The following is a 144,179-nucleotide window of genomic DNA, read 5'->3' on the forward strand; positions in this document are numbered from 1 at the left end:
TTCAACAACTTAACTGAACTCCTTGTCTTCTCTATTACCCCCGAATCCATTTTCCACACTGATTTCCCCATCTTGGGTAAGTCCTTTCCTCTTTCTGATCCTCAGTTCCCTTGATCTGAATGGGGGCTGGACTAAAAGTCAAGGATCTCAAACTCAAGTTTGATAGTTTATGCTTTCCCCTCATTTCTCACCGTTCTCTTCCCTAGGGGCCAACCCCAACCTTCTCTCTTGCCCCTTCTTTCCATCAACTTCTTTAGCTTCCCTACCCTCTGACATCCCTTCCCCTTCTTGGACTAGGACCACTTCTCTTTTATGTATGTTGGGTGGTAGGGGAGTGTTGGCATGGGACCTGGGGAATGACACACAGGGGACTTCCACTTTCCAGAATGGATAATGAAAGTTGAAGTCTTCAGTCAATTTCCCTTCCCCCATTAGAAACTTAGCCTACTTCCAGGTCCTTGTGGGCTCTAGATCGTGAATGAGGGAATCAGTGAGTTCCTTGAACTACTGGGAAAAAAGGGCCATGACAATATCAAAGAATGTGATTGGCTGTCATTGGTATCCCTACTCCTGTGTCTTTCTGGGGAGTGCATCTCTTCCTCCAGTCAACTGCTCAGTTCAAGGAAATGGTTTGGGCAGGGAACTTTCATTACACAAGCACACATCAATGAATCTTGGCAGCAGTGAGAGAAACTGAGGCACACTGACTCACAGGCACACTTGAACTGGGAAAACAGAGGAGCACGAGATAGGACTGGTGATTCCTGAATGTAAATACAAGGCCAGTCCTTATACAACCTTGCTAGACTCATCCATTGTCCCAGGAGTCTACTTCCTTTCTCCTCCTTTTATGTTGGAGTGGGAGAGGACCTTGGAAGCATAGCACTCTAGCCCTTTCTTGTTAGAGAAGGGGAAACTATAGCCAAGAGGGGAAGGGACTTATCAATGGCCACACAGTGGTCACAGAGTGAGTTAATGGCAAAACTACAACTAGAAGCCAGGTGTCCTGACCATCTCTCACAAATATCCTTTCCACTGCCCCAAGCTGGCTCATCATCCCTGAGGTGATACACTGCCTCACAAAGGATACTCAGACCATGCCTCTAAAGTTGCCATCAGATGGGAGAAAAAAGGTCTAAGGTCAGTCACTTTCAAACTAAAACCCAGACTTAGCCACACAACAGTCTAGAACATTGCTGTCCTGGCATCCTGTGACCTTGACAAGAAGAAGAAAGGGTGCTGGCAGGCACATCCCAAGGGAGTGGACTGTGGGAGGGAGGGTGCATCTAAACTCAGAGAATTATAGACTTATCATAAAGTGAACACCTACATCAGTGAATGTGTTGGGGGAAGGGCTAAAGGATCAGGGCACTGATTTGAAGAAGGTGGAGACTGGGATTTGAAAGAAGCAAAGTGAGGAGAGGACAGATATGGGGAAGAGGAGCCTAATTCTTATGAAAATGGGGATTGAACAAGGATGGAGAGGAAATGTGATGGGAAAAAAGTATATAGAATCCTCAATAAGAGAATAGACAAAGTGTTGGAGGAACTGAGGCAGTTTAGCCAAGAGAAAAGTGTCAGGGGGTCATGGGGTCTTTAGATCTTGGAACAGTTATTAGGGACAGCAGGGGATTTGTGTGGCCCCAGGAAGCAGAGCTGAGGTCCACATGCAGAACCACAGAGAGGAGTTCAGATACCCGCGGAAGAACTTTTTTAAGAGTCAGAGATGTCTTGAGAGGGAGCGTCACATTTTATAGGCAGCGAGCTCCTCCAGGGTGCGGCCCAGGGTCCAGCCCTGCTTGGGGTGGGGTTAGAATGGCCCGGATGAGGAGAGCTGGGGGCTGTGAAGGCGGTGTGAGAGCCAGGGTGGGCCTGGGTCGCGGGGTGGAGTCACCCCCCCCCCACGCACTCGGGGCACCCAGACCCAGCTCGGCCCCCACTTGGCTAGTTTGACCTGGCTGAGCAGGGCTGCGCTGGGCGGGGCGAGGCCGACGGCCCGCGAGAAGGCGGGCGCGAGGGCGGGGAGCGGCGCGGAAGCCCAGCCACATAAAGGAGCGGGTGGCGCGACCGGGGCGGCGCTTTCCTGGGTGGGGTTTGTGAAGTCGTGGCCCGTTAGCAGGAAGCCGAGCAAGTCTCCTGGACGCTAGCGAGGGACCAAATCCGAACCCCCAGCCCCTGTACTTAGAGCCGTGTGTAGTGTGTGCTCAACCCTGCCCGACAGCGCCAAGCCGAACTTCGCTAACTTCGTCGCCTTTGCCGCCACCATGCCCAAGACGGTGAGTGCCGGGAGTGGGCACTGTCGGCCTCAGAGGCTCTAGCTGACTCTTGTAGCCCCTTGCTGATGGCTACAGGCTTGGCCAGCTGCCCGCCTGCTCAGGACGGCGCTCCTTCCGCCGAGGCCTGGGGTAGGAAGAGGCCGACATGGAGTCCTGATCTGGCGTTCACTCGGGGTTGAGTTGGTTCCGTGCCGAAAGTGTGGACCGGGAGGGGCGGGCCTCCTTCTCATATTCTATTCTAGTTCCCAGCGGATTCACATCCCAGAGGATGTGACAGTAGGAACCGCTTCTTTGGGGGTCCAAGGTGTCTTGCCCGTGACGGGCCATGGACACGGAAAAAGAACACTTACCCCAGTCCAGGAACTGGCGCCTGTTTGGGGCAAGCCTGCCACTGTCCAGGAGACGCTGGGGGCCCACAATCAGGGATGAGGGGGGCAGCTGCTTAGGACGGATTCCGCACCCCCACTCACCTTTCCCACAGCCTTTCCAGATGGCTCCAGCTGTTTCCCACCAGGAGGGGTGGAGAGAGTTGTAGAGGGACTCATTGAGGCTGTTCGCTTTTACCCAGGCGGGCTAACACTTCACTAGGCGCCAGTTTGAGGAGTGGTCTGCTGCCTACTTCCTAGGGGAGAAGACTGGTTCCTTTTCTCCACTCCCCAAATCTCTACCCTTCCATTATTTAATGTCTCTCTATCACCTCTTTCGCGTTTGGAGCTATTTTGTGAGGTGTGGATTCTCCCCTGTGGGGCCACACCTTTCCAGGGTGGTGGTAGCTTCTAGGATCTGGTCTCCACCCTACTGGCTGTTTGGAGGAGAGCAGAAGCCTCCTGGGAGTGGAGCCTAGGGGGCCCGGATGCCCGGAGATAGGGGTGGGGAAGGATGTGCTTCAATAAAGAGTCTTGCTTGCTTTTGGCAACTCATGCCAAATGGTTGCTGCGGCCCTTCCCTTGCTCGGAAAGGCCTGGTGACCACCCTGGCTTGTATCCCTTAGGCCGAGGGGATTGTTGTGCTGGCCTTAGGCTATGTGGTGCTCCTCCACCCCTCTCCCTTGGACTGCCTGAGCCTTGTAGGGCTGAGATAGTGAGTGACTCTAGTAGTCTTGAAAGGAGCTGAGGATCCTGGAGGAGAGGCGTGGGGGTCCCAGTTCTTTGGGTGTGTGCTGAGCTTTGGTTGCCACGTTGCTGTATTCCTGGCTGCCAAGTCATTCTTGCCTTTCCAGAACACTGTCTTACAGAAACGCCAAGTTTTCAACAAGTATGTGTCTCCCATTTTTAAAAAATTGCTTGTGGTTTTATGATATGGGGCTTTTCCAAACTTGGCCCACCCACCCCAACAATGCACAAAGTGAGAGAGGATGGTTTCAAAAAGAGGGTGGGAGAAAAACCACTGCCTCTCCCAGCACAGGATTATTAAGATCCTTCCAGGAGCCTCCCTTTGGATTTATCTCTCTGTGTGTTATTCCTTGATTCCTTTTAAGGTGTGGCTTTCCCTAAATTGGTGAGTGATCTGTGCGAATAGACTTTGCCCCATGACCTCTCTTTCCTAGTGGCATCTCTCCTCAATTCTGAGATATCTTGCCTTTAAGTACAACTTGGTCAGGCTGGAAGTTGTCTCGAAGTTGCCTTAACCAGCCTCTCAGTTAAAAGTGGCAAAGAAGACTACTTGGTGGTCCTTTTCCTGAGTATGTAGAGAGACGAATCTGAGCAGTTTAAGGTCAGGCCTCGGGTACTGAAGGTGAATACTAAAAGCATTTCTATGCAGATTAATTGCAACGAATCAAATTGGATGGAGAGGGCTGAATTTTGATAGCCTTGAAACTTTGGAGACTTTTCTATGCTGTTTGGCTCAAGGAATGGTCAACTTTTAGGAGAAATCAACTATATTAAGCCTATTAAGATCATAGAATCTTAATTTGGAACCGATCTAGTACAACTTTCTTTCTCTCTTTTAAACTAAGATATTTAGGCACATGGTGATAGAACCAAGATTGGGTTCCAGGCTTTTTGATCATCCCATTGACCCTCTATTCTGACTCAAATGATGGGGTTCTTGAAGTTGAATATCGTCTCCTACGCAAAGAAAATTGCCCCCTGTTCTCAGGCTTTCCTAGTCCTCAGATGAAAGGAAATTGATAATTTGGGCAAAGTAACCAATGTTGTTCCTGTGATCTACTGCTCAAACTTGGGGGTGACACAGGGTGCTTCCTGTTACTTTTCTCAGTCCTTATCCCAGTGCTGAGGCATCCAGGGGCACACCCTAATTCACTGTATTACCAGCTAGTAACTTTAATGAAGGGAGAAAATTCCCTGTTCTCCACTCCTTCACTAGTGTGCTTCAGGCTATTTCTGAAGTATGACATACAAGGGAAGGGTAGTGGAAAAATAAATCTGTTCATTCATATGAACTCTGTCTACACAGTGTCTGGGGTTGGTTTCACTTTTACAGCCAATTGTCACTCATAGTCAGCCCAGCCTACCTTAAATCTGTTAAAACATGCCCCTCTGTTCTCCCTCACCACTGATTTTTGGATTCTACTGATAGCTGCCAGTTTTCTGAGTCTGGTTTAGTAGCTGGAATGGAGAAACTTAGTAACTGCCATCCACATTTTTTGGTAATGATAAGACAGTTGTAAAAAAAGGAAGGTCTTTTCCCCTCCCTATCCTTTTTAACTTTTCTTTTTTGGATCACAACGTTTTTGGGACCCTCTTTGGAATCCCTAAAAAGAGATTATTTTGAATTTTCAATTGGTTCTTGAGTTTTTGGTTTGGAGTTGGAAAGACTCCTCACAACTAAGTCCCACCTTTCTCCTTGTATAGTTGGGGAAACTGAGACCCACAGATAGAGAGGTACTGGTATAGAATGATGCAGCATGTCAGTAGCAAAGCTAGGACTGGAATCTAAGTCTTAGAGGGTCTTTTCTTGGTACAACCTCTTCAGTTTGCTGGATTTTTAGTCTTGACTCAACAGATTAGGGGAAAGGTGATCAAGCTGTCACTGATGGGATCATCTATGTGAGCAGATGTAGAGTCTGGCTTCTTGAAGGTTTCTGGCTCTGCATTCGGCTAAACTTTAACAGGGGCTATGTGGACTGTTTATTCTCTTGCCATTCCTAGCATTGCTTGAGCCACTCGAGTGGCACTAAAGTGGTACTTTGTGACTAGGGTCAGAACCCTTGAATCAGTCCTGTCTGTAGACCACAGGGTGGGGCGAGGGATCAGGAATGGATGTTATGTGGGAGAGGGTGACTCTTTGGGTCCTGCGTTTCTCCACTTCTTTGTTTCTCCAGTTCATTCAGCCCTTTGTGAAAGTATGGATTATAGAGACAGAGCAGGAGCAATCTGGGGGATTTCTTCCAGGCTTCTCCTTGAATAGCCTTTTGGGCAGAGAAAGGTTGGTGGGGCAAGTGCCTTCCTGGGACCCTTAAAGGTACCAACTAATCTATACTCTCTCATGTTAGGCTTGGAGAGGGGAAGATTGTTCTGTGAGTGGGTCACAGAGGTAGTAGGCTAACTCTCCCTTATTCTTTAGCTACCTGTAACAGTAGCTTGTCCTAGAGATTTTCTTCCTTTCTCTCTCTCTTACCTCTAAGGAGATGCTTTACTGAGTGGTGATGCTGGAAGGGACATTTTGAGGTCATCTGGTTTATCTCCCTGACTCCAAATCCAATTCCCTCTGGATGAGATGAGATGATAGCCACATTTATGCTAAATTATATTCTAATAGTGTTGCTTGGCAACAGCTCTGTCCAGGTCGCATTGTTTCTTCCTTGGAATCCCCCTCACTGGAATTTCTAGACTCAAGGTCCCCAGAGGGAACAAGAGATGGCTACCAACAATACTAGGACTGGGACTTTCCCGGCTATAGCTGCTGAAAATTGACATCCTTACAGGTTGGGAACAGTCTGTTTCTGTACTTCCAAAGATATAACTGTGTTTATCATGTACATTTTGCCAAACTCAAACAGTGTTTTCTTCCTGACCCACCCCAGTCTTCTGCCCCAAAAGGAAAAAGAAAGAGTGTACATCTGGTTTCCATTGGGGCAGTCTCTTGGTCAAGTGAAGGAGGTGGTCTTGTCATGGTTGACTGGCTTTGCTGTTCGTTGCTCCTCCCATTTCATGTTTGATAGAGCTGAAAAACTTTTCAGTTCCAGTTCTGATTTGTGGTACAAGAGCAGTCACTTGGAGGGTTAGCTCAGGACTCCATTGATTTGTAAGGTGGGTATTGGGAAATGGCGAGTAACACTGAACTGAGAATTTTTCTTCTTCTCTATTCATGTAAGAACATCTTCCCTGTTCTCAGTAATGACATCCAAATGAAGTGGGCTTTTAGGCAAGTCCTTTCTTCAGGCTCTCAGTCTCTCTTGCTTGTCGTATGGGAACCATACTAGGAACAGGTACACTCTTGGGGCCCTTCCAGTACTGATGTTCTTGAGAGCCTTGATGGTACAGACTCAAGCCTTCTATTTATATATTTATTCCTTCAGACATTCTTTCCTCAAAATTTGAGTGCCTTCTATGTACCAGGCAGTGTGCTAGGCTATGCTGGCAATGCAAAGTTGAATAGCCACTTGCTAAAATGCATCTTTTTGTCCCTCTACACCTCTGGAGTGCTGGTTCTTCCTGGGTCCTAAGTTCAGAATAGAGAGTTTCTAGCTTGGGAGTTGGTTTCATTAGTAGTTCCTACAAGAACACTGGCATGAGTGTTCTTGGCCATTTCTTCTATCATCTTGGAGGTGAAAGGGCTAATTACTGAGGAACAAAAAAGAAACCCAGTGAGACTACATTGTGAAGGCTGTGGGTTGACTGAAGAGGCTCAAACACTGAGAATTTAAGGGCCCCCCCCTTTCTTCTCACTGCGTGCTGGTAGCCAGACTCTACATGTGCTCACATGGATGATCCCATCAGTGACAGCTTGGTCACCTTTCCCCTAATCTGTTGAGTCAAGTCTAAAAATTCAGCAAATTGAAGAGGTTGTACCAAGAAAAGACCCTCTAAGACTTAGATTCCAATCCTAGCTTTGCTACTGACATGCTGCATCATTCTATATCAGTACCTTTCCATCTGTGGGCCTCAGTTTCCCCAACTATACAAGGAGAAAGGTGGGACTTGGTTGTGAGGAGTCTTTCCAACTCCAAACCAAAAACTCAAGAACCAATTGAAAATTCAAAATAATCTCTTTTTAGGGATTCCAAAGAGGGTCCCAAAAACTTTGTGATCCAAAAAAAAAAAAGTTAAAAAGGATAGGGAGGGGAAAAGACCTTCCTTTTTTTACAACTGTCTTATCATTACCAGAACTTCAGAGTGTAGTTCTGCTGAAATGCTAAGAAGCTACTAGGTTATATTTCAAATTTACTTTTAACCTCGTGAGTATGGTAGTTAGATATATTCATAGGCATGGAGGAGCTGGTGGGCATAAACCAACCTCCTAAGGTATCTACCACCAATGAGCTGAGGGCTGGCTGTTGTGGGGTGCTGCATTCCGCATGAATCTACACTTAGGATGACAATGAGCTTCCTCAGTCTTAAGTGTCCCTTTAGGTGATTGTTCTGGATGGTCTAGGTTTCTCACTGCTGTGTTTTGAACCACAGAGCAACTGAGCTGTCCTTGAACTTTTTAGTTCAATCTGTATGTTTTAGATGAGGATACCAAAGCCCAGAAAAGGGAAGTGATTTGAGTGAACTGGTAATAGGGCTGGGACCAAAATCCAACTTGCTTGGCTCCCAGTGTAGGGAAGGAACTTTTAATATTTGCCTTCTAAATGGCACTTGCTGCAGGGTGCTCATAAAGTTGGTAATGGTATTGAAAGGAGAACTTGGCTTCCCTGATTCCTGAGTTAGTGGTTTCTCACTGGACTTGCCGGTCTTGGAAGGATAACTCTTTTCACCCAAGGGACACAAACTTCCAGAGAATTGGCTCTGTGGTGACTATGTTAACAAGATGGCTGCAATGGAGTTCCCCTAAATAGCTTCTGCTGTAGCTGGTTTCAGTTAGTGGGTGACTCAGTTCTTCTGGGGACCTCAGAATGACTTTTTTCTCTTCCTGCCTGCCTCTTACCCAAATTCCCTGCTTTCTCTTTGCCTTTTTAAATTTTGAGCTTTGACCTTTTCGTGTTCTGACTCAGTACTTCAGCTTGACCTGTTCCTTGAGTAAGTAGAACATTGTGGTATTTTCCACTTTGGTGACAGTATTTACTGCTGTAGCAACCATTTAAAGAGTGTGGAGTCTCCTCGCCTCAACCCTCACTGCTCTCAGAGTTGCTAGGTATTACAGGCCACATAGCTAGCCCAAAAAAGGACTTTTCAGGCCATTGTAGAAAGGGATCATAGAGTAGTGGGGAAAAGCACAGATTCTGAAACCAGGCTGCTTGGGCTTACATCCCAGCTCTGTGACCAACTAGTTGTGTAGCTAGTTACTTAATTTCTGTGCTTCATTTTCCTCCACTGTAAAGTGAAGATGATAATAGTACCTGTCCCATAGGGTTGTTGTGAGGATTAAATGAAGCAATTCATGTGAAGTGCTTGGAACTGTGCCTAGCATCTAATAAGTGCTATGCAACTGTTAGTTATAATTTGTGGAACTGCTATATGCCCAACCCTGTACTAGACAGGTTGGGTAAGAGAAGGCCGGCAGCTACACTCTCACCATTAACATGGGTAGCTACTAGATACTGTTTACTGTAAGGGAAACAAATAATCAAATGGAGGGTACAGATGCTGCCTTCAAAGATCTCCTATTTCATTGGAGGTTTAGAGCTAACACTTAAGAGTTTGAGAAAAACATACTCCATGTGACATTTTCTATAGATTTTGAGAAGGGAGTTTGCTGGAACATGGGCAGGGTCTTGAAGGATGTGTACACTTGGGGGTGGTGGCCGGTTCTTGGTGGAAGAGTGATGTGGTTTTGGTACATGGGTGTAAACCAGGTGGCCCTAGGCCAGTGCTTTCTTGAAAGTGAGTTTGTGTGTACTGAAGGCTTGAGGTGCTGATTGTTTCAGGGGGAGCTGCGTATGAGTGCACACCAAGTTGTTCTTTCTAGGGTCAGGTAGAACCAACAGTCCTGTCTCATTGGCAGACCTTCTGAAATGGCTTATTGGGGGAGACAGTACCTCGTGTTTCCCAGTATTGGGTGAATTAATCAAAAGAAATGTTAATTGTCTTTGTTGTCTGAGTAGCTGTGTGAGAGGCTCCATCCTTCGTGTTTCCATATGAGCTAAACCAAGGAATACTGCTTAGCGATGACTCTCTTTGGCCAGAAGCCTAAAAACAGCTTTCAGTTCTCCCAATAACTTTGCTATGAGAGGTATTTGGGAAAGTATGGAAAAGAGGGAAGAATTTCTTAGTGTGTGCTTGTGGCAGGTTGAGAAGGGTGGCATTTTCTGGCCAGGACCCAGCTGCAGTATCTGGGTCTTGAACTTGTAGAAAGAGCCTTTGGGTGACTTCCAAAGCACAGCTCTTTGGCTGTGCCTGATGACAGAAACAGATTTGATGCTCCTTTCAATGGGCTTGTTTTGGTGTAAGGTAAATGCTGACACAGTTCCTAGGTCTGTGACCTACCACTGCATGCTTAGGAGTGATGTTTTGCTAGGTAGCTCCCATGATTGGTGACTTTGAAGGTTGAAGTTTCTTCCTGTCCCTGGTGATCCTTATACCTTATAGGAATTTGGTAGATAACTTTGTGTGCCTAGGGTATCAGTCAAGGCCTAATGAGAGAAAAGTTGACATATGGGCATTTGGCCATTCAAAACAAAGTATAATCCTGAGAAATCCTTTCCTGGATATATATATATATTTTGGAGGTGACAGGCCAGAGCCTAGGAGGGGGGACCAAGGCATACCTGTCAGGCCTACTCAGCATTTCTTTCCATTTTTTTTTTAGTTATAGCTTCCTTTAAATACCTGGGAAGGATCAAAGCTTATTTTTCTCCATTGAAGCGTGTTTAGATAGATAGATAGGGTTCTTGATCGTGCTGTGTAGTTTAATCCCCACACCATCCTTTTCCAGTAATCTCAGCCTGAAGGTTAAATGAAGTACACCAAGAGGCTCTTTCTTACCTGATTTAACAGGGGCTGACTAATCTGTGGTATGGAGTTGGAGGGATCAAGGTAACAGCCAATTTGGGTGTCATTAGTTAAGTTGTACAAATCTTTGCTATCTGTGAGGGTTTTAAAAGTGAGCTAAATTTCTCTCCAAACATATTTGCAGATACTCTTGGGAGATTGACTAACCCACAGAAGTTCTTGCTGAAAACAAGTCACTTAACTCTTTTGCCTTTGAAATTTTGTTTATCATGAAAATATCAGTAATACCAGAAATATGTAACTGGAGTAGAGCCAAGTTCTCTTCCTTGGGTTCCTTACTTCTCTTGGCACCTGGGCCATGGTGGGCCTAGCATATGCCTGGTGGGAACATCTGTCCCTTTGCTTCAGAGTTACCCTTCTTCTCTCTGCTGGTCCTTGGAGAGTTGCTCCAGCAGGGCCTGTGGTGGACCTGGGGAAAGCTAGCCTGGTTGCCTTTCTTTCTGCCATAGCCTGGGTATTTCCTAATGTTGGGAGTTTGCCTTCTAGCCTTAGGCCAGTTGCCAGAGGAAACCGATGACTAAAGGCTTCCTCCCTGCTACATCAGCTTCTGGAACCTTTCCAATGATTCCCTAGAAGTATACCTTATTTGGCTATTTTCTCCCCCCTCACGTGCCCTTCGCCACCTCAACTAGTCACCTGTTTTCCTTAGCTACAGGGAATACCTTCCTCAAGTTTATATAGTATCACCTGCAAACTTTTCTTTTCTCCTTTTTTAGGGCTTGTTTAGAGCAGGAGGTAAGGCTTTTTAATTGGGGTGTGGGTGGGGAGTTGGGGGGTCAGTAGGGTGCTGTTTACTGGAGTGGGAGAGGAGAGAGGATGCTGGGAGAGCTCTGGAATGACTGTGATTTTTCCACCCTGCTTTCTTTTTTTTCTTTTTTTTTCCACCCTGCTTTCTTATCTCTCCTTTCCCTCTTGACCCTGCCTGGTGACCCCCCTCTAGCTTCTTAGCTAGATTTCTGATAGCCTAGAAATAGTTTTGCTTGGCCTGAAAAGGCTCAGAGGGTGAGGGTGGGGGTGGGGTGAGACTGGGGCTCTCAGCATCCGAAACTATTCCTCTGGAGTAGGTAAGGCCTTAGGTTAAGTTCTTTGTGTGTACTGTTTGCATGCCTAGGCTTCTTACTTGGCTTTCTTGAGTGGGCTGAGTCCATTGTCGCTCTGTCTCCTAGTCTGTATTCCTGAACTGTCTAGCCTCTAGGTTAGAAGAGCCGAGCTTTTGATACTTGGAGCTTTAGTACCTGTCTGATTTTTAAAAAATGCTTTTTAGTAGAAATGGTACAATGAAAAGAATAGTGGACTGAATCAGTGTATCTGTTTTTTTATCTGTAAAATGAGAACTTTCGGTTTTTCTGACTTTATGATTATTTGTGCCCAGTATTTAAGATAGTCAGGGGTTCTTGGAAACAGTGTAACAGAACAGAAAAGCTGTGATTATTTGGAGAAGTTGCCCTCTCTTCCTTACAGTGGCATTGGGAGTGTTGTTCCCCTGTGCCCCCACCCTTCCAGCTAATAAATGTGTAAGTCGCCCTCTTTATATCAGTGAGCTCTGCTTAGAGATATCTACCATCTACCACAGAGCTCTCTGCTTAGAGGTATTACATCCACCTACTGCAGAGCTCTCTGTGGGCATCCTAGGTTGGAGATACAGCTGTTGACTGAGTGCTTTGGATGGGGCCTTGGAGTCCAGCCTACAAACTGTAGTTGCTGACTATTTTAGGTCATTGGTAACTCCAGGAAGAATGACCCTTGAATTGGTCATTGTTCCAGCAGGGAAGGGGAAGACCAAGAAACAAACCAAAACTGAATGTAAATGAGATTTGACTTCCTCTATCCCCTTCCCCCACAACATCCCTCTCCTTAGGGCTGTGAAACTGCTTCTGGCCAGTCTTAGATTGCTAAGCTCCTCTTCCCCTTCTTCTGTCACTGATGTCTATGCCCTTGGATGGGGAGCAGTAGATAATGTGGACTTGAGCAGATCGAAGGGGTAGAATTTCTAGTGAGGGAGATTGCCACACATCTACTGTTCAGCTTTCAAGTGATCCTGCATTTCATGAATATGCCTTCCTTTGGATCAAAGAAGAGGGATTTTGAATTTCCTGTGAGGTCCTGATGGGGCATAACTAAGTTCCTAGAGATAGTGTACCCTTGGCTGGATCTGTTCTCACCTTTCTTCCCCCGCAGTGAAATTTTGTACAGTGCTTGCTTGTGAGTCAAGGATCCTAGGCTGTATCTTAGCCATTGAGCAGGTGGCCATGAAAATGATCTTTACTTGCCCTGAGCCCCATCCCCAGAGAGGGAGAGCAAGATAGATGTATTCCTGGCATCTCTTTTTCCTCTGGAACAAGTTCCTAGAGCAGGTGATAACTAAAGAAGGCTTAGTTGGGTAGAACTGGGCAGTGCTTTTGGGTGTAAGATTCTTCCCCAGCATTGTGCTCAAACAGCTTCTGGGCCATGCAGGAGCTAGCTGCTGGGAACAGCCACATTGTTGGAAGCCTTTTCTTCCTAGGGACCTCACATGGGTTGTTAAGGATTCCAGTTACGGGTGGAGGTTAGAATGGCTGTTGGTACGGAAGAGTAAGGAAGCAGTTGGAGGAGGGAGAAGGGGAGAAGGAAAGAGGAGTCAAATGAAGGAAGAGTGGTTCTTCATTTTTATATTCCCCTTTTTATAAAACCCAATAAGGTATATGACAAAGTTTAGCAAAAGGAGAAATCTTTCATAAAATCACCATTTTAACATAGTAGTCATTATTTATGTGTATTACGTCTCATATATGTACTTTAGTTCTCCATGGTGCAATCATAATGTGCATTAAAAAGTCCTACTTTATCTCTATTTAACACATCACTAAAAAGTTACATAAGAGCTGTTTGGTTTTAAAAAATGAACATTTTAATGAATGTACAAAATTCCATCCAGTGGCTATGTCGTAATTTACTTAACCATTACTCTTTTGGAGGTCATTTAGCTTATTCCCAGCCTTTGCCAATATTTATAACACTGCAAAAGAAAATTCAAACCCCTTAGCATGGCATATAGGGAGAGCTATTTGATACCTGACTCCATCTGAGCTCCCTCTCCAGATTCATCTCACAGTTGTTCCTATAGCAATATGGGATCACAGTTCTCCAAGTAAGCCATCTCTCGTATATCTTTCAGCTCTAGCATATACTTTTTCTTTCAGCTTGCATTGTCAAGTGTGTCTTCTTCACTTCACTCCATTGCACATCCACATCACTTCCACCAGACACTTTCTTTAATACTCCCAGGTAGTTGTACCAATTTTTATGTGCTTACAATACTTTATAAGAATTTTAGTTATGATACTTACCATATCATATTGCAGCCATCTGGGTTCCCAGGCTTTCTCCTTCAGCAAATTTGGATTTGAAAGTTTCTAACTTCCCCTGTCTCAAGAAGGGGCTGTTGTCCAGGTGAAGGTGGTTAGGGATGGGCAGGTCTTTGAAGAGTGTGTATTCTATGACAGACATGAAGAGGGAGAAGCAGTAGTAATGTGTGCAAGGGATCAAACAGTGTTGGATGAGCACTTGGTAGGGCATATTAGGCACTAGTAAAAGAGAAAATACACCATGGAGAAGGGAAGGGTGCACTGGCACCTGTAAAGAGAAGCCTGAGAGAGCCTCACTGGCCGTGACCCACAGTGCAGACTTCGTAAACCATTCCAGATCTGTTTCCCATCTGTAAAATGGAAGGAAGAGAAGCACCCTACTTCTTAGGGTTATGGTGAAGATTCAGGCACTATTGCATCTGAAAAGTTCCTGTGAGGGGTGGGGCACAGGAGAGGGAGGGAGGGTAGGTCCAGGATTCCCCAGAATTTTTACTGTAGATGGCCTCTTAAAGTTCTGTCCTTTGTGTGTTTCACATCCAGCCTCTGAGCATCAAATGAGTGGTACTAGAGTAGAGGGTTTTCTAACATCCTTTCAGTTGGAGGTAGAAATATTTATAGAAACTGCAGTGAAACTGGACACCTTTTGGGTCTTGTGGCCCAAAGGCTGCCTTGCACAGTTGGAAGGACAGGTCTTGTGTATCTGTCACTGACATATCTTTCCTGTCTTAGACAAACAGCTCATGGGGAACCATTGAAGCCAGATTCGTATCTGTCACTGACATATCTTTCCTGTCTTAGACAAACAGCTCATGGGGAACCATTGAAGCCAGATTCAGGGTCTTTGGAAAGAGATTCTCCTCTATATAATGTGCTTTTTGTTTTCTCTTTATACTATGTGTGGCTTCTTACTTCTGTCCTGGCCATTTGAAAATCCCCAGTCCACCTCAGGATTTTATGTTGTATAAAAAGACAATTGCGTGAATCTACAGAAGATGTTTTAGTCAACAATAAAACACAGCAAGAGGAAGATAAGTTACTGAGGGTCACATAGTGAGTCAGAGGCAGAAGCAGTTCTTGAAGCCAAGATTCTCAGAAGTGTGTTCTTTCAATTCTATCAGCCTATCCCACTAAGAATGTAAGCTTCATGGAAACAGGGACAATTTCCCACTATCCACTGTATCACTAGTACCTAGCAGAGTGCCTGGCATAGAGGAGATACTCCACAAATATTTGTTGAATACGTACATTAATAGCTACTATTGTCAAGTTGGAATTGTCTTCCCAGAGTCCTTTGGCTGGGTCTACTAGAAAGCCAAACAACAATTCCAGTGGCCCACTGGCAATTACCTAATGTGGACCCAGTTGGGCCCTGGCAGAATGGAGCCAGGAGTTATCTCTATATTGGAGAGCTTGTTTACTGTGAGTGACTAGCTTGACCACAGTGAGTTTCCACTCGGTGTTCTCATGTCTTCACATAATACAGTAGTGTTCATGCCAAGAGGGAATATTTGGATCAAAGTTCTTGGGGATTTTAACAGGCAGCCGTGCAAGCATTTTTGTCTGCCTTTTGCCTCTGTGAAGTCAAGTTTGACCCTGAAGTGCATATTTGAAGCATTACCCAGTTTCTAAATTTTTGAATTTTTTGTAGGTGTGCTGCTCATGTGGCATGGCCAGCAGGCAGGGCCACAGTGTGTGATATAATCCTGAGGGGTATGTGCTCCCTGGGTTTAGGGGTTGTCTCCTGTGCTCCAGGATGAGCAGGGCCAGGCACAGATCAGGGAGGACATCAGGGAGATCCTCTAGATCATCATGTTGGGGCAGTCAGGTGCTGTGTTCTCCTGCTGTTCCTGCTGTTGTCACCACTACCATGACCATCACCCAGGGTGCCCTAGGGCCCAGAGCTGCATATCTTTGGAGATTTCGGCATGCTTTAGTCAAGGTAGGCTAACTTGGAGAGCAAGTAGGAGGTACTCTTCCTATCCATTCCCAAGAGAAAGATATGGCCAGCATTGGGAGGTATAGATTTATACCTGCTAGATTGGGTTCAGTGCCCTAAAATTGTGAGAGCCTCTGTAGGTCATCATGTCTTTAAAGGACTTTTCTGTCTTTTCTTGCAGTGCTCAACACTGTACAAGGAATGTTAACAGACACAATCTGTGGTGTTTGATAGGGCAGACTTAAATACAGACTTTATTTTATAATTTTTGATGGTCATTTTTTCATTATAAAAAATATATCTTTGCTGTAAGAAATGAAACAACAGTCAAAACTATAAAATCTGTTCTCTTCTGCCCCTTACTCTACTCTCCAGACAGAACCACCATTAACTAGTTATGTAAATTAAGACTCCGTTGTAAGTGCATTTATACATATATAACTTTGAACACATACATAACACAAATCCATACTGTTCTACAATGTGTTTTTTCTACTTTCTATGTGGTGGCCAATGCACAGGTGGAAATCACAATGATGTCTAGATGTGCAGCCTACTGAGCTTGAAGAGGGTAGCCGCTTTTACTAACCTACCCTTCATGCCAGCAGAAGGGTCTACAACTCCTATGTCAAATCAGATTTTAACGTATGTATTCTCTCATTAATAAGCAACTTATCGAATGGGTAGAACACTTAAATTCTACACAAATGAAAAGGGCCCATACTCTTTGTTGAGTAGAAAATAAAGACGACATTGTAAGGCCTTGCCTTCTTGAAAGAGAAGGCTTTCTGGAGTAGATGGGAATTGTAGACCCTTTTGTTGGCATAAAGTGTAAGTTGATAAAAGCTGCTCCCCTCTTCAAACTCTGTAGGCTGCACATCTAGACATTGTTGTGATTTCCACCTGTGCCTAAATGATCTTAGTGGAATGATTGGTAGTAGGGTAAACCTCTTTCCTCTGCTTAATGTAGCCCCCTCCCTCTTTTGTGCTATTGCCAGTTTGGGGTAGTTTGATTCCAAACAGTACCTGACTGAGAACCCTGTTCCTCAGAAGACCTCTGGTTGCCATAGCTGTCTGAGTTTAAGGCAAGAAGTTGTATGAGTGTGTGTGTGTGTGTGTGTGTGTGTGTGTGTGTTCGTTCGTGATGGGCACATGCTTTTTCAGTCTTCCCTAAATAAGAGCACTATATATAGCTGGATTAGACTTCCTCCCCACCCAGCCCCCATACTTACCAGGGACCTTGTCAAGGTGTCAGGAAAGTGGAATTTTGCGGAGTGGTAAACTGTAGCTGAGCCATCCAGTTGAAGAGCTGAGGAACATAGTGATTTGTGAAATACAAATATATAGACAATCTATTTTGAAAAATAATTATGGCCCAGTGGCCACTTAAGATCTTACAAGCTTGCTAGCTTGAGAATATTGATCATGTTTAAAGAGCTAGACTAGGCAAGGAAAAGTAGAATTACAAGAAATGCAGGCCCTCTTCTCTCTACTCTTGGCATACCCCACACTTCTCTTCTTTCCTTAGTTCCAAAACTTTCACAATGGATGGAGAAGAGCTTCTGCTTGCCCAGCCTTTAATCCTGGAGTCTTCTGCCACCAGAAGTTGCCCTATACTGGGCCAGGCCTATAGGCTTCCTGCAGGCATTATTGCCTTCCCCATTAGACAAACAGGAAGCTGCCTGCATGTTGGTTGGAGCTTTCTGAATCCTTGTGAGGCAGGGAGAATTCTAAGATCAGACTCCAAAAAGGGAAAGGGAATGACATTTTAAAGAATTTTGGGGGCTATTTGAGAAGGCTTGGATCCAAAAATATCTCCAGGCATTTATTAATAGGCCAGATTTGTAGGAAGATCTGTGATTCAGCAGTTACTGGCTGTGTGACCTTGAAGTCCCTTAACCTCCCTGAACCTGTTCTTCATTAGTGAAGTGGAGATGATAAATGCTAGCCTCAGAGTTGATGGGAAACTTGGACAATATTGGAAAACCCTTAAATGTTAGTTCTGTAGAAAATCAAGCACACAGGATTCAGGTGCTCAGAGAACCTTAAATCATGTTTTAAGAGCCTCTGTTGACAAAGGCAGTAGAGTGTGTCAGTGGATGAAAGACTTTCACCTCACCATTAAAAATAGTTAGAATCCTTAAAAGGGTAAGCCTCAGTTAATGGTGAGGCTTTTTCACAAAGAAAATGGTGAAAAGTTGGCTTCTGTGGAACAGCTCATTTATAGACCATTTGGGATCAGTGATGCATTGCCATATAATCAGCTCTCATTTATCTGTAACAATACTTTGTTCTCCCAGCTAACCTATGGATTGCCTGTTCTAAGCCATGTGAGCCCAGGGAATGCAAACTCTCTTGATTCTTCTGATAGTCCAAACAAGACATAATTAGATAAATAATTCAGAAAAAATTCCCAGTGTAAAGTGGTTAGATTGCTACTGCTGAATTATCCATGGCTTATTACTCTTATGTTGATGTGGATAACTGATCTTAACCACAAAGAAAATGGTGAAATTTGGCCTCTAGAGAAATGGAATTGATGAGCTTCTACTTTCCATTTATGCCCTCCCTGACCATCCCTCTGTGCTGTGAACTCAGGAAGGGGTGACAGATTTATGAGACTGGGATTGGGAAGTAGGCAACTCTTCAAAGAGTGGAGGTAGAAAAGACCATTCATGAGATTGCCCTGCATGGAATGTTATTCCAGGGAGGCTTTGAACAGTTCTCCCTTCCTCCCACTCCGTGGGGGATTCAGCCTTTGTCAGGAAGAGCCAAGAGCTGTTCTGGGCAAGTTCCTCTGAAACCTAGATGTTTAGTAGGCCAGAAAAGAGAATATAAGAGTTTGGACAATGGGTGGGAGTTATAAGTTGGGGGGATAACTGCCTGCTTTCCAAGTAGTTCCCTGTTTAAAATAGTCCTATCAGATGTGAATTGAAGGAATCCCTTTGCAGGGTTGACATTGCCCTGCAGTTATTTTCCAGTGTTCCTAGCTTTCCTCATTCTGTGTCTGGACTAAATAAATAAGAGTCCCCAACACAAATACTGATAATTCTTTGTTTGTGATACCCATCATAGTTGTCAAAGCCCTTTTTGCCACTACTATTATGTCATTTGATACTCATTAAGTCTCTCCCGTTGGCAGATTAGGAATTCTTATCTCTACTTTTTCATATGCCGAAGCTGAGTTGAGTGACTCTGCAAAAATTACTCAGCTAATAAATAAGGGAGATAGAACTTGAGTAGGAAACAGAAGACTTCGGTTTTAGATTCAGCATATGGTGCAGTGTGGAAAAGGGATATAAGTGTTGATTCACAAAGTCATGGACTTATGCTGTAGTTGTGGTTAGGCCAGCATTCTGAGCCTATTAGCCCCTTCTCCTGTTCCTGTAGTTGACCAACCTTCCTTTAGTTTCTCCTAAAATGTCATGGGTCAAGAATAAAGTTTAGAGAGAATTCTAGTAGTTGGGGTCTGTGTGGGGATCTCTACCTGTCATGTTGTTTGTGTTCTCCCTGCTTGGGGCCTGACCTGACTCTTGTTCTATAGCTGGCTTCCTGTGTCACCCATTTTGCTGGTGTGAGACCATGGCCATCAATGCTAATTGAGCTTTCCACCTGGTTGAACCAATAACTTACTTGCTTTGTCTTGTTCCTGGGCACATAGATGTTGCTTGTTAGGAAGTGTGAATTGTTTGGAAACTGCTAAGGCCTAATGAATGTAGGGGTCTAGTTTTGTACCTTGTACCTTGGTCGGGAATGAGCATTGTTCCAAGGTTTTGTTGAGTGGAGGAGGTATTGGGGAACTGTGGGAAGAACACTCTTCTGGAGTTGAAGAGTTGGAGTTTAGTCTGGGCTCTGCTGCTGGCTTCCTAGGGCAATCTTGGCCAAGCCCTGTACCTCTTTTGAAGCCAGTCTGTTCTACAAGGAGTTGATTTGGCTAATCTCTGAGAGCTATTCCTGCTCTGAAAGTCTGTGATTTATTCATAAATGTTGTAATCCCCCAACAATGAAGGCTGATCTGCCCCCACTTTGGGTAGGGGGATGATAGTACACAGTTCTCAGAAATGTTCTCATTCTGTGGGGAACTGGGCCAAGTGGCAATTCTACCACTCTGAGAGGTTTGGAGTGGTCAGCTATGTCTGACTTTGGAGGGGAGACATTCACAAAAGGGCCTTGGGAATATGCAGGAGCAAAACTGGGAGGAGTAGGCAGGCAAGGGTGGCAGGAGTCATCCATGCCTGTTCTGGCTAAGGAGGGAAGGAGGTCCTCTGCAAATGTACTTCTTAGGGAACCCACCAGAAACAGGTGATAGAATGACATCATGGAGTAGATAGTATGTAGTCCCTGTCCAGATAGTCCCTGGTCACAAGAAATTGGTAAGCCTTCAGAAATGTGATACTGTCACATGGGAATGGGTCATTAGAGTAGCCAAAGGCTGTGGAAGCAGGAAGCTTGGTTGGAATTTGAAGCAAGGTTGGGAAAAGGGGAATTTTGAACTCATGACCCTGTGGCCCTAGGGGCTAAAATGAAAGTGGAGTTTTAACTGTTAGAGCTGCCTTCCTTATAGCAGTTGGCTGAGTTTTGCATAGCGCTAGCTAGACTCTTTGTCTTGTGATCATTGGGTTAGCAGTTATTGGCCAGATTGAGGAAGCACATGTAGACTCTTGAGTAATTGTTCTGGCTTAGGGCTCTGGGCATCAGTATTTATTTAAGAGCTTCCCTAGGATATTCTAATGTTGGGCCAGCATTGATAACTATATCCCTAATCCAAGTCTTTCCATGTTACATCAGAGACAACTAAACCTGAGAAAGGGGAGGCCTATGCCCAGGACCACAGAGCCTGGGATACAGCTGAGCTGAGTAGTGAATTTGTCCAGGGTTTTTTTCACTCTGCTCCTGTAGCTGGAGGTAAAGGTGGCACTGGCAGCTAATTGGGTAGCCTTTAAACTTGGTCAGTGGGCCTGAATGAGATGCAAAGTAGGCACCTCCCACCCCAACAAGTGAGGAGGAAGGGGCGGGGTTCAGAGCAACTAACTGGACTCAAGGGAGGTAAGCAGCCCTTTTTAGAGCACAGATTCACTCTCTGGGCATGTGCAGACCAATGGTGGTAGGGAAGAAAGAATAGGACAGGATGAAAAGTGAGTAATGCAGTGGGCACCAAAGCATTCAGTTAGTGGGAACATTATGGGGAGTTGGTGAATGAGCCCAACGACCCAGTGACTTCATTCCTCAGCTCCATACACAAGTGCTAGGTCGGGGCGCTGCCCTGTGTTCAAAGTAAGGTACTTGGGAATGGAAGACTGCTTTTTTGCTGCTTCCTGCTTCAGCTGGGTGGCTTTTACACCTGACTGGACCCCAGCCTCTGCTACTATACTTTCAGAGTGTACCAATTTCTCCCACAAGCCCTGGCACCCTATCACAATGTAGTCTTTGATTAATCATTTTACTACTGTTTTATATGTGGCATCCTAATTACAGAATAATTTGCTTCTGTGATAGGAAAGGGGACTTCGTTCCAAGTTCTCCCAGGGGCACAAGAAGGTGCTTCAAGTGGAGAATGAGGCAGCACCAAGAAGACATCTTGGTTTCTCTTTTCCTGCCAGCCTGGAAAGGAACTTTTTATTTGGAGAAAAAGGTGCCTGGGAGCTTTAGGGTGAACATAGTATACACTGCATTCTGCGGGATCCAACATCTTTTCACCACTAAGTGGGGGACACACTGAAGTAAGGGATTGTCATAATCTTTGTATTCTCAGTGCCTGACACTTTGCTGTTGCTCAATAACTGCTGAGTTGGTTCAAAGGCATTCTTCCCCTGTTCCTTCCCTTGAATCAGACTAGATTCCCTAGAAGCCCTCTCTTCTGGGGGCAGAATTTGGAAACTAATGGGGAAATAAGGGCTGCATCTGCACACTGGCCATCAGTGGCACCTCTTGTATCCAGAAACCCACAGTTCTTAGTGGTAATACCTTTTTTCCTATAGGAGGGACAAGTGTGAGGAGCCAGGGCATGGAGTAGGAGGTTAGAGGTTGGGCTCTCCTGAATGGTGCTTTCTTCTTACCACTTCCTTGTGAGAGGAGTGCTAACTGGACCCTGAGGATCCTAGATCTAGTCCAGAGAGAAAACTTGTGTGAGGTGTTGGCCACTAGCCTTGGAGCTTTGTGATTGGCATTAGTTTCATTCTTATATCTCCCTGCTACTGAGTTTGGCATCTCCAGCCCTTGGTTTCTTTTATTCTCCAGACCCTTTCTAAGGGCATAGGGAGAGAAGCAAGCCACGTATATCCTTTTGTTTCTTGAGCCCTTAATAGGCCAGCTGGGAAAGTCCCTGTAACTAACTTCTTCTTCATGCATGCCTCTTGCTCTTCAAGGCTAGAGATTTGAGCCTGAAACCTAGGGACCAGGAATTCCTTGGCTCGGCCCCTGGCTTGTGGCCTACTCTTAAGGGGGATCAGCTTGGCTCAGGGCCTTTCTGGTATGTGAATGAGCCTTTGGGGAAGATAGTGGTCTTAGCTTATTACCTATTTTCTCTACAATGCCTTCACTTAGGAAGAGATTAGGCTACTGTATACAATCGCCTGGGCTACTTATCTTTGGCTAACTTTCAGATAAGACCCTTGCTGCCCATCTTTTTTAGAAAGTAGAAAGTGAAGAGATCTGTTAGTCGAGGTTTGAGGCCTTGTGGATAGTGGAGTTACTAGCCTGCAGATATTCGGTCTAGTCCAGCAATTGGCAAACTTGCCCACAAGACCTATTTTGTATGTATTGTAAGAGTAGGTTTCACATTTTAAAAAACATTGTTAAAAAGAAAAAAGAGGAATGTGCAACAGAGACATAGGTGGCCCACAGAAACAGTTTGCCAACCCCTGGTTGTATATGCTTTACACTACCAGTTTGTTGTATACTAGTTTCGTATAAACTCAGTGACTCCTTTATCATCACCTCTTTCCTGAACCAGGCACATAGTAGGCCTTTGAATTCTGATTTATAGTTGGACTGCTAGTAGACAGCCTCTTTCATGTTAGTCACTAATTAACCAAACCACTCTGTCCCCTTCTGGTACACACATGTGGTCATAATCATGGGGCATAGAATTAAAATTGTATCCTTGGAGTGGAAAGAATGAGATAGATGATGCTTTCTTCCAGTTTGCTGTTTTCTGTGTAAGGCTTAACTTTTCATCCCAGATGGCCCCAAATCTGGTAAGTGTGCAGTTGCTGTTAAGAGTAATTAGGGTGATTTCAAAGCAAAAACGCCATAGTCCAAAGCTATTCTCAACAGGGGATTCGGGAGCTGGGGGCTAGCTCTTCCTGTTTCTTGTCACTTCATCCCTGGCTTTGCTGAGCCTCCTAAAATCAAGTCTGGAATTTTGAGAAGGTGCCTCCTCTGTGTTCTTGTGAGACCATGCTTGAACAGCAGAAATTATGGTTACTTTTGGAGCAAGACACTGAAACTGTTTGGAGTTGTGGGGGTGATACTCCAGTGTAACCCTAGTGATAGGCTTACCTAGACAGGCATTCCCAGCTCCATCTGTTAGCCATTATACTCAGTGTTCTGGGTTTTTCACTGTTAGCTGTTGTGTGTATATATGGGTATATGCCTATTTGGGTACTCATGCCCATTCATGTCAAGTCTTTGGGAATCCTGGAATGGAAAGAGAGTGGTGCCAAGACTGAGTCACTCTCCTGGTTAGGTCAGGACCCTAAGAGCTGTTGCACAAGATCTGCTTTAGAATACCTTCTCTTCTCCTTTCTGCTATGCCTGCCCTTCTCCAAACACATCTAGGATTGTAGATGCCCATGCACTTCCGGGCTGCTAGGCCTGGGAGACTCAAACACTAAGCTTTCTGACCAGGGCACAAGGGGTGACAGCACTCACTAGGGCTGTTCCTCCTTTCACCTTTCCTATTGTCTCCAAAACCCTGCACCTTTACCCCCAACAGTGAGGGCTTATGGAACATTCAAAGATGTTTCTGACCATTAAGGACTGAAGTATATTTGTGGAGAGTCAGTGAATGAAGTTAGTTTAAATTATTTTAAAGTGACAAGTTAAAATGGTGAGCATTACAAGTAGAGTTGCCTCAGGTTTTCCCATGACTTTAGGATAGAGGTCTGGTCAGCATTGCCCAAAGTGACTTGAGAGAAAGGAGGGTAGTAGCCACAGATAAATGAAGTAGACCAATTACGTAGAATCATTTTCAACCATTATTTATAGCTGCATGACCTTGGGTAAGACATTTAACCTTTCTGAGCCTTAGTTTTCCATCTATAAAATGGGGATAATGATATCCACTGCCCTGGGATTTTTGAGGGAGAAAAGAACTCACCTAAAAGGGTGTCTGAAATATTGATGGTGCTTGATAAATAACCCGTTCCTCTTAATTTCATGCTGAATATTTTGTCTTCTTGAAGTATTTGGGATCAAATAATTTTAGGGCCCTAGTTAGGCTTTGCCTCTAATTTGTAAGTGTGCTCCCTGTATTGCACTGGCTATGTATGATTTCTTTTAATAGATGAGGAAACTGGTATTTGAAAGTTATGCCAATAACTGGCCTAGTTTGTGGCAAAATCCCACTGTGCCTTCTGTTTAGAGAAAGAATCTGAGAAACTGATGGGTGTACCTGTTGCTCTGTGAAGAGGAATCCCAGCTCTGGGGATCCTTGAAAGTCCCAGGATGAGGGAGTGGAGGAAAAGGAGAAGAGGTATATGAGGCCCAGGTTAGACAGGATCATTATGGGGTGGGAAGAATAGAGGATGTGCAGAGGAGAAAATGATGAGAGGAACCCTTACTCTTACTCCGCCCCTTTGCAGAAACCAGGCATCTGTGGCTGAGGCCCACCCCAGGCTCTCCCTTGCTGTGCTGGTAGTTTTCACTTTCTCTCTCTCTCTCTCTCTCTCTCTCTCTCTCTCTCTCTCTCTCTCTCTCTGTGTGTGTTTGAGATAGGTGGAGAGGGGATCTTAGTCTGGTCACCCTTCCATGTCTATCTGGAGATAGACAGCTTTTCCATGTGGGCTGAAAAGTGAGTTGTAGTAGGTTCCCTCAAGATCAGGGGAGTAGTTCCCCTGAGGTTTGTGGGAGCTAGGGTAGGGAGTGCTCATTAAGATAAGTTGGTGCCTCAGTGGGGCTGTACAGAACAGAGCCAGTGTCCTACCTGTATCTTGTATATTAGGCCACTTTGTCTGTCTTCAGGGATTTCTGTTTCTGCCTGTGGACAACTCTCCCTCAAATCTGACAAGCTGGTGTCTAATACTGTGATGGCAGAAAGGTCTGTATTTCTTCTCTTCTGACAGATTTTGAGAAGTAGGTCAGGTTGCTGTTGGAAAGGAGGCTGTGATCCTTTAACTTCCTACCTTTAGTAGGGTTTTCACATATTGCATATTGCCCTATGGCAATTGGAGGGCATATGTTGTGTTTCTTGCCTCTGTGTCCTTGTGCATGATGTTTTCTTTGCCTAGGACATCAAGAGCTGCCTTTTCTCCTTAACCCATTTTCCCTGTGACAATCTTACATACCCTTCAGAATAGGTCAGCTTTTCCTCTAGAACCCTTCTGCCTTTCCACCTTTTCCATTGTGTTCCAGATGCCACTTTGTGTTTATACAGTTCCCTCTGGTTACCTCTATCACTGCCTTGGCTGTATACAATGGTAGTTCCCCATTTACTTGGCTGCACATTGCCCGCTGTCCCCCCCCCCCAATAAAAATACTCTCATATGCTTGCTTCTCACTTTAGCACATTCATTTGTGCAAGCATTAGAATCATGTCAAGGTCTGGGCCATATTGGATGTCTAACTTGGTGGTATATGGAACCAGCATGTGTGTGTATCTGTTAGGGGAGCAGCCCCTTTCTAAAATACCTGAGGTAGGTGAAAGGTGGCTGTATTTGCTTCTAGGTCTTACTAGAACTGTAGGTAAAATTTTAGGGCTCACTTTCTTTGGATTATGAAACAATGTCTGTTGCTTGGGCCATTAGGGAGGCTGCTGGGTAGTTTCTATAAAGATTCTGGTGGACCTCTTTCTGTTGCTATCTGAAGAAACTAGACCAAAGTTAGGGCAGTGGGGGAGGGAGCTTCTTAATTCTACCGGAAGAACTCTGCTGTGTGTAAGTGTGTGGAGGGTAAGTGGTTTCATGCATGTTCACCTCAGCATTGCTGGTGTGTGTGTGTGAAGATGATGTTTGGGGTGGTAGTAGGGGTGCTAAAAACCCTATTGTAGGCTCAGTAGGTTAAACAGTTTTTACCCGTCTCAGTAAGTTGGTAGCTGAACTTGTGGTTTGGAGAGCAAGATGTGGCTTTATCAACTCAAAAAAACATAAAGCCACTTTTTAGGGAAGTTATGTCAGTCTACATAGGGACCAAAATTAGTAAGATGGATGTCATGTCCCTGTTCTCTCTTACTGACCTTCCCCCTACTCTAGGACTTTGCCAAAACAATCACAGATCCACAGAGCTTGAGGGCATTGTTTGGGTCCTTTATACTCTCTGTTTGCAAGAAGGTAAACATGACAACAATGAAGACTGTGAGCTAGTGCCTACAAACAGAAATACACAGGGTAGGTATGAGGCAAATCTTCAGCCTTTGGCACATCCACCAGAAGAAGGTGCTAAGAGTCAGTACTTCTTAAAGCCTATGTGATAAACCTCTTTCCTTGATGGGGACAGGAGTTAGATTAGAATTCAAGATTAAGTGTGGGGGAGCAGCTGGGTGGGAGTGGGTTCATCTTGTTTTAAGGGTGGTTGGTCAAGGTTCCCCATACAAGCCGAATCAAGAATCATGCTGCACTAAAGGTCTGCACTTAGTGCGGCAGTGCTGTGGAATGGCCTCTGCCTTCTGATTTCTCACCCTACATGAATTAATATTCTGTTGGAATGTTTAGCCACATTCTTTGCTACTTATAGCCTGGGAAGGGAAGACAAAGGGGAGCCAGGGAGTCAACTGGTCATAGAGGAGTGAAGGAAAATTGAACAGTGAATAGATTTGGGCTGTGGTACCCCTGACCAACCCTTCCTCTTAGTTTGTTGGAGTTGCTGTTCTTTAGGGGTCTGAAGTCATTTTCTTTTTCCAAGGGTTTGAAGCCAGTCTAGGCCCATTAAGATTCTGTCTGCAAATCATGCTGCTTTAGCAGAAATGCTTGTACTAAAACCCATAAGTAATGAGACTTGACAGATGTTTGGGACCCTTTTGAAAAAGAAGTTTATTGTGTTTGTATCCCCTGGCTCATTAATCAAAGAAGAACATTGACATGTTATCTTCCAGTTTCCAAATGTAGAAGTTGCCAATTTGTGTTTTTCCAGAAAATTCATTTTTCGGAAGTATTTTGGACCATCACAGTCTCTGTCTCTAGGCATTAGATCCTTCAGAGTGGAAGGTGCTCCCAATCTTAGCTGGCCACCCTTCCTGTTCCTGCCTGTGAAACTGGGAGATTTACTGCAGGTTATTCATCCTGATCAGGCAGAGAACTCCAGCTCCCTCCGCAGTCAACCAAAGCCTCCTCCATGGAGGGGAAGTGTGGTAACGACATTATCTTTCCCCAAGCAACCACGTGTTCTCTGAGAACAGGATGTGGGGAGGGCTGGGCCCCAGTCACAGGGTATGGGGGCCAGCATGGGAAAGTGGGCCGGTGGTGTTGCCATGCAGGTTGGTGCCTGCCTCCTTCCCTTTTAGAGGCACGAAGAGCCCCTGTATTCCTGAGTGTTCACTCATGTGCACACCCACCCACCCACACACACACAGCATGTCTGTGTGTTCTCATCCAAAGAAATAACTAAACATCTGTGAATGAGGCCCAGCTCTTCAGGCCAGAGAAACCTAGTGTCAAGGAGTAGGTGGGCCCTAGCACCCACTGTACCAGACCATGCCTTGTGACTCCTGTAGCTATAGGCCATTTTGGCAAGGTTTTTTTTAGGGAGCTGGGCCCCAGTAGAGAATGGAGCTGCTTTGTTGCTCTTTCTCAGGGCCCTAATCCTTCCCCTCCCCCAGGTGGCTCACTAACACACTGAGGTGATTTGCATATTCAGTTTCCTTTCAGGTCCTGTCTTCTTCCTGCCCCCACTACTTCTGCTGGGGACCTTTGGATGTGCTGGCTGGGGTGGGGAAAAGAGGATGTAGCTAGCTTCCTGTGCAACAGAGGGTGGGGTGCCTGCCTTCCTGCCTGTCTATCCACCCGCCCAGTGGCCATTTACCCAGTGCTTGAGGAACTGCTTAAAGATTTAACTTTAGAGTCACCAGGGGCTGAGGGGCTCTTTGGGGTATAAGGATGGGGCTTCACTCTTGCTGGTCCCTCTTCAAAGTTCTCCAGCATGGGGATTTCTGGGCTCCCCTTTCCTAGAATCACAGTGTTAAAAGAGCCATTAGAGGCCATATGAGGTCTACCCACCTCATATTACAGATGGGGAAACTGAGGCCCAAAGAGTACTTTAAGTCCTGTAAGAAATCAGTGACCGAGTTAAGATGAGTAGAATGCTTGAAAGTTAACACCTGGAGCGCTCTCTCTTTCCAAGCTGCTAAATTGGGTGGTTTGTAATCTGTATTTGGCTGAACCACTTGGGGTATTGCAGCCTTCCCCTTCAACCGGAACAGTTCTCTGTTTGGGAGAGTGAAGAGGCAGTAAGCTGCTACAAAGGTAATAAAATTGAAAACTACTGGGCAAAACCTACTCAGTACTATTAGGGACACTCAGACCTAGAAGGGAAGGGACTATCTTAAATTTACTGGGACCAAACCCAGAACTAATTTCTGTCCACTGTTCTTGGCTGGTTGCTCCCAGCTAATGGTGGGGTTCCTTCCATCACAAGAAAGACTGTTCTTACCCTGTGCTTCCTAGATCATCTCCCATGCCAAGGAGAGCCTCTCTTGTAGCACCCTGATAGAGAGCTACAGGCCAGAGGCCACTAGATTTCTTGGATGAAATAAATTATAATAGGTAAGCCTCTGGATCCTGATTAACCTTAAATAAGAGAAATATGGAAGGGCAAAGAACTGTACTAGTAGTTGGAGAGACCTAGGTTCTAGTCCTGTCTCTGTCACACTTGACCAAATTACTGCCTACCTCACTGAGCCTGCATTTCTCCCTTCTATGAAAAGGTGCTTGTCTCTGCCCTGCCTTTCAGACAGAATGAATTCATGGAGGGAATGTGTGTAGACAAGTGTCTTTTAAACTGTAAATCACTGTTCACATGGGGCTAGGATTATTATTGTATAAGGGTGAGCCACAGGCACTGGAAGAATCTGGATTTTGGATAATGAGATTGTAAGTTAAAGGAACTAAAATGTATCAAATATCTAATACTTGCTAGGTGCCAAGCCAGTCCTTTCTGTAAGTAAAGGAGATAATGTTGTCCTCCAAACAATCCTGTGAGATAGGCATTATTACTCACCTTTTACGTGTGGAGAAACTGAGCCTTCAAGAGGTCTAGGGATTTGTAGTGGTCTGAGGTGTGCAGGGCCCATACTCTCTCTCTCAGGTATTTGTGAAGTGATCTTTAGAATGTGCTGTGGGTTTCACTGGGGCTTTGCAGCCCATTCCCTCCTCCAGCCTTTCTCTGGTAGGGTTGAGACTGTCTCTGGTTGCCTTCATGTCTCAGTCCTGGGCTCTTTTTCTTTGGTGGCACACCAGGCATGCTGGGTGCCCTTGTTTGGCCTTTAGCCAATAGAAGAACCCTTTGCATTGACAAGGGTGGGCTTCCAGCTCTCCTCCGTTGCTGGTAGGGAGAGCCAGGGATTTGTTATTCTTGACCAAGGTCATGCAGCTAGAGGGTGGCAGTTGCTTCCCTTCATTAAGACAAGTTTCCTCATTTGTAAAACCGGCCCTAAGGATGCTTACCTCACATGTGCCTCATGCGCTGGTAAATATTTATGAACAAACTCTCTAGTGAAGCCAAGATTTGTACTATTTACTGATCCCTCTCACCGTGGCTGATTTCAAGCTACCAACATGAGGTACTTAAAGGAGGGGTTGTGAAGAGCTGTGAATGATCAGCTTTAATGTGAGCTGGTTCCAGTGCACCACTATTAATCACACCTATCTTAGACCTCTGCCCTCACCCCTCTACCCCAGTCTGCACACTTCTGTATGCAAATTCAGAACCCCCTCAATATGTCTCTTCTGTTCCCCAAGTTTCCTGAGCATTCAGGAAAGGCAGTGCCATTTAAAGTCTGCTTCTAACCTGAAAGTTCTCCCAGGAAACAATGAATGTGGAGGGTTTAAAGGGCAGAGAACTCAAGAGGCTTTGATTAAGGCCCTAATTAGAACATTTTGATCAATGTGTTTTGGCAGCTGAGGTATTTGCACCAGCTGTTTAGTCCTAGTATTTGATTCTTAGCCAGATGGGAAGATGGTGAAAGGCTCTGGACAACGGCCTTGAGGGTTTGGCTATTGCAGAGGACACTTCGCTTTCTGATTGGAATTCCAAACCCTCCTTCCTCTCCTGCCAGCAAAGCCTGCTCTGCTCGGTCTTAACCTCAAGGTTCCTGTCATGATGATCTCCAGGCCAGTAAGTATTTGGGAGGACTAGACCTCCAGTCTGACCTCTCATCTCATCTCAACAGCGTCTGTGCCAGGTGATGTTTCTTTAAACCTCTCAGAGGATAAGAAGAATCACCTGGAGCAAAACCACTAATTCTGCTCTGGAGAGTCTGTTTCAGAAAGTTTGGGCTCGGTCTAGAAATCTGTGCTTTTAAACCAGTGCTCCAAATGATTCTTAGGATCAGTTGAGTTTGGGAAATGCCACATTAGCACTGCACAAAACTGCCAGGTTGGCCCATTTTGCAGGTGGGAAGATTGAAAGCTCATGGTTTGTTATGGATGGAGCTGGATCTTGCACAGAAGTTCTCAGAATACAAAACTGTGTTCCTCCTACAACTGAGACACTGCTTTAATGCACAGTAGTACCTGTGGTGGTGGAGAGTGAGGATATTAAGTAGGGACTAGCAAGGATAATCCCTGCCCTACTTTACAAATAGGGAGGCCAGGTTGCCAGAGCAGTTTGGGGGGCAGTATTGGGACTGATTGTATCCCTTATCTTTTGTTGAGGTGGGCTTTGTTCAACTCTGGAGAGCCATTCACCAGGCCCAGTGGCCCAGATGTCTCCACAGTTGTCCTCTACTTGCTGTGGTTCCCTTCTGTCTTGCTAGTAGGTTTCAGCCCCAGGCAAGTTCACTATGGATTCAATGTGACCAAAGAAATGACAGTAGAACATTCTTGGGATGAAAGGGTTATACTCAACTTTATTTCCACGTTGGCAGGTCAATCAGAGCAAGTCTGCATGCAGGAAGTCTATCTCTGCCTCTGGGCCTCTCTACCTGCACAGCCATCCCAGTCTCTGTCCTCGGCGCTGCCACCACTCCAGCCTCTGCTTTCCTGCAGTTGTGCTATGGTGTCACCCAGAGCACTGGATGGAGCTCTTTATATATAGTCAATAACAACGTATTGCCCACAGGTGTTCAGTGAGCTAGCCGACCAGGGCCAGGTGAGAATCCTGGTCACAGGAACCTTCATTTTATCCACACCTTCCATCAAGCATCCCTCTAAGTCATGTTAATACCAGCCCATGAGAGGCTACATTCCATGCCAGAGGTTCCCAAATCTGAAGCCCTATCTGAAGCTCTTAATTGCTCGTGCCTGTGTCCTGCTTCTTATGTAATAAAACAGAATCTCAGTGGGTGAGGCCTGGGAATATGTGTTTAAAAAATTTCCCCAGGTTATTCTGATGAGGCAGCTTGTGATTTTTCTGGATTCTAGCTGAAGGAGTTTCGGGGGTCTTGGTAGGTTTTGTTGAGGGGGTGGGGACTTGTGTAAGTTAGTGGGACACAAGTGTGAAGAAAATGATAAGGCAGAGCCCAGAATGAAGACCTTGATCAGGCTGCTTTTGAAAAGGACAAAGTAGAAAAGGACAAAGGCACTCTGTTGTGTTCTGTCTCCCCTCAGAGCTCTGCTTCTTGGGAAAAATTCCCATCCCTCACAAAAGAAAAAGTATTTAAGATAATGCAAGGATATGTGTGTGTCTACCTGATAGGCATGGCTTCACATTGTCTAACCAACTAGAAATCTAATCACATTTTAGAGTTTGCCCTCACAGTGAAAGAGTCCTCTCTGGAGGTCTTCTTGGGTAGCCTCTATAGCCCCTGCAGTCAAACAGGTTTTTCTTTTAAATAATTCCTGACAGAGAGGATTATTTGTAATAATATGGCTTAAAAGGGAAAGGTTAGTAATCATCACATTCTACTTATGATGTGGCAAATACTTTTGTGTCTATTATTTTAACTTAAATTTCCCAATAACCCTGTTTCTGAGGTTGATGTTATTAAGTCCATTTGATATATTAGGAAACTAGATTTTAGAGAGACGATGGCCAAAGAGGCTCCAAGGCCTCTTTCTACTATACCCTGCTTCACTCCTCAAATTGCTGAGAACAATATTTCTAGGATGAGGATTCCAGCTTTGTGGGTTCCCCAGATACCGGGTTTGGTTCTTGGCTTACCAGCAAGGTTGACATGAAGCTGCCCTAAACTTGGCTCTGGGGTTGAGAACGGCACTTTTTGACTTGGCCTGGAAGCCTCCCCTGCCCCTGCATAGTTGACTTCAGTGATTTTAACTCTCTGGAGTGCAGGACAGGGCAGAAATCTCATGAGCATTGGATAGAACTCAAGTTGAGGCTTGGATTAACTCCAGTGTACTTCAGAGCCCTGGTGCTGGAGGTTGCTGAAGTGTGTTCCTGAACAGAGAGGGTAGAGCACTCCTCTGGTGCTCTGGGTAGAACTGGCATCTCCAGGCAGATGCAAATAGTCTGTGTTTCTAGTCTACAAATTCTTTTTGTGTAACTTGAGGGCAGGAAGCTGGGTCAAGCAGGAAACTGACATGAGAGACTGAAGCCCAGCTGGCTGTGGCCCCAGGGAGGGGCTTTGTCCATTTAGGGGGACTTAGTTTACTAATGATGGTCATTCTTCCCCCCTATTTATTTCAGCAACTTCAAAGTTTTATGGTAATTGAAGAAGCTCTTGTCCTTGACTACATAGATATACATCCATTCCTCAAATTCCCTGCCTCTTTACTTGCTTTGTGTACCAACCCTCTTCCCCTAGCCTCCAGCGTGGGTCTTGGCTGTGCCTGTTACTGGGGGCCTTCCCAGTCAGTTACCCGTTTTTGCAAAAGAAGGTGTCCTAGAAACAAGGGATCTTTGAGTTTCCTTCCATGTTATGTAAGGTTCAGTCTCCCTAGAAAGGGTGTAGTGAATGTCTTAAAGCCTGAAAGTTAGGCCCACCCTCTATATTGAACGTTGGATTTCCAAGCAGTGCCAGCTTGTAATTTATCATGGGAGCAAGCTGGTCCAGCTTTCTCCACGTAGTCTTTCCAAATCAGCAGTAGTTTGCCTGAAGTGTCTACTTGTTTTCTAAGTGCCAGGGTCGTTCTGTGGCTTATTAAATAGGACAGTGGATCAAGAGCTAAGTTTTTAATTCCTAGCAGCTGTGTGACCCTGGGCCAGTACCTCCCCTTCTCTGGATCTCAGTGTCCCCTGCTGTCTATTACAGAGTTTGAACCAAATGGTCTCCAAGGTCCCTTTCTGGTCTGACAGTTTGGAATTCTGGACTGTTTATTCCCTTGGCCAACAGGGATGAGATGTTCAGAAGGATGTTGTTCTGGAGGAGCCAGATGAGATTTAGGATGAATAGACTGAAATCTTGAGTAAGTACAAAAGAGGAATGGCCATGCTAAGGAGCTGGTGGGGCAGCCCCTGTGCCTAGGAAGGAGAGATGAGCTGGCCAGGGTGAGGGAGCACGTGGGTAGGGGTCTGAGTATCATCATCTCCTGGAGTGTGGCTGAACTGATATTGAAAGTAAATCCAGGAGTTAGGTATGCTCGGTAAGGAGCTAGTTTCCTCCCTGACCTTCATGTGTTGAGAGGAAGAGGGGGACTCTCCCTCAGCCTGAGTTTGAGCAAAAGGCCATGCAATTAAGACTGGATTAATGGGGAAGCTGCAGCTTGCTAAAATAATCTGTTTTTGACCTTTCCAATTTAGGCCTTAACCCTGAACTCACCTCCCATAGGGTCAAGTAGTTAATGTTTTCATTTCTAAGAGGGGTTGGTTATGTCTGTGGTGACCCCCCCCCATGTGTATGGTGACTGGTGAATTAACACCCAGTCTCCAAAATGCTTCTTGGGTAGTTAATGTTTTTATTGCTAAGAGGGGTTGGTTATGTCTGTGGTGACTCTCCCAAGTGTATGGTGACTGGGGGATTAACACCCAGTCTCCAATGTACTCTTGTTCCCCAGTTGAAATGCTTCTTGGGGAGCTTTTGGAGGGCAGGACTGGGCCAAAGCAACTGAAAAGGGACCCTGTCTTTCTTTTCCTGCCCTTGGCTGCAGCAGTTGGAGAGGTTGAAGAACTACTGTTGACCCATTAAGGTATGAGTGTGGTTCTCCTTTCTAGAAACTACTGGGAAAAGGCACAGGCATAGGAAGGGTTAACCCCAGGCAGGTCTTGCTGACTGTGTTAAGGGTCTGGAAATAAGCAGGAAGAAGTCAGATCAGATAACTGTACCAGGTACCACTTCCAAGTCAAAGGGGAAGAGGCTGAGTTGCAGGGAAGTGAGTGAGTCAGTGGAGAGGGTGTGGGGGAGGAGAGTGCCTCCTAGACTGGAGATTCAAAGCAACCCTTGTTTTCCCCCTTATGGAAAACAGCTGCTTGAGGCAGTGTCATCTTCCCAAGAGGCAAGACAGACCAGGCTCTGCCCTGGCCTGGCCCCAGTTCTGGCAGCAGGAAATGGTGAGTGCTGGAGCCTAAATAATGAGATAGGCAGTTTGGGTGACACTGTGGTGAGTGCTATCTTACCATGGAAGATATGAAGTTACGGGGTTGGTCTGGTAGGACTCATCCTGCTCCACCCCTCTCCCCTACTTACCTTTGCCTTCTCCATACCAGCAGCTCCACTGAAAGCCCAGAAGGGGTTGGCCCTCAGGAAGAATGTGGAGGTGGCAGGTGGGGGGTGAGGTGATTTAAGTAAGACCAAATTGGGCTGACTCTTAAGCTCTGCCCTGGCCAGGGGGCCTTCCCAAATAGTGCTTCCCAGATGTGACCAGGTTTTTTATGTCAGAGTGTTTGAGCCTTGGCTAAAATAGTTGCCAAGGCAGTGTCTGAAAACATCAGTGAGATCAGCATAATCAGAGAGGTGGGTGGAGTCGTGGAAGTAGCACCAGGAGTGTCCAGAAGTCCCCATCTTCACCACTTGCTGGCTGAGTAAATTTGACTTCAGAGATGTTAGTGAGATGTAGTGATGGGGCTTGGCACATAGTTGGTATTCAGTAAGCATTCATTTCTATTTTTCTATCACCTGCCTCTTTGTGCTTCAGTTTCCTTAACAGTGAAGTGGGGCTAGTAATGCCAAAACATTGGGCTTACAGGTCTGCACTTCAGGCATGTTACTTGTGATTATTAGATTTCTTCTTTCTGTTTTCTCTTCTCTCTTCCCCAAACTCCTCTCTAGGAAAGAGCCATCCTGTAGTTCAGTGACATGGGGCAAGAGAGGGAAAACACTGTCCTGATCACCTCACTGTGTCCTGGCTGCTGCTCACCTTGGGTGCTCTTGGCTCTAGGGAAAGAGAGGGTCTCTTGTTTGAAACTTGCCAGGCCCAAAGACCAAAGTACCCCAGCTGCTTTTTCAGCCAAGGCAGAGGTGACATCTGGCTTGGTAATTTTTGTTTCTCAGGCCAGCTAACCACAGGGACACAGAAGAAATCCCAGTTTGTTGAAGGCTTTGGATAGCAGACCACCGAGATGGGCTTGTTAGTGTCCACTGAAGGGCTCGGTGTAGGAAGTGTCTGTGTTCAATTGTTCAATAAATAACAGTGGATTTATTGTTCTTGGGCTAGGGGTGGGAGGGCTAGTGTGTATGAGAGGGTGCTGTGAGCCCCGCACCACCAGAACCACACCCAGACATTGTTTTGTTCCTTAAACCCTTAATGTTCTGAGAGACAGTCTTTGATCTCAGACTGTGCCTAGATTCTAAGACAGTTTATGTAGGGATTTAGTTTTCTGCTGGGGACCATGTCTTAAAATGCTTCCTCACCCAGACTAACTCCTTTACTCTTGTCAAGCTGAGGGGGCTGCCTGGGAACTTTCTGCTGACTTTGGAAGCTTTGTTTTCAGGTTCTTGCTTTCCAGAATAGGTAGCCCTCTTCTTCACATTGAGATTGCAAAGGCCAAGCACAAAAATAGGGCAGTGAGTGCCCACTAGGTTGCACATCCATTGGGCCCTGTGTGGCAGTGTGTCCGAGCCTGCAGCTCATCTTACACACTTGTGTCCCAAATTAGTCTAAGGGAGAATAAGGGTTCTTTTTTGGTCAAGACTTCTTCCTTATCACTTTGAGGCCCCAATTAAATTATTACCTTTACCTCCCTCCTCCCTACCTGTGACACAACAGAAAAGCAGGAAAGCACAGACACATGACCCTGTCATCATGACTCATATTTTCTTCTAAGTTATGTGGTGGCAAGAATAGAAGTCCCTTTGTGTTTGCTTTTCTTTCTAATTTTTTTTAAACCTAAGATTATTTGTCTCCACTGTGAAGATCAGGGTACCTCAGGCTGCTATCTGGAGAAGCAGCCAAAGTGGAGTGGCAGAAACCCTAAGCAAAGATTCTGGAGAAGTAAGTTCCAGTTTGGTTTTAGCTGGACATCTTTAGATTTTAGGAGCCCCTTTGTTCTGGGGTGATGCTGTATCCAGGAGGGATGAAGCATAAACAACACTAGTCTCTAACATGTCTATTCCTAACCCAGGCTGGGTCCTTTTCTACCAACTGATTTATTTAAGAAGCCTTTCTTTAAGAAATATTTGAATTAAATATTTGGGCTGATGGGCCAGGCTCTGAAGATGGTAGATTGAACATGATCTGTGAGAAACACTGGTTTATTTCCTTTACAAATTCTTCCCAGTAATGTGAATGAAAGGGAACTCCTAGCCTGTGGAATATTTTCTTGGAGTCCCACCCCTTTCCTTAGTTTTCTCCTTGGGCACTTTCTTAGAAAAGCCCTGTTGTGATCCTGCCCCACCTTGCTGAGAACCTGTAGGCTGGCTGGCTGCTGTCTACAGGATTAAGGCCCAGCTTTCTAGTATAGCTATCAAAGCCCTCTACCTAGCTTCCCAGCCTCCCTGCCCACTTTTCATTCTATAGGCGTCCTTCATCCTTGAGTAGGCCTGCATGCTTGCTTCTCAACAGGTCATCTGCATCTCCTTCTGGGACACTGCATGTATTGGTTTCTCTACCTGGGGCATTTAGGTGTCCTTCCTCTCACACCCATAGTTTCCCCTTTTCAAATTCCAGCTTATCTTTAGAGAACAGTGCAGATTACCACTTTGAACTGTGGTTCCTTATTTCCACAAAATATTTCTTCTGTTCTGCTATGGTACTTCTCAGGGTATCCCTTGTATATTAGAGTTTTCTTGTAATTCAGTAAGGGCCTTGGGGCAGGGACTGGTTCTTTAGCTCTACTGCCAACCATAGTTCCTTAAACATAGTGTTCCATTAATATTGGGTGAACTGAAATACATTTATAGGAAGCTCCTTAGCCTAGAGTCCTTGGTCCTCCGTGGGGTTCATGAATATAATTTGAAGTGGGAAGGATCTATCATCTTGGATGGAGGAAGATTACATGTTTGCTTTCATTAATCTCTCACTGAAATTTAGCCCCTTTTTCAGTTACAAATATAGGCAAACAATCAAACCCAAAGCAGTAGTAATGGCAGTAATGTGTAACTTTGTCACCGGTGGGAATCTAAGATACTTTTATATCATGATTTAAATTACAGATTTTTCAAAATATCATTAATGCTCAATGTAAAATTGTAATTACAGTAGTGATAAATAATAAGACCTAGTGCTAGGTAATTACTTAATTTAATTTTAAAAAGGCACATATTACATTTTGATAACTCTCAATATAATTTGTTTCTTGTATCTATTTAATTTCATGCATTTACAAATATTCTGAGAAGGGTTCCATAGATTTCACCAGACTGCGCAGCTTATGAGTAGCCACGTAATCTTGGGTACTGGAGAGGGAACTCTAAGAAAGACAGAAACCTTGAGGTGAGAATGAATTTCAGTGTACTCAAAGGCCCGTGTCCCATCCCTTTTCCACTCTTTCCCCTCAGTCATTGGCCTTTTGAGGTTCCCCATGCCCTGCTCTGGTGATATTAGGCTAAATGTTGAGGCCAAATCCAGCCCATGGGGGTCTCATTCTCCCTACCTCACAAGGGCCTCATTCTATGGAGGTAACTGGATTAGCAGGAAGCCTAGGGTAACACTGAGTCAAGGTGGCTAACCTTGTCAGTCTCCCACTGGAGTACTTGGCTTACTTGTTCCTGCCTTCAGGGCCTTTCCTGTTCCATTGTCAATCCTGAAATAGATTTCCTCCCTGGCTCCCTGGTGAGATTTATTTACAAAGTTGTTCCCCAGGCCTGCTCCTCATCAGAATTGTTTAGTTGGCAAAATGGCTGTCTGGCCCCTCTTCCCCACTAACTGACCATTATGCTCAGGAAAGGCCTAGAGGTGTCAAAGACTGATAAGGCTTAGTGTATTACCCACTCCATGGGGATTTGCATCTTTGACAATTCTATTTTTGGTCCCCCTCCCAGCCAGTATTAGCGGTATGTGAGCATACTAGAAAATGAAGGGAGAGCACACTTAAAAGATCACTGCCCAAAAATCAACTCTGACTTACACTTGGGTGTAATTCTAATCTCTATGTGCATAACTTTTTACAAAGTTGAGCTCATGTAATCTGTTGCTTACTCTTCCTCACTTAAAACTACCAAAGTATTTTCCCTGGGCTTGAAATAGTTTTCATAAATATTTTATATGACCATGTAATAGCCCATCTTGTGGCTGTATCATATAGATTACTTGAGCAAAATGTCCCAACAATTTAAAAACTAATCCTTGATTTCTTTTAATGGGGGATATATATTTTTTTATTTGATCCAAGAGAAGTTTAGCACATTGGTTTAAATTGTGAGGTTTCGACTTAGATCTGAATACAAACTCTGTCTTTCCCACTTACTAGTGATGTGACTCTAGACAGATATATATTTTTTCATAACCAATGTGGAAGTAATACTCTACTTCACAGGATGATTGTTGATATTAAATGGGGTAGTGCATATGAAGCACCTAACGAGTAGTAAGTCACCAAACATGAAATCTGTGGCTTATTTTTGCTGTTACTGCTGTTACCACCACTTCCAAGGTTTTAGCCAAAGGAACAAATCTCTACTGATGAAATTTCAGCTATCATTGACTTGGTCTAGGGGATCTATCTGTAAAGGTGGAAAGTACTTTTCCTAGTGCCTATGAATTCCTGTGTGCGGCTACCTGTTACATTCATCTGGGCCTGTCTCTGTTCCTTTTCCAACTGCTGACTTGACTTTGGTAGCATTTCCATGCTGCCCACAACTACCTCTGTTGAGGCCCCTTTCCTTTCTTGTGCCTGGGGAGACCACTGCGATCAATACAGGAAGTGTTAACAATGCCAGTTGGTATATAGAACCATAGACGTCAGCACTGAAATGGTCCTGGGAGATCACCTAATGTAATTGATCCCCCACCCCATTCCTGCCCTTGCACAGATGAGGGAACTAAGGCCCAGTAAGGGGATAAGACTTATCCAAGGTTGCAGACTGAACCAGTTAAAGTGCTAGGTTTGGAAACCAGTGTTCTTTATCCTGACCTTCACTTGCCTCTGCAAAGGCCAGAACTATAAATATTCCAGGCTGTAGATCACAGATGGGGAGACAATGCTGTGAGCATGGAGCTGGCTGGTATAGGTGGGACAGTCTTCCTGGAAGAAAAAGTATAGTCAGCACTTGCTTTCTCTTGATAGTAGGCTGATTTGCATTAACTTGTTTGCCCTTTGGCAAAGATTTCTTTGTGGCTGTGTTTTTTGTGTTCTATAAGCTGGTTGGGAGCTGGGGGTGAGTTATTGTTTGTTTGTTTCAATATTCTCCCTTCTGACCAATGTCTAAGTTGCTCAGGTTCACAGCATAATAGGACCCTTTTCTGTGGTTGAACAGAGACCTTTGTCCCAGGCTCTGCTGAGCACAGAGGCAGACAACTAACTTGCCTTCTTTGATCTCATCCTAGATTAATGTGCGTGTGACCACCATGGATGCAGAGCTGGAGTTTGCCATCCAGCCCAACACCACTGGCAAGCAGCTGTTTGACCAGGTAAAGAAGGGATTTGATCCTTAGCCTCTTCTGTTTCTCCCAAAAGCTCCTATCACATACACATTTCTTGGGAATCTCTTCTCCTACTTATACTTCCAAGATAGGTTTAAACAAAGGCTGGCCCCAGCCTTAATAAAAAAGGAGGCAAAGTTTAACTTTGGCAGCCCACACCTAGGATACCCCTGGTTAATCCTATCTGTGGTCCTGAACGCGGTAGGAAAAAAAAAAGTGAGCAGGGTATGACTCTGTGCTAGATACTCTAAAAATGTTAGTTCATGGAGCCTTCTTCTCAACTCTAAAATCTTTAAGTGATCCCTTCTCTCTTTTAATAATAAGGCTCAGAAATTAAATAACTTAATTGTACCCAGCTAGTATCTGGCTGTGATTGGAACACCACATTGTAGTCACTGTACCACATGGCCTCTGTCACATATTATTTTGCTTGCTAGTAGAAGGAGACCAATTTATTCTCCCTAAGATAGTGTGCTCTATGTATATTTCCCTCAAAGGAACATTGGGATTTAAGACACAACTGGGGGTGATGATGAATGCAATAGTAGGGTACTTTATCTCTTGCAGTCATGCCATGGAGATAGTATTAATGTGGTCATTCCCATCTCTAACCCAAGGGGTATACCTTTACTGTGACTAACTATTATTAGAAGGGCTGTGCTATATAATATAATAGCCAGGTGGGGGCCATAGAATCTTTCAATATTCAAAGAGTCTCCAGGGATTGAGGAAGTGTGTCATCTGTGACCAGCCTTCTAGGAGCAAAAATGGGTCTCCCATTTCCAGAGTCTGGGATTCTTCCAGACAGGCCATTGTCTCATTTTCCCATCAGCCTCTGGTGAGTGGTGGTGGGGTCTGACATTGTCCAGGATTTTAGAACCACATGTCACCTTGATGAGTTTTCCAGGCCCTCTTGCTTTCCTTTGTCCTTTGTGCTCTTTCTGAGTCCCTCTACTTTTCCCATGAGTTGGGAATGGGAAGGAAGAAAGACAAAGGAAGTTGTATTAAAATGAAATTATTCTATTCCTGTGAATACTCCTGATTGGTGAGGAGAAAAGAAGGAGAGAATGGATGTGGGGCTGGTAGGGGGCTGTTTCCATTCAGGTCTCCATGTAAAGGGGAAGGGATGGCTAGAAATCTGGGGACAGCTTGGGCATGCCCCTTAAGTCCCTGATGTCACATGGTAGAGTGGGAAAATTGTTGTCTATGGCTAATACAGATGAAGGTTAACATTTGTCCAGGGATTACTGTATGTTAGTTACTGTGACAGGCATTTTGTGTACCATTTGACTATTAGAAAGCCCTATGAGTGCAAGACTTAGTACTGGCCCCATTCTGAGGAAACAAAAATCTTCATTTTTCTAGCTATTCCTTGGGGAAATTATTGAACTTCTCTGGGCTTATATTCTCATCTGAGGGGGTGAAAAAGTGGGTCTAATACCTACTTTATAAGTTTTTTGTGAGATTATGAAAAAAGTATTTTATATCTCGCTTGTTACCCCAAAATTTTGTTATGGTGGTTTATAAGGATACATAAAATCCAAAAGGATGAATTAGAAATAGGTGAGGATGATAAGAAAATACAAATAGGGAAGTGAGTGTTAAGTGAAGCATCCTTCATGTACTAGAGATGTAATAAATGATAGCTGTCAAATGCCATGACATTGTCTCAATCAGTTAGAATTGGGAGATGAACTTGAAGATCCTCAAGAGTGTCTAATTTTGGATTTAGCTGGAAATTGCTTTTTTTCTGGAGTTTGTTTTAAATGGTGAAGTGTAATCATTGATATTTAATTTGTGGAAGTTCAAATTAGAGGAACATTTAAACATACATTTACTATAATTAAAGTAATGTGCTGACATTCACATAGCTTGCAAGTAATTTCAATGCTAGTCTGGAATGATTGAATGCATATTGATTATGTCAAGGTTTTGCATTCTCCCTTTGCATGCAGTTTTTATATTGCAGAGCTTTTAAAGGGACATCCTGGTGAAGATGAAAGGGCACTGGCTAGAAAGTTAGGAATCCTGGGTCCTATGGTTGGCTTTACCACTAACTCTCCTGATACTTTACACAAACCTTTCCCTACCTTGAGCTTCAGTCTCCCCATCTTTACAATGTCTAACTGATCTCTCAAATATCCCTGTATCTCCAAAATTTATCTCTGGCATTTATTTCTGTATTCCATGTCTCTTCCTTTCCATTTCTAACCCCACTATTTGGATTTAAAATTGACCTTTTCTATAAAAATGAGAGAAATGCCTCAGTTGAGTATGACTAGCAGTTGGCATATACCAGCAGGTACAGGGGTAGCTACCTATTGGGGGACACATCTCTTCATGGACAGGCTTCTTACTGTGTCTGGGACAAAAGGGAGAAAGTGTCAATATAATATATAGGCTGTTGGGCTCTGGGCAGTAGCTATAAAGGGAAGAGTATCAGCCAGTGTGGATTTTGTAGTCCAGCTGGGAACCAGAGGCTTCTTTGGCCTCTACTCAGACTCCTTCCCAGAGCCCTGGTTCTATACCCAACTCTCTCAAGCCAAATGATGTAATCATCTGCCATCAACACTGGGTACTTTGTCCATTTGCATTGGAGGGACATAGCTGTGGAGGGTGAAGAAGACATAATTTAGAGCCTAGGGCAGAAAAATCCTTGAACAAAGAGGTTTATTAACTTAGAAAAACCACAAGGCCTGGTAATTTGTTAATGTTGGTTTGGTTTGTGTACTGTGGGTGTGGTTCTGAGGGAAGCCCAGATGGTAGGGAGCTCTGGCCAGATTGATGTGCTAGTTTTGAAAGCTTCTGCTTCCCAGACAAAGCCCTTGAGACACTTGACTCTTTCATACTTTTGGGAAAAAGGAAGTGTGAAAACCAAGGAAATTCATGACTTTTCATTTAAAAGATCAGTGTCTTTTGAGAAATATCATTCATTGAGCACCTACTATGAACCAGCCCTTGTTAGGTGCTTTAATCCTTGCAGTGATCCTGCCTATAAGAGGTGAAAGAACCTCCTTAGGTTATGTAGTTAATAAGTTGTGACATGGAGTCTCAAACAGTTCTGACTGTAAAACTATACTTTTTTCCCCACTGCACTACTCTGCTTGGGGTGAATGAAGCTGTTTGGCTTAGAGAAAACTCAAGATGTGTTCTGTCTTGAGATCTCTGAGGTGCTGTCGTAGGAAGGAAGGAGCAGCGCTGGGGCCCCATAGATAAAAACGACACAGAAAAGGAATTGAGCATCTGGCATAAACTTAGATGGGAATCTGCAGAGGTACGTGTTCACAGGCCATTGGAGGATATGCTCTCTTTAACTTGATGAGGCATAAGGGAGGAAATCCATTCTGTCTGGCTTCTGAGACCCATCATTCAAGGAGTCCCTCCTGGTGGAACCAGGGCATAGGAGGAAGGAGCTGAATTTGGGGCCTCCTGGAACTCAGTAGCTGTCTGGCGGATGACCAGAGCGGAAGTTGACTAGAGAGAGGAAGCACACTCCTTGGCACCAGTGATAAATAATAGGCAACAGTGGGAATCTGTAGCTTGAAGAGACCCAAGAATCCATAGCTTGAAGAGACCCTTTTCCCTTGGTGAGAAAAGGAAGTAGGGCCTATGGTTCCTCCTGTTTACCTTTGTTTCTTGTGAGTGTGCTCATTGCTAGGGAGGAGAGAGAACACATTTTGCTACAGCAATTCTGTCACTTGCCTTCCCCACCGCCCTGCTTCTAAAGCCTGCAGTTCTTGAGAAAGTGCTTGATTACCCAACACTAGGGGGCAGTGCTGCACCATGAGTTTCAGAATCATCTGCTAGGCTCCGCCCCAGCTGGAGTCTCTAGCTTTCACTTTGGTGTAGCTCGCCTCTCCAAATTTTGTTCTCTGGAGGAAAGGTGAAATCTCAGAGCATCCATTCATTCATCTATTCACTGACTGATTGAGTACTGACTGAAGATCTATTGTGTTTTGAAGAGAACCATTTTACTGAGGAAAGCAAAATCCTTGACTGCCACCAAATCCCATGCTATAATTTCAGACACCTTTCAGACACCATCTCTGCCCTGTTTCTTAATCTATGAAGCACAGAAAGGTACATTCAACTCCCCTTCCACACAGTATGAAAGAAACACCCTTGAGGCTCAGGTTGTATACAGAGGTGGTGTATAGTGTATAAATTATTGCATGGGATTTGGTGGCAGCCTCAGATTCAAATTCTGTCCTGCTGTTTAGTTGTGTGATCTTGGATGGCTCATTCAGCCTCTTAGGACTTTGCTTTCCTCCGTAAAATGGTAGTCACACTAATATCAGAGATTTTGTGGTTTTATTTAATTTTCAAATGACCAAAGTGCCTGGTGCATAAGCAGGCATTCTGATGTTGGTTCTTGTTAGGGCTAAACAGGTAGGTGGAAATTGCCCTGGGAATTCAGATAAGGGAGCCATGAAACCAAGAAGCCTTTCTGGCTCAATAAAGTTCTTAGGATTTGTGGACTCTGCATTGAAGGCAGCGACCCTTTCTTCTCTTTTATTTCTATTTAATAAGGTAACTACTATCTATTCTTATAATAGTAGTATCCCCATCTTATAGATGAGGAACTGAGGCTTAGGAAGGGAAAAAGACCTGATTAAGTTTAGAAAGCTAGGCAATGGTAGAGTGGCTTGAACCAAGGCATAGAGCATTTCCACTTTTCTCAGACCTCCCCTTTTTTCGCCTGTTCCCATTCTGAGTGGAAGAAAGTTTGGTCCCTAAACTTAGAACTGCAGCTGAGTATGTTCTGTGTTGTGGAGCAGGCGGCCACTTGAGCACAGACAGTGTAGAGTAGCAGAAGCAGCGATGGTGACAACCTGTCCTGGAACTTTACAGCTGTGCATTGATTTGCTTGTGGATGGGTGGTTGATGAAGCTGTTGCCAAGCCTGTAATAGGATCTCAGTGGACCTCAGGTGTTTGGACATTGATGCAATTTTACACATAATTTCTCATGCCGTTTTCCTCTTGAGACTCCAGCCTTGCTTCCCAGTCCTGCTCTGGGCTTCTGAAGTGGCTAGTTATGTCCCTAGTTTGTTTACTCAGATAGATGCACAGGGGATATAGGAACAGGGGCTCTGGGCTCTGGAATTGACCTGATTTCCCCTCCTGTCCACAGTCCTAAGGTGTAGGCAGCCTTCATATACAGAAAAAGAGGCAAAAAGGGGTTCTTTCTTATATCCATATGCCTCCTTGTAATTAGTGAGTATTTTCTCAGAGGCAAATGTCTTCCCCTCATGGGGCCCCAGTTTTCCAGTTTATGCTTCTAGGATGCTAATAATAACCCCATAGTGCTCCACAGTCTTTTTTGGGGGGTTGTATTGTGTGGATGAGTAGAATCCACAGAGAGTCTTACAAAATGAAGTCCTAGCCCCTCTAGGTATGTGTGGCAGGTTTCAGGAGATACACAGAGCTGTGGGATGAATGTAATTTAGTATTTTGGAGTTACTTGTAGATATTACCTCTTTAATAATTAAAACATATTTAAGTAGAATTTAAAATTTGCACAAATGATTAAGGTTAAACCTGGGGTTTCAAAGAAATTCTGGCTGTGGCCATCTACTTCTATTTCCCCCTGGGTATATATATATATGCATTCATTGTCTTTTGCAGCTTAAGGATTTCTTCCGTGTCGGCTTTGAGAGGTCTAGCTCAGGCCAGATGAGCTAGCTGTTTGCAGGCAAAGGCAGCCAAGAAATAATTTTTTTCTCAGGTGGAGTAATTTCTTAGAGTGGAATCGTAAGGACCCCTATTGACTTGAGTCACAGATGTTGTTCCAAAAACCAGGACCTAGATAATAATGTCTCCCACTAGAAAATGAGGTTTCTTTTTCCTGTGGAGTGGAAGTATAGGGGGAAGCAAAGATTGCCTCATTCCCAAGTTGGAAATGGGGCCAACAGTTGCCTGATCAAATAATTCCCAGTACCCTGTGGACATTAATTGGAGATTTCCTTATAGCCTGGGGTCCAGGGGTCATCTCTTTTATCCTTTGTTCTTGTTGGGTCTCAATTCTGACTTAAGATCATATTTCCTTCCCCCACACCCTCACTTCCTCGCTTTGGAACTAAAGTGGAGGCTGAGAGATGTTGCTCATGGAGACTAAGGAAGTGAGAAATCTATATGCATCTGATTTCTCTGTGTTTGTAAGAGAGGAGGAAGTGCTCAGAGAATTAAAATTCCCTGCTGATCCTGAAGTCTTTCTTTGGATACTGTTTTAGCTATTACTTTGCCCAGCTTTTCCTCAGAGGTACTCCAGATCCTGGAACAATTTTGGCTCTTAGTGATCCTCCTCTTATTACAGCTCTACATATCCCACTAGTGAAACAGAGAATGTGGTGCATAAAGAGGCTAAGGACCTCACTCCTGGGACCTCTGAGACTGGCTATGTAGTGTGTGCCTGCCTCATTTCCTTTTAGTTCCAGAATCTCCTGAGCCTTTACAACTGGGTTGTTGAAACAAGCAAAGGCCAGTTGCTGCTCTACCAGTTCTGTTCCCAGTATGCCCCCCACCCCACCATGACCTAGCAACCTTGCCCTAATGGTCCATCTTCAGCATCTTTATGGGGTCTCTTTCTTCCCTGGAGCTGAATTGTTTTTTGGAATTTACTTCTTCTACCAACTGTATCTGGGCACACTATGATTCTGCAACCCTATGGAAAATGATTAGAAGTACTAATTGGGCCCTACCTTATGTCTAGGATAAAAGAGGTGCTTTAAAAAAATCTTTCTGTCCACACCTCCCCCCTCTTATCTTCTGCAAAAAAAAAGCCAATATCACATTTCAGCATGAGCATTTTGGATTCTTCATCTGAAACCTGCTAGCAATTCCTACTGCCTATTAATTTTGACTCATGGACTCACCTTGCCATTGAATCCTGTCTTTCCTCATACCCCTACCCCCACATGTATCTCTTCTAAATACATTCCTAGTTACCCAAGTCAGCAGGAGGTAGGTGGGAAATGGGATTACATTTCTTAGTCATTTATAAATAACCTAATTTTTAGAATGATAGAACTTGAGAGAAGAAAGAGGCCATTTAGACTGCACCACTTGTAGTAAATGGGAAAGCTGGGTAGATGGGGAACCTGAGGCCCAGAGAGGGAAATGTGCTGCCTTAAGGTCCCACAGTAAGTTGGAGACAGAAGTGATATTTTTGCTCAAGTTTCCTGATACCTGATTCAAGCTATGAAAGGGCCTGATACCTGATTGAATCTATGATAGGGAAGGGTGACTACCATGCATACCCCAGTGGGCAGTGAAGGTTGATGACTTGGGGATATGGCTTCTTTCCAAAGTGGTTGTTGACTGAACCTAGTGGGAAGGCTAGGAATCATACCTCGATGTGGAGTTCATTATCTGGCTAAAAAGACAGTTAGGCCCTTGCAAACCCCTGGGCTTCTAAGCCCTGTGAGCCCTTGGCATTAGGAGATGGCATGCTAGAGAAGAAAGGGTGCAAGTTTTAGAGTCTTATACCTCAAGGTTCTAGTCTAGGCTCTACAGTTTTAGACAGATTGCCTCTCACCCTTAGTTTCCTCATTTATAAAATGGAGATAATAACAATCTTGGTATTGTTGAGTGTTCAGTACCTGGTGTATAACTGGTACTTAATAAATATGGGCTACTTTTACCTTGGGGCTCCTGAAGCTCTGGGAGTGACTATGGGGCCTGGATTTGGATGCATAGTAGAAACTTTGTGCATACAGTGGAGGGGTGTGTGTGTGTATTGAGGGGAGATAATTATTTATTCACAGAGAAGGACATCAGCAACCTTGGATCCTTGTTCCTTGTTTCTATCTCCATAAAATTTCTTTGCCTCACTTCCCCACTTCCTCCCATTCTCCCCCACAAAAAGATAAGATAAAGGAGACTGCATGATGCCAGCATTACTTCACTGGGATGTGGCTCAGCTTTACTATCTTCATTCCCAGTGGTGGGCATGTTGTGACAGTTGCCCCAGCCAGAACCATTAACATGCCAATGTCAAGAACTGGAAAACAGACCCCATTTGTCTTCTCTTGGCTGGCCTTCCTTTCCTGCCTCTATTTATCCAAGAAGCACAGAACACCAGGCATTTCCTCAGTACACTGAGGTACCCACTCTGTTTCCACCCTCATTCTCACTGTTTACCTATGTGAGTGGTAAGGGGAATCATGACTGGGTTCTAATGAGGACTGGAAAAAGCATCTCAACCTCTAGGCACAGCACAGCTTAGGGGTGTGTAGATACCACAGTCCCTGCTGTGTCTGTCTCCTCAAGCTTTTTTACTTGGGGCAATGTAAATGGGAATCAGTCTGAAGGGTGTGGGCATTATTCCTAGTCGGTAAAGATAAAAAAGCAACCCAGAAGAACAAGATGCAGGAGTTAAGCCAACAATCTCTACCTTTAGCCTTTAATCCATCCTGGGAGTGGGAAGCTGCATGGCATAAGAGAGGGAGGGAGGTGGCAGAAAGCACTGTATTTGAGTGGGTTTGGAGTCAGACCTGACTTTGCTGCTTGCTAACTGAGCCTTCACTTCTCAGAACCTTACTCTCACTATCTGTAAAATAGGCCAAATTGTAATTATATCATAGGGATCTTATAAACATTAAAAGAGATAGGGGAGGAGCCAAGATGGTGGCGTGAGTAGGGCAGTGGAAATCTCCTCCCAAAACCATATATATTTTTGAAAATACAACAAATACAACTATTCCTAAAAGTGAGACCAGAAGATACAGTACAACAGCCAGGATACATTTACATCTGCGAGAACTCAGTGCCTGACGAAGTGAGTAAGATACAAGCCACGGCCTGGCAGGACCCGAGCGCTCCCCCAAGCCCAGCCCACCAGTGGGAGGAGAGGAGTCGGAGCGGGGAGGGAGTGGAACTGGGAGTGCAGACACACATTGCATGGTGTGCTGGATATTAGGGAAATGGAACAATAAAACCTGCGAGTGGGTCCCCGCACCTGGTGCCCCTGGGACAAAAGAAAAGCAAGCACTTTTTGAAAGTCTTAAAGGGACAGGGGCCTCACAGCTGGACGGAAGCATCCTGGCACACTCAGCCGAGCAGCTGGGAATCCCGGGGAAATTCAGGTGCTCCAGCCGCCTGGGAGGCAGCGCAGCTCTGAAGCCTCTCACAGTGATAAACAGCCTTCCGTCCATTTCCCCTCCGGCGCGACTCAGCCATAGCAGGGGAGCAGCCTGAGAGCGTCCATGCCCACAGCAACCACCCAGAGCCTCCTGCGCAGCTGGGTTGGCCAGACTCAGAGGCCCCGCTGGGGCGCTCAGACAGAGGAAGCCAGGACAGGTTGCAAAGGGTAGCTGTTCTCGCAGGAGAGCACACCCGGCATGCCTGCACCTCCCCGCAGGGCTCTGGGCTGCCCTGATGACTGCACTGCCCACGGAAGCTAAGGAAATAAAACTGGAAGCTGCTCTGAGGAGGGCAAGGCAACAGCAAGCAGGAAGGGACTTTGTTCTCCCAGCTAACACATGTGCCAACTGCCCACAACTACCTCTATCACAATGAAAAGGCAGAATAATTTGATCCAGTCCAGAATCACACAGACAACCCCTGAGAGGGAGAGGGAGCCTGGGGAGATAGATTTAACCAATCTTCCTGAAAAAGAATTCAAAACAAAGGTCATAACCATGCTGATGGACCTGCAGAGAGATATGCAAGAGCTAAAGAATCAAGTTAGGAGGGAGAATACAGAAATAAAACAATCTCTGGAAGGACTTAAGAGCAGAATGGATGAGGTTCAAGAGGCCATTAATGGAATAGAAATCAGAGAACAGGAATACAGAGAAGCTGAGGCAGAGAGAGAGAAAAGGATCTCCAGGAATGAAAGAACACTAAGAGAACTGTGTGACCAATCCAAATGGAAAAATATCTGCATTAAAGGGGTACCAGAAGAAGAAGAGAGAGAAAAAGGGATAGAAGGTATATTTGAAGAAATAATTGCTGAAAACTTCCCCAAACTAGGGGAGGAAATAGTCTCTCAGACCATGGAAGCCCACAGAAGTCCCAACAAAAGGGACCAAAGGAGAACAACACCAAGACACATAATAATTAAAATGGCAAAGATCAAGGAAAAGGACAGAGAATTAAAGGCATCCAGAGAGAGAAAAAAGGTCACCTACAAAGGAAAACCCATCAGGCTAATCAGACTTCTCAACAGAAATCTTACAGGCCAGAAGAGAATGGCATGATATATTAAATGCAATGAAACAGAAGGGCCTTGAACCAAGAATACTGTATCCAGCATGATTATCATTTAAATATGAAGGAGGGATTAAACAATTCCCAGACAAGCAAAAGTTGAGGGAATTTGTGTCCTACAAAACACCTTTACAGGATATTTTAAAGGGACTGCTCTAGGTGGAAGCACTCCTAAGGCAAAATAGATATCACCAGAGAAAATAAAATCACAACAAAGAAAGCAGACTAACCAAATACTAACTAAAGGCAAAAAATAAAATTACCCTCAAAAGCAGTCAAAAGAAACACAAAAGAGCACAGAATAAAACACCTAACATATAAAGAATGGAGGAGGAAGAATAAGAAGGGAGAGAAATAAAGAATCATCATGCTGTGTTTATAATACCTTAATAAGCGAGTCAAGTTAGACAGTTAGATAGTAAAGAAGCTAACCTTGAACCTTTGGTAACCATGAATCTAAAGCCTGCAATGGCAATAAGTACATATCTTTCAATAATCTCCCTAAATATAAATGGACTGAATGCACCAATCAAAAGACACAGAGTAAGAGAATGGATGAAAAAGCAAGACCCATCTATATGTTGCTTACAAGAGACTCACCTCAAACCCAAACACATACACAGACTAAAAGTCAAGGGATGGAATAAGATATTTCATGCAAACAACAGGGAGGAAAAGGCAGGTGTTACAGTACTTGTATCAGACAAAATAGACTACAAAACAAAGCAAGTAACAAGAGATAAAGAAGGACATTACATAATGATATAGGGTCAGTCCAACAAGAGGATATAACCATTATAAATATATATGCACCCAATACTGGAGCACCAACATACGTGAAACAAATAGTAACAGAATTAAAGGAGGAAGTAGAATACAGTGCATCCCTTTTAGGAGACTTCAACACACCACTCACTCCAAAGGACAGATCCACCAAACATAAAATAAGTAAGGACACAGAGGCACTGAACAACACACTAGAACAGATGGACCTAATAGATATCTATAGAACTCTACACCCAAAAGCAGCAGGATACACATTCTTCTCAAGTGCACATGGAACATTTTCCAGAATAGACCACATACTAGGCCACAAAAAGAGCCTCAATAAATTAAAAAAGATTGAAATTCTACCAACCAACTTCTCAGACCACAGAAGTATGAAACTAGAAATAAATTGTACAAAGAAAGGAAAAAGGCTCACGAACACATGGAGACTTAACAACATGCTCCTAAATAATCAATGGGCCAACGATCAAATTAAAACAGAGATCACACAATATATGGAGACAAATGACAACAACAGCACAAAGCCCCAACTTCTGTGGGACACAGCGAAAGCAGTTCTAAGAGGAAAGTATTTAGCAATCCAGGCCTATTTAAGGAAGGAAGAACAATCCCAAATGAATAGTTTAAGTCACAATTATGAAATTGGAAAAAGAAGAACAAATGAGGCCTAAGGTCAGCAGAAGGAGGGACATAAGAAAGATCAGAGAACAAATAAACAAAATTGAGAAGAATAAAACAATAGAAAAAAATCAGTGAAACCAAGAGCTGGTTCTTTGAGAAAATAAACAAAATAGATAAGCCTCTAGCCAGACTTATTAAGAGAAAAAGAGAATCTACACACATCAACAGAATCAGAAACGAGAAAGGAAAAATCATGACAGACCCCACAGAAATACAAGGAATCATTAAAGAATACTATGAGAATCCATATGCTAACAAGCTGGAAAAACTAGAAGAAATGGACAACTTCCTAGAAAAATACAATCTTCCAAGACTGAACAAGGAAGAAACAGAAAGTCTAAGCAGACCAATTACCAGCAACAAAATTGAAGCAGTAATCAAAAAACTACCCAAGAACAAAACCCCCGGGCCAGATGGATTTACCTCGAAGTTTTATCACACATACAGAGAAGACATAACACCCATTCTCCTTAAAGTTTTCCAAAAAATAGAAGAGGAAGGAATACTCCCAAACTCATTCTATGAAGCCAGCATTACACTAATACGAAAACCAGGCAAAGACCCCACCAAAAAAGAAAACTACAGACCAATATCCCTGATGAACGTAGATGCAAAATTACTCAACAAAATATTAGCAAACCGAATTTAAAAATACATCAAGATGATCATACACCATGACCAAGTGGGATTCATCCCACGGATGCAAGGATGGTACAACATTCGAAAATTCATCAACATCATCCACCACATCAACAGAAAGAAGGACAAAAGCCACATGATCATCTCTATTGACGCTAAAAAAGCATTCACCAAAATTCAACATCCATTCATGATAAAAACTCTCAACAAAATGGGTATAGAGGGCAAGTACTTCAACATAATAAAGGCCATATATGATAAACCCACAGCCAACATCATCCTAAACAGTGAGAAGCTGAAAGCTTTTCCTTAAGATTGGAAACAAGACGGATACCCACTCTCTGCACTGTTATTCAACATAGTACTGGAGGTCCTCGCCACGGCAATTAGACAAAACAAAGAAATACAAGGAATCCAGATTGGTAAAGCAGAAGTCAAACTGTCACTATATGCAGATGACATGATATTGTACATAAAAAACCCTAAAGACTCCACTCCAAAACTACTAGAATTAATATTGGAATTCAGCAAAGTTGCAGGATTCAAAATTAGTACACAGAAATCTGTTGCTTTCCTATACACTAACAGTGAACTAGCAGAAAGAGAAATCAGGAAAACAATTCCATTCACAATTGCATCAAAAAGGATAAAATACCTAGGAATAAACCTAACGAAGGAAGTGAAAGACCTGTATCCCGAAAACTACAAGACACTCTTAAGAGAAATTAAAGTGGACACTAACAAATGAAAACTCATCCCATGCTCTTCGCTAGGAAGAATTAATATTGTCAAAATGGCCATCCTGCCTAAAGCATTCTACAGATTCAGTGCAATCCCTATCAAATTACCAACAGCATTCTTCAGCGAACTGGAACAAATAGTTCTAAAATTCATATGGAACCACCAAAGACCCCGAATAAGCAAAGCAATCGTGGGAAGGAAGAATAAAGTAGGGGGAGATCTCACTCCCCAACTTCAAGCTCTACTACACAGCCACAGTAATCAAGACAATTTGGTACTGGTGCAAGAACAGAGCCACAGACCAGTGGAACAGAATAAAGTCTCCAGACATTAACCCAAACATATGGTCAATTAATATATGATAAAGGAGGCATGGACATACAATGGGGAAATGACAACCTCTTCAATAGCTGGTGTTGGCAAAAGTGGCCAGCTTCATGTAAGAGAATGAAACTGGATCATTGTCTAACCCCATACACAAAAGTAAATTCGAAATGGATCAAATACTTGAATGTAAGTCATGAAACCATAAAACTCTCAGAAAAAAACATAGGCAAAAATCTCTTGGACATAAACATGAGTGACTTCTTCATGAACGTATCTCCCCGGGCAAGGGAAACAAAAGCTAAAATGAGCAAATGGGATTATATCAAGTTGAAAAGCTTCTGTACAGCAAAGGACACCAGCAATAGAACAAGAAGCATCATACAGTATGGGAGAATATATTAATAGATGACAGATCCTATAAAATGTTGATTTCCTAAATATATAAAGAGCTCTTGCACCTCAACAAACAAAAAGCAAATAATCCAATTAAAAAATGGTCAGAAGAGCTGAACAGACAGTTCTCCAAAGAAGAAATTCAGATGGCCAACAGACACATGAAAAGATCCTCCATATCGCTATTCATCAGAGAAATACAAATTAAAACCATGATGAGATATCACTCCACACCAGTAAGGATCACCACCATCCAAAAGACAATGACTGCAAGAAATGTCGGCGAGGTTGTGGAGAAAGGGGAACCACCCTACACTGCTCTGTGGAATGTAAATTAGTTCAACCATTGTGGAAAGCAGTATGGAGGTTCCTCAAAAAGCTCAAAATAGAAATACCATTTGACCCAGGAATTCCACTCCTAGGAATTTACCCTGAGAATGCAGCAGCCCAATTTGAAAAAAGACAGATGCCCCCCTATGTTTATCACAGCACCATTTACAGTAGCCAAGAAATGGAAGCAACCTACGTGTCCTTCAGTGGATGAGATTAATAGATAAAGAAGAGATGGTACATATACACAATGAAATATTATTCCACCATAAGAAGAAAACAAATCCCACCATTTGCAACAACATGGATGGAGCTAGAGGGTATTATGCTCAGTGAAATAAGCCAGGCGGAGAAAGACACGTACCAAATGATTTCACTTCTATGTGGAGTATAAAACAAAGAAAAAACTGAAGGAACAAAACAGCAGCACAATCACAGAACCCAAGAATGGACTAACAGTTACCAAAGGGAAAGGGACTGGGGAGGATGGCTGGGAAGGGAGGGATAAGTTGGGGGAAGAAAGGGGGCATTAAAATTAGCATGTATAATGTGGGGGTGCACGGGGAGGGCTGTGCAGCATAGAGAAGGCAAGTAGTGGTTCTACAGAATCTTACTATGTTGATGGACAGTGACTGTAATGGGGTTTGTGGCGGGTACTTGGTGATAGGTGGAGTCTAGTAAATATAATGTTCCTCATGTAGTTGTATATTAATGATAGTAAAATTAAAAAAAGAAAATTAAGGAAGATAATGGTCTAATGTTATTGGTGTGTTGTAGTGCTCATAAGTAATAGATCCGTTCTCTACCTCTGCTGAAGTACTTTGTGCAGAGATGCTGACATCACGTCTTGACTGCTGCCCAAGTATATTTTCATGCCAGACCCTAGGCACATTATGACCCTAGGCACATTATGTCCTTTAAGGTCAGGTACCAAGAGGGCTCCACTTTTGTGTCCTTTGTGCCTGGCACAGGGCAGGCATTTAATCAATGGTTGTTTTATGTTTTTCTTCTAGGTGGTGAAAACTATTGGCTTGAGGGAAGTTTGGTTCTTTGGTCTGCAATACCAGGACACTAAGGGCTTCTCCACTTGGCTGAAACTCAATAAGAAGGTAACTGCTTATTCCAATGTCAGGTTTTGAATTATTTCCTTTACCAGATCTTGCTCAGGGGGTTAACATGTGTTAGCTGGCAAACCTATACACCTAGGGTATTGTTTTTAACTGGGAAGTCTGTTGACCACTGGATCAGAATAAGAGCCCTAAGTGAAGACAAATTCTTGGTCTGTCTCCACTTTGACTTCTAACTGTGAGAATGGTCAGTGTCCAAGGAAGTAGGGACTCTGCCCTTTCTGCGAGGAGGTCTGCCTTGAACTTTTGTCTTGTTTTATACCATAGCCATAAGTGGTTCTTTAAGAGGGGTTATTATCCTTTTTTCTTTACAAACTCAAGGGTTTTAGATCTGTTAAAAAGAGTCACAGACTTTTGAACTAGAAAGAATCTTAAAAGTCTTTTTAATAATCTTGTCCCTTCCTTTGCCTGTCAGCTGGTGCCTGAACTCCATACAGATGCTTCCCTTTTCTTGATATATCTGAAGTGAACTCCAAATGGGGTCATTTGAGTATAGGTCCATTGAAATTCTCCACCTTTAAGCAGCAGTGCTTCATGAAAATGACAGTCTTTCATCTCATTATCCTCAAACTGGCTGACTTTGTCCTTGGAGGTCTTCAGACTCTCCTGTGGCTTGTAGGGATTGTATGTAGGGAATGGGTGCCCCATCTTCTTCTGGTAGAGTGGTATTTTCCCAAAGAGTGGAGATTTTTGCTGGACAATTATGGAGCTGTTGAAGAGCCAATTTGAAGCTTTAAAAGACAATCTGGTTTGTGCTCTTGCTTAGCCAATTCTCAGGCCTCAAGAATTCATCCTGGTCTTTGCTTTCCTAATTTATAGAGTTGGGGAGCCTTAAAAGAGGAGCCATCTTAAGCCTACTCTCAGAAATTGGGGGTAGTTTGATATATTGCCACATGATGGTGGCTTGAGGGCTTATCAGTGGATGTTGGGGATTTCTTCCTGAAATGGTCTAACAGGAAGCAATTGTGGATATGGGATTGGGTCCCCAATGAATGTAATATGTGTGTTTTCTGAATTACCAGGAGAGTTGCCACCCAAATCTTTGGGATTACCCAAATTGGTGAACTTTCAGTGTCTTCTCCCTATCCTACAGCCACTCCCCTATCCCCAAAAGTCTTATTTTTTGAGAGCTCATAACCCCTTGTTTCCCCCAGGTCACTGCCCAGGATGTGCGGAAGGAAAGCCCCCTGCTCTTCAAGTTCCGGGCCAAGTTCTACCCTGAGGATGTATCTGAGGAATTGATCCAGGATATCACACAGCGCCTGTTCTTCCTGCAAGTGAAGGAGGGCATTCTCAATGATGATATTTACTGCCCACCTGAGACTGCTGTGCTGCTGGCTTCCTATGCTGTCCAGTCCAAGTATGGTGATTTCAATAAGGAAGTCCACAAGTCTGGCTACTTGGCTGGGGACAAGTTGCTGCCACAGAGGTAAGGTGATGCTCTCAGTGTCTGTCTGGCCAGAGAGGATGGCAGCCTAAGTCTGACCAATACCTATTACACGGGGCCTTGCCAGATCTTTTGTTTTCCACTAGGGTCTGTCTGAAGACAGTGTTAGGCTACCGAGAGAGACACATTTGCTTATGGTACCATGCCTTGTTATTTCTCTGGTTCTCAAAATAAAAAGGTTTTCCTCCCTCTGTTTGCCTGATTATAGAACTTCCTTACCCTAGAAAGAGATGCTTATATAGAGAACCAGAGATGGATTGATTTTTTTACCCCATCCCTGGTTCTACTTTCTCAATCCTTTTCAATGGTTTAGACCTCTTATATCAGTGGTTCAGAGTGGAGAGAGAAATATTCAAGCCAGGGATATGGAGATCTCAAACAGTCTTTCAATATTGATAACCAGTGTACATAGTTTTCTGCTTTTGTAAACTTTAAAGTTGAGTCCTAACACTCATTATTATTTATTTATTTATTTATTTATTTATTTATTTATTTATTTATTTTTGAAGAACATTATGTTTACTAGGCTCTCCCCTACCGCAAGTCCCCCCCACAAACTCCATTACAGTCACTGTCCATCAGCATAGTAAGATGTTGTAGAATCACTACTTGTCTTCTCTGTGTTGCAAAGCCCTCCCCTTTCCCCCACCCCCCACATTATACATGCTAATCATAATACTGCCTTTCTTCTTTCCTGCCCTTATCCCTCCCTACCCTCCCATTCTCCCTAGTCCCTTTCCCTTTGGTAACTGTTAGTCCATTCTTGGGTTCTGTGATTCTGCTGCTGTTTTGTTCCTTCAGTTTTTCTTTTGTTCTTATACTCCACAGATGAGTGAAATCATTTGGTATTTGTCTTTCTCCACTTGGCTTATTTCACTGAGCTTAATACCCTCTAGCTCCATCCATGTTGTTGCAAATGGTAGGATTTGTTTTCTTCTTATGGCTGAATAATATTCCATTGTGTATATGTACCACATCTTCTTTATCCATTCATCTACTGATGGACACTTAGGTTGCTTCCATTTCTTGGCTATTGTAAATAGTGCTGCGATAAACATAGGGGTGCATCTGTCTTTTTCAAACTGAAGTGCTGCATTCTTAGGGTAAATTCCTAGAAGTGCAATTCCTGGGTCAAATGGTAAGTCTATTTTGAGCATTTTGAGGAACCTCCATATTGCTTTCCACAATGGTTGAACTAATTTACATTCCCACCAGCAGTGTAGGAGGGTTCCCCTTTCTCTGCAATCTCGCCAACATTTGTTGTTGTTTGTCTTTTGGATGGTGGCCATCCTTACTGGCCTAACACTCATTATTTTTGTCTTACCATCACAACAACACACAGAAAGAATAAGACAGGCATTATCCTTATTTGCTGCCTAAGGAAGTAGAGGCATAGGGGTGCTCACCCTGATTTGCTCCCTCTCCCATATCTCATTTGAGGCAGAGCCAGACTTGGAACCCAAGTCTCTTCATTTTTTAACCCTAGTTTTTTTCTCAGTATATCCAGTGGTCACTTTCATAGGCTTTTGCATTGGACAGAAAACCTCTTCCTTCTGGGAGCCTCAGTCCCATATGTACAACTCACCTGATGCTGTTAGGGATTGTTGTGCCCTGGTACTCTACCTGAGTCACTGCTGTGGTATCTGAGGTAGCTTGTTTAAAATAAACTTTGATTATGATCTGTAAATCTGGAAGTTTGAACCGATTAATTTCTCCCAAAGCCATTTGGCTTCATTTCTATGTTCTGTAGCCAAACACTGTAATCTCATCTCTGAGTTCTCACAAACACAAACTGTTGATCCCACAAGGATCTAGGAGAGAATGTGCATGCCTCTGTGAGGCCTATCCATACTCTCAGGCCCTCTAGTCAGCACAGAGTCTTGATACATTACTGCTTGGCTTGGGGACCACAGTACACTACAGATTTTCTGGTTAAAGATACAAAGGAAGGTGTTTCCATTGTCTTTCTTGGTCACCCATTCTTATACCTCTCCTACCTCTGTGGCAGTTTCCTATGTCCAATTAATATCTCCTGCTGTAATTTTAGTCTGCTTCCAGTGTGACCCCAGTGGGTTGGCTCTACATCCTCTTTGCATCAACCTCTCAGCAAGCTAAATGGGCTTCTCTTTATCCCTGCATTTGGGCTTTGTACTTTAAACCACTCACTACTCATTGTTTTTCCAGAGTCCTGGAGCAGCACAAACTCAACAAGGACCAGTGGGAGGAGCGGATCCAGGTGTGGCATGAGGAGCATCGGGGTATGCTTAGGTAAGCCTGCCCTAGAAGGTGTGGGTTCCATTGTCCTTGCCAGAAGAATGAGGTGGTACCACGGGGAGAAGAGGCAGAGGACTAAGGACACTGGAGGATGTTGGAGAGACAAGAACAGGAATGCAGATTACAGGGGAAATTAGCGATAGAAGGCAAATCAGGGCCATTATAAAGCCCTGTTTTTTTGTGAACTGGTAGCCCAAAGTGACCATAAAGAAATGTAGGGGATCTCAGGATCCCTAGGGAGCTTCTGGGCCACCAGAGGCTCATCCCCAATAAAGAAATAGGGAAGGAGCTCTTTAAACATGGTAAACCATTTGGGTGTTGTCTAGTTGGGCAATAAATCTTTCAATTTTTGCATCACCACCCCATCTGGGCACCACTAAGAATGTGCCTAAGATTCCCAGGTTAAGGGCTGCATCCTACAAGACTGCCCTCCATCCCCAACTCTAGATGCTGGTCACAAGCCCCAGGCTGTTCCCTATGCTTTTGACCTATTGGCTGCAGATGGGAGCTTCCCATAACCTTCCCACTTACGTTTGATTCATTTGCTAGAGTGGCTCACAGAAGTCAGGAAAACACATTTACCAGTTTAAGAAAGGATAGCAAAAAGGCTACAAGTTTTAATAGGCAGATGAAGAGAGACATAGGGCAAGGTACCAAATAAAGGGGCTTCTATCCTCCTGGAACTTGGGACCTGGCTTACTGGCACATGGAGGAATTCTGGTTCCCCAAGTGTAGAAACTCTGTCTCACCAAGAAGCAGGATCAGATGGAAGAGAGTGATGATAAGCTCTTCTCAGAGGATTTTGTGAGGGCTTCATTGCATAGTCATGATTGACTAAATTCTTGGCTATAGGCTGCCCTTGGGTGGGGTCCAAAAGTCTCTCATTAGTATGACGAGCCACCCATTTCACCTTTAAGACTCTGCAGTGTCTTTAGGAACTGTGGATGAATGACCAAATATGTATTTCTTACAACTCATTATATTGCAGAAACTCAGACCTTAGGCTCCTGTCAGCAGGTTTTGCTTGGCAAAAGTCATGTTGTGCTCTGTTCACCATCATCTGCTCACCTTCCATCCCCTTTCCCACCCATAATGACAAGATTCTTGTCAGAAGTACAGAGCATGTAGGCTTTCTATCTCCCTAGGTCTAATTCACAGGGTCCCCTCTATAACCCCTTATTCTGTTGTTTAGGGAGGATGCTGTCCTGGAGTATCTGAAGATTTCCCAGGACCTGGAGATGTATGGTGTGAACTACTTCAGCATCAAGAACAAAAAAGGCTCAGAACTGTGGCTGGGGGTAGATGCTCTCGGTCTCAACATTTATGAGCAAAATGACAGGTATAACTCAGAGGTCTCTTAGTTTATTTGGGCCACTCTAAATAGCACTAGGGCTCACCATGGAGTGATAAGACTGTATCTCCTAGTTCCCACCTGGATAGTTCTTTTTCTGCCTAGTTTAGAGCAGCCCGGATATGACAGGATGCATAACCTCCTTCAGGTGTTTACATCTTGCATTGACTAGACTTACACTGTCCACCTTGGTAGCCACTGGCCACATATAGCTATTGAACACTTGAAATGTGGGTACTCAGAATAAGATGTGCTGTAAGTATAAACTACACACCAACACTTTGAAGACTGAGTATGAAAAACTGAATGTAAAATGTTTCATTAGTATTTTTTAAAATACTGATTTTTATCTTTAAAAGATATGCCAGATTAAATGAACTGTTAGCATAATTAATTTCATCTATTTCTTTTTAGTTATTTTCATTTGGCTTCTAGAAAATTTAAAATTACATGTGTGGGTGTCATTACATTTCTGTGGGACAGCACTGGCATAGAATCTAATTTTTAGGACTACTCACATATGATGTTAAATGCCTTTTGGCCTATAATTGCTCTTGCTACAGCTTTATCTCATTTGGCTTATTTTTTTTCCCCCTTGGTCTTCTCTTGGTGAGGATGGAGATCAATAGATTACTGTTAATGTAACTTCTGAATCTTGAAGCTCATTATTTACCTTTTCTCCAAATTTTACAACCTTGGATAGAAAAGTCCCAGTTAAATAGGACTGGGGATTCTTGTGAGAGATTGTTACAAGGTCCATGTCTTAGCAAAAGTTACAGTAAAAAAGCAAACCTTGGAGATGGAACAAGGAATAATATGTTTGTCGCAGCATTGTGCATTCTCAGTGCTGTCAACTGACCTTGTGGCATGTGATGATACTGGCTGAGTTGGCAGTGAGTCTGCCATCTTAAGGGAGAAGTTGGTGGAGGGGAAAGCAAGGCACCAATGCTCTATGTCCTTCTCATCTTGTTCTTTCCTGATATTCTTGGTCTTTATTTCTACAGACTGACTCCCAAAATAGGATTCCCCTGGAGTGAAATCAGAAACATTTCTTTCAATGACAAGAAATTTGTTATCAAACCCATTGACAAAAAAGCCCCGGTAAGTGACACCTCCCACAGGCCAAGACAGGTGCCTGGCAAAACCTGGATAATGCTGGGAACAATCCTGTCATTTTCTTTTTGTCTCCTTTCTCTGACATTTTTTTGTGTAGGGTTGGGAAAGGAGGCAAAAATGAGCCAGGAAGTGGCCAGATGGCATCCTGTACCTGGTGCCACCCTGCTACCTGTGTCTCAGGAGCAGCATGGATGAGGGAAAGCCACAGACAGTCCAAGTGTAGCCTCTTAGCCACTTTCTTCTGCTACCCAGAGGCTCTGGGGTGGAAACAGAGAGTGCTTCTTATCTTTTAAAGCCTTTAGGATCCAGAAAGTAGAAATTGTTTATGAACTTGATTTATATTTAATTGTGCACAAAGGACAGAGCCAGGAGAAGTTCAGATACAAAGATGATCCTGCAGACTTGCTTTTTGGTATAACTTTGCTGCTATCTTCTCAAGACTTCTCTCCAGAGCAACCGAAGAACAAGAAAGTGCTTTGGGTCCAGTCATTCCTCTGATTTGCTTGCCACACTTGACACCTACTCAGTTGCCTGCAGTTGGCAAGACTAGAAAGTTGGTGATTGGGAGTAGGATAGAAAACTGAGATGAGGGTCTTCTTTTCTCATGTACCTTGTGTCCAGCAAGGCATAATGGCCCAGACCCTTCTCATGAGGCCTCAGCCATTGTTCTCCAGCCCTGAGCTCTCTAAACTTCCTCTGCTAGCCACTTTATGCATGTTGTCTCCTTAAACTCTCAACAACATTGTCAGGTATGTGGTGGCATACCCATTTTCTGATCAATGAAATTGAGGTTCAGAGAGATGAAGTGATTTCTGCTAGCCACTTTATGCGTGTTGTCTTCTTAAACTCTCAACAACATTGTCAGGTATGTGGTGGCATACCCATTTTGTAATCAATGAAATTGAGGTTCAGAGAGATGAAGTGATTTGCCCAAGATAACACAGCTAAAAATGGTTGAGCTGGCATTTATACATTGGTTATGCAAAAAAGATATGCAAAAAAAACTTCTGCAGCTTGTGCTACTTCCAGTGCACCCCAAGCTATATGAGACAGTAGTAGTTTGGGTTCAGTCAGTGGCAGGTTAGCACATCAGCCAATGACCTTGGTCCAGTGATATTTGTAGTAATGAACTCAAACTCACTGGACTTTCTTGTGTGTGTGTGTGTGTATATGTGTGTGTGTGCGTGTGTGTGTGTGCGTGTGTGTGATTTTTGTTGTTTTTGGACTTCTAAGAGAGGCCTCTGAGACTCAGCAGGATCCCTAACTAGAAGATGAAGTCAGTTCCTGTCTTTCAACTGGAGTGAGGGTATTTTTAGGATGCTTTTCATAAGCAAAGGTTGAAAGAAACAGGTTTGATGGGAAGAACACTGATTTCAGAGTCAAGATGCCTGTATTCTAGTACTGTGTTAGCCACTAACCTGCTGTTTGACCTTGGGCAAGTCACTTCACTATTCTGATAATTAATCTTCCCATCTATAACATGAGAAAATCTTTCTAGTGCTTTTGGATTTAGCTTTTTTGAAGGAAGAAACTCACCTTCTATCCCTTCAAATTGTGATCATTGGTTCCCCCCCAGGACTTTGTCTTCTATGCTCCCCGGCTACGGATTAACAAACGCATCTTGGCCCTGTGCATGGGAAATCATGAGCTGTACATGCGCCGCCGCAAGCCTGACACCATTGAGGTACAGCAGATGAAGGCACAGGCCCGGGAGGAGAAGCATCAGAAGCAAATGGAGCGGTAGGTGCTGTGGAACTGGGTTACAGGGTAGAGTCAGCAAAAGAAATTTAATTTTTCAAAGGTGCCAGGCCTGCTAAAGGCAGGGCATACAGTCATCCTGGTACACAGAGAGAAGAGAAAGAGAAACTGTGCAGGGATGACAGACACCCCCTCAGGCATCCCCATCTCCAGGAACTAGGAATCAGAAGCCTAGGATTTCACAGGCTCTTAGGAGGGAGGGGTGTTTCATAGCTCCCCACTGTCTATGACCCTCATGCTTTTGCTCTTCTAGGCAGACTCTTCATTGCTGTGGGCTATCTGATAATTTATAGTTGTAGTAGCAGAAGACTCCATGAGCATTTAAATCTGGATTCTGTAGGGTTTTTGAGTGGAATTGGGCAAAGCTACCAGAATTTTCGTCACCAAGTCCTTATGCACTGTAGCCCTCTGCTACTCAAAGTGCAACAAGCCTCAGCAAGCATCAGTATCAACTTGGGAACTTGTTAGAAAGGCAGAATCTGAGACTACATCAGACCAACTGATTCAGAATCTGCATAACATCCAACATGATCAAGTTTCCAAAGAAGATATGCAAATGGCCAGCAGGCACATGAAAACATCCTTAGTCATTAGGGAAATGAAAATCGAAGCCATAGTGAGGTACCACTTCATATTCACTAATATGGTTATGATAAATAAAAACAATACCATAACTGGTGGCTGGCAAAAATGTAGAGAAATTGGAAATGTACATTGCCAGTAGGAATGTAAAATGGTTCTGCTGCTGTGGGAATAGTTTTGTGGTTCCTCAGAAAGTTAAACATAGAATTTTATCATATGATCCCACAATTCCACTTACAGATATATACTCAAAAGAATTGAAAACGGGTGTCCAAACAAGCCATGTATAGACGTGTTTATAACAGTACAGAGCCAAGAGGTGGAAACAGCCCAAGTGTCCACCAATGGATGACTTGATAAACAAATTGTATAGTCCTTTAGTAGAATGTTATTTAGCCATAAAAAGGAACCAAGCAAAGTGGAACCTCTAAAACATTGGAAACCGGACACAAAATTTCACATACAGTATGATTCCATTTATATGAAGTATCCAGAATAGGTAAGTACATAGATACAGAATGCAAATAGGTGGTTGATGGGGGCTGGTGGAGATGGGAAAAACTGCTTAATGGGTATGGAGTTTTACTTTGGGGTGATGAAAATGTTTTAGAACTAGAAAGGGGTGGGGTTTTTTTATTAAGTTTGTTTTTATTTTTTTAATTTTAATTTTAATTTTTTTTTGGAGAGGGCGTCTCTCATATTTATTGATCAAATGGTTGTTAACAACAATAAAATTCTGTATAGGGGACTCAATGCACAGTCATTAATCAACCCCAAGCCTATTTCTCAACAATCTCCAATCTTCTGAAGCATAACGAACAAGTTCTTACATGGTGAACAAGTTCTTACATAGTGAATAAGTTCTTACATGGTGAACAGTGCAAGGGCAGTCATATCACAGAAACTTTTGGTTTTGATAACGCATCATGAACTATAAACAATCAAGTCAGAAATTATTATTCGTTTGATTTTTTTACTTGATTTATATGTGAATCCCATATTTCTCCCTTATTATTATTATTATTTTAATAAAATACTGAAGTGGTAGGTAGATGCAAGATAAAGGTAGAAAACATAATTTAGTGCTGTAAAAGGGCAAATGTAGATGATCAGGTCTGTGCCTATAGACTAAGTATTAATCCAAGCTAGACAAGGGCAACAAAACATCCACGGATGCAGATTTCTCTCAAAACAGGGGGTGAGGTTCTAAGCCTCCCCTCTGTTGATCCCCAATTTCTCTCCTGATGGCCCGCCTGCGACTGTGCCTGTCTTAGGTTGTTCCTCCCTTGAGGAATCTTACCCGTCTCTGGCTAACCAGTCATCTTCCGGGGCCATACAGGGAAATGTAAAGTTGGTAAGTGAGAGAGAAGCAATATTGTTTGAAAAAGTTAGCTTTATACTTCCTTGCAGATTTATGCCCTGTGGCTTCCATGCCAAGCATTTGTCTTGAGGTATCTTTACCACTTGGAAGAATTATGATACTCAGTAATTTTCAATATGAGGCATGAATTCTACTGAAGGGTTGTAATTAGGAAGAAGAAAAGCTATAGAAGTAGCAGATGGAAGAAAACATGGGAAGATTGATTATTTCTTTGACATATCTTCTTGTAGAGTAACATAAGCACGTATAGGTTTTAAACTACTAATTAAATTGTGCACACACGTTAACATAATAGGAATACAGCTACATAACCAAAGCAGACCTACAATTACCAGCCATATCCAGTGAAACCAAGAAAACCAGTTAGGTACCCTAGGCATTTGTGAAAACTTATCAATGATATGATGGATATTGTCGAACTGAATTTGAATAGTTTGAGAAAAATCAGACAAATTAAAACAACACATTCCTGGGAACTGTTCACATCCCATATGTTCTTTTAACAGTAGATAGTCTGTAGTCACACGATTTTGGAGCACTGCAACTTGCACTTCTCCTAATTTTTGGTTGAGTTCTGACAGTATAGATCCAGTCAAATTTGTTGTTTTACTGTATGCACAGGCCAGCTTAGATATCTCCTTCTTCATTTTCCAGTGGCAAGTCCAGGAACCGGTGGGATGAATGCAGCTACAACTGCAGCAGTGCCAGGATCTTTGTTGAAATTTTTTGATGTTCATCTTCTGGAATGACTCTTCCAGAGGATGTTGATGTTGGAAGTTCTTCATATCATATCTTAATTCGTTTTCTGTGTAGCCAAATTAGGCTTTGATCCTCTGTATAAACACAAACAAACCCTTTGCCCACACTTTGATATGACCTTTATACCATTGTGAAGAACCTATTGGAGATCACCACACAGAAACTGCTTTTTTTTTTTTAAGAGAAAGGAATATTATCTGAAAAATGTACTTCCATAGCTGATCATCATGGTTTTTGTACAACACTGTGAATGTGCTAAATGCTACTGAATTGTTAACTTTAAAATGGTCAGTTTTACATTATGTGATGCTCACCTCAATAAGTTATTTAAAAAATAGGATCCCAATATATGTTAAGGTATGAGAGCACTGTTCTAGTAGGTACTCTGTCATAAAGAATTTGGAACCTCAGGAAGCTTCCAGTCATGTATGAGAGGTTAGACACTGAGGTTCACATTTATTCAGAAAAAAATTTCCTGAGATTGGGGGCAGTTAATACAGCTGGACCTGGCAGGAACCTGTCCTCAAGGACCTCATAGTCTAGTAGAGGAAAGAAGTATATACATAACTGTTTAAGCTACAAATGCTGTGTCATTTCATTCACTCAGTAAGTACTGAGCAGTGAAAAAAAAAACAGACAAAAATCCCTGCTCTCATGAAGCTGTAATTCTAGTAGACAGAACAAAGAAGCAACTTAAGTAGAATGTGAGATGGTCAGAAGTGCTATGGATAAAAATAGTAGGAGAAATGGAGAGAGGATAGATAGGCCAAGTATTCTGAGGGCTCAGAGACAGGAAAGACATCTAGCCAAGAAAGCAAATAAAGCCTCCTAGAAGAGATGTTGGGGCAAGAAAAAGCAAATGTATATTCTATATTTGCAACACATTCTGGAAAAAAGGAACCTAGAGCTGGGCTTCAGAGGGCAGGTAGAGTTAAGCCTGAGGACTGATGCCTTAGTCATAGAGATCACCATGCTTTAAAGCACAGTATCCCAGCACAGAGCCAAAACTTGTCCCCCTTTAACTTCAGAAGTTCTACAGGGAAATACTTAATTAGGCCATTTTACACATAGGGGTACTGAGAGCAAGAGCAAAAAGGTGACATAGCTAAGTTTACTCACATTACTTTCATGTTAATGGCAGAGCCAGGTATCCAGGTTGGGTCTCCTGACTCAGGGACAAACTGACAGGGCCCTGATTGTACTGGCCTGTGTGCAGCTATGATGTGAGGGCAAGGATGTGGAGATAAGGGAGAGTGGTCCCAACACACAATGCCTGAGTGTGTTAGATGGGTAGGGACTGAGAGTCTAATGCCAGAGAGCCTTGGGGATCCCAAGGCTTCCATGTGGCCATGCTATCCTATTCCATCCCTTTCTCCTTTCCTAGTGCTCTGCTAGAAAATGAGAAGAAGAAGCGTGAGATGGCAGAAAAGGAGAAGGAGAAGATTGAACGGGAGAAGGAGGAACTGATGGAGAAACTGAAACAGATTGAAGAACAGACTAAGAAGGCTCAGCAAGGTGAGTCTTTGAGCCATCTTTGAGATTGAGTTTTCTCAGAGCCTGACTCATAGGAGATGGAGACCCTTCTGCCTGAGCTTCAAATGTAGGCCATATAATCCAGATGTGGCTACTGATAGATGAAGGATGGGCAAGAGGAAGAGGGCCCAAAGATTTCTGCCAGCTATGCTCTGGAGTGAAGCATTTCCAGGAAAGAAGATAGGAGTCCCTTCTTCATCTCTGCACTCTTCATTGCCTTTTCCCCTCCTTCTCTTGGTAGAGCTGGAAGAACAGACCCGCAGAGCCCTGGAACTTGAACAGGAGCGGAAATGTGCCCAGAGTGAGGCTGAAAAACTGGCCAAAGAGCGTCAAGAAGCTGAAGAGGCCAAGGAGGCCCTTTTGCAGGCCTCCCGAAACCAGAAGAAGACTCAGGAACAGCTGGTAAAGCTATAAAACAGGCTGGGATTATGAGACCTGAATTTCCTCCCCTTTCTGCCTGCCTATTCACAGCTGCCTCTGCCTTCAGCATATACCTCATTCAGCAGTAAGCTAATAAGTCACTAGTGTAGCCCAGAAACGTTTGCAAACAGGCTTTCCTAACCCTTTAATGTAGTTTCTTAGCCCTTGGGGATCTGAGCTGATGGCCTGACAAAGGAAAGGAAGGGAATACACTTGATTGACTACCTGCTGTGTGTTACAAGCTATCTTAGCAACGTTTCCCTTTCCCTTACTTTCTTATTTCTTCTCCCCAATAACCAAATGGGGTTAATCCATATGGGATAATATACCCAGTTAAGGAAATTAGGGTTCAGAGAGGTTTAAGTGATTTGCCGAAGGTCACACAGTTGTGGCTGAGTAAGGATAAGAAACCATTTTTGCCTCTTTGAACCAGTTTGCTTCCTGAAATCGTATGTAAAACTATGTGTCTATGCATTTTTCAGGGGAGCAGGGTGAGCATCCATATTTGCATCACAATTTCCAAGGGTTCTGTGACACAGAAGTTAAGAACCTGTAGTCCAAATTTCTTGACCTGTGTCCTTCCCCTGTACTGTTTGGAGGGTTGTACAGGGAAGCAAGACCTAATTCTCAGGGGGAAGCTTTACCCAAAGTGTTAAGTGTATGCATAAGCTGTTTTTCCTCTTGCTCAGATCACCTTGTGACCCTTGATTGTCCTTTCTATACTTGTCCTGGGAAGAGTCTTAGTTGAGCCCTGAGATTCTAGGATAATGGGAGGTGTCTTATACTTCAGGCAGTGACACAGTGATCTTCAAAGCTTTACTTTGAAGGCCTTAGCTGTGCAGTGGGCAGTAATGAGAAAGAAAAGGGGAGAGAAAGAGGAGATGGGAAAGGGAGGGACGGTTATGTGAGGAAGAGACAGAAATTTGTTTTTGGGAAGTCTATAGTCTAGCTGGGAAGCTCTGACTAAGAAGGAAATGGTTCTGAGTTAATAGGGTGCTATGGTAGATCTGAGGATAGGAGTGGCCCTCTGTGCTTTCTGAAGGAGTTGTGGTAAAAAGAGCCTCTAGGATAGCAAGCAGGTGGAGCAGCATGCTCTCCCTATTGCTTCCCCAGGGGAACTGGGGTCCCTGAGGACCAGAAGACTCAGATCTCACTTCCAATATATCCATAGGCCTTGGAAATGGCAGAGCTGACAGCTCGTATCTCCCAGTTGGAGATGGCCCGACAGAAGAAGGAGAGTGAAGCTGTGGAATGGCAGCAGAAGGTAAGACACAGTGCCCAAAGCAATGCATCATGGGAAGTGATACCACATGCATAGGTTCTAGTTTCTTAAATTCCTTACGTTGGGGTTCCATATCCCTTCTATCCTTCCTTGACAGTGGACATCATAGGAGAAGGAGCTCAAGGCTTTCTTTCTCAAATACTTACCAGAATTCTCCATTACCCCAGGGAAACTGGTACAATTGCTCCTATTGTACAGCTAAGGAAACTAAGATTCAGGCAGATGAGGAGACTTGACTTACCTGGTACCTCCTAGTGGGCCATTCTAGGCATGTGTAGGATGCTGCAAGTTATCCTGGTCTGACTATTGGTCCTTCTCTCCTTCTGTTACTGGACAGGCTCAGATGGTACAAGAAGACTTGGAGAAGACCCGTGCTGAGCTGAAGACTGCTATGAGTACACCTCATGTGGCAGAGCCTGCCGAGAATGAGCAAGATGAGCAGGATGAGAATGGGGCAGAGGCCAGTGCTGACCTACGGTCTGATGCCATGGCCAAGGACCGCAGTGAGGAGGAACGCACCACTGAGGCAGAGAAAAATGAGCGTGTGCAGAAGCACCTGAAGGTATCCAGGCAGGGCCAACAGGGAGACCATGTACTTTGACTTAGTAGCCCTTGGCCTTCCCTGGCTTATCATGGGGGTTAGGTAGAGGAGCCTGTCTCAGTGCTATATGAGAACCTGAGCCTTTCTCAACTGAGAGCTTAAAAGGTAGGCCTTCTCAGTTATTAAACAGACCCTGGGTCACCTTTTCCCTTTCTCTGCTTCATCCTCCCCCCATGTTCCATTTACCTCTTACTCAGAAAATACTTAGCTGACCTGATTCCTACCTGAATCTTTTGCACATTGTTTTACTCTCAGGGAATACCTGTCATTGATCCCCTAAGCTTGTGTTTTTTGTTTTATTCTTGCCACACTATAGTCCTAACAGGGCTTGAAATGGGTCTCAAAAAAGTGTATGTATGTAGTAAGGTGGTTGGAGAGAGAATGGGCTGGTTGAGGAACAGAGAGAGAGGGAGGGAGGGAATATATGTGGTTAAATAAGGGGAGGTAAAATGAGGAGGAAGCCATTAACTCCTCTTCCCCTTGCACCCTCACAGGCCCTCACTTCAGAGCTGGCTAATGCCCGTGATGAGTCCAAGAAGACTGCCAATGACATGATCCATGCTGAGAACATGAGACTGGGCCGAGACAAATACAAGACCCTGCGCCAGATCCGGCAGGGCAACACCAAGCAGCGCATTGATGAGTTTGAGTCCATGTAATGGACACTCAGCCTCTAGGGACCCCTCCTCTCTTCTTCCTTGCCCACATGGTCCTACACTCTTGCCTAACTCACACTGTGCTGGAGCCACTAACTAGAGCAGCCCTGGAGTCATGCCAAGCATTCAGTTCAGCCATGAGACCAAACCTAGCTCTCAGCCCTCACTCACAACTCTGGGCGGAGAGATGTGACCCACTATGGTGCCAGTGGGACTCTGCTTCTATGTCCCATCCAATCTAGCTTCCTTAGAAGAGACCACTTCCCCAGCTGAGAGGCACCTTCCGACTTGATTTGGGAAGCACTCCCCACATTTACTGTGCTGCAGGAGTCAAGTGTGGAGTAAGTTGAAAACTAGCCCATCCTTGCCCCATTACCACCTTCCTCTTCAGGGTCCTGTGATTTTCAGAATTGGAGTGTCTGTCACAGGACTTAGAGAAGGAGGCAGAGCCCTGGCTATATGCTCTAAGATGTTAACTGACCTAGGATTAGGCCTCCCAATGCTCATTCCTTCTAGACCTATTTAGGCTTTGTAATGATTGGACGCTAAAAAAGATGCTCTGTCATACTTCTCTCTACCTCCCATATTGGGCCTGTTATAAACTCAGTCCCAGTAAGCCTTTTCCCTAAGTTCAGTGACTTAGTTTTTCTCCTGGGTAAGGTGGGGTAGACAGTGCCTATACGATGTTTCATCAACAATCTAGAAGGCCATTGGCAGTTCACTTCAAGCAACTGTGACACAGTGATCTTCAAAGCTGTGTTCTTCCCCTGTATTGTCCTGCCTCAATATCTTATGGGAGCCTAGGCTTAAGTGACCTCAGTGGGCAGAGGTATCTCTTAGTATTCTGGGTTCTTCATACCTTCTTGGGATCTGTCCCTCCCCAGTTCAATCCCCAAATCCCCTCCAGCTAGAACAGTACAGATGGTTATCCAAAAACCCAGCCAGCCCCATCCAGGACTCTTGTCAAAGGAAGGAATTGTTGACACCTGGCTTCAGTATTTTCCCTGCCAGGGGCCCCAGGCCACTTCTTCTAACAGTTACTTGGGTCATAGCTCCTGCTTCAGGGCCATCCAGGTCTTGGTATGGTGAGGCTTGGAGTTGATGCCAGTTGGCTTAATTGGTGAGTGGGTGGAAGAAGCTAAGTGTGCTGAGAAGAGAGAGTCCTGGATGCCACAGTTTGCTTGACCCCTTCAAGGGTTAATTCTTGTCACCACCCTCCAAGATGGTGGCTGGGTGCTGACTGTGACAAACCTCTAATCTAGGTCCTGCCACCATCTGTGCCATTCCTTGGAACTGTAAACCAGAGAGCTATTGGTGCCTCTGACCTGGTCCCTTCCACACCCTGACCCAGGAGCATCTTCTTCCTCTTCTCTGTCTCATGTGTGCTCTTTTTCTTTCTACCAGTATTATGTATCTTAGTGGCATCTATCTCAATATTGATTTCTATGTTTCTTGCTAACATACCCTTAGACGGTATTAGTCTTAGGGCGGGATCATTTTGGCTTAATTCCTTTACCACCCCATACCTGGGAAGCATATACTATATTATAAAAGAATACTTTGCCAGAAACAATGTAAGAAGCTTTCAGTGTTAGTGATGTCATCTGTCATTATAGGTCATAAAATCCATTCTTAAAGTACTTGGTATTTGGTTTTATTTTCTTTCTTTCTTTTCTTTTCTTTTCATTCTTTTCATTCTTTTCTTTTCTCTTCTCTTCTCTTCTCTTTTCTTTTCTTTCTTTTCATTCTTTCTTTTTTTTTGCCTTCTCTCCAGAGTTCAGTCCCCAAGGGGTCATACTGTCCCTCCATGCACGTCCCTCCATGCACTGCCTCTAGCCCAGAGCCCATGGCTTTGATCTTCCTCCACCCCCACCCCCACAATCCCTCACATGACCTTGGGGAGGCTTATGTGCATTGCTGTGAAATGTATTGACACTCTCTTGGTAATATGCCTTATATTAGTTAAATTCAAACCTGGAATTGTGGGGCAATCTAGATACCTTAAGGGCAGTAACCCACCCCCAGGGAGTCTCAGGAGAAAGGTTAGATTTTGTATTCAGGTTTTTGTGTATGTGTTTTTTTGATTTTTAAAAATTGTATTTGGAGGGGTTTATGCTCAACCCATGTTCAGTTTCAATGCCAATAAAATTTAGGAAGACTTCACTGTGACTTGATCTTTCTTTTGTGGTAGCCAGAAGATACTTCACTGTAATTTGCACTCTATAGACCACTTTCTGATGGTCTCATTTCATCCACACTTCAGTCCTATGGGGAGTAGATATGACTTCATTTTATAAAAGAGGGAATGGACTTAAAAAAGTAGAATAACTGCCAGAGGGTACAGGAACTGTTTGATTTAATGGCTTACGCCCTTCCCTTAGCTCCAGGCTGACTTTTCCAGTATAGGTGAGCCCTACATTGACTGTGTGAGGCTCCTGGACTTGCTTGGCATTGGAACTTCAGGGTTACTTGTGACGGGTGGTTTGTATTTCTGGACTCTTCTTGGGTACACATGCTCTCCAGCTTGCCTACCTCTTTCTACCTCTCTTATTGCAGTGCCAATGACAGAGAAATTACTTTAATCCCTGTTGTAAAAGTTGGTGGGGAGTGGAGTGTGAAGTGAAGATGGAGAGTGTGTATGTGTTATGTACAAAAGCTGTTGAGCAGTAACTTACGGTTTATAAAGCATGTCAGATTTGCAGCCCAGATACAGTTATCCCAATTTTGCAGATGTGGAAACAGCCCCAGACCCAGATAAACCTTCCAGGCTGTCTTGAACCTGGAACACTGTCTGACTTACCAGTTCCATTTTGGTGAGCCGATACTTGTAAGGAAAAGTAAGTGATACAGTCTGTGAGCAACTAAACAAATGAACAAACACAACAGAATACACTTGGTTGTCATAAGGGAAGGAGGTTGGGGGATGGCCTAAATATGAAAGGGTTAAAGAGGTACCAACTTCCAATTACAAAGTAATAATGGGGATGAAAGTGTAGCAGATAAAGTAATAGTCAATGATGTAATATCTTTGTGTGATGATAGATAGTAACTACACTTAATGTGATGAACCTTTAGTAATGTATATAATTGTAGAATTACTATGTTGTACACCTGAAACCATTATAATTGTCTCTCAACTATACTAAAATAAAAACAGAAACAAATCCTTACTGCTGTAACCCTTTGAGGCAGTGGCTCCCAAACTTTACTGCATATTAGAATCTTAGATTCCAAAGCCCAGACCACATCCTCAGATCACATTTTAATTTAATAGTGGGACACAGGCTTCAGTGCATGTGATGATTCCAATGTGTAAATTTGGGAGCCTCTGCTCTGAAGATATATAATGAATTTGTCCAATGTTACAGAAATTGAAAGTAGTAGAACCAGGACATCAGCACAGGCCATCTACTAAATGAGCCTGTGCTCTGAACCACTACTCTGTACCTTCTTCTTACTATTCTCACCAGGGTCCAGGGGAGAACAGACCTGTCCTAGAAAGAGAATATACTTGTACAGCTTCCATTCTAAAGAAGCAAATAGAATTCTAGGGCCCTAGAACATCAGTGTGTATGATCATTCTGTTAATGATCATCACAAATGTTGTCTTGGGAATGGAAGGAACTCGGGTTCCCCTCCACTTCCAGCCAAGAGCTGTCTTCCTTTTTATGCTTTGTATGTTGGGCTATGCATATTTGTTTTAAAAAGGGAAGACAGGTGGACTAATTCTTCCAGGAAGATGGATGTGGTATGCAGGATAATGGCTATCCCCAAAATGTCAAATGTTCTAATCCACGGAACCTATAAATATATTGACCTTATATGGCAAAAGGGACTTGGGGTTGTGATTAAGTAAAGGATTTTAAGAAAGGGAGATGATGCTGGATTATCCAGGTAGACCCACTGTAATCACAAGGGTGTTAAAAAGATCAAAGAAGGTCAGAGTCAGCTGCTGGCTTTGAAGATGGAGGAAGTGGCCACACAAGCTGAGGAATGCAGGCAGCCCTACAACCTGGGAGGACAAGAAATTGGATTCTCCTCTAGGACCTCTACAAGGAATGTAGTTGTACTGACACTTTGGTTTTAAGCCCAATGAAACCCATTTTGTACTTATAACTTCTATAACTGTGAGGTAGTAAGTTTGTCTTGCTTTAAGCCAGTATAAGTATAAATGATAAGCCATTTATCAAAATTCTCCATTTTTGAAATGACAGTGTTATAGAAATGGAGAACAGAACAGGTTGCCAGCAATTACGGAAGCAGAGGTGGAGTCGGGTAGGAAGCAACATGAGACAAAGGTGTTGTGGTAAGAGAGCAACATGAGGGATTCTTGCAGTGATACTCACTTTTTTGTTTATTTTTTTAATTGAAGTGTAGTTGACATACAATATATTGGTTTCAAGTATATAACATAGTGATTTAACAGTTACATTATTAAGTCCTCATCCCCACTAGTGTAGTTACTATTTTGTCAACACAGAATGATGTCACAGAACTATTGACTATATTCTCTATGTTGTACTTTGATCCCCATGAATAATTTATATTATGATTGAGATTTTGTGCCTCTTGATCCCCTTCACCTTTTTCACCCACTTAACCAACCCCTGCTGCATGGTAACCACCACATCTCATTGTCTGAGTCTACTGCTCTTAGAAAGACAAATACCATATGATTTCACTTAAACGTAGAATCTAAAAACAAAGTGACATTCTATTTTGACTGTATAAATGTTAGAATCTTGTTTGTGATACTGTACTGCAGTTCACAAGAGGTTACCATTGGAGAAAATTGAGTTAAGTGTACATGAGATCTCTGTATTATTAATTTTTTTATTTATTAAGGTATTGCTATATACTCTTATGAAGGTTTCACATGAAAAAACAATGTGGTTACTACATTTACCCATATTATCAAGCCCCCCCCATACCCCTTGCAGTCACTGTCCATCAGTGTAGTAAGATGCCACAGATTCATTATTTGCCTTCTCTGTGCTGCACTGTCTTCCCCGTGACCCCTCACACCATGTGTACTAAACATAATACTCCTCAATTCCCTTCTCTCTCCCTCCCCTCCCGCCCTCCCACACCCCTCCCCTTTGATAATCACTAGTTCATTCGTGGAGTCTGGGTCTGCTGCCATTTTGTTCCTTCAGTTTTGCTTCATTGTTATACTCCACAAATGAGGGAAATCGTTTGGCACTTGTCTTTCTCTGCCTGGCTTGTTTCACTGAGCATAATATCCTCCAGCTCCATCCATGTTGTTGCAAATAGTAGGATTTGTTTCTTTCTTATGGCTGAATGGTATTCCATTGTGCATATGTACACATCTTCTCTTTCCATTCATCTACTGATGGACACAGGTTGCTTCTATATCTTGGCTATTGTAAATAGACCTGTGATAAACATAGGGTTATATATGTCTTTTTGAATCTGAGAACTTGTATTTTTTGGGTAAATTCCAAGGAGTGGGATTCCCAGGTCAAATGGTATTTTATTTTTAGTTTTTTGAGGAACCTCCATACTGCTTTCCACCATGGTTGAACTAGCTTACAATCCCACCAGCAGAGTAGGAGGGTTCCCCTTTCTCCACATCCTCGCCAGCATTTGTTGTTCTTAGTCTTTTCGGTGCTGGCCATTCTTACTGGTGTGAGGTGATATCTCATGGTGGTTTTAATTTGCATTTCCCTGATGATTATTGATGTGGAGCATCTTTTCATGTGTCTGTTGGACATCTGAATTTCTTCTTTGGAGGACTGTCTCTTTATGTCCTCTGCCCATTTGTTGATCGTGTTATTTGCTTTTTGGGTGTTGAGGTGTGTTAATTCTTTATATATTTTGGATGTTAACCCCTTGTCGGATATGTCATTTACAGGTATATTCTCCCATACTGTAGGATGCCTTTTTGTTCTGTTGATGGTGTCCTTTGCCATACAGAGGAATTTTAGTTTGACGTAGTCCCATGTATACATTTTTGCTTTTGTTTTCCTTGCTTGAGGAGATGTGTTCAGGAAGAAGTCGCTTATGTTTATATTCAGGAGATTTTTGCCTATGTTGTCTTCTAAGAGTTTTATGGTTTCATGACTTATATTCAGGTCTTTGATCCATTTCGAGTTTACTTTTGTGTATGGGGTTAAACAATCATCCAGTTTCATTCTTTTGCATGTAGCTGTCCAGTTTTGCCAACACCAGCTTTTGAAGAGGCTATCATTTCCCCATTGTATGTCCATGGCTCCTTTATCATATATTAATTTACAATATTTGGTTGGGCTTATATCTAGGCTCTGTAGTCTGTTCCATTAGTCTATGGATCTGTTCTTGTGCCAGTACCAAATTGTTTTGATTACTGTTGGCTTTGTAGTAGAGCTTGAAGTTGGGGAGCATAATCCCTCAGCTTTATTCTTCCTTCTTGTGATTGCTTTGGCTACTCAGGGTCTTTTGTGGTTCCATATGAATTTTAGTATGATTTGCTCTACTTCAAAGTATAGGTCTTTCATTTCCTTGGTTAGGTTTATTCGTAGGTATTTTATTCTTGTTGTTGCAATTGGGAATGTAATTGTGTTACTGCTTTCTCCTGCTATTTCATCATTAGTGTATAGGAATATAAGATTCCTGTGTATTAATTTTGTATCCTGCAACTTTGCTGAATTCTGATGTTAGATCAGGTAGTTTTAGAGAGGATTCTTTAGGGTTTTTTATGTACAATACCATGTCATCTGCAAAGAGTGACAGTATAACTTTTCCTTACCAATCTGAATGCCCTTTATTTCTTTGTGTTGTCTAACTGCAGTGGCGAGGACCTCCAGTACTATGTTGAATAAAATTGGAGAGAGTGGGCATCCTTGTCTTGTTCCTGATTTTAAAGGAAAGCCTTTCAGCTTCTCACTGTTAAGTATGATGTTGACTTTGGGTTTGTCATTATATGGCCTTTATTATTTTGAGGTACTTTCCTCTATACCCATTTTGTTGAGAGTTTGTATCATGAATGGATGTTGAATTTTGTCAAATGCTCTTTTGGCATCTGTGGAAACAACTGTGTGGTTTTTGTCCTTCTTTTTGTTGATGTGGTGGATGATGATGATGGATTTTCTAATATTGTACTGTCCCTGTATTCCTGGAATAAATCCTACTTGATCATGGTGGATCTCTTTGATATATTTTTGAATTTGGTTTGCTTATATTTTATTGAGCATTTTTGCATCTATGTTAATCAGGGATATTGGTCTGTAATTTTTTTTTTTGTGATGTCTTTGCCTGGTTTTGGTATTATAGTGATGGTGGCCTCATAGAATGAGTTTGAAAGTATTCTTGCTTCTTCTACTTTTTGGAAAACTATAAGGAGGATGGGTATTAAGTCTTCACTAAATGTTTGATAAAATTCAGTGCTGGAGCCATCTGGTCCAGGAGTTTTCTTCTTAGGTAGATTTTTGATTACCATTGAATTTAATTTCCGGTAGATTTTTCAGATTTTCTGTTTCTTTCTGGGTTAGCCTTGCAAAGTATTATTTTTCAAGAAAGTTGTCCATTTCTTCTAAGTTATACAGTTTGTTAGCACATAATTTTTCATAGTATTCTCTAATAATTCTTCATATTTCTGTGGTGTCCGTAGTGATTTTTCCTTTCTCATTTCTGATTCTGTTTATGTGGGTAGGCTCTCTTTTTTCTTGATAATTCTGGTTAGGGGTTTATCTACTTTGTTTACTTTCTCAAAGAACCCACTCTTGCTTTCAGTGATTCTTTCTATTGTTTTTTTTCTTCTTGATTTTATTTATTTCTGCTCTAATCTTTATTATGTCCTTCCTTCTACTGACTTTGGGCCTCATTGTTCTTCTCTTTCTAGTTACGTTAATTTTGAGTTTAGACTGTTCATATGGTATTGTTCTTCTTTCCTGAGGTAGGCCTGTATTGCAATATACTTTCCTCTTAGAATGGCCTTCACTGCGTCCCACAGATTTTGTGTTGTTGAATTATTGTTGTCATTTGTCTCCATATATTGCTTGATCTCTGGTTTTATTTGGTCATTGATCCATTGGTGATTTAGGAGCATGTTGTTAAGCCTCAATGTGTTTGTGGGATTTTTCATTTTCTTTGTACAATTTATTTCTAGTTTCATACCTTTGTGGTCTGAGAAACTGGTTGGTACAATTTCAGTCTTTTTGAATTTACTGAGGCTCTTTTTGTGGCCTAGTATGTGATCTATTCTTCAAAATATTCTATGTGCTCTTGAGAAGAATGTGTATTCTGCTGCTTTTGGTTGTAGAGTTCTGTAGATGTCTGTTAGGTCCATCTGTTCTAATGTGTTCAGTGCCTCTGTGTCCTTACTTATTTTCTGTCTGGTTGATCTTTCCTTTGGAGTAAATGGAGTGTTGAAGTCTCCTAGAATGAATGCATTGTATTTTATTTCTCCTTTTAATTATGTTAGTATTTGTTTCACACATGTATGTGCTCTTGTGTTGGGTGCATAGATATTTATAATAGTTATATCTTCTTGTTGGATTGACTCCTTTATCATTATGTAATGCTCTTCTTTGTCTGTTGTGACTTTGTTTTGAAGTCCATTTCATGTGATACAAGTACTGCAACTTCTGTTTTTTTCTCGCTATTAGTTGCATGAAATATCTTTTTCCATCCCTTCACTTTTAGTCTGTATATGTCTTTGGGTTTAAAGTGAGTCTCGTCTCTTGTAGGCAGCATATAGATGGGTCTTGCTTTTTTATCCATTCAGTGACTCTTTTTCTTTTGATTGGTGTATTCAGACCATTTACATTTAGGGTGTTTATTGATAGGTATGTACGTATTGCCATTGCAGGCTTTAGATGTGTTTTTACCAAAGGTTCAAAGGTAACTTCCTTATTATCTAAGAGTCTAACTTAACTCACTTAGTATGCTATTACAAACACAATTTTAGGGTTCTTTTTTTCTCCTCCCTTTTCTTCTGCCTGCATTCTTTATATATTAGGTATCATATTCTGTACTCTTTGTCTATCCCTTGACTGACTTTGGGTAGTTGATTTAATTTTGCATTTGCTTAGTAATTAACTGTTCTACTTTCTTTACTGTGGTTTTATTACTTCTGGTGACAGCTTTTAAAACTTAGGAACACTTCCATCTATAGCAGTCCCTCCAAAATACACAGTATAGACTGTGGGAGGTAAATTCTCTCAGCTTTTGCTTATCTGGAAATTGTTTAATCCCTTCTAATTTAAATGATAATCTTGCTGGATAATGTGTTCTTGGTTCAAGGCCCTTCTGCTTCATTGCATTAAATGTATCATGCCCCTCCTTTCTGGCCTGTAAGGTTTCTGCTGAGAAGTCTGATGATGGCCTGATGGGTTTTCGTTTGTTTGTGATCTTTTTCTCTCTGGCTGCTTTTAATAGTGTGTCCTTACCCTTGATCTTTGCCATTTTAATTATTATATTACTTGGTGTTGTCTTCCTTGGGTCCCTTATGTTGGGAGATCTGTGCACCTCCATGACCTGAGAGACTACCTCCTTCCCCAGATTGGGGAAGTTTTCAGTAATTACCTCCTCAAAGACACTTTGAATCCCTTTTTCTCTTCTTGTTCTGGTACCCCTATTATATGAATATTGTCCATTTGTATTGGTCACACAGTTCTCTCAATATTCTTTCATTCTTAGAGTTCCTTTTTTCTCTGTGTGCCTCAGCTTCTTTGTGTTCCTCTTCTCTAATTTCTATTTCTTTTATCATCTTCTCCACCATATCTAATCTGCTTTTAAAACATTCCATTGTATGTTTCATTTCTGATACTGTGTTCTGTAATAATTGGATCTCTGACTGGAATTCATTCCTGAGTTCTTGCATTTTTTTTGGCACTGCCATGAGTGTGTTTATAATTTTTATTTTGAAATCTATTTCTGGAAGATTCCTGAGGTCATTTTCATTTAATTCTTTCTCAGGTATATGTATGATTTTGCTTTGAACCAGGTTCCTTTGACATTTCATATTTGTTTGTGGCCCCCTCTAGTGCCCAGAAGCTCTACTTTTTGGAGCTTCCCAGCCCCTGGAGCTATGTTGGGGGTCACAGGGGACCAGTGTTGGTGCCTGGGGGGAGGAAAGAGCTGTTTCCTGATATGCCTGTCTCCACTTTCAGAACCAGTGGGCCGAGCACACAGGTATAAGCCTCTATGCTTTGTGTTGGTACCTGCTGTAGGCAGGGCTCCCCTATGGCTGGCCTAACACCAGGGCAGGTTTTGCCAATTTGCAAGCCAGATGCAGACTGACCAGGAGGAAGGTGCAGCAGGCTTGTATCACGGAAGGGGGCATTGGAGCTGTGTAGCCAGCCAGGGTTCTGGAGCACTTAAAAATTGTGAAAGCTCCCAACCTCTTGGGCAGAGTGCACCCGGACAATTTTGTCTACCTGTCCTTTCTCCTGAGCAGTAAGCTCTGTGCAGTCCTTGCCCCTTTAGCAGCCCTCTTGCTGTTAGGAAGTCTCTCAGAATGCCTGCCTTTCTTTTTTCCCAGAGCAGCTGGATATGGTTCTCCATTTTCCACAAGCTGCTGGAGTCTCAGTTTATCTAGTTGTTCTGCCTGTCTTAGCTTTCCAACCACCTGAATCACCAGAGCACCCTGCAGTGTAAGTTTGTGGTCCCAGAGCAAATCTCCATCACTAGATGTTCAGCATTCCCAGGCCTCCCCTCCCTCCCTGCTCTGTTTTTCTTCCTCCCGCCAGTGAGGTGGGGTGGGTGAATGGTTTGGGTCCTGCCAGGCATTGGCTTTGGTACATTACCCTGTTTCGTGAGGTCTGTTCTTTTATCCATGTGCATGCAGTGTGGCACAGCCCTCTTTTCTGTTACTTTCAGGATTAGTTGTCTTAATTATATTTTATTATTATATGTGGTTTTAGGAGGAGGCCTCTGTCTCACCTCATGCAGCTTGCTATCTTTAATCCTCTCTGTATTATTTCTTATAACTGCATGTGAATCTATAATGAGCTCAAAATAAAGAGATTTAATTTAAAAAGGAGGGGGGATAATGGTTCTCCTGAGTATATATCCAAGAGCAGTGAGTGCTTCTTTCCACCAGAAGACAGCAGTACTATTTGCAATAGCTCCAATTTGGAAACAACCCAAATATTAACTAGAGAATGGACAAAACTATAGTATATTCATACAACAGTAAATTGTTCAATGATAGAAATAATGTACTGATTAATGCAATATGGATAAATCTTGGCATTACATTGTACAAAAAAGGGCAGATGTAAAACATTGTACAATTGCATTTGTATGAAGTTCTAGATTGGGCATGGTTGTGGAGAGTTGGGTGGGAAGAATTGACTAGGAAGGGGCATAAGGAAACATTCTGGGGTCATGGAAATATTCTTGTTCTGGGTGGTGGTTATGGGGTATTAACAGAAATTCATTGAGTTCTATGGGAATTAAACTAAAAGAAGGAAAAAAGTTCAGTTCCTTTACTGCAAAAGTTTTAAAACATCTAAAACAATGATTCTCAAATTTTAGTATGTGTCAGAATCACTTCATAGGCTTCTTAAAGTGTTCCACCTCCAAAGTCTCTGATTCAGTAGGTCTGAAGTGGAGCCTCAGAAATTACCTAGAATGAGTCAAGAGTAGACCAATATTTTCTTGGTACAGGTGGAGTCCTATAGAGAAAAGGGACTTTGTCTAAGGTCACACAAGCACTTGGGCAGATATAGGCCTAGAACTTGCTTCCTGACTTTTCTGTGGGCCTTCAAGACCTGAATCAAGCCTTCTTTGCCATCAAGGAGTAGTGCTCCATTGCCTGCGTTCCTGGATCCCTTAATTATAATGTCTAATCTGTAAGGGACCAGAGAGATTCTTGGATTCAATCTTTTCTCCCCATTTTATAGAATGGGAAACTGAGGCCCAAGAATCAAAGACACTTGTTCAGTCACAGTAGCAGGACTTGGACTGTCTCCTGCATCTGCCTCAGTCCTGTATTCAGTCTTCCTCTGTAAGGGTGCCTCCTTAACTGTCTCAGTTGCTTTGTTTCCAGTCTTCTTCCTAGACAAAGCTCTCCATCCTACATTAACACATCTGCACAGGTGATGTTTCTTGTAGCCTTTAATTGAGATTTTAAGGAAACATTCTATGCTACACTACACCTAGGTCCCTTTCTAGAGCTGCAATGGAAGGCTCCAAGTCTGTTGCTCTCTGAGAACATCCATTGCATTCATTAGCTTAGGGAGCATTCATGGCTCTTAACAATTTGACTTGTCTTATTTCCCACTATTTATTACCTGTCTTTTCCCTTCACTTTACATTCCAGGCAAAGGAGACCCTTGACAACCCCTTAACATCTCAGACTTGCTCATGACAACATGCCTTCAAGATAATTAATGTTTACTAATTACTTTACTGTAAGCCAGACACTGTTCAGTGTGCTTTACAGTTGTTACTTCATGTTATCTTCACAATGTCTCTGAGGCAAGAGCAGTTCTTACAGATGAGAAAACTATGGCACAGAGAGGATAAGTAACTTGCTGTGGATAAAGTGAAGGTTTCTGTGGCCAGGATTCTTACTTGACCCTAGTCGGCTCACTCACTACACACGTGTGGGTAATACATTGTTATTGACTCTATATAAAGAGCTCTGCCTAGTGCTCTGGGCAACATGGTAGCATGGTTGCAAGGCTGCAGGAGGCCAGAGCAGAGGCTGCAGTGGTGGCAGTGCCAAGGACAGAGACTGAGACATCTGTGTGGGCAGAGAGGCCCAGAGATGGAGACCAGCTTGACGCCTGGAGACTTGCTATGAGTGGACAGGATTCTAGTGATAGACTTGCCAATGTGGAAATAAAGTTGTGTATAAACCCTTTCACCCCAAGAACGTTCTACTGTTATTTCTTTGGTCACATTGAATCTATAGTGAACTTGTCCGGGGCTGAAACCCATTGGCAAGACACTTTCCCACGGTCACAGAGCTAGGAGAGACAGAGGCAAGATTTGAATGTTTCTTAGAGCCTCAAACTCAGAATGTCTAATAAGCAAATAGTTTTTCTCTATTCTCACCCCACTCTGCTCATTCTCTTATGCCCCTCTCTCACTTCATGGCACCACTATCTACTCATTTCTCCCAAATAAGAATCTGGATATCTTTCCTTGATAATTCCTTCTCCCCTCACCCTTTCCCTGTTCCCCATCATCCTGCCTTCTTTTTAGCTTCCTACATAGCTGTTTAATGCCACATCTACTTTACTACTCCTCTGTTGCTGGGACCATTCCCATGGCCTCTTCACTAGATCTTCTCTGGTCTTTCTGCCTTGATGCCAGTCACCTGCGAGAAACTCCTGTCCCCTTCTTATCATGTTTTCTCAGCTTCTGCCAGTTTGGCCCTGCTCCTTATTTCTGTTCCTTTAATATCACAAGCTCCTTCCAGAATCAAGGCCTTTAACTGTAGTCTTGCCAATGGGATTCAGCCCCGGGCAACTCCACTATGGATTCAGTGAGACCAAGGAATGACAATGGAATGTTATTTGGGTGAAACGGTTTATTACCCAGCTTGTTCTCCCAGCAATAGGTCAAGTACTAGAATTATGTTTACATTTAACAGTCTTCAGGTCTTTAATCCTCTGTCTCCTCCTCCAGGCCTCTCTGCCCTCACAGCCATATCACTCTCTGTCCTTAGTGCTGCCACCACTTCAGTCTTTGCGCTCCTACAGGCATGCAGCCATGCCACCGTGTTGCACTCAGAGCCCTGGGCAGAGCTCTTTATATAGAGTCAATAACCACATATTGCCCACATGTGTAGTGAGCAAGCCAACCAAGGCCAGGTAAGAATCCTGGTCATAGGAACCTTCACTTTCTCCACAACCGTCCTACTGTCTGGAATGCTATGCCCAGAGAACTTACCATGGCTGGCTCCTCATAATTTCAGGTCCCAACTCTGGCCTTCCCTTACTCCCCTATCTAATGTAGTACCCACATCCCAACATTCACATACATACTGTCTTGCCAACGGTTTCATCCCTGAGCAAGGTCACTATGGATTCAATGTGGCTAAAGAAATGACAGTAGAAAGTTCTTGGGGCAAAGGGGTTTATTACCCAGCTTGTTCTGCCAGTGGTAGGTCAAGCACTAGCATCTGTGCCTTTGTGCAAAGCACTGGGCTGAGCTCTCTATATAATGCAACAATACCTTATTGCCAATGGGGTGGAAGCAGTAGCCTAACAACATGCCAGTTACATCATCAAGTGGTTTAGGTTCAGGTGAGAATCCTGGCCATAAGAACCCCCACTTTCCCCACACCCCACCCCTCCAGGATTCTCGCTTAAGAGTCTACATGCTCTCAATCTTCTGCAATGGTCCCTGGATGAGAAAGCTGTAGCACTGTAACCAGACTCCACAACAGCAACAGAGAATAATAACAACTTAGATATAGTAACAAAAATTAAGATACAACAAGGTTTTGATACAGGTAACAAAAATTATAATAATTCTCAATCCAGAAGAGGTTCACAATCAATAAAGACCTTAGGGGTGATAAGACACGTTTTAATGACACCAACATAGGCAAATCTTGTCCACCAGGCACGATGCATGCAAGAGAGTGGTCCTGTGATAGGACTGTAACAAGAAGGGGGTCATTTCCAGGTCTAGTATACCACACTTTTACTCCTCTCCCTGTGGGGGTTACTGAAGGGTCTATATATAGTGCTACTGGAGGTACATGTACTGGCCATAATGATAAAACAAAACTTCCAGTAAGATGCTCCTACCTTCTGCCATTTGGGATATACTACTGTGATCTTTGGGGGCCACTCTGTTGTTATTCCAGGAATACACAGGAGGCCAGCTTCCAGGCCTTGTTCCCAAGATGCCAGGAGAGCCAGCCATGTGTTGAAAGGTCCAAGGCCACATCCACAATGGAGTATCCAGGGTTTAGTGCAGTTGGTGCTGCCAGTAAGATATTATGCTGGTGACCTAACCTCGGCTTCAGTGATTCTTCTGTGGTTTGTATTTGCAGTTGTATAGGGGAGGCAGCAATATGTGTTAACATGTCTATGGGGCTCAGGGCTCCCTTTCTGGGTCTCTTCATTGAAACACCATAGCACAGCCCATAAGCAGACTGACCATCTCTGCAGACTATTGGTATCTGATTTTAGTCTGGATTTTAACAAGCCATTGTGCCTCTCTAGCACACCTGCTGTGGTGAGATTGTATGGCACATGACACTTCACTTTGATTCCCAACTGTTGCACCCCTTCTTGCATTGCCTGTCAAGTAAAATGGGTGCCATGATCACTCTCAATTACCTGTGGTCAGCTATAGGCGGCAAAGAGACACTCCAGGCCTCTTCTGGTTGTCTGATGGTCTGCACAACGTGTAGGAAAAGCAGAAGTCCAGTAGCTGTGTCCACACAAGTCACAGCATATCAATATCCTTCTGACACAGGTAGAGGCCCAATATAGTCTATCTTCTACCTGAGGAGGTGTATTGGCCCCTTAGATATTGTCCTATGTTGCTGTGGAACTTGGTGTAAGTCCCTTTTAGAGCATACGATACACTTCTGATGGACTCTACTAACTTCATCAAAGGTCAAAGGCAAGCCCCACTGAGGGGCTACAGCCCACATTGTCTTTTGCCCCACATGCAGCAAACACTGATGTAACTTAACCATTGGGCTACATCAGAGGCAGGCTTTCCTTCCAGCAAACATATCTGGGCCAATTTACCTGCTTCATCATTTCCTGGGGATGCCAGTGGCAAATGACCTGTCGCATGATATACTGTAACTCTCTTAGTCTGACCAGAGGCCCATAGGTCTTGCCGCAATTCTTGCCCCCAAAGGGGTTGGTGACCAGCCAGCCAGTTGGCATGGTAACATGTTGGTAGCCACTGATAGACAGCCCAGCTGACAGTGCAGACAACTATAGTGGAGGGCTCCTGGCTGATCACAAGCCACACAGCCCTCAACTCTGACCATCAGCTCCTCTTCCCCTCACTATCTTCAATCCATATTGTCTCAGTCTTAGGATGGAAAGCTATGGCCCTCCATTTTGGGGGATGCTCACAGCTGGAGCTGTCTGTGTACCATGCATCTTTGGGTATAGGGGCTCTTCCCTCCCAATAAGGACTCTCTATGACTAATGGTGCAAAATAAATTCTTCCTGATTTTCACTAGTATATGTCACTGGCCCCAGTAAGCATTGGAGTTCTTCACTCAAGGGGCTACTAGAGAGGACACTACACTGCTGTAGGTAAGCACCCCACTTGGCTACTGTGGGTGTTTATGCCACACCACTCCTTGGCTTTTGGGTCTAGTTTTGTACCCACCCTAAGATGGGATAGGTGGTTATTGCCTTTATTGGGGCCATTCCAGTGTCAGGTTCTGCAGCCAGCAAGGTGTGATACACGGCAGCCAGTTGTTTTTCTATGAAAGTGTATCGTACCTCTGACCCTTTCCAGAGTTGTGACCAGAATCTAACGGGTTGGCGATTTCATTCAAGCCGCTGCCAGAGACCCCAGCCATAACCGTCTTCAGTCACATGAATGTCCAGCTCACAGGGCTTTGATGGGTCTATCACACTCAAGGCCTGCATAGCCTTGACTGCCCATTTTGCTTTAGTAAAGGCAGATGCACATGTCTCATCCCAGTCCCACCTGATACCCTTTCATACCAACTGGTATAAGGGCTTCAGAATTTGTGCCAAGTGATGGATAAACACTGTCCAGTAGCCTAGAAGACCCAAAAGCTCTTGTAACAGTGCTACAGTTATAGGGGTAGGAAAGGCCTGGACTTTATCTATGACTGTTTCTGGTATAATTTTGGTCCTACCTGACTAGATGACCCCCAAGAATTTGACTGACAAACCAGGTCCCTGAAACTTGGTACTGTTCACAGCCCATCCTTTCTCCTGTATATGTTACAGCAGTCTAGGTGCTGCACTTTCTAGATCTGAAAGAGAATCAGACATGAGCATGACATCATCAATATAGTGGTACAGCCACATCATTGGCAGTTTCTCCTATGTAGGCAAGTCTTGGGCTACAAGTCCATGACAGATGGTGGGGCTGTGGATGAATCCCTCTGAAGGAAGGTGGAAGTCCATTGCTGTCCTTCCCATGTGAAGGCAAACTATTCCTCATTTTCCTGCTCAATGTCAATGGAAAAGAAGGCATTAGCAAGATCTACCACATAATGGTGTGTTCCTAGTTCATAGCTGAGGTTATTTATTAGGTCTGCAATAGAGGGTACAGCAGCCTGCATAGGGGCATGACATTATTCAATTCTCATAACCCACGGTAATGTGACAGGAGCCATCTGGCTTTTTTACTGGCTGCACTTGGGAATTGAAAGGAATATGGGTGGGCTTTATAATACCAACTTTTTCCAGCTCCTGGAGGGTTTCTCCAATTTCTTTATGTCCTCCAGGTAGTTTGTATTGCTTCATATTAGTCACCCACAGACGCACAGTTAAAGCTGTGGGTGAGTGCCTGGCATGTCCCCTCAGAACTGCGTTCACCATATGTACTCTCAGTCTAAACTCACCTGCAATGGTCTGCAACCATAGACCCTGCAAGATATCAATCCCCAATACATACTCAGGGATTGGAGAGATATACACAGTATACTCTTGGGGATAGATGCCCTTTACCCAAAGGGATTTGGGTTTTTTTCTCTCTGATAGCCTTACCCCCATATCCATCTATGATAGTGGGGGTCCCCGGAAACCACTCAGGGTTACTATAAATCAGTGAACATTCAGCACCTGTATCCACCAGACTAAGGACACGTCGTATGTTCACTGGGGACCAATGGATATCTATTTCAACATGTGGCCTCTGGTCCCCCCTGATTCCTCAGTGCAGGTACCTTGACCTTCCCCTCAGTCAATCCACATTCCCCAATCACCTTCCTTTGTGGACTCAGGTGAGGTTGGCTCACTCTCCAGTAGGAAGTCTTGCAAACACGCAGGCTGGACTTGTGGCTCTGTCTCTGATCTCTGCCTCTTTGGTCTTAAGGCTTGAACTGCTGCTCTGGTTTCAGTTGTTGCCATAGCTCCAGTAAGATCCTATTTGACTCCACACTTAATTTCCTTCCATCTGCTCCTGCCTATATTAAATTAACCCTCATCTGGGTCCCTGTAACCTTCATGGGGCCCATTAAATTCTTCTTGTGAGTAGCAGACCTTATTTCTGTCCACGTTCTCATTGCTTCATCCTCTCATAAGTCTCCTACTGTATGTGTCACCTTGCTTATGGGCTGCCCTAAGTGAGGGTAAAGAATGGCCACTAAAGACCCAAAGAGGGATGTGGGAGCCATTTGAAGCACAATATTTCTCATCCCTGTAGTGAAAGGGTCCTCATCTGGGCCATGATTCTCTGGACTATAGATGGCATTTCTTATGCCTAGCTCCCGTAATACCTGTTGGAGCTCAGCATATGTCTGCCATCTAGCAGGGCAGGATGGTAGATCACCCTGATTGGGCCACACAGCAGAAAGTGCAGCCATAAGCCAATAGAGGTGGGAGTGACTACCTGGGGTCTGATGTGCATTTTGTAATCGCTGCCCCAAGGTGGGCTGCACTGTCAGGGAAGACAGCTTTCCCATCTCTGAACCCGTCAGAACAATTCCATCCACCCCTAAGTCCCACAGATGCAGGAGCCAAGCTGATATTGACTCCGGGGCTTCTGCCTAAACTGTGAGCCCAAATCCACCAGCTCAGCCTGAGTACAGGGGCAGAGCATAGAGTGCTCCATTGTCTGGGGAGGGGTTGCACCTCTCCTAGGGGAACCCTCGGCTACTGTGTCTTTATTTTCTTTACAACCAATGGTCATGCTTTCAATAGAGGAGTGATCAGTGCCTCCAGCACCACCCCTTGATCCTTCCCAAGCCCCTCCATTTCTGGGGCTGATGGCACCTTTCTCTCCCATCCCCCGAGGGCCTCCTCTGCTACATCCTTTACCTTTTCTACCGTGCCTCACAGCAATGCTAGCTCAGTCTTCAGCAGCTCTCTTACCTTCACCTCAATGCTTTGCAGCTGTCGTTCTCATGCCACCACTTCCTGTGCTTCCCTTAGGAGTGTGTCCTTTTCCTCTATGGCTTTTTCCTTCTTCAGAGCACCTGGCAGCACTGCTGCCTCATTCTGTAAGAAATCTTTTACCTCCTTCACTGGACCTCACAACTCACATTTTCAAACTGCCTCTTCTTGTGGTTTCTGCAGAGGTCTATCCTTTTCCTTCATGGACTTCACCTCTTAAATGCCAGTGTCCTTGTGCTGCCTCCTCTCATATCAATGCCATTTCTTTCTTCAATGAATCCACAGCAGTTCACAGCTTGCATTCTTGTGTCACCATTTCTTGTGTCTTTTTCAGGAGTGTGTTCCTCTCATTTGTAGACTTTTTTAATACTATGAGAAGCAGCCAACCCACAGTCCCTGATGCCTCACAATCAATCTGCTTCTCAAAAGACCTTTTTACTATACCAAGGGCTATACCTACTGCCACAGGTATCAGCTCCACTTGCCTCAAGTCCTGCAGTGGGGCCCAGCCCTTTAGGAGGCAAGCCACCTCAGACCACATACCCACTGGGGACAATCCACTGTCTTCCCATTCATAGGGGAAGCCCACTGAAGCACCTCTCCCATAAGGGCAGCCTGTTGTTTTCCTTGGTCAACAGTGAATCCTCCCAAGTATGCAAATTTTCTTGCCAATGGGTTTCAGCCCTGAGCAAGATCACTATGGATTCAATGTGGCCAAATAAATGACAGTAGAACATTCGTGGGATGAAAGGGTTTATTACCTGGCTTGTTTTGCCAGTGGTAGGTCAAGCACTAGTGTCTCTACCTCCATGTAGAGCACTGGGTCGAGCTGTCTATATAGTGCAATAATAGCTTATTGCCTATGGGGGTGGAAACAGTAGCCTAGCAACTGGCCAGTTACATCATCAAGTGGTTTAGGTTCAGAGAGGATCTTGGCCATAGGAACCCCAACTTTCCCCACACATGCCTATAATAACTAATGCTTATGTCTTACAATGTGCCAGATACTGTTTAAAGCCCTTTATATATACATTAATCATCCTCACTATGTTTCTATGAAGTAAATGCTGTTATTATCCCATATTATAGATAAGGATGAAATCTAAGGTACAGAGAAGGTAAACAACCTTCCTAAATTTGCACAGCTAATAGGAGTCAAGCCATGATTTGACCCCATACTCTCATTATCCTATTTGATTTTGTTCATAACATTTCTTACTATCTGAAATGGCCTAATCTATTTCTTGATGTTTAGTTTATTACCTGTATTGTCCAAATAGAATATAAGCCTCACAAAGGCAGAAAGTATTCTTCACAGCTCTGCTTTCAAATATTGCTGGCATATAATAAGGTTCTCAATGTTTGTTGAATGAGTGTCTTTTTCTGTGAATGTGTCACTTTCTCTACTTGGGATGATATCCCCTTTTCATTCTGAATTCTCTAGGAGTGCAAAAAGTTTTCCTTGACTCTTCTAGGGTTCCTGGTTGGTTTTGAAAATTAAACTGACAGATTAACAGGAGAAAAGCATACCAACTTTATTAAATTTTTACAAGTACATGGAACCCTTCATAAGAGCATGAAGATGTGGGGAAAATGGAAGTTCCTATGGCCAGGATCCTCACCTGACCCTAAACTACCTGATGAGGTAATTGGCCTACTGCTAGGCTACTGCTTACACACTGCAGGCAATAAGCTATTATTGACTGAGTCACTGTATAAAGAGCTCTGCTGAGTGCTCTGGATGGAGGCAAAGATGAAGGAGGATTATGGACCTGTTGGATGCGGATGTGATTCTAGTGCTCAACCTATCACCAGGAGAATAAAGCTGTGTATAAACCCTTTTACCCCAAGAATGTTCCATTGTCATTTGTCAGTCTCACTGAATATATAGTGAACTTGTCCAGGGCTGAAACTCTCAGGTAAAAACTGATATAGCCAGCAGGATTCATTGCTGATTGAAAAACAGAACAGGCTGCACTCATGGGAGGAATACTTCAGCAGGCTGCCCTTATGAATGGGGAGACAGTTGAGTGTCTCCTTATGCCCTGTGGATAAAATGAGAGTTCCTGTGGCCAGGATTCTCACCTGGCCCTGGTTGACTAGCTCACTGCACACCTGTGGGGAATACATGGCTGTTGACGCTATATAAAGAGCTCCGCCCAGTGCTCTGGGCATGCCATGGTGGCAGGGCTGCAAGGCTGCAGGAGAGCAGAGCAGAGGCTGGAGTGGTGGCACCACCGAGGACAGAGGCCCAGAGGATGGCTGTGTGGGATGACTCTGCAGACAGTTCCGGAGGACGGCTGTGTAGGACAACTGTACAGAGAGGCCCAGAGGATGGCTGTGTGAGACAATTGTGCAGAGAGGTCCAGAGGACAGCTGTGCAGGATGACTGTGCAGAGAGGCCCAGAGGTTGGCTGTGCAGACAGAGAGACCCAGAGGCAGAGACTGGCTTGCTGCATGCAGACTCGCTCTGAGTGAATGGGATTTTAATGACTGACATGCCACCTGGAAATAAAGTTGCGTATAACCTTTTCACCCCAAGAACGTTTTGTGGTCATTTTCTTAGGCTGCACTGAATCCATAGCGAACTTGCCTGGGGCTGAAACCCATTGGCAAGGCAATTGGTGAAAGTCGGCAGGGTTCATTGTTGACCAAGGAAAAAGACAGGCTGCTCTTATGGGAGGGGTGTTTCTGTGGGCTGCCCCTGTGAATGGGGAGACAGTGGATCATCCCCCAATGGGTATGTGGTCTGAGGTGGCTTGCCTCCTAGAATACTGGGCCCCACCCCAGGACTGGAGGCAAGTGGAGGTGATACCTGAGGCAGTAGGGTTGGCCCTTGGTATAGTAAGCAGATCTTTTGAGAAGCAGAGTGCCCATGAGGCAGCGGGGACTGTGGGTTGGCTGCTTCTCACAGTATTAAAAAAGTCTACAGAGGAGACCCAAGAAATGGTGGCACAATAACGTGAGCTGCAAACCTGTGTGGATTCCCTGAGGAAGGAGATGGCATTGATGCAGGAGGAGGCAGCAGGAGAGCGCTGGCAGCAAGATGCCATTAGAGATGAGATGGCAGCACTGCCTGGTGTTCTGAAGGAGGAAGAGGCCATAGAGGAAAAAGACAAGCTCCTGAGGGAAGCACAGGCAGAGGTGGCACGAGAATGTCAGCTGCGAAGCATTGAGCTGAAGGTAAGAGACTTTCTGAAGACTGAAGTAGCATTGCTGCAAGGCACCATAGAAAACATAAAGGTTGTAGCAGAGGAGGCACTTGGGGGAGGGGAGAGAAAGATGCCATCAGCCCCAGAAATGGAGGAGCTGGGGAAGGATGAAGGGGTGGTGCTGAAGGCATTGACACCTACTGTATTGAAAGCACACCCAGTGGTTGTATAGAAAATAAAAACCCAGCAGCTGAAAGTCCAAGGAGAGGAGCAGCCCCCTCCCCATGTCGTGGAGCACTCTATGGTCTGCCCCTATACTCAGGCTGAGCTGGTGGCTGTGGGACTTAGGGGTGGATGGAATTGTTCTGTCGGGATCAGAGATGGGAAAGCTGTCTTCTGTGACAGTGCAGCCTGCCTTGAGGCAGCGATTACAAAATGTGAGGTGACACATACAGTAGCTGAAGCAACGAGAACCCAGAAAGAAATAAGACCTGTTACTCACAGGAGGAATTTGAGGGTCCCCGTGAGGGTTACCAGGACCCAGATGTGGGTTGATCTGATATGGGCAGGAGAAAATGGAAGGAAATTAGATGGGAAGCCAAATAAGATCTCACTGCAGCTGTGGCAACAACTGAAACCAATTCAGTAGTTCCAGCCTTTAAGACCAAAGAGGCAGAGGTCAGGAACAGAGCCACGAGTCCGGCCTGTGTGTCTGCAAGAGTTTTTGCTGGAGAGGCTGGAGAAAAATGTTAGAGCTTCCTTGCACAGGGACCATTGCAGAGGACTAAGGGCACATAGATTGAGAGGAGAGAATCCTGGAGGGGTGGAGTGTGGATGAAATGAGAGTTCCTGTGGCCAGGATTCTCACCTGGCCCTGGTTGACTAGCTCACTGCACACCTGTGGGGAATACATGGCTGTTGACTCTATATAAAGAGCTCTGCCCAGTGCTCTGGGCATGCCATGGTGGCAGGGCTGCAAGGCTGCAGGAGAGCAGAGCAGAGGCTGGAGTGGTGGCAGCACCGAGGACAGAGGCCCAGAGGATGGCTGTGCAGGACGATTGTGTGGGACGGCTGTGCACAGAGGTCCAGAGGTCAGCTGTGCGGACAGAGGGACCCAGAGGCAGAGACTGGCTTGCTGCATGCAGACTCGCTCTGAGTGAATGGGATTATAGTGACTGATCTGCCACCTGGAAATAAAGTTGGGTATAACCCCTTCACCCCAAAAATGTTTTGTTGTCATTTTCTTTGGTCACACTGAATCCATAGCGAACTTGCCCGGGGATGAAACCCATTGGCAAGATATGCCCCAAGTCCAATGGGCATGTGGTCTGAGGTGTCTTGCCTCCTAGAGGGTTGGGTCCCACCCCAGGACTGAGGACAGGTGGAGGTGACACCTGAGGCAGTAGAGGTGGACTTAAGCATAATAAGGAGGTCATTTGAGAAACACAGTGTCCATGAGGGAGCTGGAACCATGGGTTGGCTGTTTCTCACAGTATTAAAACAGTCTACAGATGAGAAGAACGTGCTCCTGCAAGAGACATGAGAAATGGTAGCATGAGAACACAAGCTGTGAAGTGCTGTTGATTTGTTGAAGAATGAAATGATACTGATACAAGAGGAAGCAGCACAAGAATGCAAGCTGTGAAGTACTGTGGAGGAAGTAAAACACTTGTTGAAAAATGAAATGGCATTGCTGTGAGGCATAGTGTAAGAGGAAAAGTCCGTGAAGAAGGATGGACTCCTGGAGAAAGCATAAGAAGAGTCAGCACAAGAACTTGAGCTGTGAAGTGCAGTGGAGGATGTAAAAATTCTTTGGAGAATGAGACAGTGGTACTGCAAGGTGGTCTGAAGGAAGCAAAGACCATGGAGGAGGACATACTCCTGAGGGAAGCAAAGGAAGAGGCAGCATGACAATTTCAGCTGTGAGTTATTGAGGTGAAGGTATTTGAGCTTTTGAAGACTGAGCTGGCACTGCTGTGAAGTACTTCAGAAAAGGAAAAGGGTGTAGCAGTGGAGGCACTCAGGGGAGTGGAGAGAAAGGTGCCATCAGCCCCAGATATGGAAGAGGAGCCATTGAAGGACAAAGGGATGGTGCCAGACGCACCAACCACTCTTCTATTGAAAGCCTTCCCAGTTGTAGTAAATAAAATAAATATGGAGCAACCACGGGTTCCTCTGGAAGAGTTGCAGCCCTCCCCCTAGGTTATGGAGCACTCTTCACTCTGCCCCTATACTTAGGCTGAACTGGTGGATTTGGGCTCCTGGTCTTGGCAGAAGCCTTCAGGGTCAATATCAGCTTGGATCTTGTGTCTTTGGGATGTAGGAGGGTATGGAATTGTACTGTCTGGATCAGAGATGGGAAAGCCAGCTTCCCTGGCAATTAATCCTGCATTGAGGCAGTGATTATAAAATTCACATCAGACTCCAGAAAATCACTTCCTCCTTGATTGGCTATGGCTGTGCTTTGAGATTTATGGCCCAATAAGGGTGATTTACCATCCTTTCCTGATAGATGGCAGATGTATGGTGAGCTCCAACAGGTGCTACAGGAGTGAGGCATGAAAAATTCCATCTATATTCCAGAGAATTATGGCCCAGATGAGGAGTCTTTTGCTGCTGGGATTAGAAATTTGGTGTTTCAAATGGCTCCCATGTCCCTCTTACGGCCTCTAGGGGCCATTCATGCCCCTCTCTTAGGGAAGCACATAAGTGAAGTTACCCATATGTTAGCATACTTGGGAAAGGCTGAAACAATGAGATCATGGAAGGAAATACAGTCTGGTACTTAGAGGAAGAATTTAAAGGGCCCCATGAAGGTCGAGACGACCCAGATATAGGTTCATTTAATAGTTGTAAGAGCAGATAGAGAGAAATTAAATGGGATGTCAAATAGAATCTTACTGGAGCTATGGCAACAACTGAAACCAGAGCAGCAGTTCCAGCCACTGAGGACCAAGAAGCAGAGCCTGTAGAGAGAGCCACAAGTCTGGCCTGTGTGTTTGTAAGACTTCCTGCTGGAGAGCGAGCCAACCTCACTTGAGCCCACACAGCAAAGTAATTGGGGAACACGGTTTGACTGATGGGAGGGTTGAAGTACCTGCCCTGAGAGACAAGGGTGGGACCAGAGGTAACATGTTGAAATATGAATTCATTGGTTAAAGTAAATGTACAATGTGTCCTGGCTCTTGTAGACACAGGAGCTGAATCTTCACTGATTTATGGCAACACTGAGTGGTTTCCTTAGACTGCCACTCTTGTAGATGGATACAGGAGTAAGGCTATCTGACTGAGACAAGCTCAAATCCCTTTGGATATAGGGCATCTACCCCAAAGGAGTATACGGTGTATATCTCTCCTGTCCATGAGTGTATTTTGGGGATATATGTCCAGCAGGGCTTACAGAGATCGGACTGAGGCTAGGTATGGTGAAGGCAGTTTCTGAGGGTACATGCTAAGTGCCTGCCCATAGCTTTTCCTATTCCTCAGTGTGTGAATAATACTAAAAAATATAAATTGCCTGAAGGGCATAAAGAAATTGGAGAAACCCTTCAGAAACTGGAAAAGGTGCATATTATAGAGCCCACCCATAGTCCATTCAATTTCCCACTATGGCCAGGAGAAAAACCAGACAACTCCTGGCATATGATTGTGGATTACAGAGAACTGAATAAAGTCGTACCCCCTCTGAATGCTGTCATCCCCTCTATTGCAGACCTGATGGATACCCTCATCATGAACTAGGAAAATATCATTATGTTGTGGATCTTTTCCATTCTAATACCTTCTTTTTAATTGACATAGTACAGAAAATTCAGGAACAATTTGCATTCATGTGAAAAGTAAGGCAATGTACTTTCACTGTCCTTCCTCAGGGGCACCTCCACAGTCCCACCATCTGTCCTGGACTTGTAGCCTAGGAGTTGGCAGCATGAGAGAAACCACCAACGGTGAGGCTGTACCATCATATTGATGATATTATGCTCCTGTCTGATTCTCTTTCAGATCTATAAGGTGCAGCACCTAGACTGCTGCAACATCTACAGGAGAAAGGATGGGCTGTGAACAGCCCCAATGTTCAGGGACATGGTGTGTCAGTCAAATTCTTGAGGTGTGTCTGGTTGGGTTAGACTAAAGTTATACCAGAAGCAGTCACAGATAAAGTCCAGTTCTTCCTTATTCCTACAACTGTGGCATTGTTACAGGAGTTTTTGGGTCTTCTAGGCTACTGGACAGTGTTTATCCTATGCATAGCACAAATTCTGAAGCCCTTATACTGGTTGGTATGAAAGGGCATCAGGTGGGACTGGAATGAGATGTGTGCATCTGCCTTCACTACAGTAAAGCAGGCATTCAAGGCCGTGCAGGTCTTGAGTGTAATAGACCCATCAAAGCCCTGTAAGCGGGAAGTTCATGGGACTGAAGATGCTTATGGCTGGGGTCTCTGGCATCAGCTTGAGTGAACTCGCCAACCTATTGGATACTGGTTTCAACTCTGGAAAGGAGTAGTGGTACAATACACCTTGATAGAAAAACATGCTGTTGTGTATCACAACTTGCTGGCTGCAGAACCTGTCACTGGAATGGCCACAAAAAAGGTAATAACCCCCTATTCCATCATGGGGTAGGTATGAGATTATACCCAAAAGCCAAGGAGTGGTGTGGCTCAAATACCTACCCTGGCCAAGTGGGGTGCTTACCTACAGCAGTGTAGCACCATCTCTAGTAGCCCCTTCAGCAAAGAATGCCAATGTTTTTGGGGCTACACATACTAGTAAAACGTAGGAAGAATTTACTTTAGAGCCATTAGTCACAGAGATCCCTTCTCAGGAGGAGAGAGTCCCTATACCTGAAGATGCATGGTACACAGATGGCTCCAGCCATGGGCAGCCCCTGAAATGGAGGGGCACTGTTTCCATCCTAAGACTGACAATATGGATGGAAGATTGTAAGGGGAAGAGCAGCCAATGGGTAGAGTTGCAGGCAGTGTGGCTTGTAATCAGCCAGGAGCCCTCCAGAATATTTGTCTGCGCTGACAGCTGGGCTGTCTATAGGGACTTGACCCTGTGACTACTGACATGGTACCATGCCAACTGGATGTTTGGTCACTGGACCCTTTGGGAGAAAGAATTGTGGCAAGACTTATGGGCCTGTGGTCAGACTAAAACAGTTACAGCATATCATGTGACAGGTCATTTGCCACTGGTATTCCCAGGAAATGATGAAGCAGATGAACTGGCCCAGGTTTGTTGGCTAGAAGGAAAGCCTGCCTCTGACGTAGCCCAATGGTTAAGTTACATCAGTGTTTGTTGCATGCGGGGCAAAAGACAATGTGGGCTGTAGCCCATCAGTGGGGCTTCCCTTTGACCTTTGTAGAAGTTAGTAGACTCTGGCAGGAGTGTGTCGTGTGCTCTAAAAGGGACTTGCACTGAGTTCCACAGCAACATGAGACAGTAGCTATGGGGCCGATACCCCTTATCAGGTGGAATATAGATTATATAGGGCCTCTGCCCATGTGAGAAGGGTACCAATATGCCATGGCTTGTGTGTACACAGCTATTGGACTTCTGATTGATTTTCCTACATATTGTTCAGGCCAACAGATGACCAAAAGAGGCCTGTAGTGTCTCTTTGCAGCCTATGGTTGACCACAGGTAATTGAGAGTGATCAATGCACACAATTTACTGGACAAGCACTACAAGAATGGGTACAAGATTTGGGAATCAATGGATGTTTCATGTGCTGTATAATCCTACCATGGCTGGCATGATAGAGAGGTACAATGTTTTGTTAAAATCTTGAATGAAGTCAGCCACCAATAGTCTGTGGGGATGGTCAGTTTGCTTATGGATAGTGCTACGACGTTTGAATGAGAAACTCTAAGGGGAGCCCTGAGCCCCATAGACATGCTAACACATATTGCTGCCTCCCTTGCACAACTGCAAGTACAAACCAATGAAGAATCATTAAAGTTGAGGTTTGGCCACCAGAATAATCTTGCTGCCAGCACCAACTGCACTAAACCCTGGATACTCCATTGGGTGGATGTGGCCTTGGACCTTTCGACACATGGACCAACGATGGCTGGCTCTCCTGCCACCTTGGGGACAATGCCTGGAAGCTGGCCACCTGTGCATTTCTGGAGTAACAGCAGAGTGACCCCCTAAGATCACAGTAATATATCCTGAAAGGCAAGAAGGTAGGAGCATCTTAGCGGGAGTTTGTTTTATCATTATGGCCAGGGCATACACCTCTAGTAGCACTATATATAGACCCATCAGTAACTGCCACGAGGAGAAGGGTAAAGGTATGGTATACTAGATGTGGGCAGGGCCCCTTTCTTGTTACAGTCCTATCACAGGACAACTCTTTGCATGCATACTACCTGATGGACAGGATTTGTCTATGCTGGTGTCATTAAAACATGTGTCTTATCACCCTTAAGGGCTTTGTGGATTGGGCACTCACCCCCAGCAAAAAACTGCTACTCGCTGGGGTACATGGAGCTCCCTATCAGTACCACTACTAAGTGTGAGTCATGAACTCATCTGAGTATATCTGATTTTGAATATATCTGAAATAACCTCCTCAGGCTTGAGGATTATCAAAATTATTGTTAACTGTATCAAAATTTTGTTGTGTCTTAATTTTTGTTATTATCTCTATGTTGTTGTTATCCTCTGTTGCTGTTGTGGAATGTGGTTACAATGCTCCAGGTTTCTCACACAGGGCCCATTGTGGAAGACTGAGAGTGTGTAGATTGTGAGGCAAGAATCCTGCAGGGGTGGAGTGTGGGGAAGTTGGGTTTCCTCTTGCCAGGATCATCACCTGGCCCTAAGCAACTTGACTATGTAACTGGCCTGCTGCTAGGCTACTAATTCCACACCTGCTTCCACGCTTGTAGGCATTAAGCTATTATTGACTGAGTTACTATAGAAAGAACTCTGCCCAGTGCTCTGTGCAGAAGAGGACACAAAGGAGTATTACAGACCAGCAGACTGTTCAATGCAGATGTAATTCTAGTGCTCAAACTATTGCTGGGATAGCAAGCTGGGTAATAAACTCTTTTACTACAAGAACATTCCATTGTCATTCCTCAGTCTCAGTGAATCCATAGTGAACTTGCCCGGGGCTGAAACCCATTCTCAAGACAGGGACTTATTACCAGTGGCAGGATTCAGTCTCTCTCAAATAGAAATAGGCTTGTGATAAATTATTTAAAATTTATGCAGTTCCATTAATTCTTCATTTATTCATATACATTTAAGTTACCATCTGTTTTTTTTTTCTTTAACAACTTTGTTCCTTTCTACCTCCTTTGGGTTGGTAATATATTGTCATATATGTGAAATATATTACATTTCTATATATAGCCCAATAACAAAATTATATGCATATTGTTTTAAATCAGTTAAAAGGATAAAAGAGTAGAAATACACAATTCTACTGTCTTTTATTGAATAATTAACTTTAATAATACTCTTTGTTTCTATGTGCGGATTCAAATTACTGTCTGGTGTCTCTTTCAGCATGAAGAACTTTCTTTGGTATTTTTTGTAAGATTAGCAATCTAGCAACAAATCCTCTAAATTTTTGTTTATGTGGGACTATCTTTATTTCACCTTTTATTTTTTTATATTATGGTATCATTAATATACAATTACATGAAGAACATTGTTTACTAGGCTCCCCCCTTCACCAAGTGCCCCCACATACCCCTTCACAGTCACTGTTCATCAGCATAGTAAGATGCTATAAAAATCACTACTTGTCTTCTATGTGTTGCACATCCCTCCCTATGCCCCCCCCCATTATACATGCTAATCGTAAGGAACCCTTTCTTGTACCCTTCACTTATCCATCCCTTCCCACCCACCCCCTCAGTTCCTTTCCCTTTGGTAACCGTTAGTCCGTTCTTGGGTTCTGTGATTCTTCTGCTCTTTTGTTCCTTCAATTTTTCTTTGTTCTTATACTCCACATATGAGTGAAATCATTTGGTACTTGTCTTTCTCTGCCTGGCTTATTTCACTGAGCATAATACCCTCTAGCTCCATCCACGTTGCAATTGGAAGGATCTGTTTTTTTCTTATGGCTGAGTAACATTCCATTGTGTATATGCACCACATCTTCTTTATAAATTCATCTACTTATGGACATTTAGGTTGCTTCCATTTCTTGGCTATTGTAAACAGTGCAGCGACAAACATAGGGGTGCATCTGTCTTTTTCAAACTGGAGTGCTGCATTCTTAGGGTAAATTCCTAGAAGTGGAATTCCTGGGTCAAATGGTGTTTCCATTTAGAGCTTTTTGAGGAACCTCCATACTGCTCTCCACAGTGGTTGAACTAATTTGCATTCCCACCAGCAGTATAGGAGGGTACACCTTTCTCCACAACCTCGTTAACATTTGTTGTTTGTCTTTTGGATGGTGGCAATCCTTACTGATGTGCGGTGATATCTCATTGTGGTTTTAATTTGCATTTCTCTGATGACAAGCGATGTGGAGCATCTTTTCATGTGTCTGTTGGCCATCTGAATTTCTTCTTTGGAGAAGTGTCTGTTCAGATCCTCTGCCCATTTCTTAATTGGATCATTTGCTTTTTGTTTGTTGAGGTGCATGAGCTCTTTATATATTTTGGATGTCAAGCCTTTATCGGATCTGTCATTTATGAATATATTCTCGCATACTGTAGGATACCTTTTTCTTCTTTTGATGGTGTCCTTGCTGTACAGAAGCTTTTCAGCTTGATATAGGCCCACTTGTTCGTTTTTGCTTTTGTTTCCCTTGCCTAAGAGATATGTTTATGAAGAAGTCGCACATGTTTATGTCCAAGAGATTTTTGCCTATGTTTTTTTCCAAGAGTTTAATGGTTTCATGACTTACATTCAGGTCTTTGATCCATTTCGAATTTACTTTTGTGTATGGGGTTAGAAAGTGATCCAGTTTCATTCTCTTACATGTAGCTGTCCAGTTTTGCCAGCACCATCTGGTGGAGAGACTGTCATTTCCCCACTGTATGTCCATGGCTCCTTTATCATATATTAATTGACCATAAATGTTTGGGTTAATATCTGGGGTCTCTATTCTGTTCCACTGGTCTTTGGCTCTGTTCTTGTGCCAGTACCAAACTGTCTTGATTATTGTGGCTTTGTAGTAGAGCTTGAAGTTGGGGATCAAGATCCCCCCAACTTTATTCTTCCTTCTCAGGATTGCTTTGGCTATCCGGTGTCTTCGGTGTTTCCATATGAATTTTTGAACTATTCTAGTTCGTTGAAGAATGTTGTTGGCAATTTGATAGGGATTGCATAAAATCTGTATATTGCTTTGGGCAGGATGGCCATTTTGACGATATTAATTCTTACTAGACAGGAACATGGGATGAGTTTCCATTTGTCAGTGTCCTCTTTAATTTCTCTTAAGAGGGTCTTATAGTTTTCAGGGTATAGGTCTTTCACTTCCTTGGTAAGGTTTATTCCTAAGTATTTTATTCTTTTTGATGCAATTGTGAATGGAATTATTTTCCTGATTTCTCTTTCTATTACTTCATTATTAGTGTATTGGAAAGCCACAGATTTCTGTTATTTTGCATCCCGCAACTTTGCTCTATTCCGATATCAGTTCTAGGATTTTTTATGTACAGTATCATGTCATCTGCAAATAGTGACAGTTTGACTTCTTCTTTACCAATCTGGATTCCTTTTGATTTCTTTGTTGTGTCTAATTGCCGTGGCTAGGACCTCCAGTACTATGTTGAATAACAGTGGGGAGAGTGGGCATCCCTGTCTTGTTCCCTATCTCAGAGGAAAATCTTTCAGCTTTTCACTGTTCAGTATGATGTTGGCTGTGGGTTTATCATATATGGCCTTTATTATGTTAAGGTACCTGCGCTCTATGCCCATTTTCTTGAGAGTTTTATCATGAATGAATGTTGAATTTTGTTGAATGCTTTTTCAGCATCTACGGAGATGATCATGTGGTTTTTGTCCTTCTTTTTGTTTATGTGGTGGATGATGTTGATGGATTTTCGGATGTTGTACCATCCTTGCATCCCTGGGATGAATCCGACTTGGTTGTGGTGTATGATCCTTTTGATGTATTTTTGAATTTGTTTTGCTAATATTTTGTTGAGTATTTTTGCATCTATGTTAATCAGGGATATTGATCTGTAATTTTCTTTTTTGGTGAGGTCTTTGCCTGGTTTTGGTATTAGGGTGATGTTGGCTTCATAGAATGAGTTTGGGGAGTATTCCCTCCTCTTCTATTTTTGGAAAACTTTAAGGAGATTGGGAATTATATATTCTCTGTATGTCTGATAAATTTCTGAGGTAAATCCATCTGGCCTGGGGTTTTTTTTATTGAGTAGTTTTTGTTTACCACTTCAATTTATTTGCTGGTAATTGGTTTGTTTAGATTTTGTGTTTCTTCCTTGGTCAGTCTTGGAAGGTTGTATTTTTCTAGGAAGTTATCCATTTCTTCTAGGTTTTCCAGCTTCTTAGCATATAGGTTTTCATAGTAGCCTCTAATAATTCTTTGTATTTTGTGGGGTCCATCGCGATGTTTCCTTTATCATTTCTGATTCTGTTGATGTGTGTTGATACTCTTTTTCTCTTAATATGTCTGGCTAGAGGCTTATCTATGTTGTGTATTTTCTCAAAGAACTAGCCTTTGTTTCATTGATTTTTTCTATTGTTTTATTCTTCTCAATTTTATTTATTTCTTCTCTCATCTTTATTATTTCCCTCCTTCTGCTGACTTTAGGTCTCATTTGTTCTTTTTCCAGATTTGATAATTGTGATGTTAGAGTATTCATTTGGGTTTGTTCTTCCTTCTTTAAATATGAATGGATTGCTATATACTTTCCTCTTAAGACTGCTTTTGCTGCATCCAATAGAAGTTTTGGCTCTGTGTTGTTGTTGTCTTTTATTTCCATATATTGCTGGATCTTCATTTTAATTTGGTCATTGTTCCATTGACTATTTAGGAGCATGTTCTTAAGCATCCATGTGTTTGTGAGCCTTTTTGCTTTCATTGTACAATTTATTTTTAGTTTTATACCTTTGTGGTCTGAAAAGTTGGTTGGCAGAATTTCAATCTTTTTGAATTTACCGAGGCTCTTTTTGTGGTCTAGTATGTGGTCTATTGTGGAGAATGTTCCATGTGCACTTGAGAAGAATGTGTATCCTGTTGCTTTTGGGTGTAGAGTTCTATAGATGTCTTTTAGGTCCATCTGTTCTAGTGTGTTGTTCAGTGCCTCTGTTTACTCACTTATTTTCTGTCTTGTGGATCTGTCCTTCGGATTGAATGGTGTGTTGAAGTCTCCTAAAATGAATGCATTGCATTCTATTTCCTCCTTTAGTTCTGTTAGTATTTGTTTCACATATGCTGGTGCTTCTGTGTTGGGTGCATATATATTTATAATGGTTATATCCTCTTGTTGGACTGAGCCCTTTATCATTATGTAATGTCCTTCTTTATCTCGTTACTTTCTTTCTTTTGAAGTCTATTTTGTCTGATACTAGTACTGCAATACTTGCCTTTTTCTCTCTATTGTTTGCATGAAATATCTTTTTCCATCCCTTGACTTTTAGTCTGTGCATGTCTTTCGGATTAAGGTGAGTCTCTTGTAAGCAGCATATCGTTGGGTCTTGTTTTTTCATCCATTCATTGACTCCATGTCTTTTGACTGGTGCATTCAGTCCATATACATTTAGGGTAATTATCGATAGGTATGTACTTATTGCCATTTCAGGCTTTATATTCGTGGCTACCAAAGGTTCCAGGTTACTTTCCTTACTATTTAAGAGTCTAACTTAACTCACTTAGTATGCTGTTACAAACAATCTAAAGGTTCTTTTCGATTTCTCCTTCATTTTCTTCTTCCTCATTCTTTATGCATTAGGTATTAAATTCTGTACTTTTTGTCCATCTCTTGATTGACTTTGAGGGTAGTTAATTTAATTTTGCATTTGCTTCATAATTAACTGTTCAACTTTCTTTACTGTGGATATTACCTCTGGTGACAGATATTCAACCTTAGGAACACTTCCATATAGCAGTCCCTCCAAACTAGACTGTAGAGATGGTTTGTGGGAGGTAAATTCTCTCAGCTTTTGCTTATCTGGAAATTGTTTAATCCCTCCTTCAAATTGAAATGATAATCTTGCCGGATAAAGTAATCTTGGTTCCAGGCCTTTCTGCTTCATGGCATTAAATACATCATGCCACTCCCTTCTGGCCTGTAAGGTTTCTGCTGAGAAGTCTGATGTTAGCCTGATGGGCTTTCCTTTGTACATGATCTTATTTCTCTCTATGGCTGCTTTTAGCAGTCAGTCCTTATTCTTGATCTTTCCCATTTTAATTACTATGTGTCTTGGTGTTGTCTTCCTTGGGTCTCTTTTGTTGGGAGATCTGTGGATCTCCATGGTCTGAGAGACTATGTCCTTCCTCAGATTGGAAAAGTTTTCAGCAACTACCTCCTCAAAGACACTTTCTATCCCTTTTTCTCTCTTCTTCTACTGGTATCCCTATTATGCGAATATTGTTCCGCTTGGATTGGTCACACAGTTCTCTCGATATTCTTTCATTCTTCGAGATCCTCTTTTTTCTCAGTGCCTCAGCTTTTTTGTATTCCTGTTCTCTAGTTTCTATTTTATTTATTATCTCCTCCACTTCATCCAACCTGCTTTTAATACCCTCCATCATGATCTTCAATGATTGGATCTCTGACCTGAATTCATTCCTGAGTTCTCGGATGTCTTTCCGTACCTCTATTAAAATGTTGATGATTTTTATTTTGAACTCCCTTTCAGGAGGAGTCATGAGGTCCATATCATTTAAATCTTTCTTGGGAGTTGTATTAATAATTTTAATCTGGACAAGATTCCTTTGGCATTTCATGTTTGTATATGGCACCCTATAGTGTCCAGAAGCTCTATTCTGGAGCTGCTCAGCCCCTGAAGCAATGTCGGTGGTCACAGGGGAGTGCTAGTGGTGCCTCAGGGGAGGCAAGAGCTGTTCCCCACCTCCTGACTTCTGTGACTGTCTCCACTGCCTGAGCCAGTTGGCCGGTTACACAGGTATAGGTTTTTTCCCAGAGCAGCTGGATATGGATCCATGCTTTCCACAAGCAGCCAGAATCCCAGTCTCCCCAGGAACTGTGCCTGTATTAACTTTCCAACCCAATAGTCATGCGAGTCTCATGAAAGCATCATGAAATGTAGGTTTGTGCTCCCAGAGAAGATCTCCAGAGCTAGGTATTCAGCAGTCCCAAGTCTTCCACTCCATCCCTGCTCCATTTCTCTTCCTCCCACCGCTGAGTTGGGGTCAGGGAAGAGCTCGGGACCTGTGGAGACACAGCTCTGGTATGTTACCCCATTCAGTGAGGTCTGCTCTTTTCTCCAGGTATGTGCCATCTGACAACGTCCACTTTCCTGTTACCCTCTCAGGACTAGTTGTGCCAATTAAATTTTCTAATTGTATTCAGTTTTAGGAGGAAGCCTCTGTATCTCCTCTCATGCTGCCATCTTTAATCCAATCCCCTCTACAGGGAATTTTAAAGGGACTGCTCCAGATGGAAGCACTCCAAAGGCTAAACAGATGTCACCAGAGAAAATAAAATCACAGCAAAGAAAGCAGACCAACCAAAGAGTAACTAAAGGCAAAAAATAAAATCAACTATGCAGAAAAGCTATCAAAGGAAACACAAAAGCGCACAGAATAAAAATCACCCAACATATAAAGAATGGAGGAGGAGGAATAAGAAGGGAGAGAAATAAAGAATCATTAGGCAGTGTTTATAATAACTCAATAAGTGACTTAAGTTAGACTGTAAGATACTAAAGAAGCTAACTTGAACCTTTGATATCCATGAAACTAAAGCCTGCAATGGCAATAAGTACATACCTTTCAATAATCACCATAAATGTAAATGTACTGAATGCATCAATCAAAAGACACAGAGTAAGAGAATGGATAAAAAAGCAAGACCCATCTATATGCTGCTTACAAGAGACTCACCTCAAACCCAAAGATATGCACAGATTAAAAGTCAAGGGATGGAATAAGATATTTCATGCAAACAACAGGGAGAAAAAAGAAGGTGGTGCAGGACTAGTATCAGACAAAATAGACTTCAAAACAAAGAAAGTAACAAGATATTGACCTGCTGTTTTCTTTTTTGGGTGGGGTCTTTGCCTGGTATAAAGAAGGATATTTCATAATGATAAAGGAGTCCGTCCAACAAGAGGATATAACCATTATAAATACCTATGCACCCAACATAGGAGCACCAGCATATGTGAAACAAATACTCACAGAATTAAAGGAGGAAACAGAATGCAATGCATTCATTTCAGGAGACTTCAACACACCACGCACTCTAAAGGACAGATCCACCAGACAGAAAATAAGCAAGGACACAGAGGCACTAACAACACACTAGAAAAGATGGGCCTAATAGACATCTATAGAACTGTACATCCAAAAGCAACAGGATACACATTCTTCTCAATTGCACATGGAACATTCTCCACAATAGACCACATAATAGGCCACAAAAAGAGCCTCAGTAAATTCAAAATGATTGAAATTCTACCAACCAACTTTTAAGACCGCAAAGGTATGAAATTAGAAATAAATTGTACAAAGAAAGCAAAAAGGCTCACAAACACATGGAGGCTTAACAACATGCTCCTAAATAATCAATGGATCAACGACCAAATTAAAAGAGAGATCAAGCAATATATGGAAACAAATGACAAAAACTGCAAGCCCCAACTTCTGTGGGAAGCAGCGAAAGCAGTCTTAAGAAGAAAGTATATAGCAATCCAGGCATATTTAAAGAAGGAAGAACAAACCCAAATGAATACTCTAATGTCACAATTATCAAAACTGGAAAAAGAAGAATGGATGAGGCCTAAAGTCAGCAGAAGGAGGGACATAATAAAGATCAGAGAAGAAATAAATAAAATTGAGAAGAATAAAAAAATAGAAAAAAATCAATGAAACCAAGTGCTGGTTCTTTGAGAAAATAAACAAAATACGTAAGCCCCTAGCCAGACTTGTTAATAGAAAAAGAGAATCAACACACATCAACAGAATCAGAAACGAGAAAGGAAACATCATGATGGACCCCACAAAATACAAAGAATTTTTTGAGAATACTATGAAAACCTATATGCTAAATGGAAAACTTCCTAGAAAAATACAACCTTCCAAGACTGAACAAGGAAGAAACAAAAAATCAAAACAAACCAATACCAAAAACGTAATTGAAGCGGTAATCAAAAACTACCCAAGAACAAAACCCCTGGGCAAAATGGATTTACCTCGGAATTTTATCATACATACAGAGAAGACACAACACCCATTCTCCTTAAAGTTTTCCAAAAAATAGAAGAGAAGGGAATGCTCCCAAACTCATTCTATGAAGCCAACATTACACTAATACCAAAACCAGGTAAAGACCCCATCAAAATAGAAAACTACAGGCCAATATCCCTGATGAACGTAGATGCAAAAATACTCAACAAAACATTAGCAAACCGAATTCAAAAATACATCAAGAGGATCATACACGATGACCAAGTGGGATTCATCCCAGGGATGCAAGGATGGTACAACATTTGAAAATCCATCAACATCATCCACCACATAAACAAAAACGACAAAAACCACATGATCATCTCCATAGATGCTGAAAAAGCATTCGACATCCTTCAACATCCATTCATGATAAAAACTCTCAACAAAATGGGCATAGAGGTCAAGTACCTCAGCATAATAAAGGCCATATATGATTAACCCACAACTAACATCATACTGAACAGCGAGAAGCTGAACGCTTTTCCTCTGAGATTGGGCACAAGACAGGGATGCCCACTCCCCCCACTGTTATTTAACATAGTACTGGAGGTCCTACCCTCAGCAATTAGATGAAAACAAAGAAATACAAGGAATCCAGATTAGTAAAGGAGAAGTCAAACTGTCACTATTTGCAGATGACATGATATTGTACATAAAAAACCCTAAAGACTCCACTACAAAACTACTAGAAATATCGGAATACAGCAAAGTTGCAGGATTCAAAATTAACACACAGAAATCTGTGGCTTTCCTATACACTAACAATGAACTAATAGAAATAGAAATCAGGAAAACAATTCCATTCACAATAGTATCATAAAGAATAAAACAGCTAGGAATAAACCTAACCAAAGAAGTGAAAGAGCTATACCCTGAAAACTACAAGACACTCTTAAGAGAAATTAAAGGGGACACTAACAAATAGAAACTCATCCCATGCTCCTGGCTAAGAAGAATTAACATCGCCAAAATGGCCGTCGTGCTCAAAGCAATCTACAGATTCAATGCAATCCCTACGAAATTACCAACAGCATTCTTCAACGAACTGGAACAAATAGTTCAAAAATTCATATGGAACCACCAAAGACCCCAATCAGCAAAAGCAACGCTGAGAAGGAAGAATAAAGTAGGGGGGAATCTCGCTCCCCAACTTCAAGCTCTACTACAAAGCCCCAGTAATCAGTACAATTTGGTACTGGCACAAGAACAGAGCCACAGACCAGTGGAACAGAACAGAGACTCCAGTCATTAATCCAAACATATATGGCCAATAAATATACAATAAAGGAGCCATGGACATACAATGGGGAAATGACAGTCTCTTCAACAGATGGGACTGGCAAAACTGGACCGCTACATGTAAGAGAATGAAACTGGATCACTGTCTAACCCCATGCACCATAGTAAATTTGAAATTGATCAAAGACCTGAATGTAAGTCATGAAACCATAAAACTCTTAGAAAAAAACAGGCAAAAATCTCATGAACATAAATATGAGTGAATTCTTCATGAAGATCTCTCCCTGGGCAGAGAGAAGAAAAACAAAAATGAACAAGTAGTACTATATAATGCTGAAAATTTCTATACAGCAAAGGACACCAATGGAACAAAAGGTATCCTACAGTATGAGAGAATATATTCATAAATGACAGATCCGTTAAAGGATTGGCATCCAAAATATATAAAGAGCTCACACACCTCAACAAATGAAAAGGAAATAAGCAATTAAAAAATGGGCAGGGGAGCTGAATGGACAGTTCTCTAAAGAAGAAATTCAGATGGCCAACAGACACATTGAAAGATGCTCCACATCGCTTGTCATCAGAGAAATGCAAATTAAAACCACAATGAGATATCACCTCACACCAGTAAGTATCACCATCATTGGAAAGACAAACAACAACAAATGTTGGCGAGGTTGTTGAGAAAGGGGAACCCTCCTACACTGCTGGTGGAAATGTAAATTAGTTCAACCATTGTGGAAAGCAGTATGGAGCTTCCTCAGAATATTCAAAATTGAAATACCATTTGACCCATGAATTCCATTTCTAGGAATTTACCCTAAGAATGCAGCACTCCAGTTTGAAAAAGACAGATTCACCCCTATGTTTATCGCTGCACTACTTACAATAGCCAAGATATGGAAGCAACCTAAATGTCTATCAGTAGATGAATGGATAAAGAAGATGTGGTACATATACACAATGGAATATTACTCAGCCATAAGGAAAAATCAGATCCTACCATTTGCAACAACATGGGTGGAGCTAGAGGGTATTATGCTCAGTGAAATAACTCAGGCAGAGAAAGACAAGTACCAAATGATTTCACTCATATGTGGAGTATAAGAAGAAGGGTAAACTGAAGGAACAAAACAGCAGCAGAATCACAGAACCCAAGAATGTACTAACAGTTACCAAAGGGAAAGGGACTGAGGAGGATGGGTGGGAAGGGAGAGATAAGGGTGGGGAAAAAGAAAGGGGGCATTATGATTACCATGTACAGTGTGTGTGTAGGGCACGGGGAGGGCTGTGCAACACAGAGAAGACAAGTAGTGAGTTTACAGCATCTTACTACGCTGATGGACAGTGACTGTGAAGGGGTATGTGGGAGGACTTGGTGAAGGGGTGAGCCTAGTAAACATAATGTTCGTCATGTAATTGTAGATTGAAGATACAAGAAAATGTATCAAAGACATGAATGTAATTCATGAAACCATAAAACTCTTAGAAAAAAACATATGCAAAAATCTCTTGGACATAAACATGAGTGACTTCTTCTTTAACATATCTCCCCGGGCAAGGGAAACAAAAGCAAAGATGAACAAGTGGGACTATATAAAGCTTAAAAGCTTCTGTACAGCACAGGACACCATCAATAGAACAAAATGTTACCCTAAGTATGGGAGAATATATTCATAAATGATGGATCAGATAAAGGGTTGACATCCAAGATATATAAAGAGCTCATGCACCTCAACAAACAAAAAGCAAATAATCCAATTAGAAAATGGACAGAGGAGCTGAACATACAGTTCTCCAAAGAAATTCAGATGGCCAACAGACACATGAAAAGATGCTCCACATTGCTAGTCATCAGAGAAATGCAAATTAAAACCATAATGAGATATCACCTCACACCAGTAAGGATCGCCACCATCCAAAAGACAACATCAAATGTTGGTGAAGTTGTGGAGAAAGGTGAATCCTCTTGCACTGCTGGTGGACATGTAATGTGTTTCAACCATTTGGAAAGCAGTATGGAGGTTCCTCAAAAAGCTCAAAATAGAAATACCATTTGACCCAGGAATTCCACTTCTAGGAATTTACCCTTAGAATGCAGCAGCCCAATTTGAAAAAGACATATGTTTATCGCAGCACTATTTACAATAGCCAAGAAACGGAAGCAACCTAAGTGTCAATCAGCAGATGAATGAATAAAGAAGATGTGGTACATATACACAATGGAATATTATTCAGCCACAGGAAGAAAACAAATCCTACCATTTGCAACAGCATGGATGGAGCTAGAGGGTGTTATGCTCAGTGAAATAAGCCAGGCAGTGAAAGACAAGTACCAAATGATTTCACTCATATGTGGAATATAAGTACAGAGAAAAACTGAAGGAACAAAACAGCAGCAGAATCACAGAACCCAATAATGGACTAACAGTTACCAAAGGGAAAAGGACTGGGGAGGATGGGTGGGAAGGGAGGGATAAAGGAGGAGGGAAGAAAGGGGGCATTACGATTAGCATGTATAATGTGGGGGTGGGTATGGGGAGGGCTGTACAACACAAAGAATATAAGCAATGTTTATACAGCATCTTACTACACTGATGGACAGTGACTGTAGTGGGGTTTGTGTTAAGGACTTGATAAAGGGTGGAGCCTAGTAAACATGATGTTCTTCATGTAATTGTAGAATAATGATTACAAAAAAAATGTAGGAGTGCTTGTAAACATGAGAAGTATTCATGGAACACTAAGAAGAATTCAGATCCTTAGATTCCTCTCCCCATGCCCATGCTTCTAAGAGAACTGTTCCCTCTCCATCCAAGCAGAAAAGTGGAGGTTAATTATTTGGAGAGGGCAAAACAGGGACCTCTATACTGGAGCATGACAGGCACAGCTGAGGTTGGGAGTGCTTTACTGAAAATGGACATTAAGTGAATCTATGCATACAAAATACTGAGACCCCACACCATCCCCTTCTTTCATTCAGCTTGCTTCCAGAATGCTGGTGGACATTCCTTCACCTTTCAAGGTGGGAGATCTGAAGAGGCTTCCCCTCGAAACTGGAACAGTGAAGAGGAAAGACTTGAATATATTATCAACAGAATATCCCCCCAAAATGTACAGTCAGATTAGCCTTGAGCAAGGCTCACATGTAAAAAGCCCCACCTATATATTCGAAATTTCCATCAGCATTTTATCATCTCACTCAAATAGGGACAGCCAAGGATAACATACATCTGAGGAAATCCTTGAGCACAAATGATAGAGACCAGAACCAACAAGGAAAAGCAACTTGGCTGAAACCAACACTACGCAGGGGAAAAAAGGTTTTAAAATATGGTAGTAATATCTTCAATGAGATCAGAGAAAAGATTAAATTTATAGGACAAGAAAAATACTGTATAAAAGAAATATTTGAAAATAACAAGTAAAACCCTAGAATATTGGAAATTAAAAACAAGAGAACAGAAAAAACTTAATAAAATGTTTGGAAAATAATGTTGGGAACATTTCTCAGAAAAAAGAATAAAAATAAAGATGGAATACAGCAGAGAAAATATAAGGATATTAGATAATTAGTCCCAGACATCTAACATTTACATAAAAGGAATTCTAGAGAGAACAGAGAAAATAGGAATTCATTATTAAATAAGAAAATGTCAACTAAAGGACACAAATTTCCATATTGAAGGAGCACATTAAGTACCCAGCATAATAAATAAAAATAGACACAGACCAGGGAATATCATTGTGAAATTTTAGGACATGAAGACAAAAAGATGGACCTACAGAGAAGAAAAGAAGTTACTTGAAAGAATAGAAATAAAAATAGGATTAAACTTCTTATTAGAAGTGTCTCCAAATTTCTAGGAAAAAATTATTGCCAAAATAGAATTCTATATGCAGAAAACTTGTCCATAAAATGTGATATTAAAAAAACAAACATTTTCAAGTATGAAAGGCCTCAAATAATTTACCTACAACACATTTTTTCACTGGAAGGTACTGGAGGATATGCTCCACTGAACCAACAGAATAAATGAAGACAGGGCATAGAGAAAACAAGAGACCAAATATAGTAGAGTGGAGAAGGAAATGCGGAGTGATAAAAATATCTTAAGATGATGGTACGCACAGACATAGAGAACAACTATCCCATATTGGAGCAGATCAAAAGGTTCCTGGAGAGCTTTTTTCAAGATGGTGGAATTGATCAAATACCTGATGTGTCTGAACATATTAAGAGATATAAATTAGTGGCAGAGTTTGGAATGAAGCAGTGATAGTATAAGCAAACAAAACCCCAACAATGATCAACTCCAAAGAGAAACAGTTGTGAAGAATTGAAAAAGTAGGGTAGTTTACTCCATAATTCTTCTGTGAATAACACATGTAAGTCAAATAATGCATGATATTATGATCTAACCAAAATGGGAGGAGGGATGAGAAACATGTGTGTCTGTGTGCAAGGATAGAAAAGCTAAATTTTTATTTTCCATAGTAGAAACCCAATAGATAATGTTAAAAAGAAAATTATTAAAGAGCAATATAAGCATTATTTTACAGGTTTAGTTTGATATCAGTGCCATATTAATCAACTGAAAAATTTGGAAGTAGTTACATCTGATGAAAGAGAAATTAAGGAGAGGTTGCTATATTGCTTGATTGCTGCTGAGTAGTTAGGTGGGATAGGAAGATAAAAGTGTCCATTTAATTTGGTTACATCAAAATTAATAGTGACTTTAACAAGAGCAGTTTGAAGACAAGGGTGGTTAGAATAGGCAGATAGGAGTGGGTTGAAAGTGAATGGAAACAATTAATTAAAAAATAATTTTTAGCTTCCTAAAATATTAGCACCTATCAAACCAAAATCTAGTTTTTTGAAGAAACTAATAAAATAGATAAACTATACGTAATAAAAATCAAGCCAAAATATAAACGAATATACAAAATAATCTTAGGAAAGTTAAGGATATCATAGTGAATGATAGATTGGAGGTGTTTTAAAATAAAGTTCTATGAAAATTTCATGACACTAAATTTGAAAACTGAGAAGGATCAATTTCTAGAAAAAGATAATTAGCTATATTTGCTTAAAAGGCAAAAGAGAACCTGAATAAACCAATAGTCACTGAAGAAATTTAATCAATACTCAGAAACATCCCTTCTCTAAAAAGATTGAAAGTCCAGACAGTTGAACAGGTGAATTTTAAAAAACTTTAAGAGATTATATCTTACCATGTTTCAGAAAAGAAGAAAAGCCACATGTCTTGCCAATAGGTTTTAGTTCCCGGGCAAGTTCGTTATGGATTCAATGTGACCAAAGAAAATGACAGTAAAATGTTCTTGGGGTGAAAGGGTTATACCCAACTTTACTTCCACACTGGCAGGTCAATCACTAAAATCCCATTCACTCAGAGAGTCTGCATGCTGCAAGCCAGTCTCTGCCTCTGGGCCCCTCTGCCCACATAGTCATCCTCTGGGACTCTGTCTGCACAGCTGTCCTCTGGGCCTCTCTACCAGCACAGCCGTCCCACACAACCATCCTCTGGGCCGATGTCCTTGGTGCTGCCACCACTCCAGCCTCTGCTCTGGTCTCCTGCAGCCTTGAAGCTGTGGCACTATATTACCCCCAGAGCACTGGGTGGAGCTCTTTATATAGAGTCAATAGCAATGTATTTCCCACACGTGTGCAGTCAGCTAGTCAACCAGGGCCAGGTGAGAATCTTGGTCACAGGTATTCTCATTTTATCCACACTCAACCCCTCCAGGATTCTCTTCTCTCAATCTATGTGCCCTCAGTCCTCTGCAATGGTCCCTGTGCAAGGGAGCTGGAATATCGTTCTCCAGTCTCTCTAGTGAAAAGTCTTACAGACACACAGGATGATCTTGTTGCTCTGTCTTTGACCTCTGTCTCTTTGGTCTTAATGGCTTGAACTGCTGCTCTGGTTTCAGTTGTTTCCATAGCTTTAGTAAGATCCTATGTGACTTCCCAACTATTTTCCTTCCATCTGCTCCTGCCTGTATTAAATCAACCCACATCTGGGTTGTCATAACCTTCATGCGGCCCTTTAAATTCTTCTTGTGAGTAACAGACTTTATTTCTTCCCATGTTCTCATTGCCTCAGCCTCTCCTAAATTGGCTACTGAATGTGTCATCTTGCTTATGGGCTGCCCTAAGTGAGGGAAAAGAATGGCCATTAGAAACCCAAAGAGGAAGGTGGGAGCCGTTTGAAGCACATATTTCTCATCCCAGTAGTGAAAATCTCTTCATCTGGGCCATAATTCTCTGGACTATAGGTGGTATTTCTTATGCCTAGCTCTCATAACACTTGTTTGAGCTCAGCATATGTCTGCCATCTAACAGGAGGGGATGGTAGGATCACCCTGATTAGGCCACACAGCACGAAGTGAAGCCATGAGCCAATCGAGGAGGGAGTGACTCCCTGGGGTCTGATGTGCATTTTGTAATCGCTGCCTCAAGGCGGGCTGCACTCTCAGGGATCCTATCTCTGATCCAGAAAGAACAATTTCATCCACCCCTAAGTCCCAAGACACAGGATCCAAGCTGATATTGACTCTGATGGCTTCTGCCTAAACCAGGAGCCCAAATCCACCAGCTCAGCCTGAGTATAGGGGTGGATCATGGAGTGCTCCATTACCTGGTGAGAGGGCTGCTCTTCTTGGGGAACTTTCAGCTGCTGGGTCTTTATTTACTTTACAACCACTGGGTGTGCTTTCAATACAGGAGTGGTCTGTGCCTCTGGCACCACCCCTTGATCCTTCCCTAGCTCCTCCATTTCTGGAGCTGATGGCACCTTTCTCTCCCCTCCCCCAAGTGCCTTTTCTGCTACTACCTTTACGTTTTCTACTATGCCTTGCAGCAATGCTAGCTCAGTCTTCAGCAGCTCTCTTACTTTCACCTCAATGCTTCGCAGCTGGAGTTCTTGTACCATCTCCACCTGTGCTTCCCTTAGGAGTTAGTCTTTTTACTTGATGGGCTTTTCCTCCTTCAGAGCACATGGCAGTGTTGCCGTCTCATTCTGTAAAGAATCTTTTACCTCTTCAATGGCACCTCGCTGCCGGCACTCTCACACCACCTCCTCCCACATCAATGCCAATTCCTTCTTCAGGGAATCCATGGAAGTTTTCAGCTCACCTTCTTGTGCCGCCATCTTGGGTATTTTTCAGGAGCATGTCCTTCTTTTCTGTAGACATTTTTAATACTGTGAGAAACAGTCAACCCACAATCCCCACTGCCTCACGGGCAGTCCGTCTCTAAAAAGACCTACTTACTCTATGAAGGGCTATCTTTACTGCCTCAGGTATCACCTCCACTTGCCTCCAGTCCTGTGGTGGGGCCAAGCCCTGTAGGAGGCAAGCCACCTCAGACCACATACCCACTGGGGGATAATTCACTGTCTCCCCATTCATAGGAGCAGGGTGCTGAAGCACCCCTCCCATAAGGGCAGCCTGTCTTTTTCCTTAGTCAACAATGAATCTTAACGACTATGCCAATTGTCTTGCCAATGGATTTCAGCCCCTGGGAAAGTTCACTATGGATTCAATGTGACCAAAGAAAATGACAGTAAAACGTTCTTGGGGTAAAAGGGTTATACCCAACTTTATTTCCATGGTGGCAGGTCAATTACTAAAATCCCATTCACTCAGAGAGAGTCTGCATGCAGCAAGCCAGTCTCTGTCTCTGGGCCCCTCTGTCCACACAGCCAGCCTCTGGGCCTCTCTGTATGCACAGCTGTCCCTTGGGTCTCTGTCCTCAGAGCTGCCACCACTCCAGCGTCTGCTCTGCTCTCCTGCAGCCTTGAAGCCGAACCACCATGCTGTATCCAAAGCACTGGGCAGAGCTCTTTATATAGAGTTAATAGCAACGTATTGCCCACATGTGTGCAGTGACCTAGTCAACCAGGGTCAGGTGAGAATCCTGGCCATAGGAACTCTCATTTTATCCACACCATTATTTTACAATGATGATAGGACACGAAACTTATGAGCATACATATAAAAATCCTTTAAGTAAAACATTAACAAATTTAATACACCAGTGTATGAAAAATGAGAAAAGGAGTTTACCTTAAGAATGCCGGGGTGGTTCTGCATCAGAAAAATCCATCATAAAACACCAGATTAACAGATTAAATGAGACAACTCTATGATCATCCCAATGGAGCAAAAAAGTGTTTGGTAAAATTCAGTACTCATTCATGATTTTTTTTTTTGAGAGGGCAACTCTCATATTTATTGATCAAATGGTTGTTAACAACAATAAAATTCTGTATAGGGGACTCAATGCACAATCATTAATCAACCCCAAGCCTAATTCCCAACAGTCTCCAATCTTCTGAAGCATAATGAACAAGTTCTTACATGGTGAACAAATTCTTACATAGTGAATAAGTTCTTACATGGTGAACAGTGCAAGGGCAGTCATCACAGAAATTTTCGGTTTTGATCATGCATTATGAACTATAAACAATCAGGTCAAATATGAATATTCGTTTGATTTCTATACTTGATTTATATGTGAATCCCATATTTCTCCCTTATTATTATTATTATTATTATTTTAATAAAATGCTGAAGAGGTAGGTAGATACAAGATAAAGGTAGAAAACATAGTTTAGTGCTGTAAGAGGGCAAATGTAGATGATCAGGTGTGTGCCTATAGACTAAGTATTAATCCAAGCTAGACAAGGGCAACAAAACGTCCACGGATGCAGAAGATTTCTCTCAAAACAGGGGGGGTGAGGTTCTAAGCCTCACCTCTGTTGATCCCCCATTTCTCACCTGATGGCCCCCCTGCGACTGTGCCTGTCTTAGGTTGTTCCTCCCTTGAGGAATCTTACCCGTCTCTGGCTAACCAGTCATCTTCCGGGGCCATACAGGGAAATGTAAAGTTGGTAAGTGAGAGAGAAGCAATATTGTTTGAAAAGGTTAGCGTTTTACTTCTTTGCAGATTTATGCCCTGTGGCTTTTATGCCCAGCATTTGTCTTGAGGTATCTTTACCACTTGGAAGAATTATGATACTCGGTAATTTTGTTATGAGGCATGAATTCTATTGAAGGGTTGTAATTAGGAAGGAAGAAGAAAAGTTATAGAAGTAGCAGACGGAAGAAAACATGGGAAGATTAAATATTTCTTTGACATATCTTCTTGTAGAGTAACATAAGCATATGTAGGTTTTAAACTACTAATTAAATTGTGTACACACATTAACATAATAGGAATACAGTTACATAACCAAAGCAGGCCTATAATTACCAGCCATCTCCAGTGAAACCAAGAAAACCAGTTAGGCACCCTAGGCATTTGTGAAAACTTATCAATGATATGATGGATATTGTTGAACTGAATTTGAATAGTTTGAGAAAAATCAGACAAATTAAAACAACACATTCCTGGGAACTGTTCACATCCCATATGTTCTTTTAACAGTAGATAGTCTGTAGTCGCAAGATTTTGGAGAGCTGCAACTTGCACTTCTCCTAATTCTTGGTTGAGTTCTGACAGTATAGATTCAGTCAAATTTGTTGTTTTACTGTATGCACAGGCCAGCTTAGATATCTCCTTCTTCATTTTCCAGTGGCAAGTCCAGGAACCGTTGGGATGAATGCAGCTACAACTGCAACATTGCCAGGGTCTCTGTTGAAGTTTTTTGGTGATCATCTTCTGGAATGACTCTTCCAGAGAATGTTGATGTTGGAAGTTCTTCTTCATATCGTATCTTGATTCATTTTCCGGGTAGCCAAATTAGGCTTTGATCCTCTGTATAAGCACAAACAAACCCTTTGATATGCCCTTTATATCACTGTGAAGAACTTATGGAGATTACCACACAGGAACTGCTTTTTTTTTTTAAGAGAAAGGAATATTATCATAAAAATGTACTTCCATAGCTGATCATCTGACACCCTTTAAATGATCAAAATTAAGGATATTTAAAGCATGCATTAATCAATGACTTAAAGTTAGTTTTATCCTATCAGGGAGTAATACCCCATTTCTTTCTTTTTTTTGTTACCATTAATCTACAATTACACGAAGAATATTATGTTTGCTAGCCTCTCCCCTATACCAGGTTCCCTCCACCAACCCACTGTCCATCAACATAGCAAAATATTGTAGAATCACTACTTGTATTCTCTGCATTGTTCAGCCCTCCCATTTTCTCCCACCCCCCATTATGCATGCTAATCATAATAATTCCTTTCTTCTCCCCCCCCTTATCCCTCCCTACATACCCATCCTCCCCCATCCCTTTCCCTTTGGTACCTGTTAGTCCATTCTTGGGTTCTGTGATTCTGCTGCTGTTTTGTTCCTTCAGTTTTTCCTTTGTTCTTATACTCCACAGATGAGTGAAATCATTTTGTATTTCTCTTTCTCCGCTTGGCTTATTTCACTGACCGTAATACCCTCTAGCTCCGTCCATGTTGTTGCAAATGGTAGGATTTGTTTTCTCCTTATGGCTGAATAATATTCCATTGTGTATATGTACCACATCTTCTTTATCCATTCATCTACTGATGGACACTTAGGTTGCTTCCAATTCTTGGCTATTGTAAATAGTTCTTCGATAAACATAGGGGTGCATCTGTCTTTTTCAAACTTGAGTGCTGCATTCTTAGGGTAAATTCCTAGGAGTGGAATTCCTGGGTCAAATGGTAAGTCTATTTTGAGCATTTTGAGGAACCTCCATACTGCTTTCCACAATGGTTGAACTAATTTACATTCCCACTGGCAGTGTAGGAGGGTTCCCCTTTCTCCACAACCACACCAACATTTGTTGTTGTTTGTCTTTTGGATGGTAGCCATCCTTACTGGTGTGAGGTGAAAGCTCATTGTGGTTTTAATTTGCATTTCTCTGATAGTTAGTGATGTGGAGCATCTTTTCATGTGTCTGTTGGCCATCTGTATTTCTTTTTTGGAGAACTGTCTGTTCAGTTCCTCTGCCCATTTTTTAATTGGATTATTTGTTTTTTGTTTGTTGAGGTGGGTGAGCTCTTTATATATTTTGGATGTCAAGCCTTTATCAGATCTGTCATTTACAAATATATTCTCCCATACTGTAGGGTACCTTTTTGTTCTATTGATGGTGTCTTTTGCTGTACAGGAGCTTTACAGCTTAATATAGTCCCACTTATTCATTTTTGCATTTGTTTCCCTTGCCCGGGGAGATATGTTCAATAAGAGGTCACTCATGTTTATGTCTAAGAGGATTTTACCTATGTTTTTTTCTAAGAGTTTTATGGTTTCCTGACTTACATTCAGGTCTTTGATCCATTTTGAATTTGCTTTTGTGTATGGGGTTAGGCAATGGTCCAGTTTCATTCTCCTACATGTAGCTGTCCAGTTTTGTGAGCATCATCTGTTGAAGAGACTCATTTCCCCATTGTATGTCCATGGCTCCTTTATCAAATATTAATTGACCATATATGTTTGGGTTAATGTCTGGAGTATCTAATCTGTTCCACTGGTCTGTGGCTCTGTTCTTGTGCCAGTACCAAATTGTCTTGACTACTATGGCTTTGTAGTAGAGCTTGAAGTTAGGGAGTGAGATCCCCCCTAGTTTATTCTTCTTTCTCAGGATTGCTTTGGCTATTCGGGGTCTTTGGTGTTTCCACATGAATTTTTGAATTATTTGTTCCAGTTTGTTGAAGAATGTTGCTGTTAGTTTTATTGGGATTTCATCAAATCTGTAAATTGCTTTGGGCAGGATGGCCATTTTGACGATATTAATTCTTCCTAGCCATGAGCATGGGATGAGTTTCCATTTGTTAGTGTCCTCTTTAATCTCTCTTAAGAGTGACTTGTAGTTTTCAGGGTATAGGTCTTTCACTTCTTTGGTTTGGTTTATTCTTAGGTATTTTATTCTGTTTGATACAATTGTGAATGGAATTGTTTTCCTGATTTCTCTTTCTATTGGGTCATTGTTAATATATAGGAAAGCCACAGATTTCTGTGTGTTAATTTTGTATCCTGCAACTTTGCTGTATTCCGATATCAGTTCTAGTAGTTTTGGGGTGGAGTCTTTAGGGTTTTTTATGTACAATATCATGTCATCTGCAAATAGTGACAGTTTGACTTCTTCTTTACCAATGTGGATTCCTTGTATTTCTTTGTTTTTATCTAATTGCCGAGTTTTGGACCTCCAGTACTATGTTAAATAACAGTGGGGAGAGTGGGCATCCCTGTCTTGTTCCCGATCTCAGAGGAAAAGCTTTCAGCTTCTCGCAGTTCAGTATAATGTTGGCTGTGGGTTTATTCATTCATGATTTTTAATAAAATTAAGTATATAAGAATAGAAATGTTAAAAGACACCAACAAGTAAAGTAGAAATTAAAAAATACTATAATATAAACATAGTATCATACCTAATGATGAGACTTAGATACCTTTTCATGAAAGCCTGGAGTAAGATAAGGGTAGCTGTTATTACTGTTTCTATTCAACATTATATAATATGTCCGACCAATTAAAAGCAAAGAAAAAAATGAATCATCATCAGAGAAATGCAAATTAAAACCACAATATGATATCACCCCACACCAGTAAGGATGGCCACCATTCAAAAGACAAACAACAACAAATGTTGGCGAGGATATGGAGAAAGGAGAACCCTGCTACACTGCTGGTGGGAATGTAAATTAGTTCAACCATTGTGGAAAGCAGTATGGAGGTTCCTCAAAAAACTCAAAATAGAAATACCATTTGACCCAGGAATTCCACTCCTTGGATTTACTCTAAGAGTGCACGAGTCCCGTTTGAAAGAGACATATGCTCCCCTATGTTTTTCACAGCACTATTTACAATAGGCCAAGAATTGGAAGCAACCTAAGTGTCCATCAGTAGATGAATAAATAAAGAAGAGGTGGTACATATACACAATGGAATATTATTCAGCCATAAGAAGAAAACAAATCCTACCATTTGCAACAACATGAATGGAACTAGAGGGTATACTACTCAGTGAAATAAGCCTGGTGGAGAAAGACAAGTATCAAATGACTTCATTCACCTGTGAAGTATAAGAAGAAAGCAAAAACTGAAGTAACAAAAAAACAGCATACTCACGGAATCCAAGAATAGACTAACAGTTACCAAAGGGAAAGGGACTGCCGAGGGTGGGTTTGAAGGGAGGGATAAGGGGGAAAAAGCGGCACTTCAATTAGTAGACATAATGTAGTGGGGTGCACGGGTAGGGCCGTACAACACAGAGAAGACAAGTAGTAATTCTATAGCATCTTCCTATGCTGATGATGGACAGTGACTGTAATGGGGTATGTGGTGGGGACTTGATGATGGGGGAGTCTAGTAACCATAATGCTGCTTATGTTATTGTAGATTAATGATACCAAAAAAAATGAATGAGGTGTAATAATTGAAAGGAGCAGTCATTTTCAGAAACCACGTCAGCCCACAGCCCTCATAGTTGCACACAACTGTGCCCTATCCCTACTGCATTCCTTGATACAGCTTCTTTCTCCTTGCTGATACTCAGAGAGATCTAATTCTTGTCCTCTCCCAAGTTGGAATTCTGAGAGTCATCTCACTTGAAGGATAGGGGTTGGGAGGTGATGATGACTGTGTGTATAGCCAATGGCATGTGAGACCTGGCATCCAGGAAATGCGTGATTAGGTGAGAGTGTGGAGGATATGGGTGTATCCATAGTCAGGATGCTGCTAACAAATTAAAAAACATTTTAGCATTGTTTAGGGTGTGTGATAATTCCTTAACTAAGAAAATACATTTTATTGGGGAAAGATGTGGCTTTATGTAATTTGCTCAAAGGTGCCATATCTATTAACAGCAACTCTGGCTAGAGTTTTGTTTCTCCTCATTCTTTATAAAAATACCTTGCAGAATATGAGCTCTGCAACAGCTCATACTTCCTAGTTTTCATAGTTTTCTGATTTCTGGCCCCAGAATTTGTTTAGAGGATCTGGGCTGCATACTGGTCTTGCTCAGAAAAGATGAACTCCAAGCCAGAGGGCCAAAACTGTCTTCGAGTTAAGGTTATCATTAAGTATTCTTCAGGCAATCTTGGCTACTTCACCTCACTGGGACCCACATCTCATCAATATAGTGGAGATAATCATAAGCTTTTCAAACCAAAGGAAGGAGTATAATGATCATGTCTCATATTGTTTTCTCTCCATTTCCCCAAGTTTACTAATCTCTTCTTTACTCATAAATTTAATTCATGTTCATTATATAATATTCAGGAAATTCAGAAGAAAAGTAAAGAAGAAAGTTAGGATTACCCATATTTTTAGAAGTGAGTTAACTTTTGTTAATATTTTAGTTTCATTCAGGTTTTTATTCTATTTACATAATCATTTCTGGTTATCTGTGTGTTTGTATTTCAAAAAATTGAATGATACTGTGGAATAACCCGCTTTTTAAATTGCATGTTTTATCCTTAAATATTGATATATAAAGATCTACATCATTTTTACATTGATTAAAATGTATATGATTAAAAAATGTAAACATTACAAATAATAAAAGTTCCTTTCTGTCAATCCAATCAAATTCCAATACCTTTGCTAAAATCAACCAGTTTGTATTAATCCTTTTAGAACTATTGTGTAGATATCCATATTTCAGTAGATGGAGAATAGCTTCATTCTTGTTCATAAGTATATAGTATTCCATCATATGCAGGTACACAAGATAATAGTTTCTTTCTTGATCCTCCATTTTTCTATCTGGTTGTTAGTCTTTCACCTATTGATTTATAAGAAGTTTATGTAATAAGGAAATTAGCTGTTTCGATTTTTAAAAATAATTACATAGAACGTCATATGTCATAATTTATTTATTTGACTCTTAACTAATGGCAACTTGGATTATTTGTAATTTTTTACTGTATTAAACAATCTAGTGCTGAACAACCTCATAGATAAATTTTCATTACTTCTTGAGGGTAAATTCCTAGGAGAGACAATACTAATTCAAGGGAATGTATAAGTAAAATTTAATGTGCATTGACAACTGTCCTCCAAAAATATATGAATTTATATTAACACTTCACTTTATTTTATTAGGTATTAAATTAATAGATGAAATATTTTAATATTAATTGAGTGTCAATGACCATTTTACATTTGTTAACCAGTTACTGTTGTTTCTTCTTGTTTGATTGCCTTTTCTTTCTTTCTTTCTCTTTCTTTTTCTTTCTTTCTTTCTTTCTTTCTTTCTTTCTTTCTTTCTTTCTTTCTTTCTTTCTTTCTTTCTTTCTTTCTTTCTTTCTTTCTTTCTTTCTCTTTCTTTCTTTCTCTTTCTTTCTTTCTTTCTTTCTTTCTTTCTTTCTTTCTTTCTTTCTTTCTTTCTTTCTTTCTTTCTTTCTTTCTTTCTTTCTTTCTCTCTCTCTCTGTCTCTCTCTCTCCCTCCCTCCCTCCCTCCCTCCCTTCCTTCCTTCCTTCCTTCCTTCCTTCCTTCCTTCCTTCCTTCCTTCCTTCCTTCTTTCCTTTCTTTCTTTCTTTCTTTTCTTTCCTTCTTTCACTTCATTAAGGTATCATTGACATACCCTATCATGAAGGTTTCACATGATCAACTTTGTGGTTGCTACATTCACCCATATTATCAAGTTCCCCCCCCACCCCACTGCAGTCACTGTCCATCAGCATAGTAAGATGCTATGAAGTCACTACTTGTCTTCTCTGCATACACTGTCTTCCCTGTGAACCCCCACACACCATGTGTGCCAATCATAATGCCCTCAATCCCCTTCTCCCTCCCTCCTGACCCACCCTCCCCCACCCCTACCCTTTGGTAACCACTAGTCCATTTTTGGAGGTAGTGAGTCTGCTGCTGTTTTGTTCCCACAGTTTTGCTTTTTTGTTATACTCCACATATGAGTGAAATCATTTGATACTTGTCTTTCTCTGCCTGGCTTATTTCACTGAGCATAATACCCTCTAGCTGCATTCATGTTGTTGCAAATGGTAGGATTTGTTTTCTTCTTGTGGCTGAATAATATTCCATTGTGAATATATACCACCTCTTCTTTATCCATTCATCTACTGATAGACACTTAGGTTGCTTCCATTTCTTGACTACTGTAAGTAGTGCTGTGATAAACATAGGGGTGCATATGCCTTTCTGATCAGGGATCTTGTTTTCTTTGGGTAAATTCCTAGGAATGGAATTTCTGGGTCAAATGGTATTTCTATTTTTAGTTTCCTGAAGCACCTCCATATTGCTTTCCACAATGGTTGAACAAATTAACATTATTACCAGCAGTGTAGGAGGTTTGCCCTTTCTCTGCATAAATCGCCATCATTTGTTATTTCTTGTCTTTTTGATGTTGGCCATCCTAACTGGTATTAGGTGATATCTCAGTGTGGTTTTAATTTGCATTTCTCTGATCACTAGCAATGTGGAAAGTCTTTTCAAGTGCCTGTTGGCCATCTGAATTTCTTCTTTGGAGAAGTGTCTGTTCATAACCTCTGCCCATTTTTTAATAGGGTTATTTGCTTTCTGGGTATTGAGGCATGTGAGTTCTTCATATATTTTAACTCCTTGTTGGATTTTTCATTTACAAATATATTCTCCCATACTCTAGGTTGCCTTTTTGATCTGCTGGTGGTGTCCTTTTCTGTATAGAAGCTTTTTAGTTTGATGTAGTTCCATTTTTTCATTTTTGTGTTTTTTCCCCTTGCCTGAGATTTGTTCAGAGAAATTTGCTCATGTTTGTGTACAAAATATTTTTGCCTATGTTTTCTCTAAGAGTTTTATGGTTTCATGACTTACGTTCAGGTCTTTTATCCATTTAGTGTTTACTTTTGTGTATGGAGTTAGACAATAATCCAGTTTTATTCTCCAATATGTGGAGACAAATGAAAACAACATGTCAACAGCCCAATAACTGTGGGATGCAGTGAAGGAAGTTCTAAGAGGAAAGGATATAGCAATACAGGCTTACCTAAAGAAAGAAGAACAATCCCAAATAAACAATCTAAAGTCACAACTAAAGGAACTAGAAAAACAAAAACGAATGAAACCCAAAGTTAAAAGAAGGAGGGACAAAATAAAGATCAGAGCAGACATAGATGAAATAGAGAAAAGGAAAACAATAGAAGAAAATAAATGAAACCAAGAGCTGGTTCTTTGAGAAGATAAACAAAATAGATAAACCCCTATCCAGACTTACCAAGAAGAAAAGAGGCCACAAATACACAAAAAGAGAAATGAAAAAGGAGAAGTTACAACAGATATCACAGAAATACAAATGATTATTAGAGAATTCTATGAAAAAATATATGCCAACAAATTGGGCAACCTAGAAGGAAGAAACAAATTCCTAGAAAAGTACAACCTTCCAAGACTGACCCAGATGAAACAGAAAATCTGATCAGACCAATTACCAGAAATGAAATCAAATTGGTAATCAAAAAACTCCCAACAAGAAAAGGTCCAGGACCAGACTGGTTCATGGGTGAATTCAATCAACCATTTAAAAACAAGCTAATACCCATAATTCTTAAATTATACCAAAAAAAGAAGGAAATCTTCCAAATTCTTTCAGGATCACTCTAATACCAAGACCAAGGGCACTACAAAAAAAGAAAATCGTATAACAGTATCCCTGATGAACATAGACACAAAATTCCTCAGCAAAATGTTAGCAAACTGAATTCAAAAATACTTCAAATGGATCATATGTTGCAATCAAATGGGATTTATTACAGGGATGCAAGGATGGTACAATATTCGTAAATCAATCAATGTGATATACCACATTAACAAAGAAAGAAAAACCATATGACCATCTCAATAGATGTTGAAAAAGCATTTGACAAAATTCTATATCCACTCATGAGAAAAACTCTCAACATAATGGGTAAAGAGGGAATATGTCTCAACATAATAAAGGCCACATATGACAAACTCACAGCTGCACCATATTCAATGGTGTCTCACTGTTTCTTCTAAGATCAGGAATAAGACAATGCTGCCCACTATCACCATTTTTATTCAAAATAGTACTGGAAGTCCTAGCCATGGAAATCAAACAAGATAAAAAGATGAGAGACATTGAAATTGTTGAGGAAGAAGTAAAACTGTCACTATTTGAAGATGACATACTTCATATAGAAAACCCTTAAGATGTCACCAAAAAACAATAAGAACTAATAACCACATTCAGCAAAGTTGCAGGATACAAAGTCAATATATAAAAATCTGTTGCATTCTATATACTAACAATGAGCTAGGGGAAAGGGAAATGAGGAAAACAATTCCATTTCCATTTGCATCAAAATGAATAAAAACCTATAAATATAGCTAAGAAAGGAAGTGAAAGACCTGTACTCTGAAAACTATGACACTGATGAAATAAATTGAAGAAGACACAAATAAGTAGACATCTATCCTATGCTGATGGCTAGTAAGAATTAATATTGTTAAAATGGCCATCCTGCACAAAGCAATTTGCAGATTCAATTCAATTCCTACCAAACACCAATGGCATTTTTCAATTAACTAGAGAAATAGTCATAAAATTTACATGGAACCAAAAAAGACCCCAAATAGCCCAAGAAATCTGGACAAAGAAGAGCAACAATGGGGGTATTATTCTCCCTGACTTCAATCTGTACTACAAAGCTTCAGTAATCAAAACAGTGTGATACTGCCACAAGAACAAACATGTAGATCAATGAAACAGAATAGAAAGCCCAGAAATAAACCCATGCATATAGGGTTAATTAATATATCATAAAAGAGCCATGAATATACAATGGAGAAAAGTCAATTTCTTCAATAAATGGTGTTGGGACAACTGGACAGGTACCTGCAAGAGAATGAAACTGGGTTACTCCCTAACAATGTACATAAAAGTAAAGTTGACATGGATTTAAGACCTAAATTTAAGGCATGAAAGAATAGAGTTCTTAGAAGAAAACATAGACAAAAATCTCTTCAATGTAAGCATGAGCAAATTTTTCTGGACACATCTCCCTAGGCAAGGGAAACAAAAGTAAAAATAAAAAAGTGGGACTAAGTCAAACAAAATTTTTCTGTCCAGCAAAGGATACTATGAACAAAACAAAAAACCTATGGTTAGGGAGAGTATATTTATAAATGATTTACCTGATAAGTGGTTAACTTCCAAAATTTATAAAGAACTCATATGACTCAACACAAAAAATTAATAACCTAATTTAAAAATGCACAGAATGCCTAAGTGGACATTTTCCCATAGAATAAATACAGATGGCCAACAGGCACATGAAAGGATGCTCCAAATCACTAATCATCAGAGAAATGCAAATCAAAACCACAATGAGGTATTACCTCATATCAAAATGGCCCCTATCCAAAAAACAAATAAAAGGTGTGGAGAAAAGGGAACACTTCTATACTGCTTGCTGAGAATGTAAACTGGTGAAGCTACTATGGAAAGCTACTTTATGGAAATACCATAAATCCAATAATTCCAGTTCTAGGTATTTACCCAATGAAAACAAAATATCTGATTTGGAAAGATCTATGAACCTCTATATTTATTGATGCATTGTTTACAATAGCCAAGCTATGGAAGCAACCAAAATATCCATCAATAGATGAACAAATAAAGAAGATGTGGTACATATACACAATGGAATATTATTCAGTTACACAAATAAAAGAAATCCTGCCATTTGCAACAACATAGATGGACCTAGAGGTCCATAATTATGCTAAGTGAAATAAGTCAGGCAGAGAAAGACAAATACCATAAGATTTCTCTTACATTTGTATTCTAAAAACAAAGTGAAAAAGACAACAGTAGACTTATAGACACTGAGAAGTCACTGGTGCTTACCATGGGGGAGGGGTTGGAGCTGGTAGGTGGGGTGGGTAAGAGTGATAAAGAGGCAAAATCTCAATTATAATATAAGTTGGTCATGGGGATGGAAGTTCAGCATGTAGAATATAGTCAATAATTCTGTAACTTATTTCTATGTTGACAGATAGTAACTGCCCTAGTTTGGGTGAGGATTTAATAATGTATATAACTGTTTAATCACTATGTTGTATACTTGAAACCAATATAATATTGTATATCAATTATACTTAAATAAAAAACAAATTAAAAGGTAAATAAACTATGCATGTCCAAATACTACTTCCACTTCCTAGTGATGCTGTTGGTTAAAGAAAACAAAACTTTCTGACATATTATCCATTGGAAATTTTATATATGAAAAACTACAATAGTTTGAATATTATTTAACAAACATTTACACCTAAGAAATAACTTTCTATAAGATATTTTCGTGTTTAAAAGCGCTTCTGTCTGCTAAGTTAAAGAGGTTTCACAGATGAAAAAAAGTATATTAATGGGTGCTTGCTCTCAATCTGAATTTCCTACTCATCCGAATGGATTACCCACATTAGAAGATGTTTCTGACAACCCCATTCCTGATGAGCAGAAGCCTGTGACTTATTGGGAAATGCAGTGACATCCCCATCTACCTCTACATTCATGAAGGAAGGGACTGGATCAGCCACTCACTGGATAATCCAGGGAAGACATCTGTCTCATATCAATGAAATTTGAAAAATGCCTAAATCGTTATACAAAAATACAGCAATATAGGGTTATTGACACTGAACATGCTGTTGTAAATGAAAAAATGTAACACATTTGTTTATGGGGAGGTTTTATGTTCCCTTTCTATCAAGATTTGAATGCTTCTTTTTTTCCCACTACGAGTATAATTCTATGAAATATGAGTGGAAGTTTCTATGTACAGAAATTCCATACTACTTGTGTTCTAAGAGGAAAAAAAACAGAGACTATTTAAATGTTTATCAAGAAAGGAATGTCCAAAATATTTTTTAATTCTATATGTTACATCACATGGCCATTAAAATAAAGTCATGTTTTTGCATTTACATTTCACCTAAAAAAAATTAAAATGGGCAAATAACTTGAGTCAACATTTCTCCAAAGAAGATATATAAGTAGAAAATAAGCACATGAAAATATGCTCGTCTTTATTTACAATTAGGGAAATGCAAATCAAAATCACAATGAGATAGTACTTCACACACATTATGATGGCTATTATTTAAAAAAATTAGAAAAAAGTGTTGATGATTTAGAAAAATTGCATTGCTTGTGAGGTAAAATTTGCAGTTCCTGTGGAAAAGAGTATGGTGGATCCTCAAAAAATTAGCATAGAATTGTCATATTATACCATATTTCTAATGCTGGATGTATATCCAAAGAATCAAAAGCAGCGAACTTGAACAGACATTTATATATATTCATAATAGCATTATTCTCAATAGCTAAAAGATGAAAACAACCCAAATGTCCATCAACAGATGAATGGGAAAAAATGTGGTATACGGGTAAAATTGAATATCATTCAGCCTTAAGAAAGAAGGACATTCTGACATGTCACAACAAGGATGAACCTTGAAAACATGCTTAGTGAAATAAGTGACTTAGAGAAATAAGTCAAAAAAGGACAAATAAATGATTCCACTTTTATGGTGTACCTAGAATCATCATCAAATTTATAGAGAAAGAATATAGAATAGTGGTTGCCAGGGGAGCTATGTTTCATGGGTACAGAGTTTCAGTTTGGGATGTTGAAAAATTTCTGGCATTGGATGGTGGTGATGATTGCATAACAACCCTTATTATACAGATGAGGAAGATGAACCTGAGAAGGGAAGTGACTATACCAAAATCACATACAAAATATCTCACATCTAGTGGTTAGTACAGCCATTAGTGATGCCAGTTTCTATACTGACCACTGCCTACTTGGGCTGGCAAATCAGGCAGCTCTGGGTATCAGTTGCCCCTCTTGTACTTACTGTGCACTCTTGAGGAGGTCACTTTGTTTCTCAGAACTTCCATTTCCTCTTCTGTATAAGGAACCAATAATTCTAGCCAAGTGAATTACCCAGCATATATTAAGTACTCAAAAATCATTATTATTTCTCCTTTTTGTTCCATTTCCCTTTCCTAAAAGGCATAGGATGGTGAGGTTTTCAATTAGTTTCTAGGTAAACCTAAAGGAAACACCAACTAGCTAGGCAGCGCAAAGACTTTTTCTGAAATCGAAGAAACTTTTATTAAATGATAAACTGAGGTCCAGGGAAGATAAGTAATTTGTCTCAAAGTCATCTAACATGTATGTAGCTTCCTGGAAGGACTAGAAACTAGATCTCCTACTACCTCCTCTTGCCGGGACTGAAGACCACTAAAAGTCCATGTCCTTCCTATTCCCTCTCACAACCAAGTTCCAAAAGTTCCTCCCTTTGACTTCAAGGAGAATTGTGGACTTTCTGCAGCCCATGCACACTGTTTGGAGATAGAGGGCAAAAGGTGATATTCCTCCACCTCCTGAGTTGATTAAATAAAACCTCAAATCTGAATCCATGACCGAAATTCAACCCATCTTTGCAAGACAGACTTAGAGAGTGGGTTGAAGGGATATGGAGAGGATTGTTGGGGCAGGACTGGAAGGAAGGTCTGAGGTGGTAGAGAGGTGATTATATATTTTTTTGTAGTTCCCACACAGATATGCAGCAGTTGACGTCAATCAGAGAATTAAGAAATTTTACAAAGAAAGGAAGAGAGAGGGGAAAGGAGGAAGGGTTTGATGAAGGAAGGAAGAAAGGGGGAAGGAAAGAGAGGGAAGAAAGAAGTAAACTGTTAGGTTGTTTACAAACAGAAACTAGGTATGATACACACAGTGTTGGATTGTCTTGCAACCAAAGAGAGTTGGGAATCTTCAATGTGGGAGGGATCACCAGAAATAAGAATTTTCTCTTTTTGGGACAAAAGATTATCCTAGAGCCAAGCCAGCCAGAGCAGAATGGCTTCTGATTATAAAGGCTTTCACTGTCTTTCTTCTCCCCTCCACTGAAGCCACTGCAAGAATAGAGAATCCTGAGCTACTAGTAAGTTCTTCCTAAAATATGGCTTAAATTATTCTTCCTGAAGGAGTGGTTAATTTTTGTCCCCATTAACACCTTATGTTTGGAGCATGCAGTAGAGTTGAAAGCTTTTTTCACTTCTGTTATATCCCATGATATTTTCCAAAAGTCAAGAGGTTAGTATTATTTTATAGGATAACTGAGTAAAATGAATCCTGGAGAGATTAGGGACCCCCTTGTCAGGTATGGCATCGGGGTCGTCGTTTTTTCCCTCCTATCCTCCCCTCTCTAGGAAGGTATGGGTTATTTGCCCATGAGAAAAGGTGGTAGACGTTCCAAAGAGGTGCTCTTCTTCTTCTTCTTCTTTTTTAATTTTCATGTTATCTGAATTTATTTTATTTTATTTTATTTTGGTATCATTAAGTCTACAATTACATGAGGAACATTATGGTTACTAGACTCCCCCCATCATCAAGTCGCCACCACATACCCCATTAGAGTCACTGTCCATCAGTGTAGTAACATGCTATAGAATCACTACTTGTCTTCTCTGTGTTGTACAGCCCTCCCCATATCCCCCCTACATTATGTCTGCTAATCGCAATGCCCCTTTTCTCCCTTATCCCTCCCTTCCCACCCATCCTCCCCAGTCCCTTTCCATTTGGTAACTTTTAGTCCATTCTTGGGTTCTGTGAGTCTGCTGCTGTTCTGTTCCTTCAGTTTTTTTCTTTGTTCTTATACTCCACAGATGAGTGAAATCATTTGATACTTGTCTTTTTCTGCCTGGCTTATTTCACTGAGCGTAATATACTCTAGCTCCATCCATGTTATTGCAAATGGTAGGATTTGTTTTCTTCTTATGGCCAAATAATATTCCATTGTGTATATGTACCACCTCTTCTTTACCCATTCATCTACTGATGGACACTTAGGTTGCTTCCATTTCTTGGCCTATTGTAAAAAGTGCTGCGATAAACACAGGGGTGCATATGTCTTTATCAAACTGGGCTGCTGCATTCTTAGGGTAAATTCCTAGGAGTGGAATTCCTGGGTCAAATGGTATTTTTATTTTTAGTTTCTTGAGGAACCTCCATACTGCTTTCCACAATGGTTGAACTAATTTACAGTCCCACCAGCAGTGTAGGAGTGTTCCTCTTTCTCCACATCCTCGCCAACATTTGTTGTTCTTAGTCTTTTCAATGCTGACCATCCTTACTGGTGTGAGGTGATATCTCATTCTGGTTTTAATTTGCATTTCTCTGATCATTAGCGATGTGGAGCATCTTTTCATTTGCCTGTTGGCCATCTGAATTTTTTCTTTGGAGAAGTGTATGTTCAGATCTTCTGCCCATTTTTTAATTGGATTTTTGCTTTTTGTTTGTTGAGGTGTGTGAGCTCTTTATATATTTTGTACATCAATCCTTTATCAGATATGTCATTTATGAATATATTCTCCCATACTGTAGGATCTTTTTGTTCTATTAATTGTGTCCTTTTCTGTACAGAAGCTTTTCAGCTTGATATAGTCCCACTTGTTCATTTTTGCTTTTGTTTCCCTTCCCCAGGGAGATATATTTATGAGGAAGTTGCTCATGTTTATGTCCAAGAGAGTTTTGCTTATGTTTTTTTCTAAGAAAGAGGTGCTCTTGTATATTTACTTGAAAGATGATATTTTGCCACTCCTGAGGCCTAGAAAAATGTCTTCCCTTGGTTGAAGGGGTATACCTTCCTTAAAGTACAATTCATTTGCAGATACCTTTGAAGTCTCAGAACTTAGCTTGGGCTCATTAAATCCCATTTGCTATGATATTAATGATGATAATGATAATAGCTAATACAATGCAATAGGCACTTCCTTAGATTTAATGCATGTAACTCTCCCTTAAACCCTATGAAGTCTTACCATTACTATTTCCATTTTACAGTTAAGGAAACTAGTGCACAGAAAAGTCAAGTAGCTGGTGTTGGGTATAAGACAATAGAACTGGTCTTGGTCTTATATTACTGTGGAAAGGGCTAAGAAAGGGCATGGTATGGGAGAAAGGAAGCAAACTAGGTGAATTTTGAGATGATTAGTTCCTTGTTCTCATCAAGTCACTTATGTTTAGGGCACCACAGTCACTGATAGCAGGAAGAACCCTACTTTGGGCTATACCTGTAGTTCTCCTTTCTCTGACCACCTACCTCCCCATCATCCACCATTTTAATGGTGAGTCCGAGATTATCCATAGTTCTTTAAAAATGTTTTAGTAGGAAATTTTATTTCTGGTATTTTTCAGTAGCCTTTTAATCAAGTGATAAATGTTTTTGAAAAAACAATTTAAATAGTTTCATGAAGATAATTTTTAAATGAAGTATAATTGCATACAATATTATATTAGTTTCATGTGTACAACATAGTGATTTGACATTTCTCATACATTGTAAATTTATCGCAATAAGACCTGTTACCATCTGTCAGCATAAACATTTAATACATTTTACTAACTGTATTCTCCATCTGTATATTACATCCCCATGAGTTATTTATTATATAACTGGAAGTTTGTACTTCTTCATCCCCTTCACCAATTTCATCTCTCCCTCAACACCCCTCCCCTCTAGCAACCACCAATCTGTTTTCTGTATTTGTGAGTCTTGGTTTTGTTTTGTCTTACTTGTTTTGTTTCTGGATTTCACTTATAATTGAAATAATTTGACATTTGTCTTTCTCTGTCTTATTTGATTTTGACTTAGTGTAATACACTCAAGGCCCTTCCATATATTTGGAGTGGTGATAGTCCTTCTTTTTATGGCTGAATATTATTCTATTGAGCATATATATATATATGTATATGTATATATATATACACACACACATATGAACATTTATATGTATATAAAACACATCTTCTTTATGCATTCATCTACTGGCAGACTCTTAGGTTCCTTCCATATCTTTGCTGTTGTATATAGTACTGCAGTGAACATGGGGGTGCATATATCTTTTAGAATTAGTGTTTTCATTTTCTTCAGATAGATACACAAAAGTGGAATTGCTGCATCATATAGTAGTTCTATTTTTATTTTTTTAGAAATATCCATACTTTTTTTCATAATTATTCCACCAATTTACATTCCCACAAACAATTCACAAGCATTCCTTTTTCTCCACATTTTCACCAACACTTGATATTTCTTGACTTTTTGATGAACTATTCGGACTAGTGTGAGGTGACATCTTATTACAGTTTTGATTTGCATTTACCAGATTATTAGTGGTGTTGAGCATCTTTTTTGTGTCTTCTGGCAATCTGTATGTCTTCTGTAGAAAAATTTCTTCTTATCCTCTGCCCATTTTTAAGTTGGATTGTTTTATTTTTTAGTGTATGAGTACTTTATTTTGAATATTAACCCCTTATTGGATATATGATTTGCAAATATCTTCTCCCTTTCAGTAAGCTGTTTTTTCACTTTATTGGTTTCACTTGTGCAGAAGCTTTCAATTTTGATATAGTACCATTTATTATTGCTTTTCTTATGTTTATATTTGGAGTAAGATTCAATGAAATACATCAGTAAGGCCAATGTCAAAGAATTTACCACCAATGTTTTCTTCTAGGAGTTTTATGGTTTCAGGTCTTACATTCAACTCTTTCATCCATTTTGAGTTAATTTTTGTATATGGTGTAAGATACTGGTCCAGTTTCATTCTTCTGCATGTAAATGTCTGGTTTCTGAATGCCATTTAAAAAAGAGGCTGTCCATTCCACATTATATATTTTCTCTCCTTTATCATAAATCAATTGACTGTAATATGCATGTCTTTATTTCTGGACTCTCTATTTTGTTCCATTTATCTATGTGTCTTTTTTTTTTGTAGATAATTATTTTTTTATTGAAGGGTAGTTGACACACAGTATTACATTACATTAGTTTCAGGTGTACAACATAGTGATTCAACATTTATATACATGACAATTCTAGGTACCAGCTATCACCATACCAAGCTGTTACAATATCTTGACTATATTCATTACATCCCGGTTACTTATTATTTTACCATTGGAAGTGTATACTTTTTTTTCTTTTTTTGTGAGGGCATCTCTCATATTTATTGATCAAATGGTTGTTAACAACAATAAAATTCTGTATAGGGGAGTCAATGCTCAATGCACAATCATTAATCCACCCCAAGCCTAATTTTCATCAGTCTCCAATCTTCTGAGGCATAACAAACAAGTTCTTACATGGAGAACAAATTCTTACATAGTGAATAAGTTCTTACATGGTGAACGGTACAAGGGCAGCCATCACAGAAACCTTCGGTTTTGCTCATGCATTATGAACTATAAACAGTCAGTTCAAATATGAATACTCATTTGATTTTTATACTTGATTTATATGTGGATACCACATTTCTCTCTTTATTATTATTATTTTTAATAAAATGCTGAAGTGGTAGGTAGATACAAGATAAAGGTAGAAAACATAGTTTAGTGTTGTAAGAGAGCAAATGTAGATGATCAGGTGTGTGCCTGTAGACTATGTGTTAATCCAAGCTAGACAAGGGCAATAAAACATCCACGTATGCAGAAGATTTCTCTCAGAACGGGGGGAGGGTGAGGTTCTAAGCCTCACCTCTGCTGATCCCCAATTTCTCACCTGATGACCCCCCTGTGACTGTGCCTGTCTTTGGTTGTTCCTCCCTTGAGGAATCTTACCCGTTGCTGGCTAACCAGTCAACTTCCGGGGCCATACAGGGAAATGTAAAGTTGGTAAGTGAGAGAGAAGCCTTATTATTTGAAATGGTTAGCTTTTTATTTCTTTGCACATTTATGCCCTGTAGCTTCTATGCCCAGCATTTGCCTTGAGGTATCTTTACCACTTGGAAAAATTATGATACTCAGTAAATTTGATATGAGGCATGAATTCTATTTAAGGGTTGTAATTACGAAGGAAGAAGAAAAGCTATAGAAGTAGCAGGCGTCAGAAAACATGGGAAGATTGATTATTTCTTTGACATATCTTCTTGTAGAGTAACTTCAGCATGTATAGGTTTTAAGCTACTACTTAAATTGTGAACACACATTAACATAATAGGAATATAGTTACATAACCAAAGCATACCTGTAATTACCAGCCATCTCCAGTGAAACCAAGAAAACCAGTTAGGCATCTTAGGCATTTGTGAAAACTTATCTATGATATGGTGGATATTGTCCAACTGAACTTGAACAGTCTGAGAGAAATCAGACAAATTAAAACAACCCATTCCTGCAGAGTGTTCACATCCCTTATGTTCTTTTAACAGTAAATAGTCTGTAGTTGTAAGATTTTAGAGCACTACAATTTGCACTTCTCCTAATTCTTGATTGAGTTCCAACAGTATAGATCCAGTCAAATTTGTTGTTTTACTGTATGCACAGGCCAGCTTAGATATCTCCTTCCTCATTCCCATGGCAAGTCCAGGAACTGGTGGGATGAGTGCATCTACAGCTGTAGCAGTGTGTGGATCTTTTTTGGGGTTTTTTGATGATCATCTTCTGGCATGAGTCTTCCAGAGAGTGCTGATGTTGGAAGTTCTTTTTCATATCGTATCTTAGTTCATTTTCGGGGTAGCCCAACTTGGCTTTGATCCTCTGTATAAATACAAACAGACCCTTTGCCTACACTTTTATGTGCCCTTTATACTCTTGCGTAGAACTCATTGGAGGTTACCACACAGGAACTGCCCTTTTCTTTTTTTTTCTTTTTTTTTTTTGGTATCACTAATCTACACTTACATGATGAATATTACTAGGCTCTCCCCTATACCAGGTCCCCCTTATAAACCCCTTTACAGTTACTGTCCGTCAGCATAGCAAAATGTTGTAGAATCCCTACTTGCCTTTTCTGTGTTGTACAGCCCTCCCTTTTCTCCTACCCCCCCATGCATGCTAATCTTAATACCCCCCTACTTCTCACCCCTTATCCCTCCCTACCAACCCATTCTCCCCAGTCCCTTTCCCTTTCGTACCTGTTAGTCCATTCTTGAGATCTGTGATTCTGCTGCTGTTTTGTTCCTTCAGTTTTTCCTTTGTTCTTATATTCCACAGATAAGTGAATTCATTTGGTATTTCTCTTTCTCCGCTTGGCTTGTTTCACTGAGCATAATACCCTCCAGCTCCATCCATGTTGCTGCAAATGGTTGGATTTGCCCTTTTCTTATGGCTGAGTAGTGTTCCATTGTGTATATGTACCACATCTTCTTTATCCATTCATCTATCGATGGACATTTAGGTTGCTTCCAATTCTTGGCTGTTGTAAATAGTGCTGCGATAAACATGGGGTGCACTGATCTTTCTCATACTTGATTGCTGCATTCTTAGGGTAAATTCCTAGGAGTGCAATTCCTGGATCAAATGGTAGGTCTGTTTTAAGCATTTTGATGTACCTCCATACTGCTTTCCACAATGGTTGAACTAACTTTCATTCCCACCAGCAGTGTAGGAGGGTTCCCCTTTCTCCACAGCCTCCCCAACATTTGTTGTTGTTTGTCTTTTGGATGGCAGCCATCCTTACTGGATCTTTTCATGTGTCTGTTGGCCATCTGTATTTCTTTTATGGAGAACTGTCTGTTCAGTTACTCTGCCCATTTTTTAATTGGGTTATTTGTTTTTTGTTTGTTGAGGCTTGTGAGCTCTTTATATATTCTGGACGTCAAGCCTTTATTGGATGTGTCATTTTCAAATATATTCTCCCATACTTTAGGGTTCCTTTTTGTTCTATTGATGGTGTCTTTTGCTGTACAGAAGCTTATCAGCTTAATATAGTCCCACTTATTCATTTTTGCTGTTGTTTTCCTTGCCCGGGGAGAAATGTTCAAGAAGAGGTCACTTATGTTTATGTCTAAGAGGTTTTTGCCCATGATTTCGTCCAAGAGTTTAATGGTTTCATGACTTACATTCAGGTCTTTGATCCATTTTGAGTTTACTTTTGTATATGGGGTTAGACAATGGTCCAGTTTCATTCTCCTACATGTAGCTGTCCAGTTTTGCCAGCACCATCTGTTGAAGAGACTGTCATTTTGCCATTGTATGTCCATGGCTCCTTTATCAATATTAATTGACCTTATCTGTCTGGGTTAATGTCTGGATTCTCTAGTCTGTTCCATTGGTCTGTGGCTCTGCTCTTGTGCCAGTACCAAATTGTCTTGATTACTATGGTTTTACAGTAGAGCTTGAAGTTGGGGAGTGAGATCCCCCCTACTTTATTCTTCTTTCTCAGGATTGCTTTGGCTCTTCGGGGTCTTTGGTGTTTCCATATGAATTTTTGAATTATTTGTTCCGGTTAATTGAAGAATGTTGCTGGTAGTTTCATAGGGATTACATCAAATCTGTATATTGCTTTGGGCATGATGGCCATTTTGACGATATTAATTCTTCCTAGCCACGAGCATGGGATGAGTTTCCATCTGTTAGTGTCCCCTTTAATTTCTCTTAAGAGTGACTTGTAGTTTTCAGAGTATAAGTCTTTCACTTCCTTGGTTAGGTTTATTCCTAGGTATTTTATTTTTTTTGATGCAATTGTGAATGGAGTTGTTTTCCTGATTTCTCTTTCTGTTGGTTCATTGTTAGTGTAAAGGAAAGCCACAGATTTCTGTGTGTTGATTTTGTATCCTGAAAATTTGCTGTATTCCGATATCAGTTCTAGTAGTTTTGGGATGGAGTCTTTAGGGTTTTTTATGTACAGTATCATGTCATCTGCAAATAGTGACAGTTTAACTTCTTCTTTACCAATCTGGATTCCTTGCATTTCTTTGTTTTGTCTGATTGCCGTGGCTAGGACCTCCAGTACTATGTTAAATAACAGTGGAGAGTGTGGGCATCTCTGTCTAGTTCCCGATCTCAGAGGAAATGCTTTCAGCTTCTCGCTGTTCAATATAATGTTGGCTGTGGGTTTATCATATATGGCCTTTATTATGTTGAGGTACTTGCCATCTATTCCCATTTTTCTGAGAGTTTTTATCATGAATGGATGTTGAACATTGTCAAATGCTTTTTCAGCATCTATGGAGATGATCATGTGGTTTTTGTCTTTCTTTTTGTTGATGTGGTGGATGATGTTGATGGACTTTCGAATGCTGTACCATCCTTGCATCACTGGGATGAATCCCACTTGGTCATGGTGTATGATCCTTTTGATGTATTTTTGAATTCGGTTTGCTAATATTTTGTTGAGTATTTTTGCATCTACGTTCATCAGGGATATTGGTCTGTAGTTTTCTTTTTTGGTGGTGTCTTTGCCTGGTTTTGGTATTAGGGTGATGTTAGCTTCATAGAATGAGTTTGGGAGTATCCCCTCCTCCTCTATTTTTTGGAAAACTCTAAGGAGAATCAGTATTATGTCTTCCCTGTATGTCTGATAAAATTCCGAGGTTAATCCATCTGGCCTGGGGGTTTTGTTCTTTGGTAGTTTTTTGAATACCGCTTCAATTTCGTTGCTGGTAATTGGTCTGTTTAGATTCTCTGTTTCTTTCTGGGTCAATCATGGAAGGTTGTATTTTTCTAGGAAGTTGTGCATTTCTCCCAGGTTTCCCAGCTTTTTAGCATATAGGTTTTCATAGTATACTCTAATAATTCTTTGTATTTCTGTGGCGTCCTTCATGATTTTTCCTTTCTCGTTTCTCATACTTTTGATTTATGTTGACTCTCTTTTCTTCTTATTAAGTCTGGCTAGAGGCTTATCTATTTTGTTTATTTTCTCGAAGAACCAGGTCTTGGTTTCATTGATTTTTGCTATTGTTTTATTCTTCTCAATTTTATTTATTTCTTCTCTGATCTTTATTATGTTCCTCCTTCTGCTGACCTTTGGCCTCATTTGTTCTTCTTTTTCCAATTTCGATAATTGTGACTTTAGATCATTCATTTGGGATTTTTCTTCCTTTTTTAAATGTGCTTGGATTGCTATATACTTTCCTCTTAAAACTGCTTTTGCTGCGTCCCACAGAAGTTGGGGCTTAGTGTTGTTGTCGTCATTTGTTTGCATATATTGCTAGATCTCCATTTTGATTTGGTCATTGATCTATTGATTATTTAGGAGCGTGTTGTTAAGCCTCCATGTGTTTTTGAGCCTCTTTTCTTTCTTTGTACAGTTTATTTCTAGTTTTATGCCTTTGTGGTCTGAAAAGTTGTTTGGTAGGATTTCAATCTTTTGGAATTTTCTGAGGCTCTTTTTGTGGCCTAGTATGTGGTCTATTCTGGAGAATGTTCCATGTGCTCTTGAGAAGAATGTATATCCTGTTGCTTTTGGATGTAGAGTTCTGTGAATATCTATTAGGTCCATCTGCTCTACTGTGTTGTTCAGTGCTTCCGTGTCCTTACTTATTTTCTGCCCGGTGGATCTATCCTTTGGGGTGAGTGGTGTGTTGACGTCTCCTAGAATGAATGCATTGCAGTCTATTTCCCCCTTTAGTTCTATTAGTATTTGTTTCACATATGCTGGTGCTCCTGTGTTCGGTGCATATATATTTAGAATGGTTATATCCTCTTGTTGGACTGAGCACTTTATCGTTATGTAGTGTCCTTCTTTATCTCTTGTTACTTTCTTTGTTTTGAAGTCTATTTTGTCTGATATTAGTACTGCAACCCCTGCTTTCTTCTCGCTGTTGTTTGCTTGAAATATGTTTTTCCATCCCTTGACTTTTAGTCTGTACATGTCTTTGGGTTTGAGGTGAGTTTCTTGTAAGCAGCATATAGATGGATTTAGCTTTTTTATCCATTCTATTATTCTATGTCTTTTGATTGGTGCATTCAGCCCATTAACATTTAGGGTGACTATTGAAAGATATGTACTTATTGCCATTGCAGGCTTTAAATTCGTGGTTACCAAAGGTTCAAGGTTAGCCTCTTTAGTATCTTACTGCCTAACTTAGCTCGCTTATTGAGCTGTTATATACACTGTCTGGAGATTCTTTTCTTCTCTCCCTTCTTATTCCTCCTCCTCGATTCTTCATATGTTGGGTGTTTTTTGCTGTGCTCTTTCTAGGAGTTCTCCCATCTAGAGCAGTCCCTCGAAGATGTTCTGTAGAGGTGGTTTGTGGGAAGCAAATTCCCTCAGCTTTTTTTTGTCTGGGAATTGTTTAATCCCACCATCATATTTGAGTGATAGTCATGCTGGATAAAGTATCCTTGGTTCAAGGCCCTTCTGTTTCATTGTATTAAATATATCATGCCATTGTCTTCTGGCCTGTTGGGTTTCTGTCGAGAAGTCTGATATTAGCCTGATGGGTTTTCCTTTATAGGTGACCTTTTTCTCCCTAGCTGCCTTTGAAACTCTTTCCTTGTCCTTGACCTTTGCCATTTTAATTATTATGTGTCTTGGTGTTGTCCTCTGTGGATCCTTTCTGTTGGGGGTTCTGTGTATTTCCGTGGTGTGTTTGATTATTTCCTCCCCCAGTTTGGGGAAGTTTTCAGCAATTATTTCTTCTAAGATACTTTCCATCTCTTTTCCTCTCTCTTCTTCTTCTGTTACCCTTATAATATGGATATTGTTCCTTTTGGATTGGTCACACAGTTCTCTTAACATTGTTTCATTCCTGGAGATCCTTTTATCTCTCTCTATGTCAGCTTCTATGTGTGCCTGTTCTCTGGTTTCAATTCCATCAATGGGCTCTTGCATCCTATCCATTCTGCTTATAAACCCTTCCAGAGTTTGTTTCATTTCTGCAATCTCCTTTCTGGCATCTGTGATCTCCCTCCGGACTTCATCCCATTTCTCTTGCGTATTTCTCTGCATCTCTGTCAGCATGTTTATGATTCTTATTTTGAATTCTTTTTCAGGAAGACTGGTTAGGTCTGTCTCCTTCTCTGGTGTTGTCTCTGTGATCTTTGTCTGCCTGTAGCTTTGCCTTTTCATGGTGATAGGAATAGTTTGCAGAGCTGGGACGAGTGACGGCTGGAAGAACTTCCCTTCTTTTTGGTTTGTGGCCCTCCTCTCCTGGGAGAACAGCGACCTCTAGTGGCTTGTGCTGGGCAGCTGCGCGCAGACAGGGTTTCTGCTTCCTGCTGGGCTGCCATGGAGTTTATCTCTGCTGTTGCGTTTGGTGTGGCCTGGTTCGGGTCTCTGCTCCAAATTGGTGGAGTCGTGTTGGAGCGGGATTGGCCTGGAGGCTATTTATCTCCGTAAGGGGCCTCCCTGCTCCCTGCAGCCCAGGGGTTAGGGTGCCCAGAGATCCCCGGATTCCCTACCTCTGGATTAAGTGTCCCACCCTGCCCCTTTAAGACTTCCAAAAAGCACCCGCCAAAACAAAACGACCATAAAAAAAAAGAAAAAATTAAATTAAAAAAAATTTTGTTTTTAATTAAAAAAAAAAAGTGTCTGCTCATTTTTCTTTATTCTCCAGCGCCAGCCTCAGGCATCTGCTCACCAGTCTTGCTGCCCTGTTTCCCTAGTATTGGGGGCCCTATCCCTTTAAGACTTCCAAAAAGTGCTCGCCAAAACAAAACAGCTAAAAAAAAAAAAAATTGTTGCGTGCTTTTCTTATGTCCTCCGGCACCCGGCCTCTGGTGCCCACTCACTGTTCTTGCTGCCCTGTTTCCCTAGCATCCGGGGCCCCCTGGGCATGTACTCTGTCTGCGCTCTGGCCCAGATGGCGGTGGCTGGGTGTTCGGCAGTTCTGTGCTCCGTCTTCCTCCCGCTCTGCCTATTCTTCTCCAGCCGGGAGCTGGGGGGATGGGCGCTCGTCTCCCGCCGGGCCAGGGCTTGTATCTTACCCCCTTCGGGAGGCGCTCGGTTCTCTCAGGTGCGGATGTGGTCTGGATATTGTCCTGTGTCCACTGGTCTTTATTCTAGGAAGGGTTGTCTTTGTTATATTTTCATAGATATATGTGGTTTTGGGAGGAGATTTCCGCTGCTCTACTCACGCCGCCATCTTCCCCCCCTCCCTATGTGTCTATTTTTATGCCAATATTATGTTTTGTTTACTAGGCTTTGTAGTATAGTTAGAATTAGGGAGCACAATACCTCTAGCATTGTTCTTTCTCAATTACTTTGATTATTCAGGATCTTTTGTGGTTCCACACAAATTAGGAATTATTTGTTCTATTGCTTTGAAAAATGCAATTGGAATTTTGATGGGGATTGCATTGAACCTGTAGATTTCTTTGGGTAGTATGGACATTTTAACAAAAATAATTCTTCCAATACATTAGTATGACATACCTTTCCATTTATTTGTGTCCTCTTGAGTTTCTTTTATCACTGTCCTCTTGTTTCAGTTTGGATTATTTCTCTTTCTGGTAGTTCATTATTAGTGTTTAGAAA

The 144,179-nt window shown here is 42.0% G+C and overlaps 1 protein-coding gene across 1 annotated transcript; it reads left to right on the forward strand.

Moving 5' to 3' along the window:
* The first annotated feature begins 2,060 nt into the window (after nucleotides 1-2,060).
* MSN (moesin) lies at nucleotides 2,061-72,415 on the forward strand. The gene is made up of 13 exons (XM_036892742.2): nucleotides 2,061-2,276; nucleotides 39,760-39,843; nucleotides 54,979-55,074; nucleotides 56,247-56,521; nucleotides 58,724-58,807; nucleotides 60,006-60,152; nucleotides 61,169-61,265; nucleotides 62,857-63,020; nucleotides 67,145-67,275; nucleotides 67,535-67,695; nucleotides 68,885-68,977; nucleotides 69,333-69,557; nucleotides 70,091-72,415. Exons 1-13 carry the CDS (start codon nucleotides 2,265-2,267, stop codon nucleotides 70,253-70,255), a joined length of 1,734 nt encoding a protein of 577 aa, XP_036748637.1. The 5' UTR covers nucleotides 2,061-2,264; the 3' UTR covers nucleotides 70,256-72,415.
* Nucleotides 72,416-144,179: the final 71,764 nt, after the last annotated feature.

Source organism: Manis pentadactyla, chromosome X (assembly GCF_030020395.1).
Source record: "Manis pentadactyla isolate mManPen7 chromosome X, mManPen7.hap1, whole genome shotgun sequence".
In the NCBI taxonomy this organism is placed as follows: domain Eukaryota; kingdom Metazoa; phylum Chordata; class Mammalia; order Pholidota; family Manidae; genus Manis; species Manis pentadactyla.

Excerpts from the sequence above, each read along its gene's own strand:
- MSN (XM_036892742.2), top strand. Across the intron at positions 67,276-67,534 it reads GACTAAGAAGGCTCAGCAAG|AGCTGGAAGAACAGACCCGC; the intron begins GTGAGTCTTTGA and ends TTCTCTTGGTAG. Across the intron at positions 69,558-70,090 it reads GTGTGCAGAAGCACCTGAAG|GCCCTCACTTCAGAGCTGGC; the intron begins GTATCCAGGCAG and ends GCACCCTCACAG.